Source organism: Lycium barbarum, chromosome 10, assembly GCF_019175385.1.
Source record: "Lycium barbarum isolate Lr01 chromosome 10, ASM1917538v2, whole genome shotgun sequence".
Lineage (NCBI taxonomy): Eukaryota > Viridiplantae > Streptophyta > Magnoliopsida > Solanales > Solanaceae > Lycium > Lycium barbarum.
This window is the reverse complement of record NC_083346.1, coordinates 121,035,561-121,179,739: the sequence shown is the minus strand read 5'-3', so window position 1 is coordinate 121,179,739 and position 144,179 is coordinate 121,035,561. Positions and strand designations below refer to the sequence as shown.

At 35.5% G+C, this 144,179-nt stretch overlaps 7 protein-coding genes, 1 long non-coding RNA gene, 1 other non-coding gene and 5 pseudogenes across 15 annotated transcripts; 4 read left to right on the top strand and 10 right to left on the bottom strand.

Annotated features, from left to right (window-relative positions):
- The first annotated feature begins 13,701 nt into the window (after positions 1-13,701).
- On the top strand, positions 13,702-17,561 carry LOC132614540 (uncharacterized; annotated as a pseudogene).
- A 3,124-nt stretch (positions 17,562-20,685) lies between these two features.
- On the bottom strand, positions 20,686-22,722 carry LOC132614533 (zeatin O-glucosyltransferase-like). The gene has a single exon (XM_060328997.1). It carries the CDS (start codon positions 22,458-22,460, stop codon positions 20,748-20,750), a length of 1,713 nt encoding a protein of 570 aa, XP_060184980.1. The 5' UTR covers positions 22,461-22,722; the 3' UTR covers positions 20,686-20,747.
- Positions 22,723-39,203: 16,481 nt separating this feature from the next.
- Positions 39,204-39,337, bottom strand: LOC132616390 (U6atac minor spliceosomal RNA; annotated as a pseudogene).
- Positions 39,338-40,191: 854 nt separating this feature from the next.
- Positions 40,192-43,772, bottom strand: LOC132614534 (zeatin O-glucosyltransferase-like). Of its 2 annotated transcripts, none has more exons than XM_060328998.1 (2): positions 41,957-43,771; positions 40,192-40,297 (listed from the first exon to the last, which is right to left on the bottom strand). In XM_060328998.1, the coding sequence occupies exon 1, from the start codon at positions 43,539-43,541 to the stop codon at positions 41,985-41,987; it is 1,557 nt and encodes a 518-aa protein (XP_060184981.1). In that variant the 5' UTR covers positions 43,542-43,771; the 3' UTR covers positions 40,192-40,297; positions 41,957-41,984. The 2 variants fall into 2 exon arrangements, with proteins under 2 accessions (XP_060184981.1, XP_060184982.1); XM_060328999.1 differs by having other exon boundaries at positions 40,195-40,297; positions 41,949-43,772.
- A 4,383-nt stretch (positions 43,773-48,155) lies between these two features.
- Positions 48,156-58,190, bottom strand: LOC132614535 (IAA-alanine resistance protein 1). The gene is made up of 11 exons (XM_060329000.1): positions 57,194-58,190; positions 55,579-55,662; positions 55,419-55,468; positions 54,965-55,016; positions 52,738-52,845; positions 51,903-52,183; positions 50,613-50,759; positions 50,414-50,521; positions 49,474-49,575; positions 49,345-49,389; positions 48,156-48,769 (listed from the first exon to the last, which is right to left on the bottom strand). The coding sequence occupies exons 1-11, from the start codon at positions 57,507-57,509 to the stop codon at positions 48,614-48,616; spliced, it is 1,449 nt and encodes a 482-aa protein (XP_060184983.1). The 5' UTR covers positions 57,510-58,190; the 3' UTR covers positions 48,156-48,613.
- Positions 48,464-48,595, bottom strand: LOC132616391 (U6atac minor spliceosomal RNA). Its single transcript, XR_009573174.1, has one exon. It is a non-coding gene; the product is annotated as a U6atac minor spliceosomal RNA (small nuclear RNA).
- A 1,933-nt stretch (positions 58,191-60,123) lies between the features above and the next one.
- On the bottom strand, positions 60,124-61,663 carry LOC132615071 (putative clathrin assembly protein At1g25240). The gene has a single exon (XM_060329625.1). The coding sequence runs from the start codon at positions 61,491-61,493 to the stop codon at positions 60,321-60,323; it is 1,173 nt and encodes a 390-aa protein (XP_060185608.1). The 5' UTR covers positions 61,494-61,663; the 3' UTR covers positions 60,124-60,320.
- Positions 61,664-63,735: 2,072 nt separating this feature from the next.
- Positions 63,736-85,605, top strand: LOC132614981 (protein OBERON 3-like; annotated as a pseudogene).
- A 1,177-nt stretch (positions 85,606-86,782) lies between these two features.
- LOC132615936 (uncharacterized) lies at positions 86,783-90,438 on the top strand. Of its 2 annotated transcripts, none has more exons than XR_009572902.1 (3): positions 86,783-87,991; positions 88,878-88,943; positions 90,143-90,438. It is a non-coding gene; the product is annotated as an uncharacterized LOC132615936 (long non-coding RNA). The 2 variants fall into 2 exon arrangements; XR_009572903.1 differs by having other exon boundaries at positions 89,895-90,438.
- Positions 90,439-94,477: 4,039 nt separating this feature from the next.
- LOC132613655 (protein BASIC PENTACYSTEINE2-like) lies at positions 94,478-97,066 on the bottom strand. The gene is made up of 2 exons (XM_060327779.1): positions 96,910-97,066; positions 94,478-95,632 (listed from the first exon to the last, which is right to left on the bottom strand). Exon 2 carries the CDS (start codon positions 95,623-95,625, stop codon positions 94,783-94,785), a length of 843 nt encoding a protein of 280 aa, XP_060183762.1. The 5' UTR covers positions 95,626-95,632; positions 96,910-97,066; the 3' UTR covers positions 94,478-94,782.
- Positions 97,067-101,307: 4,241 nt separating this feature from the next.
- Positions 101,308-108,149, bottom strand: LOC132613421 (G-type lectin S-receptor-like serine/threonine-protein kinase At1g11330; annotated as a pseudogene).
- Positions 105,658-112,750, bottom strand: LOC132614103 (pentatricopeptide repeat-containing protein At1g03100, mitochondrial). Of its 5 annotated transcripts, none has more exons than XM_060328465.1 (5): positions 112,613-112,745; positions 108,354-110,678; positions 107,608-108,278; positions 106,097-106,283; positions 105,658-106,006 (listed from the first exon to the last, which is right to left on the bottom strand). In XM_060328465.1, exons 2-3 carry the CDS (start codon positions 110,640-110,642, stop codon positions 108,240-108,242), a joined length of 2,328 nt encoding a protein of 775 aa, XP_060184448.1. In that variant the 5' UTR covers positions 110,643-110,678; positions 112,613-112,745; the 3' UTR covers positions 105,658-106,006; positions 106,097-106,283; positions 107,608-108,239. The 5 variants fall into 5 exon arrangements, with proteins under 5 accessions (XP_060184448.1, XP_060184446.1, XP_060184447.1 ...); XM_060328463.1 differs by adding an exon at positions 111,072-111,196 and having other exon boundaries at positions 107,608-110,678; positions 112,613-112,696; XM_060328464.1 differs by adding an exon at positions 111,072-111,189 and having other exon boundaries at positions 107,608-110,678; positions 112,613-112,664.
- A 9,083-nt stretch (positions 112,751-121,833) lies between these two features.
- LOC132612587 (PHD finger protein MALE STERILITY 1) lies at positions 121,834-125,934 on the top strand. Its single transcript, XM_060326668.1, has 3 exons — positions 121,834-122,134; positions 123,193-123,517; positions 124,356-125,934. The coding sequence occupies exons 1-3, from the start codon at positions 121,846-121,848 to the stop codon at positions 125,746-125,748; spliced, it is 2,007 nt and encodes a 668-aa protein (XP_060182651.1). The 5' UTR covers positions 121,834-121,845; the 3' UTR covers positions 125,749-125,934.
- A 567-nt stretch (positions 125,935-126,501) lies between these two features.
- On the bottom strand, positions 126,502-128,051 carry LOC132613420 (CASP-like protein 4D1; annotated as a pseudogene).
- Positions 128,052-144,179: the final 16,128 nt, after the last annotated feature.

The following is a 144,179-nucleotide window of genomic DNA, read 5'->3' as shown; positions in this document are numbered from 1 at the left end:
AATAGAGGAAAACCCTTCTACGAAATGTCTATAATAGCTTGCCAGAACCAAGAAACTTCTTATATCAGAAACTGAGGTGAGTCTGGGCCAACTCCTTACCGCATCAATCTTCTGAGAATCAACTTTAACACCTTTACCTGAGATCACATGGCCTAAGAATGCCACTGACTTAAGACAAGACTCACACTTTGAGAATTTTGCATATATTTCATGATCTTTAAGAGTCTGCAACACTATTCTGAGATATTCTGCATGATCAACCTCACAATGGGAATACACCAAAATATCATCAATGAAAAAAATGACGAATAAATCGAGATAAAGCTTGAAAACCCTGTTCATAAGATCTATGAATGCAGCTGGCGCATTTGTCAACCTAAATGACATAACAAGAAATTCAAAATATCCATAACGGGCTCTGAAAGCGGTCTTCGGAATATCAACTTCCTTAACCTTTAACTGATGGTAGCCTGATCTGTGGTAAATCTTGGAATAACATTGGGCACCCTGAAGTTGGTCAAATAAGTCATCTATCCTAGGAAGAGGGTACCTGTTCTTAATGCTGACTTTGTTCAACTGGCGGTAGTCAATACACATGTGTAAGGAACCACCCTTCTTTCGGACAAATAAAACTGGCGCACCCCAAGGTGAAACACTGGGCCTAATAAATCCCTTGTCAAGGAGATCTTGTAACTGGGCTTTTAACTCTTTTAACTCTGTTGGAGCCATTTTGTACGGCGGAATAGATATCGGCTTAGTGTCGGGAAGTAGAGCAATTCCAAAATCAATCTTCCTGTCAGGAAGGACTCTTAGAAGATCTTCGAGAAAGACCTCTAGAAACTCATTTGCAACTGGGACGGACTAGAGAGTTGGAGTCTGGGCTTCTGAATCCTTGACTCGAACTAAGTGGTAGATATAACCCTTGAAAATCATTTTTCTAGCTTTTAGGTAAGAAATAAATCTACCCCTGGGTACTACTGAATTTCCCTCCTATTCTATGACTGGCTCATTAGGAAACTCCAATCTTACAACTTTGGTTCTACAACATACTGTGGCATAACATGAAGCCAACCAATCCATACCCATGATTATATCTGTCACGACCCAGCCCCGTGGGCCGCGACTGGTGCCCTACTTGGACACCCAAACAGACAAACATATCAAATCGTAACATACTTATCCAAATCTAATCACATACAGATAACGTATATAGGCACAAATATCACACGCTGCCTCAAATTATATCAAACTGTCTTAGACATATTTCAAACGCAACCATATGCATATACATATATCAAAAAGCCGGCAAGGCTATCGAATGTATCAAAAGCCGACAAGGCTATCAAATGGCACAACGACCCAAAACATATACAAATGCACGCCGACAAGGCTGCCATAACGAATAGGATCATACAAACATATCTGAACAGAAGTAGGCATACACACCCACAAATACGTCTACAGACCTCTAAACAGATAAACCGAATCATATGGCGGGACAGGGCCCCGCCGTTCCCCTGAACAAATACATATATACATAGCGAACGAATATATACCAAAATGTGTGCTCTGAAATGAGAAGAGCACTCCAAACAGCAGAAGAGGGTGTCCTAAATGGGTAGATCACCAAACTGTGCGTCTGTACCTGCGGGCATGAAACGCAGCCCCCCCGAAGAAAGGGGGTCAGTACGAAATATGTACTGAGTATGCAAAGCAGAATATACAGAAAGCAAATCTGAGACATAAACGAAATGGAAGTACCAAACATAAGTGCAAATCCAACATATCAAAATTTGCTTACTTTAAAAAAATATGTAAGTAATGCATAGGGTACAGAAGAATATGGTCGCCCGCCCATCGATGGCGCCATAACACAGCATAACACCAGAAAGTTTCAAATCTACGTATCCCCGTCACATATCACATCACAACATAACGCCATACACAGCATAACACCAAATATATGTGGAACCCGACCCTCATTAGCGAGTAGCTCGGAGAACCATAACACAGCATAACTCCAGAGTATATCAAAATGCGCACGATAACAGAACCGGCCCGGGAACCGGCGAAAGATATAACAGAACGCACGAGCAGAGTCATGAGTAACCATATGCATAAAATCATTATCATAGACTTAAATATAAGTAAATGACCATACTTGAAATTCGAAATGATAATCATACCAAATTCTTTCAAAAGTCGTCCGAATTACATAAAAGAAAGTCGCGGGACCCACGGACGGTTATTGACCCGAGTCGGGCCCGCCTATGGAAATCATACTCATTATACATCATGCCAACTCCTATAAAAATATTGGAGCAATCCGAGCCTTTATGCAAAAGATATGGCATTTCGTAGTTACGAAATTCTTTAAAACGACTATTTTTGTACAAAGTTTGGAAATCAATTCTTTCGAAAACATAAAGGTTCATATTTCATCACATCATACATAAGAATGCCAAGAAATAGATATAAGGATCATAGAGTGCTCGGGTTTCGAATCTCAGAATTTTCCTCAAGGCTCATAACCTAGCCTATTGAAAACTAAGGCATGCCAAAAGAAAGAAGGGTTGCGCTTTACATACCTCGTACGCACTCCAAGATAGCCAATCTAAAGTAAATCCCAATCTACGCCTCGGGCTCCCCAAGGTCTACAAATATGCCAACGAATATCCAATCATTAGCTAAGGGCACTTAAGCCATTCATTCCAAACTAATCATTAAATTCTACAAAAAATTCGGCAGCACTTCCCCTGTTAATAGGCCATCCCGAGAATTTATCTCGCTCAAAATCAACAACAACAACCACAATAACCAACCTAGTAACATTGATAACCAATTCGAAATGCAAAATAATAATAGTTAACTCTCTTTTACATCATTCAACAACTCTCATAAATTCAACTCGACGACTTACCTTCAAGCCAACATCGATGCTTATATATTTAAATACTAACCCGAATCCATACCAACAATACTTAAAGACATTCTAAGCAATTCATACAACATTTCCAACAATCCAAAAATTTTCCCTTCCTTTCCACATAATGTAACTCTTCCATTCTAACTTCACACCATCCAACTAATATCAACATTTTTCCATATTCATTAACTAACTCAAGATTACCCAAACATATTTCAATAACATTTTAAACAATATCCAAGGATTTGAACCATTCCGCCCATTTCCATATTCCATTCGAAACTTCTACAATTGCAATGAAACCACCAAAACGCATTGTTTTCTTCCAAATTCATTAATAACAACCATAGTTCACATTTAGCATCTTACTTTCATAATTGCATAAAAATTATATAAAAATCACTTAATTTCTCATAACAACATACAACCAATTTCAACACCAACTCAACTCGTTAACCCTTTATCTGCGTCATCAATGTCACAACGACACCTCTAACAAGCTAAATAAATTTTAATTCACCATTCTCTTTCATTACTATGGCTCACGGCCACACTCCTCTTCACACACCCACACGACCTCTATAAAGTTTCTAACCATTAATTTCCTTCATTCTCATCACATAACCCATGATAACAACAACAATAATCATATGAACATAATCATACCCTCAATCCTTTCAATTTATCAAGGATAGCAATATGTCCATAAAACAACACAACTTTAAATTTAACCATTTAATTCCTACATAATGCTACTAAAATCAATTCCTCATTCTTACTCAAAACACCCCCCTTACACGGCTCAATTTATAATTCAACATCAACATACATAACCCGTTTGTATTCAACACACATCTACCAAGCTATATAAGTCTAAACTACCTCCAAAACATGTAGAAAAGAATTAAATCTTACCTTAGAGACGAGCTCTAATTTTTCCCCATGAAATGTCTTCAAGAAAGCCATGGCTACCATGAGCTCCATCTTTTTCCTCCTCTTGATCTTCAAATCTCTCCAATTAATTGTATAGAAGGGGGCAAAAATGGGTTGCCCGTGAACAGTGGCGGCGTGAATAGTAGCGGCATGAACAGTGCGCGTGAACAGTGGCGGCGCCGTGAACAGTGCGCCGCCGTGAATAGTAGCGCCGGGAACCTCTCTCTCTCTCTCTCTAAGCTTGAGAGCTTCTCTCACTAACTCTACTTTGATGGATGAGTTTTGTGAATAATGGAGGAATATAAGTCATCTTATGCCTTATATAAGTAGCCCTTAACATTGACACATGTCCCACTAATTTACTTGTGTAACTTTAATTAATCAATTTTTGTGATAATCAAAGTTGAAAATTAAAAGCTCTTATTTCATGTCCGAAAATAATTCCTCCTTTAACTTGAGTCGATTTGCTTGCGGATAATTTGTCGTATAAATGTACGGGGTATAACAACATCAAAGTTTACCATCTCTAATTCTGCTAAGTCAGCTATAGTTCTGCGGTGATAAACTAAAACTGGGCAACCCCTATAAATACGCCTAGTTATGACTGACTCACCCACTGGGTATACACCTCAAAGGGTTCATGCAACTTTTCTGGTTCAAACCCAAATTTCTTAGCAACAAATGGGTTACATAAGATAAAGTGGAGCCTGGGTCAATAAGGGCATATACGTCAAAAGTGAAAACTGTTAGTGTACTTGTGACAACATCTACACGAGCTTCTGTATCCTGATGACTTGTCAACGCATACAAATGGTTTCGTCCTCCGCCTGCGTTTCCAGACTTAGCTGCATTGTGCCTCTGTTGGGCCTGAGTATTACGAGGGACTGCGCCACGTAACCCCCGGTACCCTGTCTAGTTGATAGATAGTCCTTCTGAAAATGGCCCTTCTGACCACATCTAAAGCATGCATCAGTACCCACACGACACTCACCTGAGTGTCTCTTATTACACTTGCCGCATATCGGATGGGTATAAGTCGACTGACCCCACTAGCCTGAGAGCAAGAACTTGATGACCTGAAATTCTGCTTCTTATCATTGCGAACTTGGGGACTGGGGCACTTGCTGTAGATGGAGCAGGTCCTGCTGACCTGTTCTTAAAGAATTTTCTGTTCCCCTTACCGCTGAACTATCCGACAGACTTGACTCTCTTGTTGAACTCCCTGTCTTTCTCTTTCTGCAAGGCTTCCTCCTCCTTTAGCCTTGTCTCATTCCCCTGTATGAAAGCAACCATCTTGGAGATAGTCATTCCCCCATTATGTGCAATAATATTGGACCCATCATATAAATGAGATCCAGAACACCAACAAACCTCCTCACTTTTGACCTCATGTCCGGTATCATAAGTGGAGCATGCTTAGCCAGACTAACAAATTCCAAATAGTAGTCCTGAACTGACCTGAAGTGGAATTTTCAAGACAATATTAAGGGCAAAATACTCATTGCTATGGTTGTTGCACTCCAGGCACTTTGGGCTCTCGAACTACTGCATTTTGGGCCAATTGTCGCTGCATTCATGACCTACTTGGAAGGAATGTGTAACACCCCGTATCTTGGAACTAAGGTTAGACTCATATCATTAGAGTTTTAGTGGAAAAACTGAAGATTTGAACGTTTTGCGAAAATGGTTGATAGGCCTACTTCGGGCAGTGATAACTCCTTGATTAGTTGGGAATTTGGGAAAGTACCCTTAATTAAAGTTTTAGTATGTAGAAATACCTTTCTAACGATATAAGTACCAAGCCAATCAGAGATCGGAGCAAGGAGATATGATCGTCTCAATATGGCTAATAGTAAGGCACTTAAAATTCGATAGAATCGGCTAAATTTTCGATACGTCTGTCTTCCAGTCAAATTTAGTGAAAATCTGTTGGGAATTTGAGGAAACTTAAAATATTAAAGTTGTATCCCTTTGGAATATCTTTCCAACGGTATATTGTTCAGCCCAAACAGAGCTCTGTACAAGAAGTTATATCCATTTTACCGAACACTGTGCAGAACCGACACCCGTCGCTCTTTCAGGCGCGTGGGGGCGCGTGCGATGGCCCCGCATCGCGGGCCAATCGCGCAAGTCTGAGTATTGAGCTGCAGAACATTGCGCGACGGTCCCGCAACGCGGACCCATCGCGAATCGGGTCAGATTCGGGTCAAAAAGTCGGGTTACACGTTTTTAGTTATATCTAAGGTTTGGGGTTTATTTCCCCAGCACCCCATTCACGAAAAAATTACCCTAAAGTCAATAAGAACAAGTCCCAAGCCTCAAGAACCATACAAGGTAAGTGTTATCATGATTCTAGGTTGAATTCAAGTCCCTAATCTCTTTCTAACTTGAGTAAACCCTTCTAATAAATAGAGTTGTGAGTGGAACATTATTGTTGGGCGTGGAAACCCTAGAACTTGAATCCAAGAGGATTGAACGTCAAAAAGGTAATGTTTCTACACTCTAATCATTCATAATAGTGAATTGATGAGTTCCTGGGAGAATAGTAAATGGATTTAGTAAAGAGAATTACACGAACTATAGTAGGGTTTTGAATTGTTGACTTGAGATTGTTATAATGATATGGGTGATGGAGAATGATGTTAATTACATCTAATTGAGATTGTAGAATCACCTAGAAGTAATAGACTGGGAATTGGGTGAAGAAACACCATTAATGGAGATTGTGGAGCTTTATGCCCACTAAGTGTTTGATAAAATGCTTAGATGACCAAAGCATGAATATTATTGCTAATATAGAATCCCTTTGGCTTGTATTGATATAGATCAAAGTTGAAAGGGGTGACGAACATTGTATTACGCTCAAAGGCTGGAATTAAGGTATGTGAGGCTAACTATCTACGTTAGGGAATGTTCATGATTCTCCCTACGCTTCATTCTTCATACTTGTCAGTAATTTGACTCAGAATACAGTTTAGCCTTAGTTTCATGATATGTTGTAGAACTGTTATCTTCTAGGGTTGCAGTTACAGAATTCGTTCATGGTTACCAATTTGAATATCATGAACTCAACACGTAATCTTTATAGACTTATGTATTGTTACCACATGAGTCTCAGTCTAGAAATTCAGTATGCTCAGAAACAGTCAGTGTTTTCAATTCAGTCCAGCATGTCTATTTCAGTTCAGCATTGTTCATTGTTGTTATGGTCTCAGTCCTTGTTAATTAACCATAATTATACATATGTCATTTTGCCCGAGGGCACAACACAGTCTTGTGTATACGTATACATGGCCGAGGCCATTGATTGACGCACTACTAGGCCGAGGCCATAGCGTGCATTTATTATTGGGCCGAGGCCCCACATATACAAACACAGATAATATAGATGATTAAGATACAGAGCAGGGAGTATTCATATCTCTACTTCCTTGCTATTACAGTTACAGTTATCAGTTTCAGTTTCAGTATTTTATTACTTCAGTTGCTTTACATACCAGTACAATTCAAATGTGCTGATGTCCCTTTTTGTTGCTTGGGGGCCTGCATCTCGCGATGCAGGCAGCGATATACAGGTTGACGACTCGGCTATTTAGGAGTGCACGTATCAGCTACTGGTGAGCCCCAAATTCCTTCGGGGCGTTGTTAACTATCCAGTTATTTCAGTTTATAGACAGCTCTATTATTCAGTACTCTTAGAGGCTTCATAGACATAGTTCAGACAGTCAGATATTTATTATGTTAGCCTTGTTGGCAGTCGTTCAGTTGGTTGGTTTAGCCATGTTGGCTACTTTCAGATATGTTCAGATTGTCTAAGTATTTCCGCATTATGATATTTCAGTGAGACTTTTAGTTAATCAGCATGTGTTAGTTTTATTTTATAAATTAGTTATGTTATGGTATCACATGTTGATTCAGCCAGCCAATTGGTTTGCTCGGTCACATGCAGTTAGGCACCGAGTGCCGTGTTACGTCCAGGCCCAGGTTCGGGGTGTGACAGAATGGTTGCTGCTGCATTGATTAGCTAATTGCTGCATTTTTTAGCCAAAATATACTTCATTTTAAGCCTGAAGATTCATATCTTTTGAGGCCAAATCCCTGCTATTTTTGAGGCCCTCAAAATGCTGCACTTTGGATGCTATATTTAGCTAGCTAGTGTTGCAATCTTCGAGCTAAATTTTGCTTACTTTAAGGCTCGAGGAGCTGTACTTTTGGCTGCGATGTTTTGCTGTTTGCTATTGCATTTTTAAGTTGAATTTTGGGCAACTTTGAGGCCAAGTGTTGCTACTTTTCTAAAGGCAAAAAGTTTGTTGTGCTTGTTGAAGTTCACATGCTGTTACGCCATTTTTTTTTTTGGCCTGGTGTTGCTGAATATGGTTACATATTGATTGACGAGCTGCTGTTTCTTCTTTTGTTTCAAAAGAACAGATGGCTACACTTAGTAAAACACACTGATTTGAACAAATAACTACAAGGGCCGATGAAGAGTTGTTTAACTTGAGGCCTCACTTTTAAAAGAATAGATTTCTATACTTGATTGAAAGTTTACTGATTTGAATACTTAACTTGAGAATGCCTAGTCTGGAAAGGTTCTATCCCTCGGTGGGCAATGATGATCATAGTCTAGTTATAAAATAGGAACCAACATGCACTTGGCAAGGCAATAGAATGACTGACGGGTCGTTATTTCGCAGCCATGACATGTTTAGGGGTCCTTTTTTCCATATTTGAAAGAAGCATGATTCTGAGCCTTTATTAATCAAAGTTCCCACAGTTTGATGCGAAACCGAGGGATATTATATTTATATTCATAAACGTCACCCTGTGGGGTGGTGTATCCTTTTTACTAATCATTCTCGTTTCTATTCTTGCGAGGTATGAATAAACAAGTTCGGGGAATACTATAAGGATGAATATTGCACAATTGGAGCATACATATGGAATCCAAGCAATATGGAATGACAAGAAGAGAAGTAGTAGGAGACAAGAAAAAAACTTGGACATTTGGAGCTTTCAGTCGAAGAATAAAGGAAGCACAGAATTGCAACAAAAGGTCCACGAAGGCGAGGAGATAATCTTATCCGATTAACCTTTCTCCACCTTCATTCTCTCCCTCCCTTCAGTTATTTTTAAAATATTCTGTTTACTTGTTTTATTTAAGTATTGTTGGAACCTTTATAGATTAGAACTTAAGATTTAGAGTTGACAAAACTGCTTTTCAAAGCCATGTATAAAACAGATGTGAAATACGAATTACTCTTAATATAAGCTTGTTTTTCATAATTTGACTCTAAAATGGGGTTGATGTATTAACTTTGAGAGTTTGAACATAAATGACTTGGATTTAAGAACTAAATTGAATTTAATGAAGGATGAGAGATTAGAAACAGATAAGGTGAACCTACGAGGATTATAATGGTATGCTCTAAGAAAAGGAAGAACTCTACTTGAAAAACAGAAGATTGTTAAAGGACTTTTAAAGGGTAGGCTTATGTGGTGTTCTACTTAAATTGAGCACCCTCGGGTCTTAACCTAAGTGTCCAAGCCCGAAACCCGGTACCCAAGATGTGATATTTTGCGTAAATGACATTTCTTATTGCGGAAATATAAACTTGAGCAATTTTTATCAAAAAAAATTCATAACATTAAGGCACACTATTAGAACCCGTAGGTAAATCGCAATTGAGCAGATTCTTAATACTGGGGTGCCTAACACCTTCTCCGTGGGATCACCAGAACCCTTACCTAAACTCTGTGTAGATTAGGTTTCTTTTAAAATAATCAAAAAATAATTATTTTAAATGAACCCTTTTCGATTTGGTTTTTCCTAATTTCCTAAAAATTGGGTGGCGACTCTAAAAATAAGTCTATTTAGAGTACCATTAAGTAGAAGTATATTTTTTTTTCCCGGTAAGATTGACAACCGTACTTCCCCGGAACACTTTCCTTTTTAAATGAGGCAAGTGCAAATGCGAATCGGAAAAAATAGAACCGCTACACTACGTACCTGGTAATGCTCCAAACTTGTAATGAAAATATGAACTTTGAATAAGAATCCCAAAGCCTAGTCTTGAATCCCTTAATTGGGTTTTCTTGAAACCCTATGTTATATAAGAACATGAAATTCCTACTTAGAATTCATGGAAAATTGATGGAATTCACTTAGGATGGTCTTAAGAAACTTACCTTGATGCTTGGAGAAATTGAGAGGAGAGAACTTTTGTGTTAGGGCTTGAGAGGAATGAGACTTATGAAATAAAACTGAATTCCCGTCTTTTTATTATCTCAGTCGCGACACTGTTACGAACCGTATTACGGTCCGTAACGCATGTTATGCTCCGTAACACTAGACCGTAACACATGTTATGGTCCGTAACACTAGACTATAACACGTGTTATGGTCTGTAACACTTGTCAAAATTCCAGAGAGGGTCTAAGTTTTGAGGTTAGGTTACGGACACGAGATACGGACCGTATCTCGTGTTACGGTCTGTAACGATGAACCGTCCATTGGTCCAAGTTACAAGACGGTGATTTTTCGAAGCCATACATGTTACGGTACGAATGACGGTCCGTAACACATGTTACGGTCCGTCCCTTGAAACGTAACGCTGGGTTTTCCAAACTGAAACATAATTTCGATTCCAACACTCTCCTTCTTGGGTTTCTAACCTCTTGAGTCATGAATATGGTTTAGTACGGATTTACGATAATTAATTGAAAATTAAATGTGACAAGTCATATATTAAATATTCATCAGTTTTCACATTTAATAATCATTTCACTATTTAGTTAATCATATGTCATGCTAAGATATACTATTACTGTATTATATCATATTTGAGGGTAATATACTTTTAAAAATAGTCTAATTATAACATAATTCCTAAATAAAGGGACCAAAGCTACACAATGATTAATTGAAAATTAAATGTGATGAGTCATATATTACAATTTACAAGGATCAAATTAATATTTTTCAATAATTAAAGTACCAAAAATATGATTTTTCCTTATATTTTTTATAACAACATTGCCCGAGTCAGTTTGCACATATCGTAGCTAAATTCATGGCCAAGTTACACATTTGGCCGGTCGGCAAAAAATAATTATATTCGCGAGCCAAATATACACTATTAAGTATTAAAAATGTATATTTCATGTATACTATACATTAACATACAAAAAATATACATTTGTTGGTTATTATTTTGATGTGTGGCTATTTATGTCAATTTCTCTGAATTTCATTAGACAGCTTGTGCAATCACAAGCACAGTTGCAGAGTAGTCATGCCTTGGGCAATTTGCAGGAATGCCCTTATTTTGGGTGGTCTTTAATTTTTGTCCTTCGTTAGAACCCCTTAGTTTTGAGTTCGAACCCTCGCCCAGTCAAAAATAAAATAAAATCGCAAGACAGAGTTTTGTATGATTCAGACAGAATTTCAAATTCTACCTTAACTCTGCCTTAAGGCAGAATTTTGTCTGCCTAAATGACTTTTATGTTGTTTTGCATATTCTCAGTATGGAAAGTTGGCAACTCATCCATGCCACTGCTTGATTTATGAATCAACTCATTTACGTCATCATGCACAGCCGTCACTGCTTGCAATTTTACAAACATCAAGCATTTAGAAAATATAAATTCAAAATGCAGCAAAAGCAACTTGAAAGTTCTGCCTTAAGGCAAAATTCTGCTTTGCGATTTTTTTTTTATACTGAGCTGGGGTTCAAATCCAGAACCTTGGAGTATTATGCGAAGGGCAAAAATTAAAGACCACCTCAAAAGGACAATCCGCGGAAAAAAATGTCATGTCTTAGCATATGGGCTGGATAGGTCCTCTTAAGCCACCAACCCCAACCGTAGTTTTAGGCCCATTAGCGATCCACAAGTTACTATTGCTGGTTTGGGCTGGCCCATTGCCCCACTGTATTTGGCATAAAGAAAATCATTTTCAAATTATATTTTTTGTGAGAAAGTTACTTTCTGATGTTTAATTAGCGAAAAAGAAAAATATTTACCATGAAGTGGGAAAAATGACTTTTCTTATGGGCGGAATTTATTTTCTCCTTACGATATCTTAATTTTCACTTTGATATAATTTACTTCAACCAACACTTATATTATTGTCAATCTTTAGTAGTGAAAATTTTCATCAAACCACTCTTCGATCTGCTAATATTATTATTTATGTATTATTTTTTTAAAATCGAATTTCACTCGCTAATAAAACACCGTAATTTCAAATTCTGTTTCATGTTTGTTCTTACTTTTTAAGTTTAGAAAAAATTCTTAGTATGTTTTATTGATTTATAGAAGATAAAAGTAAAACAAGAAAGGAAGAATGATTAAATGAGATTCCTTGATATGATAACGTTAATTTAGTCATGTGACATGTAATTAATTTTTAGGTCCTTTATTACGTGGTATCATATGTATCAAATTATAAGAATCTGAAGGACAAATTTCAGCGGAGAATTCAATTTAGCAATTGAAAAGTTGTTGAATGTAATTTGTATGATGCATTTGGGAGTTACATAATAAAACAAGCATAAAATGTTGGTTTTTTCCTTCTTCTATTTTCGACTATTTTTAGTTGAGGAATATACCATCGAAGAGAATAATACTAGTTTTAAATTTTCTTTTCTATTCTCTTACTACTTATTTACGCAAATGTCTCTTTTTAGGTTACCATTTAAATTTTATCCCTATTTATAAAAATTGTGAGAATGTAGTCTTTGGGAATTAACATTGTGAACAACATTAGACTCGATTATAATGTTTGCTCATGTTATGTTTAACTTATAGACAAAAGATTAGACCGTCGTCCTACGTTTGCAATAACTTACAAAATTTTAGATCGTGATCTAACGTTTAATCATAAGATTTTGAGTTCGCTCAAAAGAGATCTTTAGACCATGGTCTAAAAAGTTCATAAGTTGCATAACAAATAACAAGGTCATTTACTAAATAACTATCCAAAAAGGATAACTGGCAAAAAGTTCACATATTCTGACCAGTAAGTAATACAAGGAGTCCACAAATTGTCCAAAATTTTAGGGCCTCACGGTTTTGTCCCCTTATTAGGTTAACCCCAATGCTTCAATGATTGAATTCAGAACTTGCTCTTACACGATATCTAACTTTCTTCTATTCGGATGTGAGATTTGCCTAAGGTAAATTTCACAATGAACCTCCTTCCGAGATTAAAAAAAAAAAAGCACGTTCAACCACCAGCTATTTGTAGGCAACTACATACATTAAGGACTCCACACTAAGATTTGCCTCGCTATCGTACTTATAAGTATCAATTTTTTTTTTTAAAACTGTCAATGTATATAAGCTAAACCCGTCTTTGTAATTATATCATATGGAGTAACATTTAAGTTTTCAAATTGTATGTCAAACTATTGAGAATTTACATGTTTTGTCGAATAGTCCTTCCCCTTCCCACCCTGCAGCTAGCTTAAGACGTTAGGCAGAAATAAATTTGGCTATATATAGGTGTTCACCTTGCCTGTGTATATATACACACTTCAACAGCTACTTTATGAAAGGTACTCAATATTTTCAAGTCTTACTTCTGTTCAATTCTCATAGACTTCAAAGTCATTACATTGAAGAAATACAAGCTCTATCAAGAGATAGGAAGGATCCGACAGAAGTACGAAATTTGAATTTCTGTAAATATTCTACTATGACACAAGTTCAATCAGGAGACAAGGAGGATCCGACACAAGTACAAAATTTTGATTTTTATACTTCCATAACACAAACTCAAACAGGAGACAGCGAGGATCCGATAGAAGTACAAATTCTAGCTATGAGAATTTAACAAACCATGAGCTTGACAACTTGAGAAAACAAGATCATGAAGTTGCTATAGTCATGATTCCATTTCCAGCACAAGGCCATCTCAATCAACTTCTTCAACTTGCCTGTTTAATCTCCTCACCATATAATCTTCCTGTCTACTATGTTGGTTCAGCTACACATAATCTTCAAGCTCGGCTTCGAGCCAACGCCTTAAATCCATCAGACATAGCCAAAATCCATTTCCATGACATCCCAACTCCTGAATTGGCCTCAGCTTCACCTAAATTTAATGCCTTAAGCAAATTTCCATCACATCTTCAACCATCATGGGATGCTTCTATGCTTCTTCGCGAGCATATTTCTTCTTTCTTATGCGATATTTCCTCAAAATCAAGACGAGTTGTTGTTGTTCATGATTCTTTAATGTCCTACAACGTTCAGGATGTTTCGTCATTGCACAACGCGGAGTCCTATGTATTTAATTGCATATCAGCTTTGAGTTATACTGTTTTATATGCTTATACAGTGGAATGTATGTCCAACTTGAAGAGGAATTGCTTAAAAAGTTACCTTCCTTTGAAGGAATTATGACAGATGGAATCAAGAATCTTGGATCTCTTCAGAGTCCACATATGGATATTGGATCAGGTGATATCCATAATACAGCAAAGCAATCGAAGGCGAGTTTCTTGATTTGGTTGCACAAATAGCAAGTAAACAGAACAAGAAACAATGGGCTATTGGACCGATTTTGCCTACTAAACTAGATCGTGTCTCGAATAGGGAGAATATATGTTTGGAGTGGCTTAACAAACAACCTCCAACATCAATTCTTTACGTATCTTTCGGAACAACTTCATTTTCCGATAGGGAAATCAAGGAGCTCACGATGGGATTAGAATAGAGCAAACAGAGGTTTATATGGGTGTTGAGAGATGCCGATAGAGGAGATATATTTACGGGGGAAGTTAGAAAAGTTGAGTTGCCAGAAGGGTTTGAAGAAAGAGTAAAAGGGGCCGGGTTAGTGGTGAGAGAATGGGCCCCACAACCCGAAATCTTGGCTCATTCGTCCACGGGCGGGTTCATGAGTCATTGTGGATGGAATTCTTGCATAGAAAGTATCACTATGGGGGTTCCAATAGCTGCTTGGCCTATGCATTCTGACCAACCGAAAAATGGTTTCTTGGTAATGGAATTGTTGAACGTAGGCCTAATTGTGAGGGAGTGGGAGAAATGCGAAGAGCTAGTGAGTGCGTCTACCATTGAGAATGTCGTGAGGAAGTTGATGGCATCGGAAGAAGGCGATGCGATTAGGAAAAGAGTAGAAGAATTGGGAGAAGCCGTAAGGCATTCCACAAAGAAGGGGGGTGCTTCTCAAATGGAGTTGGATTCTTTTATCGCGCATATCACAAGATAGACTTGTTTTTTTACCAGAAATTTTTCAATTATTTTGGTTACTTCTCATTTTCCTTTAAATTAACCTGTCACTAGTCTGCTTCTTAACAGATGATTAAGCTAGTTTTAACATGAATAAATGTTTGCGTTTATGCTTTACCAAAATCTCTTTTACATATTCCATATGCTTCTGTTATTTATCTTTCTTTTGGATCATCAACTACAATAACTGATGAAAGAGCAAGCAAAATTTTTGTATCTCATGAAAGAAATCTAATTCATTACTATTAACTTGCATTAATTGTATTACTTGAACATGGAAAAAGATTCAAGACAGTTGAACTTTTAACAAGTGGAAATCCAGTCTTTGTTGAAATCAACATTTCACTCCTTCCGAGAGGTCCTTATTTTCATTAGAATATACTTCCTCTGTCCCAATTTAACTGTCGTTTTAGTTCTTTTCACATCCGTTAAGAAAACAATAAATATAAGGTAATTTACTGAGTGATCGCTATTTGTCATATGCTTTTTGAGAATTGGACAACATAGAAAGAACTACTTTTGTTATTGCCAACTTTAATCTTGAAATAGTAAAGTGACAATTATTTTGAGCTAAAGCGACAGTTAAAATGGGAAGGGGGCAGTAACACACTTCAAATGCTGCAGAAACTGTACAAGATTTTGTATAACATTAATTTCAGAATTTCAGCATTTTGACTTTCAGATTTTCAGCATTTTGACTTTCACATTATCTATGTGTTCAAAGTTCATTGCTATATGTGCATATGACTTGTAGTCAATTCATAAAATTAAATTCATTCTGTTAGTAAAATTAATGCAAAGACTTTCTTCTACCTATATACACACTTGTACTGTTTAATATTCAGACATTTAATTCCAAGATTTCACTTCTCCAAAAAATTTCCAATGGCTGATGAATGCATTTCAAAAGTTGCTATAGTGATGGTGCCATTTCCAGCACAATGTCATCTCAACCAATTTCTCCATCTCTCTCGACTTGTTTCCTCGTACAATATCCCTGTCCATTACGTTGGAACCACTGCTCACATTCAACAAGTGAAAAGCTCGGGTTCACGGTGTTGACCATTACGTCGGAACCACTGCTCACATTCAACAAGCGAAAAGCTCGGGTTCACGGTGTTGATCCTCACACCACACGAACGTTCAGTTCCATGAATATCAAACACCTTCTTTTGAAACTCCCCTTCCAAATCCGAATGCCTCTCACAAATTTCCTAACCAACTGATCCCTTCATACTTCGCAGCATCCCATCTCCGTGACCCCGTTTGCTCTCTAATACGCGAACTTTTTTGTACAAATCATAAAAAGTGGTTGTTATTTATGATAATTTGATGCGTCGGATCAAGATTTGCCTGAAATGCCTAATACTGAATGCTACTGTTTTCAATCCTATCTCAGCTTTTCACCGGTATTCGTACTTTTGGGAAGTTATAGGAAATCCTGTTCTGCCTGGAACTGAACATTTTGAGGACATTCCATCAGTTAAAAGACTGTTTTTTCTTCTGACTTTTGGGACTATTTGAAGAAAAAAGTTGTGCCCTTTGTTGGGGAAATCAGCTGTGGTGAATTTTCCAATTCATCTAGAGTGATCGAAAGTTTGTACCTTGATTTAATGGTTAAAGAATTCGATGACACGAAATTATGGGCTATAGGTCCATTCAATTCCCTGGTGCTAACGGAGACGACAAAAGACTCCAACCAACGCTACGAGTCCCTTGATTGGCTTGACGAACAAGAGGAAAACTCGATATTTTCGTGTCATTTGGAACCACTACTTCATTGTGTGATGAAGAAATCGAAGGGATTGCACTCGGACTAGAGAAAAGCCAGCAAAAGTTCATTTGGGTACTCAGAGATGCTGATAAAGGAAATGTATTTACAAGTGAAGTTCGAAAAATTCATTTGCCTGAAGGATATGAAGAGAGAATAAAAGGAAAAGGGATAATAGTAAGAGATTGGGCACCACAATTGGAAATTTTAGCACATAGTTCAACGGGAAGTTTTATGAGTCATTGCGAATGTAATTCGTGTATGGAGAGTATGTCCTTTGGAGTTCCTATTGCGGCATGGCCAATGCATTCGGATCAGCCAAGGAATTCTCAACTTGTAACAAAGTACTTGAAATTTGGACTAACTGTAAGGCCATGGGGGCATCGAGATGAACACGTTACATCAGAAATGGTTGAAAATGCCGTGATAACTTTGATGACTTCAAAAGAGGGAAATGAGATGAGGAAAAGAGCAGCAGATTTGAGCAATGCTATTAAAAAATCAGTTATGGATGGGGGCATCAACTGCGCTGAGATGGATTCTTTCATCTCTCACATTACTGGTTGAAATTAGACTTATTGATAACAATTATTATATGAAATCAAATAATTGCTAGTCTCTTAAGAGTGGTATAATATATGAAATTATATCAATAGTATATTAAGCATGCAATGTCATTGCTATTTTTTATTGTTTTTATGGTGTTGTGGGGAAATAACTTTCTTAAAGATGGCAAACTTTGATGTGTAGTCTTGACATGCTTCAGATATTCAAGAACTCAGGTATATATTTATAGCTACAACATCTGTTTTATTTATGCATAGCTGGAGAAGAGGATATCATCAGAATTACATAGAAATAGCTATATCACCACATACATATTGAAGCACAATCTCTCTTGCCATTATAATATGTAAATAGGAGATACATCCAGAGGCGGAACTAAGTGGAAGAGTTGGAGTGCACGTGCACTCCCACCCTTCGGAAAAAATTGCGTATATATATGTATATATACCTTGAAAAATTAGTATATATTTAATTGTGCGCTCTAACAAATGAAAGTGTCTTTGGGGCACGTTGGTTGCAACTGCTGCTTCCCTTACATGTCACCCCGGATCGAACCCGAATGTCACTTTTAATTATTTTTTTGAGCCTATTTTTAGGAAAACAATAACCGTTAAATGAGCTCGCCCAGATTCAAACTTGCACTGTCACCACATGTTGCACAGCCTTAGCTACTGAGCTATCTCTTACATTTGCTTCACTGTGTTAAATTTTATTTGTTACACATATTTGACCTATATACTTGTATTTTCGTTACTGCTACGCTATTAGTGACCAGTCCGACACAGTATTATCCCTCAGTCGTCTATAAAATTTTTGTTGGCATTTATGTTAAGATAATAGTGCCCCCGCCGTCTTAAAATCCTGGATCCGCCTCTGGATACATCAACCTTCAATGAATTTAACAGTCGCCTGAACTTGCATCACAAGGACAAACACAGTTGCAAAGAGGGCATTCACAGGTCTCCAGCAACTTCCTTGGTTTTTGTGCTTCATTTTTCATCAGTTTTTCCGAACCAAAAGATGGTAACCGTGATTCATCCGATTCCCATGGCAGCACAGAAACTGATGTAGAGTCGATATGACAAATGAAAAAGGCTATAATCATGAAAACAACTATAGCATTTTTTTGGCTGGCTGATGTTTTCAGAATGAAGGATAGCTAGCCAGGTGTTATGATTAAATGCTCACTTATAACAAGGCTTTAACAGTTGAATATTTATAATGCTAGGCTGCTCATGATATGATTTAATTTGCTGTCACCAATTAGAAACTATGCATTTAATATAAAGTTTAACGCTAATTTTAAAACACATGTGACAAGCAAGATCCTAATTTTCAGCCATTGCTGATGAAATTTAGTATAAATCTATACAATGTGAATTATCTATATATCTATATAAAAGCAGGACATGAGGCCGCTGACGTGGCACGCTCCTAAGCCAGGATTTAGATTTATCTTTTTCCTCATTTATTTGATTTTTCTCCCAACATTCTTTTAATTCAGTAAAAAAAAATCCAAATGACACCCATTTAAACAATGGACCGTTTCGCCTCACTAAGGAAGCGATGCATCCGGTCCGTTTGCTATTTCAGATTTCCCGCTTCCTCATTCCCGTGTAACTGCTAACTTACGGCTCCATTTAACATTCATTTCTAAGTGAAAGCAAATTTTATCCTTCTCTCCTTAAAATTCAGGTAACACATATTCCTTCATGTTACTCTCTTCTTAACATCTTCGCGTATACACATGTATGCTAATTTTTATACATATATCATTGCATTCACGGATTGAAATTGCCGCCAATTAATTCAGGTTTGAGATGGAGATTAGCTTTGTAATATTTGCCTCTCGAAGTCGCACTTCAATCTTCAAGGTTGTTGATAACCATTACATGAATGATACCGATTTTGATTTTAATTTTCATGTACGCTTTACTTCTTACTAATTAATCTTAAATTGAAATTTGTTACCCTTTATTTCTTTCTTTAAAATAAGAAGAAAAAGAATTAAATGAAATCTAAAGACATGACCTTTATATTTTGTTAGGGCCTTCAACAGGGCAGTGTGCAGCGAACTCTTGCAAGTCGATGAAACCACCGCAGTCAGTGTCAACCTCTAGCACCATCGTCGTTCGGGTGACACATCATGTAAGTCTCTCTATATATGATACTCGAGAATCAAGAAATTGATAAGACAAGCGTTTTTGTGTTTGATAGAATTTTGGAACGACACCTTTCACCCCTTTTCCTTATTTATTTTGGAGTAGCAGTTAAAAGCTTATCAATATGGGATTTGTAAGCGAGTTTTTCCTATTTTTCCCAGGGAAGTTTCCAAAAATTGTGGTAAAAGATAAGTTAGGCTTCAGACGATGGCTATGTATATATGTTAGCAAAAGAATTATTGGTGGTTGAATGATGGAACAGGAGTGTTTGGACGGTGATCAAAGATGAAGAGGAGTACTCAGTTTATATGCAGAAACTTAATACATGCCTAATTTATGAACTTCAACATTTAAAAACGAAGCGAAGATGAGAAAATTTATATTACGTAAATTTTCCCTATAAAGTAAGTGTAACTTCTATTCCCCAATTGAGAGAATTATCCGAGAACTTTATAAAATTATAAATGCTGAGCAATGCATTATATATATGTATGTATTTGTTTTCTTCTGTTTTACTTCTTCACGATGTATATTTTCAAATACATTTGATTATTATTTTTTTCATCTATATATATATATATATATATATATAACTTTTTTCCCCATCTTTGTCAACTAAATTTACACAAACAAATGTCTGACCGCGCAAAGCGCGGATTGATTAACTAGTTTAAAAGTATAAATGTGATACAAATGTGAAATCCAAACTAGCTAAATTTGGATAACTTGCCTCTGTCTACTTCAAGTTACATCACCATATTTGAGGTTTTAAAATTCATGTCTCTCATCACCCTCTTAAGGTGTTAGATGCCTTACTTTATGAATGTTAAATTTTAGTTGCTGCAACTTGCTAGCGTACGAAAGAAATCAAAGGCTTAATATTATTATATCTCCTTGGACACACAAAAGGACTCAAATGATTATTCCTTTTCAGATTCACTTTATATGTATTTGACAGTGTAAAGAATTTTTACCTAGTGTATTATAACACGTTATTTACTTTATTCTAGGTCTTCAAATTATACTCGCTATAAACAGTTAAATATTGTTGCAACTGCTGATACAATAGGACATTGTTGAAAAATGAACTGAACTTCCAAAGATGCCATTCCATTAAATTTCCATTGAAGAAAAATTAGCGAGTAATGTGAGCGATGAAAGAATCCATCTCAGCGCGGTTGATGCCCCCATCAGCCACTGCTTTTTTAATAGCATTCCTCAAATCTGCTGCTCTTTTCCTCATCTCATCTCCCTCTTTTGAAGTGATCAATGTTTTCACAGCATTTTCAACCATCTCTGATGTAACATGTTCATCACGACTTGCCCATGGCCTAACAATTAGTCCAATTTTCAAGTACTTCGTTACAAGTTGAGAATTCCTTGGCTGATCCGAATGCATTGGCCATGCTGCTATAGGAACTCCAAAGGACATACTCTCCATGCATGAATTCCAACCGCAATGACTCATAAAACCGCCCGTTGAACTATGTGCTAAAATTTCCAACTGGGGTGCCCAATCTCTTACTATAATCCCTCTTTCTTTTATTCCCTCTTCATATCCTTGAGGCAATTGTACTTTTCTAACCTCACTTGTAAAAACATCTCCTTTGTCAGCATCTCTGAGTACCCAAACGAACTTTTGGTGACTCTTCTCTAGTCCAACCGCAAGCTCTTTAACTTCTTCATCACACAACGAAGTAGTCGTGCCAAATGACACGAAAATAACCGAGTTTGGTTCTTGTTTGTCAAGCCAATCGAGGGACTCGTGGCGTTTGTTTGAGTCTTTGCTCTTCTCATTTTTCTCCAATGGATTGAATGGACCTATAGCCCATTGCTTCATGCCATCATATTCTTTGGCCATTAAATCAAGGTACAAACTTTCTATTACTCTTGATGAATTGTAAAGTTCACCACAATCGATCTTCCCATCAAATTGTTCTTGTATCTTCAAAAATTCCCAAAACTCTGGAGGAAAACAATCTCCAATTGTTGGAATATCCTCATAATTTTCAGTTCCAGGATGAAAAGGCTTTCCTTTGAGTTCCCACAAAAATGAATATATCATGAAGGCTGAGGTACTATTGAAAGAGTAGCATTCTGTATTTGGCATTTGTGGCAAATCTTGAACTACCCATTTCATCAAACTATCATAAATAACAACAACTTTGCCAATATTCGTGCTTAGAAGTTCGCGCACTAGCGAGCAAACTGGCTCGCGGAGATGGGATGTGGCATAAAATGAAGGCATAAGTTGGTTTGGAAATTTGTGAGAAGCATTAGGATTAGGCAGGGGAGTTTCAAAAGAAGGCGTTTGATGAAATTCATGGAAATGAAGTTTTGTTATGGTGAGTGGATCAAAGCCATGAGCTCTAATTTTTGCTTGTTTAATGTGAGTTGTGGATCCAATGTAATGGACTTGGATATTGTACATGGAAATGAGTCTGGAGAGATGGAGGAGTTGGTTGAGATGGCCTTGTGCTGGAAGCGGCACCATGACAACAGCTACTCGGGCATCGTCTTGCAGTGGCAGAGTCAGGAATTTCGCTACAGTACTATAATTTTTCGATGAAGGGTGTTCAATTGACGACCGTTCGCCGGTTGTAGCTCCGCCCCTGATGGCTTGCACACTATTTTGTCCAATTGACAACCCTTCGCTGACTGTAACTCCGCCCCTGATGTTTTGCGTGCCATTTTGGCCAATTGACAACCCTTCGCTGGTTGTAGCTCCGCCCTTGACGTGTTGCGTACCATTTTGGCCAACTGACAACTCTTCGTCGACTGTACCTTCGCCCTTGGATTCATGCACACCATTTTGTCCATGTGTTTTTGAGCTAAAATTTTCAGCCATTGAGCTATATATATTAGAAAGATCTCTAGTGATACACAATTTGAGAAATACTCTTATGAAGTGAATTATATTTTGATATGAACAAAAACAGATAGTTTTATAAGGAACTACCTTGATGATTTTTCAACATATGTTATATCTTAATTGTTCTAAGACGACAAATGAAGTAGAGCCCAACCATAACAAGGCATTTTAAATTTCATACACATGCAACGTGGAGTAAACGGAACTCTACATATGTTTGTCATATACATGGCTAGTGACAAGAAACAGCTCCATCTATGTTTGTCATATATATATATATCTAGTCATGACAAGAAACAAATATGATAAATTTAGCTAGACAAATTTGGCAATCATAAAAGGTTTTCACACATATATTCAATAATGCAGTGGTGCAAATTTTGAAATTAGGTTGATGAATCAATGAAAAGAAAAAAAGTATTTGGTCATTTCTTCCCGTCCACCTAATTTTTGGGGAACAAAAATGACGTGAAATTGTTTCTTTAGTAAGTAGCCACTAGTTTTAATTTATTCAAAATATTAGACAGGGTGTGGTATTAAACCAAGGAGCGGATTTACCTTGTCCTGAGGGGTGTCACGTGGCACTGCTTCGTCGAATTTTTTTAATATATATATATATATATAATAAATAAAATGAAAATAGGAGGTAAAACTATTAAAAGGACCCTGCTTGTAAAAAGTTGTTCGGTCGCCAAGCGGTTAGGCGATGCACTCTTACCCGATAGGTCGCGTGTTCGAAATCGCGAAGCCTCAATGTTTTTTAATATTTTCATATTAAAATTGTAAAAGAACTGAACCTAGTGGTTGTTATTTGGTAAAAAATATTTTTTGGACTCATAGCCTTAACCTGCCAGTTTTAATATCCTAAAAAAGCTGGCACTTTCATTTAAACTCCTAAATAAACTTGCAGTTCCATTTAAAACCCTAAAGAAAATAAATGTTACTACTGTTTAGAAGTTAAAACCCTAAGTTCTTTTTTTTATTAGAATATAACTAATAAATAACATTGCTAGCTGCCCAAATTTCAAAGATATTTGCAAGTTTCTTCTCGTTTCTGTTCATCGGCATATCGATTTCGCATCAGGTTAGTACTTTCTTCACTATAAATTTTTATTAAGTGCTTGAAGTTTTATTTTTATTGTTCATGAGCTTTTGAATGGTTGCTTGGTTCCTTATATAGAAAAATAAGTATTTAGTAATGTTTCTAATGAGCCTATTATGAACACGAGTACACCTTGCAAAGGATGAAATCTCGTCGAAGAGAATTGTGATAATGTACTTGCAATGAGTTTTATTAATATAATTTGAGTTGTCTTTATAAATATCATTATAGTGATTTATTTAGTTGTTCACTCTTTACATGGTAATACTGCTTATGAAAAATTCTACGTACGCTACTATACACAAAAAAAGAAAAACTTTACTCTTAGATCTCAGTTCCTTTAGCTTTCAAGGTGGCAATGACTAATAATATGTACAAAAAAAATGTCGTATATCATTACGTCATGAAAGTTGTTTTATCTTGTGAGACATAATGTCCATTTATCCATTATTTGAGTGGTGCAATAAAACTGTTTTTTTTTTTTTTTGACGTGTTGAGTTCTAGAAGAACACAATTTTTCGAGGAAAAAGATCAACGAGTTCAAGAGGAACGTAAAATAACTATCTTTGTAAAAATAATTGTGCTAGCCCCAAGAGGGATTGCTCAGATGGTAAGAAAAAAAATCGGCTGAGACTGTCGGAAATTTCCGTTAGCCTCTATCGATTAACTAAATTAAAAATTCAGCGGTATTTTCCGAAAACTTACTGGAAAAAGAAGGTTAAATAACAAACAGAGTCAGCTAGGGGGTTGCTCAGATGATAAGCGCCCTCCACTTTCAACCCGAAGGTTGCGAGTTCGAGTAAACCTAAAAAAAAAAAAAAAGAGTCAGCCAGCACAACTAAACAAGAAATATTTTTTGAAAAGAAAAAATCAATGGTAATTGTCATTTATTTCAACATAAATAATCAGTATTATAAATAACCGACATACACCATTGGTTATAAAAATTAGCTACGAGATTGACATGAAAGTTTTATGACATTATATACATTAAATATGTAAAAAAAAAAAAAATCCAACTGGTATATTATAGTGCAACTCGCATAATGAGTGCTGTGAATTAGGATTGTTCAAACCGAACCGTTACCGATAATCTAATCGCATGTCATGTCCTAAAATGAGGAGATATCTTTGGATATTTATAAAGAGAAACAAAAGAAATATTGTTGTTCAATCAAACATTTAGTTGACATAACTCTGGAATTTGTTGTGCAGCCTATTAGTCACTACAACTACATCACTCAAGTGCTTGAAATAAAATGTGCATAGAACAAGAATCCTTTTAAAAGAAGTTGCTGCCACAAACTTCTGATAACACGACCCATGGAAAGTGAAATTATCTGGTAAATTAGCACGTTATTGTTGACACCCAATTTTGTCCCGCCTCTTCCCCGGAATACCTATTTACGCTTCTAATATTTTCGACAAATTAAAATATATTTATATTTTACTATAATTTATTAGCCTCTTATCAATACCAGCGTTTCATTATTCTATTACAGTTACTAGCTATTATTATTATTATTATTATTATTATTATTATTATTTTAATTCACAATTTTTATCTATTTTGGCATTTTTACCAGCTTATGCACACGCATCACATTTATCTTCGCGTAATTTAATAATAGCATTTACTCACTGTTGAATCTCAAATATATTATCACCCGACTATTACGGCGTCATTTTATTTTCATCTAAATATTAATAAACACATACTCTATATTAGGGGATATTTTAGCACACTCAGTATATGATTAATTTTAAACGGGTCTCTTTAGAACCCGTACTATTTTTCGGATCAATTCATAAAATTCAGCTCAAATAATTACCCAACCAGCCCATATTTTAGCCAACCCAGTCCATTAAATCATTTGGACCCGACCCGGATCCGTTCAAAATAAAGGTTAGGGTTTCCTTTCATTTTTTTCCTTCAGGCCGCCGCCCCCCCATCATCTTCTCTCCCTTCCTCTCTCTTCTCCCCTTTTCCCCATCCGCTCCTTTCCTTCATCATCTCTCGTCCCCACCACCGCCGCCTGCACCCCGCTCCCACTTCCCTCTGTTCCCCCCGCTCCTCTCTCTCTTCGTCACAAGAAACCCTAGCTCGCAACTATAAATACCAGTCCTTGCATCCATTTAGAGGGAGGTTTTTTTTTTTGGATTGATGAAATCCCCTAAGAATCAAGGTTGAGAATCGTAAGAAATCCCTTAGAAGAGAGATCTTAAACCCGAAATCCCTAAAAAATAAAGGGGTCTGTTTTGAGTCATGAAATTCCCTAAGAACTAGGTCTTTTTTTTTTTTTTCAGTCGCAAAAATCCCCAAAATATTGAGTTCTTCAGTCGCTGAATTAGTTTTTTTTTTTTAGCAGTCACAGTATCGATTAATGTCGATTAAAGTATAAAAAACGTTTTTTTTTTATTACTGCTGCGATTCCGAGTAATACCAACTCAATAGTTTGTGGTGTTTCGAGGGTATATCGGAGGCTCGCACCCTGTTCGCTGCAGGTAATATCATTTTCCTCATCTTAGCATGTATTCTTTCTTTGGTTCTGTTACACTAAGTTGTGTTTTTGTTTCTGCTTGGTTAAAATATAGTAGGACTCATGATTAGTGTTAAGAATCTTGTTTGGTTCTTTTGAACTTTAATCAGTAGAAAGCTTGGTGTTATCTCTACACTCTTTTAATGTAATATGACATATCTATTTAAATAATCAACTTCTAGTTATGGAATTGAAGAACTTGGCTCCCTTGTTTTCCCTTTCATATGATCACAAGTTTATGTGTTTAAAAAAGGACATTGTGAATCTGTTAGGATTCTGTAGTTGGTAACATGGTGCAGTCTTCCCTTCCCTGTTGTCATTTTTAGTTCTGTGGTATTGCTGATTTGTTTTGGTATTCAGCTCCAATTTTGTTCAAATTTATTAAAGATTTACTGTGTTGTGTGCCTTCATGTTAATTTCCAGGTCCTTTCCAACTTTGAAGTATTGTTTTCTGCCTTGGTTTTGAATTAGCTTAGCTAGCAGTAGCTAGTGTTGTTATTATCAATAATGTTCTTACTGTTAGATTCGCCATTGTTAACTTGTTTCTGCTGTTGATTGGTTGGCTGCATATAATTAATTGGTTTAGTTTCCATATAGTAATCTATTTTTAGTTCGATTAACTCAGTCTTTGTGTGTGTCGAGACCTATTAATTGTATTCACATAGTGTCTATAAGGATTAAGATTCATCCATAAGGGATTAGTTTACTGTTTAACTAATCATGGATATGATGTGTTTGGAGTAACAACTTAGTACCAATCTAATAACAACTCATCTTTGAATTTAGACAAATACTGGTGTTTTCAAACCCCTTTGGTTCTGTCCTTTTCTCTAAAATATTCAAGATATGAATAGATGCCCCCATCTTCTTATATTTGAATCAGTAAAAGTAAGGAGTATGCTAAAAGATAAGGGAATTTGCTTTTGTTATAATTTGCATTAGTTGAAAGAAGAAGCTGATCTTGACTTGTCGTGTCCCTTATTGGTTGCCATCACCCATCTAAATATGTAAAAGGTTGTAATATCCATTCCATATCGATTATATCAGTAAGTAAAGAACATTCGAATGAATAGCATGAGATTGAGATGCTTAGCCTACGTGTTTCATTAAAAACTATTTTTTTGTTAAAACCACATATAAGTGTGTTATGTTCTAGCCTCTGTGAATGCTACTAATTTTTTTTAAACCCGAACCTGAGCTTCCTTTATTAATGAAACATGTTTGTGATCATTTTCTTTCAGCTCAAGGTACCCCTCTTTTGGGTTCATTCTCCATTTCTCTCAAAGTTAAAGTCTTTATTTGAAAACATTGGACCAAGTACTGCTTCTTTTAGTGTTCTTAATCTGTCCCAATTGCTTCTTTTGTTGTTTATATTTAAATCAGTTTATGTAGGGGTAGAGGTTGTTGCTACTTGTGTGATGTTAACTTTCTGTTTACAAGGTATAAAAGAGGTTGGAACAAAGGGAGATGTCTTTCTCCCAATTCTGCTTTTTTTTTTTATTCCCTAAAGAAAGGTTTTGTTTTATTGAAGTTCTGTTACCATTACAATCTGGTATTGTTTGAAAGACCAATAGCCTTTTTCCAATTTTCATCCTTGAGTGTAATAGCTAGATTATTATATATCACTGTGTATTTAGCATTACTTTGTTGATGACCCTGATGCATGCGTGATTTTCTTAAATACCATGGTTTTTATTTACATATACCAATTTCTTCACCCCTCTCTTCTTTAAATGACTTCGGGATTTTCAAACCCAAAAAATGCTTTGGAGTTGCTGGTGAACTAAAAAAATCGACTGTACTTGTGAGGCCTTCAAAAGGGTTGTACTTGAATAAAGTAACTGCTTCTGCTTGTCCCCTTCCTACCTGATTTGTGGCATGGTATACTCCCAAGTACACATGATATACAAACCTTAGTGCACACCCATGTATACAAGGGTCGTATATTCTTGTATATCTTTCAAGTACACCAGGTATACTGAATATTAGACGCTATCTCATCTGTCCAAGCATGTTTTTTTTTTGTAGTTCACTGCCACTGCGAGGCAGATTTCTTTACTTTAGCATATGTTGTGTTAGGTAGTTTTGTGAAGTTAATTGCTATTGCTGTGTAGATGCTATTTGCCTTGGTGTATTATATAGTTGTTCTTGCGATGCCCACTGCACAGCTGGGCAAATTGCGTGCATTATTACGATATAAACGCTCTAATGTTGTTGAAGCAGTGAAGTGTATCATTTACTGATCTATTTTGGGTTTATATTTTACCTTATTCATTGAGTGTATACTAATCCTTTTCCCTCTCATTTTTTGCATGACCATCGCATATGAGTCCGAGGGACTTGTCTCCTTTTTCCGCATTCGGTGTTGGGTCAAGGCCCAACATTACCTCCTTTCGGGTCAATCTACACCCGCAGCAAAAAATTAAAAAGGGAATTCTGGGCCGAGGTCCATAACAGTGGCAGCAAACAGCAGCAGCCCAAAATGGGCTAGGCCCATCTCACTACATCTTTTCTACACCTCTATTTTATGTTGTTGCATTTAACTTGTATTACGTGATTAACTTTTTTTTATTTTTTTTCTTAATTTAGGTGAACCTTAGCGAACTTAGTGGGTTAACTTTAGTATAACGGGTAGGGATTTTAGAGAAAAACTCAATTAATACCATAAGTTTCATTTTCTTCTTTTTACATTAAAGTTATCTATAGCATCTTAATATTTACTTTCCGAACAATTGATTTTTAAAATAGTATATTTGAATCAAAAGAATTATGTTTTATTTATTACTATCTTAGAAAATTAAAGCGTCACTAACATACGAATATAAACTCAAGTATCTTTTATAAACATTGTTTTCAAGATTCATCCAATTATACATATTTTTTAGCCGAGCATAGTTAAATAAATTAGTAAAAAGAGAGAGAAAACTCATCATCTTTGCATTCTATTTGTAAATAAGTCTAGATCTTTTGCACCACTATGCACATATAATTTAATTTTGTCATAAATTTAAATTGGCTAGGTTTCTCTTAAAAGTTTTTATTTATATGCGAACCATTACATTTTGCAAGTCTCATTTTCAAAATAACATTATTATTTAAAGTTTAGCAATATTTATAAGTTTACTTTAAATAACGTTCGAAGTCTCCTTTTGTGTAAATTATCCTACAAGTCTTGTTTTAAAATAGCATTTTTATTTAAAGTCTTAGCATATTTTTTAATCTTATTTTAAAAAACGTTATTATATTTTTCTTTAAAACTTTAGTAATATTATAAACCATTTTCTTAAAGTTTAAGCACCTTGTTTATCCTTAATTAATTAACCTAAGTTTGGCCGGATAACCGTAGTTAACGGATTCTAAAGGATGCCTAACACCTTCCCTTTAGGATAATATAGAGCCCTTACCTAGAATCACATTGGTTAAGCAGATTATTAACGGAGGTTTAGTTTTAACTTTACCTTAGTTAACATCTAGGTGTCCTAATTCACCGTTAAATTAATTAGGTGGCGACTCCTTAAATAAAACAAATAGGAATCACCAATATGTTGTACTCTAATTGAACCCGGTTAAAATGGGGTATGACAGTTATAACAAGTTAAATTATCGGAAATATTACATAACATGCCAAATATTTAGACTGTATTTATGATATATATGTATAGTTTTAAAAAATTATGAAACATAGCTATATTTTGGGTTTTGTAGCAAATACACAATGCACGCGCATAATTGTATGCGCGCAAAAATTGACTTATTGGCTCATTAGTATTGGTTATCGGATTAGCGGTTGGGGAACTGATTAAAATTTTATAATTAACGGCTTATCGGTGCGGGGGGATTGCTTAATTTTTTGATGGGATAAACCGTTAACTCGTTAAGAATTTATCATATTTATATTTTTATCCCTAAACATATAAATAGTTTGCAATAGAATTGTGACAAGTGACGGCGTAGCAGAATGCCATGTGTTAGTTTTAGGACAGAAAATAGTTAATTAGTTACTAATTAGTTATAAGTTAGTATTATTTAATTATCTAATATGGATTTAAAATAATTAATTATATACATCCATATATTCTGTTTAAATTGGGAATTACCCATTTAAAACATGAAACAAAATATTCCAGATGGTGTGAATACAACTTCCACGTTTCAGTTTTAAAATTGGTATTCCTTTAAAAATTTACAATTAATTTTCTATTAAATTCTACTAGGAAAAGGAAAAGGGGGAAATCAGAAAGAAAGAAAGAAAAAATGCTCTTAAAGTAACTCATATCTGCACCACGTTCCCATTCCTCATCTCCTAAAAGCACAACCCCAAACCCATTTCTTACTCTTTAGGAAATAACCCAAATTTCCCTAAAGAGTAGCCACTACGAGAGTTTTGCAAAAGGCAAACAAATCAGAAATAATTATCCAGGATGCCTTTTCTCTTACATCTTTCTTCATTCATCTATGTTCTGTTTTGGTACTTCAAAAAGTTTGTGCTTACACACATCAAATGAATTGGTTCTGCTACTTTCATGCCTGATTTGAGGTTACAAATAGGGGTAACTTATCGGTCGGTTTGGTTCGATTTTGTTTATTATCGGTCCGGTTTATTTATTTTTGGTTTTTAAATATTCTACACCGATAACCAAATCAATAAGATATTCTTTATTGGTTTCGGTTTATCGGTTTTTGGTCCTTAATGGTTCAGTTTCGGTTTAACCGAAAAGAAAATGCTCCTCTAATTGTTTTTTACTTTCTCTTGTTTTCATTTGTTCATATATACACTGTCTTCATACATACAAGATTAAAAATCTACACAAATTACAAGCAGAAGAAAATTCAAATACGTTATTGCTATTTGCTAAAACAAACTTCTTTTCTTTCACGTTAAGTAGCAAACTTGGATGTTGTAGAAGCAAATTCAAATACGTTCCTATTTGCTAATACAAACTTCTTTTCTTTCACGTTAAGTAGCAACTTGGATGTTTTAGAAGCAAATTCAAATACGTTCCTATTTGCTAATACAAACTTCTTTTCTTTCACGTTAAGTAGCAACTTGGATGTTGTAGAAGAAAATTCAAATACGTTCCTATTTGCTAATACAAACTTCTTTTCTTTCACGTTAAGTAGCAACTTGGATGTTGTAGAAGCAAATTCAAATACGTTCCTGCTTGCTAATACAAACTTCTTTTCTTTCACGTTAAGTAGCAAACTTGGATGTTGTCGAAGCAAATTCAAATATGTTCCTATTTGCTAATACAAACTTCTTTTCTTTCACGTTAAGTAGCAACTTGGATGTTGTAGACAGGGGCAGAGCCACGTTAGCTCAAGGGGGTATCTGAACCCCCTCAGCGAAAAATTACAGTGTATTTTTAAAGTTAAATTTATTTTATTATGTATATATAGTAGATGTTGAACCCCCTGACTTCTTCGTGTATTTACCTTTTAGAATTTTTGAACCCCCAGATGAAAATCCTAGCTCCGCCACTAGTTGTAGAAGCAAATTCAAATACGTTATTGCTATTTGCTAAAACAAACTTGTTTTGTATAATTAGAATTTAAAGTCACTAATATATAATTAGGGATAAAAAAAATAAAATTAATATAAGCTTATTGGGTTATCGGTTTAACCATTAACTAAATCCTTAAAACCGGAACCGATAACCAAATAATAAAATTTACAAAACCGTTTATAAACCGTCAACCTGATAATGATAAACCAATAGCGTTTCTATTGGTTCGGTTTATCGGTTAAACCGTTTTTCCACACCCCTAGTTACAAATGGTTTCCTTTCGATGAAGTTTCTGTTAATCAACGGAGAGTTCATACGCTATAATTTATATTTGTTTACGTGTGCATTACCAAGAACAAGAACTTTGATTTGGCCTAATCTGTTTCTATTTTGAACGACTTGATTCGCTTTAAGAGTTGCCGGAACTTATGAATTGTAAAGTGATAGTTGTTATAAAATTTAACTGATACACCGTCCGATAATTGCTAACTCTGTACCGAACCAATCAATATCTTATTGGTTGGCTAGTAGATTAGTACATTTAAAAGTCGATAGCCGATAAGCTGAACCGTTAAGCATTATTATCAACCCGATCCGCAATGTGAAGGCAAAAAGGAAAGGCTAGCAAATCTAAATCTTGAAAATGTGTGTTTAATTATACCTTAAGCTAAGGGTGTCAAGTGAGCCGGGCCAACCCGGACCGGCCCGGTAAACTCGGCCCACCACCGGCCCGGCCCAAGCCCACTAAGAGGTGTAAGGGGCTGGGCTAGGTGAGTTTTATTAGGGGGCTGGGCCGGACAAGGTGGACATCCCACCAGCCCGGCCCACCAGTAGCCCGGGTGATGGCCCACCGAGGCACCGGCCCGGCCCACTTCAAATAAAAAAAAAAAGATAAGTACTACATTTATTATTAATAATAAGTATTTTAAAAACATTGTATCCCAATAAAATTTTTCAAACAATATTTATTAATTATTCAAGTAAGAACTTACTTTAGTTAATTAAAACTTAACCATTAATTTTAACTCATGTAATGTATCTCTTATTCAAGTAAGAACTTGGGGAAAATGGAGACAATGAAAATGGAGAGGAGTCGGATCCGTTAATATTTAATTGATACTAAATGAAAACTAATTAGCTCTCCTTTTTTTAAGACAGCCATTGGAGCCTTTCGAAGATGGAGTTAATGCACTGGATTGGTGGAGGAACAATAGAAGACAATTTCCCGTTCTTTCAACAATGGCTAGAGATGTGCTAAATGTTCCAATGTCAACTGTTGCATCAGAAAGTGCATTTAGCCAAGGAAGGCAGCAGCTCGGAGACAACCGACACTCATTAGGCAGCAACGCAATGAATGTTCTAGTATGTTTTAGAGATTGGATTTGATCAGAGCGAAGAAATCAAGGAAGAGAACAAGATCCAAGAGAAGACCAGCAACTTGAAGATATAATGTCACTTGGAGATCCATCGGTACAAACATCTCCAATGTATGGAGATGTCGATTATGAAAATTTTGAGCCAATTCCTCCTAATGTTAATATGGAAGAATTGAATAAAATGGTGGAAAATATGTAGATTTAAATTTGAAGAGTTGTCAAATTGAATTTTCCTTTTCTAGTTTAAGTTTACGAAATCAAAGAAAAATAAATGTAAGTTTGTAAGCTTTAAAGTTTAAATTCGACTTTGCAATTATCGATTAATAAAACTAAAGGCTCACTGAGCCTTTGAATTTCTTTTCAAATTTGTGTTATAATTTTATTTACAAGAATAATAATCTGTACACAATCAAAATAGAACTATAAATGTAATTGTGTAAAACTAATCCTACACAAGCAGCAACTCCAAGATAAATTTCTGCAAGGAGGGACAAACATTGATCAGTGCCCAAAAGCAACAAGACATTATAAGAGGTTGACAAAATCAGTGAAATGACAAGCCTCTGAAATTGTTGATGCGTGAAATAAATCAAATACCGCTTTTAAGTTACCATCTTGCTATTGGCTTACACAAGTTCAAAAATATTTCAATAGGTTATACAGTATATAATAATATAAACTATGAGTTATATATATCTATAATAATATATTATTTCAAATATTTTATATATAATAATAATTAAATATTTTTTAGCGTATTGAAATGCCTCCGCCGATGATGGAGGTGTGACAATCTGCACATGACATTAGGACTTAGGATCAGATGAGATAATTAAATTAAGAACTTTGGTTTAGTATCAAAACTCATGTGCATTGTTCCCATTTAGTTCCCATTTAGATGAGTAGGAAATTTAGAGAAAGAGGAGAGTAGGGAATTGTGAGATAATATGGAGAAGAATGAATGGTATTTATAGATTGAAAATACGGACAAAGTATAATTTAAGGAACTTGATGGTTAAAATAAAGTTGACAACAACTAGATTTTAAAGTATCAAACTTAATAAATTTTAGTATTAGAATTTTTTTTAAAAATAATTAAAATCTGGCTCGGCCCATTAACTAAAACCCAGCCCGGCCCACTAACAGGCCCGGTTAGCTCGAGGTGTAGCCCCTATCCGAGGTGGACTGGTGTCACGACCCAGCCCCGTGGGCCGCGACTGGCACCCTACCTGGGTGCCCAGACCGAATCACACATTCATTATAAGGTCCAAACTTATTTCCGAATTTTACGAAATCATATCAAACATAATTTATATGAAAATATGTCTTAAGCGGTCACGCCAAATCAAACTACCATATCAAATACAAACTGAGCGGCGGAATAGACATCGCCGGTCAAAAGTGCAAACGTAGGCATAAGGGCCATTTGGGGCCATCATAATGAACAGACCGCTTTAAGACCAGAAAACGAAATCAAACCAACACATATAGGACCCTCATCCCACATATATGACTACAGGCCTCTACGAATTCAAAACAAAGACATATGGCGAGACCGGGCCCCGCCGTACCCAAATAGTCAAATGTACAGAATATATACAAAGCAAAAGGAGTCTGTACCAAAAGTGGACTCCGGATCAAAGAGGAGTACTCCGGAGTAGCAAAGAGGGAAGCCTACTGTGGAGGATCACCAATGTCTGTACCTGCGGGCATAAAACGCAGCCCCCGAAGAAAGGGGGTCAGTACGAAATATGTACTGAGTATGTAAAGCACGGAGTACAGAAATATGGATCAAAACTGAAAGCAAATCAGATAACAAAATGGAATACAAATTGGTATGTCAAAATCCGTATCAAAATCATATACGTATATATAATGCAAACGAAATCATGCACACGCTTAGGGACGTGGTCGCCACTCCGACGTTGGCGCCACACACAGCATAACACCAGAAGGTTTCAAATCTCCGTACATCCCCGAACACAAACATAATCATAGGTGAGCGTATCGCATCACGAGCCATATCACAGCATAACTCCAAACGGAACCCGGCCCTATGGCGAAGCCTCGGGAACCGTAACACAGCATACGGCCGAATTATTATAAGGCGCACGAATCAAAACCGGCCCGGGAACCGGTGAACGAAGTCATAATAAGGCACGAGCGGAGTCGTGAGAAAACAAATGCAAATCATACTTCAAAATAGTCTTTCAAAGCAGAGTAATCCCATAAGTCATTTCATAATACAAAGTAATCGAATACTTAGTCGATATAAGGTTTCATTTCACAAAACGTTTCCAAAATAGTACGTATAGCTCAAAACGTAACTTAGCGCATCGTAATATTCAAAACATATCCCGTAGGAGGAAGTTCCAAAATCGAAAGTAGCATGTCAAACTTTATTCACAAAGATAGCCCAATAAGACAATTAGGGCGTTTCGGGGTAGCGGGCCCACCTCGAGTCAAATTGAGGTGGCGAACATATTTTCCGAACATTTATAGGCCAAAGGGTCATACATAATCATTTCTAAGTTACCCGACCACATTTCGATAGGTTTCGGACGAGTGGTGGCATTCTAGCCAAAATAGAGCCCTTAGGCTTCAATTGAATTGAATGAATAGTAACCTTTCTGTGGATCGGGTTTCGAGGAGCAGAAATGCTCCGGAAGTTCTCATATTCGCCTATCATACTAAGATATGCCAAACGAAGGAGTGGGTAGCTTTACATACCTCACAGATGTCATATGCTCTCCCAAAAGTCCAGTCCCGTTTCGTCTGAAATCTGCAAATGGTCAAAGTTACCAATTGAGATTCTTAGGCTTAAAAATGCCTTTAACTTCATTTTTGCCTGCCGAAATTTCGGCAGCATTTCCCCTATAAATCTAACATCCCCGAGGCTTAGCTCGGCTCAGAATACATCAACAACAACAACCCAAACATCATTCAACAATATAAACCCTATTCAAACTTCAAAAGCCTAATTATTGTATTCATTCACTCATTCAAGATTATGCCATCACATTCAAAATACATTCCAAGCCATACACGAAATTGCCCAAAATCCATTACTTTCCATAATTCTTCAAAACAACGAAAATTCACGACGAACATTCTAACTTGCGTCGTTTCATTCCGAATTCATTAATATCAACTATAACTCATATTTAGCACTCTAAATATACAATGATATACATAATGATACCGAAGGTATACGCTTTCCGATAATATCCGAAATCATTTTCCAACGCCAATTTAATTCATCAATCAATCATTTACGACACAAGGATCACAACAACACATTATACCAACTAAACAAGATCAATTCACCTCACTTTCTTCTCCCTATGGCTCACGGCCAACACACAATATACACACACACCCACGGCTTTCTATTTACATCAAAGTTACGGGATTCTCCTCTATTCCCAATCTTTAACATATTCATATCAATTCTATAGCATTAAAGTGTAAGAATTCTCACCTTTTCTTGAAAACCCGACTTGTCGTAAACGAGGTCCTTGTGCCAAACTAATTATACCCCGTTGAAGAGGGTCTTGAGTACTTCACAACTATGTAGAAATTAGGATTTTTGGATCACAAACAAGGCTTGGAGAATTTCTTTCTCTTCTCTTTCTTAGTTCGGCCGAAGCCCTTTTGTGGGGTGTTCTTGAATTTTTGTTCTATTTTCTTGATAATTATCAAGTGTACATGATATATATCCTTTTAAGAGTCATGTGCTATGCACATGACATCAACATAATGGGTTTGGGCCTTGCTAAGGCCGGCCACCCTAATCCCTTGGGCCTAAACTTTGTGTCATATTTGCCTTGGCCCAATTCTCGAAAGGTCCCGTTTTGTAATTCGCGAAACTAATTTCCGAAATTCCAAATTTACCCTCGGCCTTCCCCGAGGTCTTGACATTAATGATTCCATAACCAACATGGTCATATTCACAAAAATCAATATATTTCCTTATAACATACAAGTCGTAATTATTTCTCGATTTCCAATTGTACGAAAACACGGGACATAACAACTGGGCCGGACACCCTTTTCCTCTCCAAGCCCGGCCCCCAGCCTGGCCCCTTAACTTACGGCCCGACCCCGACCCAGCCCCTTGTGGCTCACGTTAAAATGGCCCGGCCCGGCCCGGCCCACTGGACACCCATACCTTAAGCAAAAGACAGTGGAGAAATTAACTAATAGTAATACATGTCTTAATAATCCTCTTTTTTCACCTATCTATTTTACCCACCCACGAACTCCTATTGGCAGACAAATTACTGTGAATTCAACCGAATTCACTGATTTTAACTTGAATCATGTTCATACGTGCAGGGGTGAAGTTAAAACTTAATTTTAACGGATTCAACCTTTAAGATTTTTAGTACTGAATTTATTGTACTTTTAATATTATAGGTTTAATATAATATTTGTTGAAATTAACGAGTTTTCACATGACCTATGCTCCGCAACGACTGAATAACGTCGTTGAAGAACTGCATCTGCCACTATGTAACTATGCCTCAGTCCCAAACAAGTTGGGTCGGCTATATGAATCTTCATTGATCATATTTCTCCATTTAAATTCATCTCACACCAACGATATACAAAATAAACTTTGATTTTTTTTTTATAACCAAGAAATCCTCGAGTGTTAGTTGCACACGATTTGAAACTCAATGGATAATAGACCTGCTCCTTTATCCTTCTCCACTTAAATATCATATTTTTATCCGCGAGTTTGAACTCATAAACTAAGAAATCACAAGTTGCGCTCCTACAATTAAACCAAGAAAAGCTTGCCTTACAAACGTACTGTCACAAGAATTTTGGAGTCTTGCACAATTACAAGAAAGTTCACATCAAATGACTTGGCCTCAGCCCAAAAGAAAACAGACGAGCACAAAAGCTTGGAAGAAGAAACAAATATGTCTTGATACAAGAAAAAAGCAAAAACTACTTTATTTGCAAAAGATTTGAAGTATGAGTACGTACTTTTTCATCATTAGTGTACTTTAACATGTTAAGTTATACATGTACTATTTATTCTAAGTTATCAATTAATCTTATTAGATAGCGTTAGCTATAATTAGCTTTTAAATGACTTGATTGTGTAGATATTTTTTACAATCGATAGTGCTGGAACTTACCTCTCTATAGAAGTGATCTTCTATAATAACATTTCATTATAATAACCAACTTTTATATAAAACAGATTTTTCATGTTATTTACCTATCTATAACAAGATTTTTCATGTTACAACAACCCTTTCTGTTGTCTCTAAAAGCTATTTACTTAGCCACTCTTTCCCTAAATATAAAGAAGTTTTGGTTTCTAGGATTCAAATGGGAGATTTTTTTATATTCAAATTTAACCAATATGACGCTTGTAATTTTTTTGTCATGTCTAGCCTGTTCAGTAGGCTTTGGTACCGCTCACTACTACTGGTTTAATTAAGTAACCATTTTCATTTTGTGTCCAGAGTTATCAAAAATTTTAATGATTGATTATATCAAACATGTTAAACTCCATCGATATAATAAATAAAAAAATACAAACTAGAGACAATACATCTGCATATTTTGTTTGATTCATTTTTGGGAAGTGCACCATCACATGCCTGGCTCAGAAATTAAGTCATATATAACCATATGCTTATGTTTTATAATCCATTTCTCTAACTACTAATTGTCAAGCGACAAAGTACCTTTTGCCACCTTGTTCCATTGACTTGATGTGCCACCACATTTCATTACCATCAATCAGGCCATATGTAGAGGGTATGATTACGGTATAGGTATAGGTTCATCCAAATCAAGTAGCTTTGGCTCGATAAGTCCAAAAATTGATTTCAAGCCCAGCAAATCAAATGGTTGCAGTAGATTTCGAACTTGAACTCATAAAGTTCAGATCCGCCTCTGCCATCAATTACTATATTACCTTGTGGAATAGTCGATATGTACACAAGTCAATTCGGTCAAAATATAGACGGGAATGGGTCGCTAAATTTCTTGTCACAAATGTTACATGAAATCCAAAAAAAGATACAACATTTTTTCCCCTACCTTGTGCTTGTAGGTTATATAAATATTCAAGACGTCTAACGCTAGACTTTACAAATTCAGACATCGTATTTTATCCTCTTTTGCTGATTTATACAACCAACATGACAAGCCAAAATGCCGAAGGAGAAGAAAATAAAATGCAAAAGATGAACTTCTCATGATGTGTGTAGTGTGCCCGGATGTGTCATAACAGGTAAACCCCGGAAGGCTGTTCTCGTACCTGTCAGGGAAGACGCCAACCGTCTCTCCTCTCTACTAACACGAGAAATAGCGAATATCGTCATTCAATAAGGGAGATGCAAAGAGCAACAACCACCCCTGATACCAGCGAGATAAGTTGGACTAATGCATTCACCAACGTCGTCCTTCCACTATTATTCATTTCAGCCAACACTCCAGCAACCGAAATGTAGATGAAGCCGCCAGCAGTAAACCCCTGCAGAGCCCGTTTGGATTAGCTGATTGTAAATAGCTGATAAGTTTAGAGTGCTAAAAGCATTTTAAGTGTTGAAAACTGAGTTTATAAATAAGTTGGTACGTGTTTGGATAAAAGTGCTGAAATTGAAAAATAAGCCGTTGATGTTTTTGGTAAAAAAAAAGTGTTGATAAGTTGTTCTTTCGTTAAAATGCCTAAAATATACTCTTCAAATTTTTCCAAGAATTATAAATTAAAAGTACCTTTGTAAAGAAAAGGAGAGAAAGGTATTTTGAGAATCAAAAAAACAAATTGAGGATAAAATAGTAAAACTAAAAATGCTTATAGCTAAAAAGCAATAAGTTTGGAATGACCAACTTATGACTGATTTTGGATGATAACATTTGACTTATAAGCATTTAGACATTTTCCACGTAGATAAGCCAAAAAGTGTTTATAAGCCAGTTTAACCAGCTTATAAGCTTAGTCAAACACCCTTTGTATTAGAAATAAGAGAGGCACTCTTCTATGAACTCATAAAAAGTATCGGAGCAGTAGCTTGAATAAGAATCTCACCTCAATCAATGACGAATGACCAGCATCTTGTCCCAATGTCAATGCCTAAATGGCATAACAAAATTTTGGTTCAATCAAATGCGATAAGAATAGCAAAATCTTGGCTCATGCCAACAGATTAATACTAACCAGTGCAGTTCCCGCTAGTGCCACTAGTGCAGATAAGAAGTTAAAGAAGAGGGCTTTGGAGACACTGAACCCAGACCTCACCAAGATTCCAAAGTCACCTATCTGCATAGCAAACACATAATAAGTTTTTAGGGATCATTACATTCACATGAGAGTGACCATAAAGTCACAGATTCAAGAGGGAAAAAGAATGTCATGTCACAAGATGCGACAGATATGAGATATGAAATCAAGTTAATTTATCTTGAGTGGCTTGTTAAGCTAAAATGCCGGGAACTTGTGATAATGGAGGAAAAAACTCGTGGTTGGAGGAAAAATAACATGACCAGAAGAAGTGTTTCGTGAAAAGGAAAAAGATAGAAACTTGACTATTGTTTTTAGTACTGATTCTGGCCGAATATCAATTGCACTTAATACGCCCAATATGGTTTAAACGATTAGCTTGACATAGCATAATTGAGAAAACAAGCAGCACAAGAAAACGCAGTTGGTGTCAAAGCTTTTCTTTTCCACAAGGATTCATCAAATCTGGCTTCCATAAATCACATTACTTTTCCTGACAAAGAATTGACTGATTCACAGATCGACAAGGCATAGAAAATGCTGTCGAAGAATCACGGAGAAATTTGAGCTAGTTCGCTAAAATCACCTATTGAGCTAATAGACTATAGATCTTACATGAGCTAATAGAAAATTGAGCTAGTTCGCTTGTTGAATGTGAGCTGTAGTTCCAACATAATGGACAGGGATATTGTACGAGGAAACGAGTCGAGAGAGATGGAGAAATAGGTTGAGATGGCCTTGTGCTGGAAATGGCACCATCACTATAGCAACTTTTGAAATGCATTCATCAGCCATTGGAAAATTTTTGGAGAAGTGAAATCTTGGAATTGAATGTCTGAATATTAAACAGTACAAGTGTATGTATAGGTACAAGAAAGTCTTTGCATTATGTTACTAACAGAATAAATTTAATTTTATGGATTAACTACAAGTCATATGCACATATAGCAATGAACTTTGGACACATAGATAACGTGAAAGTCAAAATGCAGAAAATCTGAAAGTCAAAATGCTGAAATCTGAAAGTCAAAATGCAGAAAATCTAAAATTAATGTTATACAAAATCTTGTACAGTTTCTGCAGCATTTGAAGTGTGTTACTGCCCCCTTCCCATTTTAACTGTCGCTTTAGCTCGAAATAATTGTCACTTTACGATTTCAAGATTAAAGTTGGCAACAACATAAGTAGTTCTTTTTATATTATCCAATTCTCAAAAAGCATATGACGAAAAAGGGTCACTTTGTAAATTACCTTATATTTTTTTTTTGCTTTCTTAATGGACGTGAAAAGAACTAAAGTAACAATTAAATTGGGATGGAAGGAGTATATTCTAATGAAAATAAGGACCTCTCTGGAGGAGTGAAATGTTGATTTCAACAAAGACCGGACTTCCATATCTTAAAAGTTCAACTATCTTGAATTTTTTTCCATGTTCAAGTAATACAATTAATGCAAGTTAATAGTAATGAATTAGATTTCTTTCATGAGATACAAAAAAAAATCTTGCTCTTTCATCAGTTATTGTAGTTGATGATCCAAAAGAAAGATAAATAACAGAAAGTATATGGAGTATGTAAAAGATATTTTGGTAAAGCATAAACGCAAACATTTATTCATGTTAAAACTAGCTTAATCATCTGTTAAGAAGCAGACTAGTGACAGGTTAATTTAAAGGAAAATGAGAAGTAACCAAAATACTTGGAAAACTTCTGGTAGAAAAACAAGTCTATCTTGTGATATGCGCGATAAAAGAATCCAACTCCATTCGAGAAGCACCCCCCTTCTCTGTGGAACGCCTTACGGCTTCTCCCAATTCTTTTGCTCTTATCCTAATCGCATCGCCTTCTTCCGATGCCATCAACTTCCTCACGACATTCTCAATGGTAGATGCACTCACTAGCTCTTCGCGTTTCTCCCACTCCCTCACAATTAGGCCTACTTTCAACAATTCCGTTACCAAGAAACCATTTTTCGGTTGGTCAGAATGCATAGGCCAAGCAGCTATTGGAATCCCCATAGTGATACTTTCTATACAAGAATTCCATCCACAATGACTCATGAACCCGCCCGTGGACGAATGAGCCAAGATTTCTGGTTGTGGGGCCCATTCTCTTACCACTAACCCGACCCCTTTTACTCTTTCTTCAAACCCTTCTGGCAACTCAACTTTCCTAACTTCCCCCATAAATATATCTCCTCTATCAGCATCTCTCAACACCCATATAAACCTCTGCTTACTCTGTTCTAATCCCATCGCGAGCTCCTTGATTTCCCTATCGGAAAATGAAGTTGTTGTTCCGAAAGATACGTAAAGAACTGATCTTGGAGGTTGTTTGTTAAGCCACTCCAAACATATATTCTCCCTATTCGAGACACAATCTAGTTTAGTAGGCAAAATCGGTCCAATAGCCCATTGTTTCTTGTTCTGTTTAGTTGCTATTTGTGCAACCAAATCAAGAAACTCACCTTCGATTACTTTGCTTGTATTATGGATATCACCTGATCTAATATCCATATGTGGACTCTGAAGAGATCCAAGATTCTTGATTCCATCTGTCATAATTCCTTCAGAGGAAGGCAACTTTTTAAGCAATTCCTCTTCAAGTTGGACATAAATTCCACTGTATAAGCATATAAAACAGTACAAACTGAAAGCTGATATGCAATTAAATACATAGGACTCCGTGTTGTGCAATGACGAAACATCCTGAACGTTGTAGGACATTAAACAGTCATGAACAACAACAACTCGTCTTGATTTTGAGGAAATATCACGTAAGAAAGAAGAAATATGCTCGCGAAGAAGCATAGAAGCATCCCATGATGGTTGAAGATGTGATGGAAATTTGCTTAAGGCATTAAAGTTAGGTGAAGGTGAGGCAAATTCAGGAGTTGGGATGTCATGGAAATGGATTTTGGCTATGTCTGATGGATTTAAGGCGTTGGCTCGAACCTGAGCTTGAAGATTATGTGTAGCTGAGCCAACATAGTAGACAGGAAGATTATATGATGAGGAGATTAAACAGGCAAGTTGAAGAAGTTGATTCAGATGGCCTTGTGCTGGAAATGGAACCATGACTATAGCTACTTCATGATCTTGTTTTCTCAAGTTGTCAAGTTCATGGTTTGTTAAATTCTCATAGCTAGACATGGAAGAAGTGGAAATATCGGAATTTCGTGGATCCTCGCTGTCTCCTGTTTGAGTTTGTGTTATGGAAGTACAAAAATCAAAATTATGTACTTGTGTTGGATCCTCCTTGTCTCCTGATTGAACTTGTGTCATAGTAGAATATTTAGAAAAATTGGAATTTCGTACTTCTATCAGATCCTCCCTGTCACCTGATTGAGCTTGTATTTCTTCAATGTAATGACTTTGAAGTCTAGGGGAATTGAACAAAAGTAAGCAGAAGTAAGACTTGAAAATATTGAGTACCTTTCCTAAAGTAGTTGTTGAGGTGTGTATACATACACAAGAAAGAAAAAATTTACTCTCAGAACTCAGTTCCTTTAGCTTTCAATCGGAGGCAATGACTAATAATATGTACAAAAAATATGTCGTATATCATTACGTCATGAAACTTGTTTTATCTTGTGAGACATAATGTCCACTTGTGTGCATCCATCATTTGAGTGGGGTGTTTTTTTTTTTTTTTTTTTGACGTTGTTGAGTTCTAGAAGCACACAATTTTTCGAGGATTAGCCTCTATCGATTAACTAAATTAAAAACTCAGCAGTATTTTCTGAAAATCTTCTAGAAAAAGAAGGTTAAATAACAAACAGAGTCAGCCAGGGGTTGCTCAGATGGTAAGCGTCCTTCACTTTCAACCCGAAAGTTGCGAGTTCGAGAAACTAAAAAAAAAAGAGTCAGCCAGCACGACTAAACAAGAAAAGTTTTTTTTTAAAAGAAAAAATCGATGGTAATTGTCATTTATTTCAACATAATTAATCAGTATTATAAAATAACCGACAGACACATTGGTTATAAAAATTAGTTACGAGATTGACATGAAAGTTTTATGACGTTATACATTAAATATGAAAAAAAAAAAAAAAAAAAACAACTGGTATATTATAGTGCAACTCGCATAATGAGTGTTGTGAGGTAGGGTTGCTAAAAATTGAACCGTTACCGATAATCCAACTGCAAAAATTGCTTATAGGTATTGAGTTATCGGATTAGCAGTTGGGGAACGGAACGGATTAGAATTTTATAATTAACGGCTTATCGGTGCGGGGCGGATTGCTTAATTTTTTTATAGGGTAAACCGTTAACCCGTTAAGAATTTATCATATTTATATTTTTATCTAAACATATAAAATTTATATTTTATAAACCTAAAGCACAAGTCAAAGCTAAACCCCAAACCCATTTCTTACTCTTTAGGAAATAACCCAAATTTCCCTAAAGAGCAGCCACTACGAGAGTTTTGCAAAAGGCAAACAAATCAGAAATAATTACCTAGGATGCCTTTTCTCTTACATCTTTCTTCATTCGTCCATGTTCTGTTTTGGTACAACTTGCAACTTGCATAATGAATGTTGTGAAGGCAAAAAGGAAAGGCTAGCAAATCTGAATCTTTGAAAATGTGTGTTTAATTATACCTTAAGCAAAAGACAGTGGAGAAATTAAATAATAGTAATACATGTCTTAATAATCCTCTTTTTTCACCTATCTATTTTACCCACCCACGAACTCTTATTGGCAGACAAATTACTGTGAATTCAACCGAATTCACTGCTTTTAACTTGAATCATGTTCATACGTGCATGGGTGAATTTAAAACTTAATTTTAACGGATTCAACCTTTAAAAATTTTAGTACTGAATTTATTGTACTTTTAATATTATAGGTTTAATATAATATTTGTTGAAATTAATGAGTTTTCACATGATCTATGCTCCGCAACGACTGAATAACGTCGTTGAAGAACTGCATCTGCCACTATGTACATGTTACTGTGTAACTATGCCTCAGTCCCGAACAAGTTGGGTCGGCTATATGAATCTTCATTGATCATATTTCTCCATTTAAATGCATCTCACATCAACGATATACAAAATAAACTTTGATTTTTTTTTATAACCAAGAAATCCTCGAGTGTTAGTTGCACACGATTTGAAACTCAATGGATAATAGACCTGCTCCTTTATCCTTCTCCACTTAAATATCAGACTTTTATCCGCGAGTTTGAACTCGTAAACCAAGAAATCACAAGTTGCGCTCCTACAATTAAACCAAGAAAAGCATGCCTTACAAACTTACTGTCACAAGAATTTTGGAGTCTTGCACAATTGCAAGAAAGTTCACATCAAACGACTTGGCCTCAGCCCAAACCCAAAAGAAAACAGACAAGAACAAAAGCTTAGAAGAAGAGTCCGGAGCCTAAATGACATAAATTTGTCAAAAAAAACCAAAAGGGGTTGCCCTTTCCACAATAAACCAAAAGGGGTTTATCGTGGAGGGGGCAACGTTTTACAAAAAAAAAAAAAAAAAAAATGGTCAGATCGGAATTAAAAAAAAAAATTGTCAAGCAAAACGTTGGTCACCCAACATTTTACAAACTAAATTTTTTTATTTTTTTTCAGATGAGGTACCTTTTGATTTTTCCCTTTTAAAATTTCAGTGAAGCTTCTTTTTAATTCAAACATACACCACAAGTCATATAATAATTAACTCAAACAAATATTCTAACTCTAACCTTTCATACAATAATTTAAAATGCGTTTTCTAATATGTGAACATAAAATAAAATATTAAAAATATAAGTTAAATAAACGTCACACATTATCTGAATAGTAAATGTTAAATTAAATACGTAATTAAACACCACAAGACATATTATATATTTATTATAATAAAGACAGCAACATATTCTTGGAAGATTACATAAGAAAACAACGATCGTATAACTTAGGCAAAGACATAAAAACCAACAAGCAACAACAACTACTGATTTCTATCGGGGCATCGATTCTTGTTATGACCTGTTTGCTTGCACGCTACCCCGACAGAAATCAGTAGTTGTTGTTGCTTGTTGGTTTTTATGTTTTTTCCTAAGTTGTACGATCATTTTTTCCTTATGCAATCTTCCAAGAATATGTTGTTGTCTTTATTATAATAAATATATAATATGTCTTGTGGTGTTTAATTACGTATTTAATTTAACATTGACTATTTCGATAATGTGTGACGTTTGTTTAACTTCTATTTTTAGTATTTTTTTAATGTTCACATATTAGAAAACACATTTTTAATTATTGTATGAAATGTTAGAGTTAGAATATTTGTTTGAGTTAATTATTATATGACTTGTGGTGTAGTTTGAATTAAAAAAAAAAAAGCTTTACTGAAATTTTAAAAGGGAAAAATCAAAAGGTACCTCATCTTCATAAACAAAACAAACAAAAAATCTTTATTTAACATTTACTATTCAGATAATGTGTGATGTTTATTTAACTTATATTTTAGTTTTTTTTTTATGTTCACATATTAGAAAACGCATTTTAAATTATTGTATGAAAGGGTAGAGTTAGAATATTTGTTTGAGTTAATTATTATATGACTTGTGGTGTATGTTTGAATTAAAAAAAAGCTTCACTGAAATTTTAAAAGGGAAAAATCAAAAGGTACCTCATCTTAAAAATTAAAAAAAAAAAAAAAAAAAACTTTAGTTTGTAAAATGCTGGGTGACCAACGTTTTTGCAAAATCTTATTTTGTAACAATTTTTTTTTTTTTAATTCCGATCTGACAATTTTTTTTTTGTAAAATGTTGCCCCTCCACGATAAACCCTTTTTAGTTTATTGTGAAAAGGGCAACCCCTTTTGGTTTTTTTGTGGCAAATTCATGTCATTTAGGCTCCGGACTCCTTAGAAGAAGAAACAATATGTCTTGATATAAGAAAAAAGCAAAAACTACTTTATTTGCAAAAGATTTGAAGTATGAGTACGTCCTTTTTCATCATTAATGTACTTTAACATGTTACGTTATACATGTACTATTTTTTCTAAGTTATCAATTAATCTTATTAAATGACATTAGCTATAACTATCTTTTAAGTGACCTGATTGTGTGGATATTTTTTACAACTGATAATGCATAGAACTGACCTCTCGAAGTGATCTTCTATAACAACATTTCACTATAATAACCAACTTTTATTTCAAACCGATTTTTCATGTTATTTACCTATCTATAACAACATTTTTCATGTTATAACAACCCTTTTTGTTGTCTCTAGAAGCTCTTTACTTGAGCCACTCTTTTCCCTAAATAGAAAGAAGTTTTGGTTTCTAGGATTCAAATGGGAGATTTTTTTTATATTCAAATTTAACCAATATGACGCTTGTAATTTTTTGGTCATGTCTAGCCTGTTCAGTAGGCTTAGCTACCACTCACTACTACTGGTTTAATTAAGTTACCATTTTCATTTTGTCTCCAGAGTTATCAAAAATTTTAATGATTGATTATATCAAACATGTTAAACTCCATCGATATAATAAATAAAAAATACTGACTAGAGACAATACATCTGCATAATTTGTTTGATTTATTTTTGGGAAGTTTAACTAGTCGATTTATTAGTGAACAAAGAAAAATATTATCAAGAAAAATATTATCAAGACAGTGCACCATCACATGCATGGCTCATAAATTAAGTCATATATAACCATATGCTTATGTTTTATATTGTCAAGCGGCGAAGTACCTTTTGTCACCTTGTTCAATTGACTTGATGTGCCACCACATTTCATTACCATCAATCAGGCCATATGTAGAGGGTATGATTACGGTATAGGAATAGATATAGGTTCATCTAAATCCAGTAGCTTTGGCTTGATAAGTACAAAAATTGATTTCAAGCCCAGCAAATCAAATGGTTGCAGTAGATTTCAACTCGAACTCATAAAGTTCAGATCCGCCCCTGCCATCAATTACTATATTACCTTGTGGTATCAATTGGAATAGTCGATATGTACAGAAGTCGATTCGGTCAAAACATAGACGGGAATGGGTAGCTGAATTTCTTGTCACAAATGTTACATGAAATCTAAAAAAAGTTGCAACATTTTTTTCCCTACCTTGTAGGTTATATAAATATTCAAAACGTCTAACACTGGACTTTACAAATTCAGACATCATATTTTATCCTCTTTTGCTGATTTATACAACCAACGTGACAAGCCAAAATGCCGAAGGAGAAGAAAATAAAATGTAAAAGATGAACTTCTCATGATGTGTATAGTGTGGCCGGATGTGTCATAACAGGTAAACCCCGGAAGGCTGTTCTCGTACCTGTCAGGGAAGACGCCCACCGTCTCTCCTCTCTACTAACACGAGAAATAGCGAATATCGTCATTCAATAAGGGAGATGCCAAGAGCAACAGCCATCCCTGATACCAGCGAGATAAGTTGGATTAATGTATTCACCAACGTCGTCCTCCCACTATTATTCATTTCAGCCAACACTCCAGCAACTGAAATGTAGATGAAGCCGCCAGCAGTAAACCCCTGCAAGATTATGAGCCCGTTTGGATTAGCTGATTGTAAATACCTGATAAGTTTAGAGTGCCGAAAGCATTTTAAGTGCTGAAAACTGAGTTTATAAATAAGTTGGTACGTGTTTGGATAGAAGTGCTGCAATTGAAAAATAAGGCGTTGATGTTTTCTGTAAAAAAGTGTTGATGAGTTGTTCTTTCGTTAAAATGACTAAAATATACCCTTCCAATTTTTCCAAGAATTATAAATTAAAAGTACCTTTGTAAAGAAAAGGAGGGAAAGGTATTTTGAGAATCAAAAGAAAAATTGAGGATAAAATAGTAAAACTTGGTCAAACTAAAGTGCTTATAGCTGAAAAGCCATAAGTTTGGGATGACCAACTTATGACTGATTTTGGCTGATAAATACAAGACTTATAAGCATTTAGATATTTACCAGACACGTAGATAAGCCAAAAAGTGTTTATGAGCCAGTTTAACCAGCTTATAAGCTTAGTCAAAAACACCCTTTGTATTAGAAATAAGAGAGGCACTCTTCTATGAACTCATAAAAAAGTATCGGACCGGTAGCTTGAATAAGAATCTCACCTCAATCAATGACGAATGACTAGCATCTTGTCCCAACGTCAATGCCTACATGGCATAACAAAATTTTGGTTCAATCAAATGCGATAAGAATAGCAAAATCTTGGCTCATGCCAACAGATTAATACTAACCAGTGCAGTTCCCGCTAGTGCCACTAGTGCAGATAAGAAGTTAAAGAAGAGGGCTTTGGAGACACTGAACCCAGACCTCACCAAGATTCCAAAGTCACCTATCTGCATAGCAACACATAATAAGTTTTTAGGGATCATTATATCCGCATGAGAGTGACCATAAAGTCACAGATTCAAGAGGGAAAAAGAATGTCATGTCACAAGATGCGACAGATGTGAGATATGAAATCAAGTTAATTTATCTTGAGTGGCTTGTTAAGCTAAAATGCCAGGAACTTGTGATAATGGAGGAAAAAACTTGTGGTTGGAGGAAAAATAACATGACCAGAAGAAGTGTTTCGTGAAAAAGGAAAACGATAGGAACTTGACTATTGTTTTTAGTACTGATTCTGGCCAGATATCAATTGCACTTAATACGCCCAATATGGTTTAAACGATTAGCTTGACATAGCATAATTGAGAAAACAAGCAGCGCAAGAAAACCCAGTTGGTGTCTTGGACAAATTAGAAAGTTGTCAAAGCTTTTCTTTTCTACAAGTATTCATCAAATCTGGCTTCCATAAATCACATTACTTTTCCTGACAAAGAATTGACTGATTTACAGATCAACAAGGCATAGAAAATGCTGTCGTAGAATCACGGAGAAATTTGAGCTAGTTCGCTAAAATCACCAATTGAGCTAATAGATTATAGATCTTACATGAGCTAAAAACTGCATACAGAAGTTTAGTCAAACAATTGAACTAATAAGAGACAGAACAGAGAGTGATAATCAGAAGTGAATACTGTAATCACATTTTACTTGATTGAACTTGCTGATTCAAGGAAAGAGAATAACTTCTGGCAGTTAACATGCAGCCGCTTATATGGACAATCAATTAAAAAGATGCAACAGCATTAACATGGTAATGTAGAAATACTAGAAAGAAATATACAATACCTCTTGAGGGAGCTCATGAGCGAGAAGAAACAAAGTTCTTGACCACCCACCAACTGATCCATAAAGGAGGAATGCACTTCCCAGTGCCATCCCATCAGTAAAATTGTGCTGTAACATAAACATAAATTATCTCAATCTAAATGTTCATCAGCCAGATATATCCATCATAAACAGAGATGAAGGCTTATGTAGCACATACAACACCATCAGAGAAGAGGTTGAGATAGCCAAACACAAGGCTTGACCGTGGTTTAGCCTGTTCCTCTCCAATTGATCCAGAATCGGTACAGCCATTTGGAGCATCTAAAGCAGTATTGTCTTCTGCAGCACCAGAGCCAGTTTTCCTCTGCCATAGCTAGCATATGAGACAATAGAAATAACAAATAACTGCAGACAAATAAATATTTCAATGACTGCATGTCTTTTTAAAATCTTTTCAATGGCTGCAAAGACAAACTCTTAAAAGAGATTTTCAATCTGGGAACAGCTACACTGTAGAACTGTTATAATAGATGAAAGATACATTAAACCTAGGGTGTTTTTGGTATGGAGGAAAATATTTTCCAATATTCCAATGTTTGGTTGGTCAAATGTTTTGGAAAACACTTTCTCTAGGAAAACAAGTTCCTTAAAATAAGGAAAATGACTTCCTAGTGCGAGTGGGGAAAACAAATTCCATAAGTGGCATGCCAAGCTCATTATCTCCTCGCCACCCTCCAATGCCCCCAACCCCCACCCCTTGACCACCCCACCCCCCGACACCCCACTCCTCACCTCACCCCACCCCACCCCTATAGTGTTTTCTTGTATTACATATAAACGTTTTTGAGATAATATTTTTTTTGCTTGCTTACCGAACATTAGAAAATAAATAAGAATATCACTTATTTTCCTTGTACCAAACACACCCTATTATTACTCAATTTGATACCATATCAGAACAAGCAGCAAAAGTCAACTTGTATCTGATGTTAAGTAGTTCATTAGTTACAAAAGTAGGACTTGGTGGTTAGAGAATTTTACGATGCAAAGAATTTTTTTTATGAAACTTCTAATGAGCATGTGATGCATGAAATTAAGGCCAAGTTTAATATGACCAATTTAAGCTGCAAAATTTTTACAACATTTAAGGTATGCAACTAGCAAATAGCAATTTCTTATTAATGGACAATTATGTATGACAAGATCGTAGTACAAGTCAAGTATGAAGTGTGGAAAGTAACAATACGACAACAACTACACTGAGAAACCTTTTCTTGATAACGTAGTTGGCTGTGCTTTGGTTAGTGCCTCACAGCATGTTATGTTGAGGAAAGAGTCATAGGATACTCTAATTTCTGAATAAATATTCTTCGTTTCCAGTACTTGTTTGCTTTAGTATAACGTGAAAGTTCAGAAATGTAGATCATCCTAACAAGAAAATACACTTTACTGGATCTCAGCCTGGCAAAATATGGAGCAGCAAATTATGGGGCATGTCCTGATTTACCTTTCGGAGAATAGCTCCTCCACTTGGTTTCTCCCCACTGGGAGAGTCAGCAGACACTCCATCCACTCCACTTCCTCCAGCTGTCTTTTCTGATAGGCTTCCGCTCTTCTCCTTAGACAGTTCCTGGAGATTGTCATTAGCATCATTGTCATCCTTCAATTTTGTGATGTGTGTATGACGATGATGATGATGATGACCATGACTCCATTCATCGACTCCTCCAGAAAATTCTTCGACATACCTCACGAGTTTCTCAACAATAAGAAAGAGCACAATTCCAGCTGGCAAACAAAAGTATCAGGAACATTCAGCAGGGTGGCAACAGCAGAAGTACAGTCAATGACATTACCAGAAGTGAATCAAATCTCAGGCACTTAGAAGATGAATGTTTAATACAAGTTGGAAGGCACAATATAGGAGTTATCTGAAGAAATCAAAATACAGTAGAAGGAAGTTAATCCAATTTGTGAAGATAAGAATTCACGCCCTCCCCTCAGAAAAGATAAAAGAGACCACCCCTCCCAAATGATGAAAACTTTTGAGTTATATTTTTGTCCTTGAGGTTTAAGATTGGATGTTCATATCCTTTTACATTTGCCTTCATGTCATCCATAGTCAGCACCATCAAGGTCACGCCAGAGAACATCTTGCAAAGTAAAAGGTGAAATCATGATAATTTTAAATAAATAAGCATTTACTTCCTTTGGATATTCGAAAGCAGAAAATTCTGACATTTCCTATTCTGCAACCATGGGAAGCCTCCCCAATATGTTTCATGCAAATTTCGCAAAATGAACAACAAAATTTAAAAGCAGAATCATGTCCAAGAACTTACCCAAAATGGACAATCCAACGGAAAGATCCTCCAACGAATGGGCATGTGACTGACTGGAGTGATCATGAAGATGATCGTGGTCATCATGTGAGTGGGAGTGTCCACCACCTAAAAGAAGTAATCCTTTTTGGTAAAATTATTTAATGCCACAAATAATTAAAGGCAACAATATTTGGGGGTGGCAGCATATACATCTGGTCTATCATGTTCCTTTCCTCAGATAAATAGCTATATTCTAACAGCATCTTAAAGAATACTCATACCAACTTATTACTTTATTACTGCTCCATAATTTGTTTGCTATAGTTTGACTGGACATTGTCGAAACAAAGAAGACTTTTGGCACATCGAACAATATATTGAATTTGGAATAGCTTGACAGGACATGAGTTTAAGCCAGAAAGACGACTCTTTGACGGATAAGATAAATATTCATAAGAAACCAAAGGCAGCCTTTTACAATATTTTGTTTTTTATATTCAGTGGGGTCCACAACAAGTCATGTCAATGGCAGAATAGGAATGTCAGAAATAACAGGTTTCTCAACATAGAAAAGTGGCAATCTTATTAGGACGGACAACATAGGAAATAGTGCAAACAAGTTGGGATAATTTTTTTCCAGAAAATAATACTCATACCGACTTACAGTCTTAGCTCAGGAGAAAAATATTCCAGCTAAGTAACATGCATCAGCACAACACTGGGACACAGAGAAGTAACAGGACACAGACAAGAACACAACAAAGTTATTCAGTCTCTCCAACATGAACTACACAAGTAAATTGAGAGTGGTGAAAGGTGGAAAAGGGAGTTACCCAGTAAGTTAGGCAAACCTGCCTTTGACGGTGTAAGCTAGTGAGTTTTAGTGGGCTGACGGCTTCAGGGTTAGACATCTAAGAAGCATGCCTGATGTAAAGACATCTCGCTTATGTCATTTTAACAGTTATAATAGCCTGTTCGGCCAAGCTTTCAAAATCTGCTTACTTTGAAAAGTGCTTTTCAAAAAAGTACGTTTAGAGAATAGTAGTTTGTATTTGGCTAATCAATTTGAAAAGCACTTCCGCGAATATTAGAGCATTACTTTGTGCTTGGCCAATGTTTCAAAAGTGCTTCCGGGAAAAAGCTACTTTCTTTAGCTTCTGAAAACAGTTTCCGCTACCACTCAAAAGTACTTAATTTTTCTCCCTAAAAGCTTGGCCAAACACCTCAACTTTCCTAAAGTAAGCACTTTTGGCTTCCCAAAAGCTTGACCAGATAGGCTTTAAGCTAAGTAAAACTAAATTATGACATAGTAGAGCTAACTGTTTATGGTACTTAAAGGAAAGTGAACCAAAAAGCAATATGCAGTGATACTTCTTCGTTAACTTAAGACTAAGGTGCCGTTTGCACATGGTTTGAAACCATGAGATGAAACCATGATTTGAAATCATGTTTGGACATGCAATTTGGATTTCTTAAGTTGTATTTTTTCTTATAGACATAAAAACCCCACAAGTTGTGAAGCTATCAAAATATTCTCAATTCTTATACAATCTTACCAAATGAGCAAGTCATAGTTCATAACAAAATTAATACGCTACTAGAAGGCCTTTCTAAAAAAAATACAATATCAATTGATCAAACTTTAGTTCAATAAAAAAGAAAATTTAACATGAATAGTAATGTAACTACTCTTTAATATAATCCTCCCACATGGTAGACATAAATAAAGGTTGGTAAATGGTTGGTGGGAATAATTTATTTTTTTTATGACATGGGAACCCACAGCTGCTACCCTTTTTGGGTGCGCACAGGGTAAACCCAGCTCCTGTGCAATAGCTCGCAAACCACACAGGAGAGGTAACCCGCACTAGGCAAGCCCCGTGCGACGAGCTCGACCCAGACGGCAAATCCCCTGTTGTCGTTGGCAGGGGGTTTCGAACCTGAGACCTCCATTATGAAAGCCCCATGCTCAACCAACTGAGCCACCCTTGCGGGTGGGGTTGGTGGGAGTAATTGTTAAAAATACCTACCAACTTATGGGTTTTTTTTACAAAATATAAACTTATGGGTCAAGTTTTATATTTAAAAATTTTGAAACCATGGTTTGAAACCCCAAAGCATGCCTTTTTGGATGATTTGGGATTTCAAACCATGGTTTGAAAACATGAGATGAAATGCATGTCCAAACGCTGATTTCATCTCATGGTTTCAAATCGCATGTCCAAACGCCGACTAAGAATCATACCAAAAGCATGTGGCAATTGGTGAAGGAAAGCATCCCCCAGCATGGCTCCTGCCTGTGTAAGTCAAGAAGGTTGAAAAGAATGAGTGAACTTTTACCCTAGTAAATAAATTTAGAAACTGTAACTATGGCCTAAATATTAGCATTTCCTAATTTGCAAATATTAAAAGTCAGTATTGGCAAATACTTGTTTCGCAAGTTTTTGCAACATAATTGAACTTCAGTATATAAATTATAAAACATTAAAATACTGCTGTGATAGTGTATTCCAAGTAAAATAATGGTTTCACTCAAATATGTTCAACTTTCACAAACTTTTTCCTAAGTGAAGTTTATGTGCGAACACAATTTCACCTTCCACAAGCATTTTCTCATCTTGAACACAAAGAAACAGAAGAATTTGAACAAACCACAGAAGATATTCAGGAAATTCTAACCAATAAGAGATCATTCTCACCCCAAATAATGCCAAAGAATCTACAACTGTTTTTGACGGCTTCCCTTGTACTGCAGGAGACAAAACGTTGTGATTCCATTACCAGAGAGAAATTACAAAATGAAGATGAGCAATGAATCTTAGAGAAAAAGGCAGAAATATAAGAATTTGAGCTACTTACTAAATATTAAAGGCAAAATAATCAGGCAGATAAGGGAAGCCAAGCTCACCAATAGGGAGCAACCCATTGCTTTGACCCATAGACCTGCCAATGAACAAAAAGAAAAGCCCTCAGTCATAGTAAAGGCATTCAAGATCTATCAAAACGGGTCCCATACGTCGTGCGCCATAAAAAATGATCTCACGTATACATCTTGAAAATTATTGCAAGTTAGGTGTTAGATGGGCATTTTTACAATTTTGTATATGTTAAGGCAAGTCCAAAATGCCTATCATCCAATCAAACATGCAATTATAACAAAAATATTGCATCCTAATACAAAAATAAGCACGTTTAGATGACAATAACTATCTACGAATCTCACAAGTCCAACAGTACGCACAAAAACAAGAGAATGGCAAAACGAATTCTTGAAGTTTGCATTCTGAGTTGACTTCAAAATAATGTGATACTTCATATGCACCTTTCGATTAAAGCTGTTTGGAAGACATATATCATGTGATGATCAAATTTTCATAAACCAGCAAATTTTCAAGCTATGGCAGTGCTCAGCCCTATGGAAAAACTATGAATAATCTTTACAGTGTGCATTATATTCTAGACGTGATTCATTTTCGTCGCCTTCTTTGCCACTGAAATTATAGCTAAAAAAACATGCTCGCACCCACTTGTCCTACCATGCCATGAGAAAAACCTTATCATATACATTCAATACCTCTCCTGCTTCAAATTGTGGTGATAATAGCCTTTACAGGATCTGATTTCGGGAAGACAACATCCTTTCGCAACATACTTAGGTGCCGTTGGCCATAAAAATTATTCACTTTTTTCCGGAAATTTTTTTCACTTTTTTCCAGAATTAGCGTTTGGCCATGAAAATTCCGAATACAACTTGAAGTTGTATTCCGGAATACCAAAAACTCAAAAAACTTATTTTTCAAAAAAAATTCATGTTTTTACAACTACATTTCACCAAAAACTACAATTTCAAAAACTATGGCCAACTCCAACTCCAAAATTCCAAAAAAAAGTGAAATATTTTTTGGTATTTATGGCCAAACGGCACCTTATAAAAATATTTGCTTTTAATATTAAATAAGAGAAAAAGGTAGTCTTTAACCCCTTTACAAAAAGAAACTAAGCAATACCAAGCAAAATTGAAGAATGCTAAAATCCAAGAACAACTACCTCAATCCTAATCTTCTCGGTTCAGTACTATGAATCCTCATTATTCATTTCACTCCATCCAAACCCTCACATTCCAAAATTTAATAGTTCGCGGTATGCTAAAGTCCAAGCACAAATCAAAATGACATAGATAAGCAATAAAAATATGAACTATCCACATTTTTTCATCATACATCTCAATCTCAATTACAATGAGCTAACACTTTCAAAAGGAATACTCCCTCCGTCCCAATTTAAGTGTCTTATTTCCATTTTGGTATGTCCCAAAAAGAGTGTCTCTTTCTATATTTAGTATGTTTTCCAATTCCACAAGTTTAAGACCACAAGATTTAAAGGACTACAAATATCTTTAATTTACGACCACAAGATTCAAAAGTCTTCCTTCGTTTCTTAAACTCCGCATCCAGTCAAACTAAGAGGGGCTTACCAAGACCAGTAAGATCCTTTGCTCCATTGGGTGTGTGATGATGATGATGATGTCCATCCATGTCATCATGGGACCCAAATCCATACAATTTCAGATCCTCCTCTTCTGCCAATTCCTCTAGAAGCTTCCTCTCCTTAACATCACTCACCCCATGATGATGATGCCCATGCCCCTCATGGACATGACCATGACCATGGTTACACTGATGATGTGAATCTTCTAGAACCTTTGCTTCTACATTAGAACCAAAAATCACTACCCCTAAAGTAGTAGCAATAATCAAGAAAAAACAGATCTTTTTCACTAAAGTTGACATTTTTACGATTTGGGTAAGACCAAAATTCTGAAAAAACCCTATGTTTATGTGGGATTGAAAAGTTAAGGGCGTGTTTGGGAAAAGGGTATTAGGAAAAATCAAGAATTGCTTGTTTTTCAAGTGCCTTCTATAGTGATTACACAAATCTGTTTCACAGTTGACATTTTGACAATCTTGGTAAGACCAATAACCTGGAAAAAAACCCTATATTTATGCGAGATTGAAAGTTAAAGGCGTGTTTGGGAAAAGGGTATTAGGAAAATCAAGAATTGCTTGTTTTTCAACTGCCTTCTATGGAGATTACATAAATTTTCACTAAAGTTGACATTTTGACAATCTGGGTAAGACCAAAATCCTAAATATGTGGAGGATGATGATAAGGGCGTGTTTGGGAAAATCAAGAATTGCGGTTTTTGCAAGTGCCTTCTATGGTGATTACACAAACAGCACAAAAGAAAAGTATTATTATTCCTATTATTATGCCAAAAGTTACAACATCCATAGTGTAAATGATTCAAATTTGGGGTTGAATTTGTAATAAGAGAGTTTGAAGTGTGTAAGAATTATGGAGTTTGGTCCTTTGAGAATTGCAGAAAGGTATTACTGAATTTAAGGATAACATAGTGAGTGTTCATAGTACTATGATTGTTGTTTTTTTTTTTTCGTATGATGTCATTGATGTGAAATTGGGTGCTTAGTGTCAAATTCACTAATCATTTTCAAAGCATGTGGCAGTTAGAGTGAAAAGTACTCTACTTGGAAGGGAAAAAGTGTAGAGTAATTTGCATTTTTTCTATCAATAAAGTAAGAAAAATTTAATAGGTCGTTTGGTTGCTGGTGAAGTTATACGCTTGATTAGTTACGCAGGATTTACTAATTTATGTATTAATTATATCATTTTCTGCTCGAAATAAATAATACATAGATCCTCGGTCTTTAGAAAAAAACACTAAAGACTAAGAGCCCGTTTGGATTGGCTTATAAGTTGCTTATAAGTTGTTTTCAGCTTTTTTGAGTATTTGGCTGGCCAGCTTAAAGTCATTTTGTGCTTAAAATAAGCTCAAAAAAATAATTGGACTCATTTGACTTAGCTTATCTAAAGCAGCTTATAGGTTGAAAATAACTTATAAGCCAAAAAAAATAAGTTAGACTATCCCAACTTATTTTTTTTAGCTTATAAGCTGCAAACAGCTTATAGGCATAAGTCCATCCAAACAAGCTCTAAATATATGGAGGATGATAATAGGGTCGTGTTTGAGAAAATCAATAATTGCGATTTTTTGCAAGTGCCTTCGATGATGATTGCACAAACAACGCAAAAGGAAAGAATTTATTATTCGTATTATGATGCCGAAAGTATTACATTTATAGTACAAATTGTAAGACGGCAAGAAATTTTATTTCTTCCACAAAGTTTGGACCTTTGAGAATTGCTGAAAGGTACTACTGAATTTAAGGAATTTTAAGATAACATAGTGATGAGTGTATTACTGAATTTAAGGATAACTTAGTGAGTGTTCATAGTACTATTTTTGTCTTTTATATGATGACATTGATGAGAAGTGCGGTGCTTAGTGTCAAAATATCATTAGAGTTTGGGTAGTTAATGGAAGTTTCTCAAAGCATGTGGTAGTTAGAGTGAAAAGTACTCTACTTGAAAGGAAAAAAGTGAAAGTACTTTGCATTTTTCCTATCAAGAAAGTAGGAAAAATCCAAGGGGTAATTTGGTTTTCGGGGAGTTATGCAGGTATTAGTAATGAAAGAATTAGTTATGCATGTATTAATTATGCAAAATAATAATATAGAAATTAGTTATGCAGAATTTACTATTTATATACACTATTAGTCATTCCATTTTTGTTAAAATGTCTAAATGAAAAAAAATTGGCAATTTTGAGGGATTGCCTGTGTGGTAAAAAAAAAAAAAAAAAGGAAGGCAGCCCGATGCACAAAGCATCCTGCGTTAATAGGATTCAGGGAAGGGTCGCATCCCTAGACAGTCTGTCCTAATGCAAGCACTAATGACTGTGTTTACGGCTTAAACCTGTAACCTATAGGTCACACGAGTACAACTTTACCGTTGTAGTCTGTGGTATATGAATAAATCAAACATATAATCAAAAGTAAGAGCCAAGTTTGCAGATTAAGATAGAAATAATATATCATTTGCCATCTCACGAACAATCCCAAAAGATTTAGCTACAGAATCTCAAATGATTCAAAAGTATATAGGCTAGTACCACAATTATCCGACTCTTATTTCCCACAAATAAGATATATTTTCGCAGGACGACTCATCTCCAAAATGATTTTAAGACTTTGTACAAGCGGTTGCTCCGAATAAGACTTATCCCAAAATCATATATCTTTGACAATTCTTATGAAAGTTGCAAAGAATATCTTTTCAAGAATTTGCTGAGCTTCTTGTGAATCAACGTCACTACCCTTTTCCGCCAAAGTAGAAATTATGATTGACTGGACCAGACTTGCAGATCCCTCCTAATAATATCCATTTTCGAGCATCTCTCAATACTCAAAGTTGCCTAGAAGGCCCACCTTTCGAGTTACTATCCCAGAGCTATTAGACAAAGGATTAGCTCGAACTTGCAGACATTATAACACACATAACATGACAATATTTCATTTGAAAATTTTCTATCTACATAAGTTCAGATATTATATATAAATATGCATATATTGGAGTAAACAAAATGCCTCTTTTCTCTCTTGTTTGATACTATAAGCTTTTGTTCCACATTACATTTTATGTTCAGCCATGGAAAATCAAGAATTTTGCAGTGATCACTGCTTCTAGAAGCTAATTAAATCCGGTAATTCTTGAGGTTTAACAGGTACAGTATTAGTCGAGCTAGTAGGTACCGAATAATCTGCAAAAGGATTTATTTTTGGTGTATATTTTACTATTGCAGTTCCTTCATCAAAAGTCTCCCAACGATCAGTAATTATCGTCTTCAATTTGCTTTCAGAGTCCTTTTTTTCTCCAAGATTATCATGAATCACGATGGCTCGATCCATTTCATCGTTCTTTTCAGATTTATCTGAAACCCCATTGATGATTTCTTCAAGTTCTTTGATTTCTTCATCTGGTATTTGGTCCACTATTGGACAAACTTCTGCATTTCTCACCCCTATATCTCGGTTAAACTCGAAATATAGAGATAATTCTTCGGCTTGGATATTCGCCTTTTTTATGATTTTTAAAGCCATAGTGGCTTCAACTTTGCCAACTGAATTAATCTTCGATAAAATACGAGCAATCCCAAAGCGAATCCTGCTGTAAACGTCGAAAATCTCTGTCATAACGCAGTCCATTGCCTCGAGGACAAGAGGGACAATAGCACAATCCGATAATGGCCTAGTCTCAAGCAACATATCGAGCAAAGTTTGCAATTTTTGAACCAAAACAAGATCTTGAACCATAGAATAATTCTCTTTTTCTTCATTTTCAAGATTGTGCACCACCATGTTGTTGTTGAATTTCACCATGCTTCTTTTTTCCTCCAATTCCATGAAGAGAATATCCGTTTTTTTATCAAGATACGCGAAATAAGCTCGAATGAACGCATTAATCCCATGCATTTCTTCTGATTTTCTTGAATGCCCGTCTTCAAAATTGGAGAGATCAAATGGTAACCTTCCAATTCTTTGGACACAAGGGAGCCGAGTGCTATAAAGGCCATGCATTAAGATTAAAACTTTAATTGCAACAACCCAACTCCTCGTTTTCTCTGCTCTTACGGATATAGCCCAAATGAGGGGCTTGAGATTTGTCGATGACAAACGTAGCCATCTAAAAACGCGATCAACGTTCTTCATGTTCATGGAGAATTCATCGTGGCTCGTAGCTTTGATTACAGCTGCCTCGATATCTGGATTCCGGAGAGATGTTCGTCGTGATAAGCTAGCAATCCATATGCTATTTTGATCTTTCAACAACCCGGAAACCTTTCTCCATAGCCTCATTGCTTTGTTGATATCCCCTGCTCTGTTTCCCCACTTTTTTTTTTCTTCTTCTTGTGAATGTTCTTTGGAAGAATTTTTGCGGTGGTATTCTTTTTTTGTTTTTTTTATTTATATTATTACTCTCTTCGTTTCGATGTATACATAAAATGTTATTTATATTTTGGACGACTCAAAATGTTTGATATCATTCGTAATGTAACTTTCACAGCTTCCATTGACTTAAAAGTTTAATACAAAATGGACACGCTGACGAGAAGGAAAAAAATAGTACACCAATCGTCACTCTAAATTGCACGATTTTGCAAAGTTGATACCTCCTCTACTTGATAAAAACACATGTAATAAACACTTCTAACTATTGACCACATAGCCATGTCTCATTTGTTTAACTGATGTGACTAAAGTGCGTGTCAATTACGCTTATAAGAGTGTGGATATGGCGATTTTGATTTTAAAAGACCAGTAAAAAGATTTTAAAAAAAGCATTTTTCGTTTAATTTACATGTCTTAAGTATGCCGTATAGTCATAAGTCTTCCACCGAGTCATTCTTTTATGAATTGCATTCCTACTTCCCACTTTCTTTCCATTACTTACTCCCCTCCCAATTTCATTTCTTTGGGATGACTTTTAGCTTATAGACACTTTTGATATTTATCAAAAGCATAAGTTAAAAAAAAAAAATTATAAATCAATTTGACCAGCTTATAAGCTTAGCCACACGTGAATAGGACTAAAATTGTATAGCATCTTCTTTTGTTCTTTTCATTCAGTTTCACTCTTTGACAATTAACAGGCTACAGAAGGTAAACGGAACAAAGATGGTATTTTCGCTTTTCATGCATGTTTTGCAAAGTTCTTGCCATGGTATTGATCTATTCCTTGCATAGCTTTGTAGTATGCTCCAATATACATGGGTTTAAGAAAAGCTATATGGAGTTTAAGATGAGAGACAAAGAAACAGATAAGGCATGTATTGGAATGAGAGCGAAGAAAAACTGGTGGGAGACGAAAGGAGGAGAAGCATGCTAGGGCAAAAAAATTATATTGTATATATAGGGTAAATTTTCTGTGTTTATGTACATATATTAACTTTTGAATACCTTGAACAAATGCAAAAGATTAGCTCAAGTGGTCTAGGGTGTTCAAAGTTGTCTCTAGCATCCTAGGTTTGATTCCGAGGGACGACATTTTTTTTTTTATATATATTTAGCTTTTATTGTTTTTTCAGAACCCTCTGAGTGAAAATCTTGGATCCGTCACTGCCTGTAAACCTGTAAGTTGGCCTTTTTCTCAATATTTTAAACTATAAGATTATGATCTACGGTACTCATTTTTTGTTGTTAATAAATATGTAAGTTAACTCCGCCTGTGTGAGCTCGCTCACATTGCCGGTCCCAAGCCCGGATAAAGGAGGAGGGTTGCCGAGGGTCAATCGGAAACAGCCTCCCTACCCAGGTAGGGGTAAGGCTGCGTACATCTTACCCTCCCCAGACCCCACTATTGTGGGATTACACTGGGGTAGTGACCAAGACCAATAAATATGTAAGTTGTATTTTGATGAATTAAGAAATCATGGTGATATTGGCATAAATATATCATACATTCTTGGACTAATCCCACATATACAACTTGCAAGTAATTTTCGTCAGAGAGAGAGTGAAGACGCGGGATGGGTATGAACTCAAGAAACTTAGCTCGAAATTTCTCTGAAGGTGTTGTTCAATTTCATTTCTGAAGTCACCTTTATATCTCTTACTTTTTTATTTTTAGTTCCTCTTTGACTTTCCATTTCTTCGTTCAAAAGCCAGTATAAACAATTTGACAGAAAAATACATTCAATTTATTTGTCTTACTTTCCTTTTTTGGCAATTCTTTAATTTCAATTTTTCGCTTTCCACGTAAGATTAAAGGATATTTTGCTACATTCTACGTATCTTTAGTTAACAACTACTAGATTCAAAATTCTTCTTTTATCTTCTTAAACTCGTCAAAACCAGACAAGCAAATTGAAACGGAGAAAACTATGGATAGCATTGATGAGCATATATTTGGGAAATTTCAGGAAAAGGGTGTTCATTTTCTTGAGAAATCAGCATCCCAAATGAAAATGGGTTGTGATGACTTTTCTATAGCTGACTTTCCGACAAGAAAGACCGGGACTTGTGACTGTCAAGATCTCTCCTTTGTGTAAACTCAAAACAAGTCGTTTCATCGAAGAATCTGTTGAGTTCCTCTGAGAAAATGGTTAGTTATAAGGGGAAAGAAATAGTTGTTTTTGAGGATCAAAATGAGGAAAGCAACATAAGATCAGAGAGGGATTTCCTTCAGTTGAATGAGTGTAGAGGGAATTCATCTAAAAGGGTAGCTGAGAATGAGGAATTTCAGGCACAAAATAGAGAAAAGAAGCGACAAACTGGAACCTTGAATCTTTCTTTGGCTTTACCTGATGTTGATGTACAATCTTCACTTGAACTATCAAATAACAATACAAGGATCGGCTATTTCAGGAACGGCTCCCTGTCGTCGTGCTATTCCCACCCTTTCTCCCACAACCTTAGCTTCTCGCGAACCCTGAGTTCAAAAGAGGATGGTGAGTATTCCGTGGAAGGAATTAATTGGTCGGTTTTTAGCCGGTTTAGGCCAGTTGAAGGAGGAGATTTTACATTGCCAGGAAATCCTGTTGGAAGTAGTTTAGCTCTAAGTTGTCAACTGGTCAATAAGGAAATATGTGATAATGATGTTGATAGGATTAGTAGCTCTGATATCAATTCGATTTTCCTGTTCGAGTCACCTGCAGGACCAACAATTGACGGTCAATCTGGCGATTCGAGAGTATCAGGAAATATAGAGAGAATCCTTGGAGAAATAGTTTCAGGTCTATTCCTCTTATGGCTAGGATCGTTCAAGAGCTTCCTGTTGCTCCCAAACGCACACGCAAGTATACGTGGTCGTACAAGTAATATAGATTGTTAAGTCCAGATATCGATCCCACAGAGACTTAGATTATACTGTTGGACTAATTCAAATTCGAATAAAACTATTCAAGAGATTAAAAACCAAGATTGTTTGTTGTACTAACTAAAACTGAAAAGTAAACAATTTATGATGGGTGATTTTTATAACTGGGACTACGTTGACAAGGACTGTAAGAATTTTCAGATGAGATAAAGATCTAGGGTTATGGCTTTCGACAATCCGGTTGATCTTCAGACAATTCCACCTATTTTATTTCCGGGGTCACTAGTTGACGGGTTAATTATGCTTTATGATATTCTCTCGAACTAATCACAAGCCTGTAGATGTTACTTTAATGCCTATATCTCTATGGTCATTAGATGCAACAAGAACGCCTTTATTTTACCGTATTCAACTAAGTAAGGCCAAAGGGCATATCTCTATCCTTAGTAGCGACACGATTAAATCGAACAAACTCTATTAATTATTCTTATTACGTACGTGAATTCCCTTTCTCAAGTTCAATCCACGCACCACAGATAGTGTCTAACTATTGGCCAGATAATCAAACAATTAAAACCAAGAATAAATAAGCAACCCACAATATGGAAAATCAATAGATAAAAATTGTCATCACATCAACTTTCAAGTCTTTCGCCACAACCCTAGAATTAGGAGATTAGCTACTCATGGTTCGATCATAGACAAAAGAAGCCATGAATACACTAGGGTTGAAAAAGATGAAAAATAAAATAACCTAGAAAAAAGAAAAAGGAGAACGGTGGCTTACAAATCCTTCAATAATCCCCGAATACCGTTCTCAGCTATAAAAACGTATTTATATAGGCTAGGGTAAAATTAATACATAAAGAATCCAAATCCTAGTCTAATCGGGAAAAAAAATCCGCAGAATCCCGCTTTCCTTCCGCATCGCGGAAGGATCGCGCAAGGTTCTGCAGCTATTCGCTTTTTCCCCGCAATGCGAGTCGAAAGCGGATTCTGATGACTGAGTTTGGTTGTTCCGCTTTCTTCACGCGATGCGGGTAGATGGTCTGAAGTTCTGAAGCTTCTCGCGATCCTTCCGCGATGCGGAAGGAAAGCGAGGTTCTGTAAGTGATTACTCTTCCGTTAGTTCATCCTTTGCGGTAATCGACTTGTTGCCTCAGCCAATCGACATCTGCTACGACTTTCAATCATTTTAAGCACATTTTCCTTCGTTTGTTGTCATCGTACCTATAGACATGAAATGCAACGACATAAGTTCAAATACGACGGTTACCTCATGAATTAAGCGATAAAAATCATAAGAAGAAGTTGTAATACGACACAAAACATGATATTTGTGCCAAATATCACCACCCCCCACTTAGACTTTGCTCGCCCTCGAGCAGACACAAACCAACATCAGATTCCACTTCTAGATCACTCATTCAAACAGGTCTGCAACGGGATTCAGCTAGTATGGCTAACTCTTAAAGCGAGATTTTCAAAACAAACCAGTGACCCAGATTGCGAAAGCCATGCCAAAGGTTCAAAAACAAAACTCATTTTCAGCACCAAGTACTTCTTTTCAATGAAAACATTTCGAATTTCAAAACAGCTGACTCAACAACATCACTTTAACGCATATAGGCAACCTTATGATCAAGAAATCAACACTTCACCTCTCTATTGCTAATTATGTGCCCTCACCACAACAAAATAGTCCATATCTCATCAAGAATCATATGTTTAACTCAATGGACCTGAAATCAATAAATGCACTCACTCTCACAAAGAATATCACATGTAAAGTACAACATACCATATGCTTGCCCGTAGTGTAACCGCTCTACTAATACAAGTAAGACGAACCTAGAATCAAGTAGGACTTCGAGGGTTGTAATGTAAGCTACGGGACGGGTAGGAATTATTTGGATAATAGTGACTAACCTCCCTAAGCACTTTAATACTCATACATTCGTCATTCTTGCCCAATTTCTTCATTAGTCCTTATTCAACACCAACCAACCTTTCAATTTCTCCCAATTCACCCATTTTATTTGTTCTAGCACCACTCTTTTTAGAAGTTACACAAGTTAGAAGGGAAACTTTTTCGCTACATTTTTTTTTCTGTCTTTTTCAGATTTCTTTTTTTTTTTTTCTTTTCTTTTTCCCACTAACACGTGAATTTAGTTCTGTTCATTCGGTGCTCCTATTGTCTTCCTAGATTACAGTTAACAACTATTTCACCTCCCAACTCCTATTATACATGTAAATGATTAAAGTGCTCAGAAAGTATTTGGATCAAAAATCAAGTTTTATAGAACGAAGGGGTAAAGGTTAATTAACTGCTATCAAAGAAAAGGCTAAAGGCTCAAAAGGGTTAACTAGGGTGCTATTTGCAAGTCGGTAGGATAGCGTTTTAGGCTTTTTAGTGACTAACCAAAGAAATGCCTCTATCACTTTCTAGGCTCAACCAACTTCATTTCGCTTTGTGAACACACGGGGCAAGTTCTAGATGTCGATACCAAACATGGATTCAAAAACGAAACCTTACTCACACATGGCACATAATCAACGCAAGAGGGATCCGGTTGTCCCTCGAAACAATCAAACATAATGGAACTCAACAATGCCAAGTGGGTCATGCGAGTCACCACAAAAAACATTTTCAAGTGCTTCCAAGAAAAGTAATACAGTTTCACGGCATGCTTTCACAAAACATTTCAAGGTCGTTCATATGCCAAAACTTTACCTATCCCGTGCACCTAGCATTTGAATGTTCTTAGCCTACGGACTGATTTTCCCTCAAGCAGGTTGTCATCCACCCGTCATCAGGAACAACCCTTCCTATGACTAAAAAAAAATCTACCTATGCCCGGTTCAAAGGCCCCCCCTCGGGAAAGAACCGAGGCCATAAGAAAACCAAAGGGGGTGGATGATGAATGCCTACTAATGAGGGGCTTAAGAAGTTATCAAAGAAAAATAAAGAAAAATAAAATCTTTTTGAAATTTTTCCACTTTTTTTTTTTTTTTTATATATTTTTTCAACACTAAGATGCAAAACGAAAAAAAAACCTAAGGCACACTAATCATCATCCGCAACCTCAAAACATGTTGTTACAAACCAGGGACGTATTTTCCCACCCCACACTTAAAACTATGCAATGCCCTCAATGCATGTATATTTGAAATCAAATAAAGCTCCAACAAGGTAAGAAATACTCCCTGGGGCCCTCAAGGGCCTAGTCGTCATTTCATGGCTTCAACCATGCTTCAACATCAACACAAATAACTCCATGACAACCACAACCAAAATTAATTCACCATTTTTAATTAAAACAGCCCATGAAACTAATATACATTCTAGCATGATTTGAGCTTCCATTTTTACAGATTTCACTTCCAGCAAATTGAGCAAGGATCAAGGCATCACTAAACATGCAAGATGGAATCAATCCTTACCTTAAAACCTTGATTTTTCCTTGCAATACTTGAGGCAATCAAGGGCTGCCATGGCCGAGAACTTGGCAGCCATGGATGGTCATCTCTTGTCCTTCAATTCAAGGTAGGATTCCTCATCATCGGCCGCGCCCTTTGTTGATACCCAATTTTGTCCCGCCTCTCCCCCGAAATACCTATTTATACCTCTGGTATTTTGAGAAATTAAAAAATATGCATTTTAATTTTACTATAATTATTAGTCTTTTATTAACGCCCCGTTTTATTATTCCACTGCAGTTATTATTATTATTATTATTATTATTCTTAAATTATCATTTATTACTAATTATCATTAATTATTATTATTCTTGTTATTTCCATTATTATTATTGTTATTATTATTATTAATTACTAATCATTATTATCAGCGTTATTTTTGTTGTTAATTATTAATCATCATTATCATCGTTATTTTTATTATTAATTATTATCATTGTTTTATCAATAATTGTTATTTATCATTATTAATTATTATCATTGTTTTATCAATAACTGTTATTTATTATTATTATCATCATCATTATTATTTCTTATTATTATTATCATTATTATTTTATTATTACCACTATTACTGTTATTATTATTAATTTATTATCATTTTTTGTTATTATCAATAATTGTCATTTTTTTTAATTATTAATCACTACCATATTTATTATTATTATTATTATTAATTATTATCATTATCCTTATTGTTATTTGTTATTAATTATCAATATTTTTTATTTACTATTATTATTTTTTTTATCACCATTATCATCAGCATTATCATTATTACCATTATCATTATTGTTATCATTATTAGCAGTATTACTACCACTATTTATTTGCTGCTATTATTTAGTATTATTGAAACTTGCATTTCTCAACGTTCTACCAACTGGCGCATACACATCGCATTTATTTCGCACATTTTAATGATAGCGTTTGTTATTTAATATTATTGCACGGTCATTGCAACATCATATAATTTTATTATCCGGATCTTTTATTTCCGTATTAGGTGATATTCTAGCACCCTTAGTACATCGTTAATCAAAATGGGTCTTTTATTCAAATTTAGAGGCCAAACTATTTCTTGCACTTAGTCCGTATATTGACTTACCGGACCCCAAATCAAAGTCCGATTAATTCCTAATATTTTTTGGATTAGACCATATTTTTTATCTCAATTTTTAGATCAGTCCATGTTTAATTTAATAGTCCGTTCTTTTAAATACCCAGTCTAAAATTTGACCCGGTCCACAAATGGACCGGGTCCAATTCATTTCTCAGCAAAATAAGGGAAACCTAGCTTCCCTTCACTTCATTTCCGCCCCCTTTTTCCTTTCTCCTTCATCTCCGCCTCCCTTCACCCCCCAAAAACCCTAGCCGCCTCTTCTCCTTTCCCGCCTCTCGCCGCCGCTCCCACTCTCCCTTGTTCCCTCCTTCTTCTCCGTTTCCCACTCACCCTTGTCCCCCACTTTCCTCTCTCTCCCGCTCCTCCTTCCCCTTTTTTTCAGTACAAAACGACGAAAACAAAAACCTATAAAGAGGGTAAACAACAAAAAGGGGGACGACAGGAGGAGAAGACGCACAGCAACGAACCAAAACCCTCAAAAAAGGAACAAATTTCCAGTGGTCAAAATCCTCAAAAAATCAAAAATCGGAAAAACCCCCAAAAAGAAATCATTAAGCCCTCCTCTCTATCACCAGAAATTCCCCAGAAAGCATTAAGATCGTAGTCGTCACAACGTTCCACATCGATTTAAAATAGGCAATTGATCTTCTGTTTTTTTTTTCTTTCTTTCTTTTTTTGTATTGCATCGAATTCGAGAACACACAAGTCTGATTCGAGTTTGGGTCGAAGGAGATTCGGAGTGTTCGCGGATAGATCGACTCCCCCGTACCCATTTCGCTGCACCCGAAACAGGTGATTCTCCCTTTCCGCTTCGCATTTTCTTTTTTTTTATTTTTTTGATCTTATTTGTTCTGTGCTGTTTGCTCTGGTTTTTGTCAAGGGTAATGAATAACTGTACCAGTGTTTACTTGGATATAGTTTTATTTTTTGCATAGGTTCGTATAGGTTTAAATTTACTCAGTTACTTTATCCTTAATGTGTGTTGATATGTGTTTATTTGAATATCAGATTGGAAGTGATGATTTGTTGGTATGAACACGACAATGTTCGAGTATTGCCTAGCCGATATTCGAACCGTTGTTTAGCTGTCTACCCCCCTTTCGGATAATAATATTAGTTTGCCTGCATTATATGTTAGTTCAGTTTAGGATCTGTTTTGAATGCTCCTGGTTAATGTTTGAGTTTACTTTATACTTATAACCGACCTGTTAGTTTAAATATGCATGAAAGCATTGTGCAATTTATCCTTGTTAAGCATGATCCCAAATTGTTGATTGAAGAGTATGTTAACATGGCTTGATCCTATTTCAATTGTGATGTATTTGACGTGTTATAGTCAAGGCTGTACATTTTGGTGTCGACCATTAATTCTTATTATTCTGGTCAGTTTAGCTGCGTTGTATTAAGGCCATTGTTTGGTTCGATTGATAGTGGTGTCAGCTACTGTTTGAAATGATGCTAATATGCAGCCTAAATTCCTTTCCAGTATTGATCAAATATGCTATGTGTGGCATGTTTAGCATGTTTCTTTTTGGTTTACCAACCGCCATGGTGATGTTCTACCTGGTAGACCTTAGAGATCAGTCCCCATCCTAGGACAATCTCCATGCGAATATTAAACTCAGTCTTAAAAAAATATTCTATTGCAACTAAAAGATTTGAGTTTTATTTAATGCCATGAATTGAAGGAGCCCCTGCAGATTTCTCTTTATTCTCTCTACAGTTCTTGCTAAGTTCTTTCTTCTTTCGAATGTGTTGCATTTGGCTGATTTAGGAAATTGTTTTGCTAGTGGCTAACATGTTTGCCCTGTTGAACTATCTAGATCTCCTTGCAGCCCCTCGAGCTTTGTCCTAACATCTCTGTGTAAATTTTATGTCCAGTATGAACCCTTCCCTGTCCCTAAATAATTTTGGCTTCTTGTGATACTTATATGATTCTTTTGAGACTGAGTTTTAAATCCTAAAAGCGTAGAATAAGCATGAGTCAGTATCTAAAAAATAAGAATCTGATTTCCATACCCCAGCATGCCTAAAAAATGAATTAAATGTGACATGTGTATGTTCAATTTTGAGTATTGTAAGCATCTTGTTTCAATTGTGATGTTGCACTATGACAATTCACATTTGATTCGGTCTTCTTCCTGTTGGGTTGGTCTTGTTTCTAATTTCTGAATCTTTTACCTCGCTTGCATTAAATTTTAGGTATGTTCCTTCTATACACTCTTGTAAATGTGCATATATGAAATATACCTAGATATACATAGTATACTCAACTCTGCATATTCGTCCTAATATATATAAGGGTATATCAAACGTATATTGGATGTATCGGTCTAGACACTTAGTTCTACTGTTAAGTGTTTGCCTTTGGGAATTCTATTCTCTTTATTAAGTCCCTGTCCAAAATGTTTGGAATATGGTTCTATTGGGCCTAAGTTCACTCGTCGATATGAAATTGATCATGTGGGCTGCAATTTCTTTTTTTTCTTTATTATTATCTCGTTTTGGGTTTGAACATTTTCTTAAAGTGTCTTTTTACAGTGTCTTGTGCTAAATTCAAGATGTGTACTTAGTCCCTTTCTTTAAGCCTTAGTCTTTTGTTATACACTAATCCTTTTCTTTCCATTTTGTGCATGACCATCGCATACGAGTCCCTCGGACTCGTCTTCTTCCGCATTCGATGTTGGGCTAAAGCCCAACGAAATCCGCTCGAGTCACTATTATTGGGCCTAAGCCCACACAGCAGTAGCAACAGTTCACAGCAAAAAAAAAAATATTAGGCCAAAGCCCAATAAGCATGAGCGGCAGCAGCCCAGATCCATGGCAAAACAAAAAAAAAGGGGAGAGAGAGTTGTTGGGCCGAAGCCCAACCGCAAATAGGTCCAACAGCCCCAAAATGGGCTGGGCCCATTTGATTTACTCCTTTTTATATTTCATTTTCATTTGATTTGTACTGTGTGACTAATATTTTACTTTGTTTTGTTCTTCCTGATTTAGATGAACTTAGTGAATTTAGTGAATTAATTTTAACATATTGGGTAGTAAACCTAGGAGAAAAAACTCACAAATCAATCTCTAGAATATTTTACCCCCCGAATAATTAATGACATAAATTCATTTTGAGTTAAAGGAATCACATTTTATTCTTATTATACTAATTTCAAGACATCACTAATGTGCGAATGTAATTTTAGACATATTTTAAATAACCCTTCAAAGTTTGAGTCAATCATGTAATATCCTTAATTAAGCATAGTTTAAAAAAAAAAAAAAAAAAAAAGGATGAAGAAACTTACTAGTTATTTTGTATCTCATTTATATTTTTGAAACTCAACGTAAATTAATATACCATCGTTCAAAATTGTTTAAATATTCATTAAAACACTGCACAAATTTGCGTTATCTTCTATTTTTTGCAAAATCTTATTTTAATAGTATATTTTTTATAAGTTTATTTTAAATAGAATTTGAAGTTTCTTTTTATGCGAATTATTATATTTTTCTACAAATTTCATTCTAAATAGCATTTTTTTTTAAAGTCTTAACAATATTTATAAATTTTATGGCATTTGAAGTCTCCTTTTATACAAATTATTATATTCTTTTCTATAGATTTTATTAGCATTTTATTTAAGAGCCTTAGCAGCACTTATAAACTTTTATTTCAAATAGTATTCTAAAATCCCCCTTTATGCGAATTATTAGTCCCATTTCATTTTTTGTTATTTAAAATCTTCTTTCTTTATAAAAAATGACGTTTTTAAAATCCTCTTTTGCATAAATTGTTATATTTTTTACAAGTCTTATTTGCACAAGCTTTCCTTTAAAATTTAAACACTATATCCAACATTGATTAATTAATCTAAGTTTAGTCGGATAACCGTGAGCTAACGGATTCTAAAGGATGCCTAACCCCTTCCCTTTAGGATAATATAGAACCCTTACCTAGAATCACACTGGTTAAGCAGACTATTAATAGAGGTTTAGTTTTAACTTTACCTTAGTTAATAATTAGGTGTCCTAATTCACCGTAAAAAATCAATTAGGTGGCGACTCCTTTAAACAAAACAAATTTAGGAATCACCAATATGTTGTACTCCGCTCTAACCCAGGTTAAAATGGGGTGTGACACCCTTATCTGGCTCGGCATTCTCTTCATCCTCTTCGTCGTCGCCTTGCATCAGCGACTCTGCCTCCTCCTCCTCTTCACATGCGGCCATCACTCGATCAGTTGAGTTCTCGTCATCATCCACGGGTAACTGAGATAGCTCTCCCACCAATGCCCGAGAATGTGGAGTGTGTGGGTTATCAATAAAAACCCTTGTGAGATCAATATTAAAGTGGTCACTCGCAACCATCATCCCCGAGTACAGCTGAGCTAGTACGGTTGACTGGGCAGACCTCTCCTCCGCTGGGGTCAAGTGATGTCCGGATACGCTTGTTGGGGCCATGACATTGGAGATATCAAGCGGTTCATCGGGCGCCTCAAGTACTCTATCAGTAGAGTACGCTAACTCACCGTCGAGCCGCATTAGGTAGGAAGTGAGAGTGTTCCCATAACTTAGCCTTTTCGACTTCCCAGCCCGCACTCGGCGGATTTCCTGTAGCATCCAATACCCTATGTTTACCGGCTGCCCTGTCATTAGGAAGTACACAATGCACACTCTCTCCCGTTGTACCTCCGAGAAGTGATCAAGTGGCATTATTCTCGCATTTAGGAGGCGCAGCCACACTCGGGCTTCTCTACAGATGTTGCTCATGCTCATACTTCGGTGTTTCCGCATAGGTCCTGAATATCTGGCCCATTGAGCTTTTGAGCGGGCTCCACACAGCGTTTCCCGGATAGCCCGATAATCGGGCCTTTTGATCAATTCTAGTAAGGGCTCGACAGGCACATCCGGGACTCCAATTGCCCCGCACAAGGTTTGTGCCGTTAATGGCACCCAATTTTGCCGAAAGTGCACAGACTCTCTAGGCAGGCGGGTTGGTACGCTAGCATAAAGTTCCATGACCAAATCGATGTTCACAGCCCCCGGTTGTTCGAATACAGATGTCCATCCCATGGCAACTATACGGTCGTGGATATCCCGAAAATTCCTCTTCAAAGGGGCTCGACTGATTGCCCGCTCATGGTAGTACCCTTTCGAGGTGTCAAACCCCGCATACCACTCTGCTCCTTCCCCCGCAAGACGAGGGTTGGTTGTCCTTTTAGTTGCTGGGGGAATAACCATCGCGGGGTGCTTGCCTTTACCGGATGTTTGTCCCTTTTTCTCTTTGGGCGGGTTTTGTGCTCGCCCTCGTTTTGTACCTTGAGAGGAGGAGGCGACAGCTTTGCCTTGGATTTGCCGTGAACCATTTTGCCTGCAAAACAACGCATTACCAAACAAGAGGTTTCGGTTAGTCATGCCGGGGTCGTGAAACAACCCCACACTTACTTCAAACTATATTGCAAAAAGAAAAATCAAAAAAAGTTACTACTCCTACAAGACCTAGCAAACAAAAACAAGGTACACGATTGTCATGTTGCTTGGGAAGAAACAGCAATCGCTATCTTCCCATTTTCCCTCACAATTCTAATTTGGTGGTGAGGTGAATTTCACAAGGGTTCCTAAGCTCGGTTAATGTTCCATTGTTACTCAAGACTTCACAAAAAACTGGTTTGGGACTTTTGTCGAACACTTTGTGGGCGTAAATTCGTCCCTTAACTTTGAGTAACAATGGGGGGTTGAAAAACCCTCCCTTATGCAATGGGAGTCACATTCTAGCCACATTCACACCTATTACACAAGCAATACCAATCCCCGCCCTCAATTCGCCCATACCCATATCCCTACTCTACACATAACCAACACAATAACAAGGAGAGAGAAAAATAGAGAAGATGAACACTTACCTTGTGGTGTTGATATGGGATTGATTACAATTGGAAGTTGTTTGTGTGAGAGAGGGAATGGGGGGTGGGCAATTTTTTTCCGTATTCAAGGGGAATGGGAATGGTTGAGGAATGTTGTGTAATGAAAAATGAGAGGAGGGTCTGTGTATACCCTATATTAGTGAAAAGAAATATACAAACCGGGTCAACCCGCGCGATCAGTCCGCATCGCGGGTCAATCGCTCGAAGCTACAGAACTCCACGCGATCTGCCCGCATCGCGGGTCTATTGCGCGAATCACTGGGCACTTTGTCTGTTTTCTTCGTTTCCGCTAAATTCCTGCAACATGAACAAACGTGACTTATATCTTACAAATTGTTGGGTTGCCTCCCATCAAGCGCCTTAGTTAGGGTCGTGGCACGACACTTTTTTTTTTCACACGGGTTGCCTCCTGAGCAGCGCCTGATTTAACGTCGCGGCACGACGCAGGCGCACCTCAAGCCTCTTCCAGATCGATGGTGGTCTTGGCGCGGTCAGTGGTCTCCCCGTAGTAATGCTTCACTCTCTGTCCGTTCACCAAGAATGTCTCATCCGAGTGGGGTCTTTTAAGCTCGACAGCACCATGTGCAGTCACTCGAACTACCTCGAATGGTCTGGACCATTTGCTCTTTAGCTTTCCACCGAAAATCTTCAGCCTGGAGTTATACAGCAATACTAACTGCCCAGGCTCAAAGTCACGAGATTGGATGTGCCTGTCGTGAATCCTTTTGGTGCGCTCCTTATACATTTTCGCGTTTTCATACGCATGATAGCGAAATTCCTCTAACTCGTGCAGCTGCAACAGTCTCTTCTCTCCAGCTTGAACCATGTCGAGATTCAGCTTCTTGATCGCCCAATATGCTCTATGCTCAAGCTCGACTGGTAGATGACATGCCTTACCAAAGACGAGCTTATAAGGGGATGTACCGATCGGAGTTTTGTAAGTTGTTCTGTATGCCCACAGAGCGTCATCAAGCTTCAATGACCAATCTTTTCTACTTACACTCACAGTCTTTTCCAAAATCCTCTTGATCTCCCTGTTCGATACCTCCACTTGACCACTTGTCTGAGGGTGATAGGCAGTCGCTATCTTATGTTTCACCCCATACTTGAGCAACAATTTATCAAAAAGCCGATTGCAGAAGTGTGTTCCTTGATCACTGATGATAGCCCGCGGGGTCCCAAACCTCGTTAAAATGTTCTTTTTCAGAAATCGCGCCACCACACTAGCATCATTGGTGGGAAGTGCAATGGCCTCCACCCACTTCGAAACATAGTCTACAGCCACCAATATGTATTTATTTCCCTTGGATGGTATAAAGGGACCCATGAAGTCAATACCCCACACATCAAACAACTCGATTTCCAAGATGCCCTTCAAAGGCATTTCATGACGCTAGGAAATATTTCCGGTTCTCTGGCAGCTATCACAGGCACGCACAAATTCATGAGCGTCTTTGAACAGAGTTGGCTAGTAGAATCTGGATTGAAGTACCTTGGCTGCTGTTCTGTCCCCAGCATGATGTCCTCCATAAGGTGATGAATGACACTTCTCAAGAATTTCTGGGACCTCGTCCTCTGGAACACATCTTCTAATTAACTGATCTGTGCCAACCCGGTAAAGATATGGCTCATCCCACACATAGAAACGACTGTCATGCAGAATCCGCTTCTTCTTCTCGTGATTAGCACCAGGAGGGTAAATCTCACTCACTATAAAGTTTACCATGGCACCTCAGCTGATTTAAGAGCAAAACGCTGTTCGTCCGGGAACGTCTCGTTAATCCCCACTGCTTCATCAACATGTTCCCGATCTTCTAATCTCGATAAGTGATCTGCCACCTGATTTTCTGTGCCCTTTCGATCTAAAATCTCGATGTCGAACTCTTGAAGCAGCAGCACCCAACGAATAAGCCTTGGCTTCGCATCCTTCTTTGCAAACAAGTAACGGACTGCCGTGTGATCAGTGTAGACAATCGCTTTCGTGCCCACCAGGTATGATCGGAATTTGTCAAAGGCGTAGACAACCGCCAATAACTCCTTCCCTGTGACAGTATAGTTCATCTGGGCTGCATCAAGTGTTTTGCTGGCGTAATAAATAGGGTGAAATATTTTTTCCCTTTTCTGATCGAGGACAGCGCCCACAGCAAAATCACTGGCATCACACATTAGGATAAATGGTAGAGACCAATCGGGTGCTACGATAATAGGAGCAGATACCAGCCTTCGTTTCAGCTCCTCAAAAGCCGTCAGACAGGCTTCATTGAATACAAACTTCACATCCTTCTCTAAAAGCCTGCACAGTGGATTGGCAACCTTAGAGAAGTCTTTGATGAACCGTCGGTAGAAGCCAGCATGCCCAAGAAAGCTGCGCACTCCCCGAACTGAAACGGGTGGTGGCAATCTTTCAATTGCTTCAATCTTTGCCTTGTCGACTTCTATTCCCTTGCCTGATATCTTGTGCCCAAGAACAATTCCTTCTCGGACCATGAAATGGCATTTTTCCCAGTTGAGTACCAAGTTTGTTTCTTCGCAGCATGCTAACACGGCATCCAGATGGTTCAAACAGTCATCAAAGGAATCTCCAAAGACAGAGAAGTCATCCATAAATACCTTTACATAATTTTCCACCATATCGGTGAAGATGGCCATCATGCATCGCTGAAAGGTACCTGGTGCATTGCACAAACCGAAAGGCATCCTCCGAAATGCGAACGTGCCATATGGACAAGTGAATGTGGTCTTTTCCTGATCCTCGGGCGCGATCATGATCTGGTTGTAACCCGAATAACCATCCAAAAAGCAATAATAATCATGCCCGGCCAATCTGTCGAGCATCTGATCCATGAAGGGTAAAGGGAAATGATCTTTTCTGGTGGCGTTATTCAACTTTCGATAGTCGATGCATATCCTCCAGCCTGTGACAGTTCGTTGAGGCACCAATTCGTTCTTCTCGTTTTCCACCACAGTTATTCCCCCTTTCTTCGGGACACATTGTACAGGGCTCACCCAATTGCTGTCCGATATAGGGTAAATAATGTAGCTGTCAAGCCACTTGATTACCTCTTTCTTTACCACCTCCTTCATGATCGGGTTCAGTCGCCGCTGACACTTAATACTGGGTTTGCTGCCTTCCTTCAACAAAATTTTGTGCATACAAAACGAGCTACTAATACCCCGAATATCAGCTATCGACCACCCAAGGGCTCGGATTCGATCTCTTAGCACTCGTAATACTCGTTCCACCTGTACATCATTCAAATAAGCAGAGAGGATTACGGGCAGTGTGTCTCCACTACCCAAGAAATCATAGCGAAGGTGAGGGGGCAGTGACTTCAATTCAAGAACGGGCGCCTCTTCAATAGATGGTTTCGGCTTCTTCTATGACTCTGGTCTGTCTAGCTCCTCAAACGGTGTATGTGCTCGTAGATAAGCACATGAAGTGTCAAGAATGCTAAGACACTCCTCCACTTCTACATCAATCTTCAGCTATTCCCCATACACTAAAGCTGTCTCCAAAGGGTCTCGCGAGGCTAGGAAGTGATCCAACTCGGCATTCGTGAGCTCAGGTTCCACCACAGTAATCATCTTCAATTCCTCATAATGGGCTGGAAGTCTGGTGGCTTTAAACACATCGAAAGTCGCTTCTTTCCCATTAACCATCATGGACATCTTTCCATCTCTCACTCGGATCACAGCATCAACAGTAGCCAAGAAGCCTCTCCCCATGATGAGAGGAATACTCTTATCTGCCTCATAATCAAGTATCACAAAATCAACTGGCAGAATAAATGGGCCTACCTTCACAAGAACGTCTTCAATAATACCATCAGGGTATGCAAGAGAGTGATCAGCCAACTACAAAGTAATAGTGGTTGGCCTTGGCTCCCTCAAACCCAACGTCCGGAACACAGAGGTGGGCATCAGATTAATACTAGCACCCAAATCACACAATGCTAGCCCAACCTCAATGTTGCCAATTGTAATTGAAATTGTGAAACTGCCTGGATCTTTCAACTTTGGCGGGATTTTACTCTTCACTCTAGAACTGCACTCCTCAGTAAGTGCGACTGTCTCAAACTCAATCCAACGTCGTTTGTTCGCGACCACACCTTTAATATATTTTGCATATTTTGGGACTTCTTGCAGAAGCTCCACCAAAGGTATGTTGATGTGTACCTGTTTTAAGAGTTCAAGGAATTTCCTGCAAGCCGAATCCGCTTTCTGTTTCTGAAATCGTTGTGGAAAGGGAGGGGTGGTCGCATGACTTCTTCTACCTGATGCTCGGTGACTGTTTTCTTTGGTTCCGCTCGCTTAGCAGGAATAAGTTCTGCCTCTGCTATGTTCTTCTTTTTCGGTGGCACCTCCTCTAGCTCTCTACCATTCCTCAAGGTGACTGCTTTGCATTCTTTTGGATTCTTTTCAGTATCACTCGGAAGAGCACCCGGAGGTCTGACATTCTGCATAAGAGCCATTTGCCCCATCTGACGCTCAAGCTCGTGAATCGATTTCTGCATCTCACTTTGAATTCTCTGATTTTGCTGCTGCATCGCCTGATTTTGAGCGATGAGCTGCTTCATCATTTCCTCTAAATTTCTAGTTGGTTGTGCTTGAGGTTGTTGATAATTGTTCGGTTTGTGGAAATCCTGCTTTCCAAGTGGAGTGTTGAAATTATTCCCATAATATTTCCCCTGATTTCCAATACCGCGATTTTGCTGCCCCACAAAATAGACAGACTATGGATTCAATGGACAATTGTTGTAATCATGAGGTTCACCACAACCTACACATGCTGCCTGCTGAATGTGCTGAACTGGTTGAATCTGCTGAGCCTGAGGAAACACCCTCAACATCACATTAGTAAGAGTACCTATATCAGCCCGAATGGCTGCAACATCATCAACTTTAAGAACTCCAGCAGCCTTTTGTGGTAATGCCCTGCTAATCTCGTTATACTCACGATGACCCTCAGACATCATCTCAAGGAGATCTTCCATCTCTTCATATGTTTTGTTTAATATCTGACCTTGAGCCGAAGCATTCAGCAGGGCCCTTGATTCGTGGTTGAGACCCTCTACGAAATAGTTGCCAATGATCTCCTTTGGCTGCATGTGATGGGGGCAATCTCGCAGATAGCCCTTATATCTCTCCCAAGCGTGTGGTAGAGATTCGGTATCTCTCTGGGTGAAATTGGCAATTCTTCCTCGCAGCTCCTTTGTCTTCTTGGGTGAGAAGAACCTGTCGATAAACTTATTTGATAATATTTCCCAAGAAGTTATAGAACCTGCAGGTAGATTTGTTAACCACTCTCTTGCTTCGCCAATAAGTGAGAACGGAAATAAGGACAGCTTCACATAATCATCAGGGACATCTCTATATTGGAAATTCTCGCTCAACTCCACGAACTGCATTAAGTGCTTATGCGGGTCTTCACTAGATTTACCCATATACTGGCACGTATGTTGCACCAGCCGCACTGTTCCTTCTTTTAGTTCGAAATTTCCAGCAATGTCAGGCCTAACAATAGCTTTAGCAATGGTCGCCAGACTTGGCCTGGCATAACTGGACAACAGAATTCGTTGTTCTTGTGCCCTAGCAGCTGCTTGGTTTCCCTGTTCATCTACGTTTCTTGCTCTATCCCTTTCTGCCTGTTCAAGAGCAAGTCTTGCTGCTTCGTTAGCCATTTGTCTCTGTCGTCGGAGGGTTCTCTCAATTTCTGGATCAAGATCAACTAACGGTTGTCCTGAACTTCTAGTGCTTGGCATAAACCAGAGAAGCCTGAAGAATCACAAGTAGAACAACGAAGAAAAGTAAAGACTTGAATAGAAAAAAACAAACTCAAATTAGAAAAACAGTAAATTTTTCTAAGTCCCCGGCAACGGCGCCAAAAACTTGTTGCTCCCAAACACACACGCAAGTATACGTGGTCGTACAAGTAATATAGACTGTTAAGTCCAGATATCGATCCCACAGAGACTTAGATTATACTGTTGGACTAATTCAAATTCGAATAAAACTATTCAAGAGATTAAAAACCAAGATTGTTTGTTGTACTAACTAAAACTGAAAAGTAAACAATTTATGATGGGTGATTTTTATAACTGGGACTACGTTGACAAGGACTGTAAGAATTTTCAGATGAGATAAAGATCTAGGGTTATGGCTTTCGACAATCCGGTTGATCTTCAGACAATTCCACCTATTTTATTTCCGGGGTCACTAGTTGACGGGTTAATTATGCTTTATGATATTCTCTCGAACTAATCACAAGCCTGTAGATGTTACTTTAATGCCTATATCTCTATGGTCATTAGATGCAACAAGAACGCCTTTATTTTACCGTATTCAACTAAGTAAGGCCAAAGGGCATATCTCTATCCTCAGTAGCGACACGATTAAATCGAACAAACTCTATTAATTATTCTTATTACGTACGTGAATTCCCTTTCTCAAGTTCAATCCACGCACCACAGATAGTGTCTAACTATTGGCCAGATAATCAAACAATTAAAACCAAGAATAAATAAGCAACCCACAATATGGAAAATCAATAGATAAAAATTGTCATCACATCAACTTTCAAGTCTTTCGCCACAACCCTAGAATTAGGAGATTAGCTACTCATGGTTCGATCATAGACAAAAGAAGCCATGAATACACTAGGGTTGAAAAAGATGAAAAATAAAATAACCTAGAAAAAAGAAAAAGGAGAACGGTGGCTTACAAATCCTTCAATAATCCCCGAATACCGTTCTCAGCTATAAAAACGTATTTATATAGGCTAGGGTAAAATTAATACATAAAGAATCCAAATCCTAGTCTAATCGGGAAAAAAAATCCGCAGAGTCCCGTTTTCCTTCCGCATCGCGGAAGGATCGCGCAAGGTTGTGCAGCTATTCGCTTTTTCCCCGCGATGCGAGTCGAAAGCGGATTCTGATGACTGAGTTTGGTTGTTCCGCTTTCTTCACGCGATGCGAGTCGATGGTCTGAAGTTCTGAAGCTTCTCGCGATCCTTCCGTGATGCGGAAGGAAAGCGAGGTTCTGTAAGTGATTACTCTTCCGTTAGTTCATCCTTTGCGGTAATCGACTTGTCGCCTCAGCCAATCGACATCTGCTACGACTTTCAATCATTTTAAGCACATTTTCCTTCGTTTGTTGTCATCGTACCTATAGACATGAAATGCAACGACATAAGTTCAAATACGACGGTTACCTCATGAATTAAGCGATAAAAATCATAAGAAGAAGTTGTAATACGACACAAAACATGATATTTGTGCCAAATATCACTTCCTGATGAAACTGTTGAATCAACAAAGGAATACTTGAGAAGCCTAATTGCAATTCCCGAGAAGAACAATTTATTGGTCAGCCTTCAGAACACGCTTAATGGCAGATCTGATCTTACCGTTGAGACTCTCTCTAAGTGTAATAAGACTAACTGGAAATTCTTGTTGCCATAAAAATGGGTCTCGGAAGCTTCTTATCTTTAGAAAACCACCTTCAACCCACTGAATTGATGGAGATTTTCGCTTATGAAAAGTGTCGAAATATTTACTGCAAGAGGGTGTTGCCTGTTGATAATTGTAAGTGCAAAATTTGTTAGAGAAACAAGGGATTCTGCAATGTATGCGTGTGTCAAGTATGTTTGAACTTAGATTATGCCAATGGTACTTGCTGTTGGGTAGGCTGTGACCAATGAGTGCACTGGTCTCATGTTGTATTTGCTATTCAAAGAAATCTTATAAAGCCAGGTCCAAGTATCAACGGGCCATCTGGAACAACTGAGATGCAATTTCACTGTCTTGGTTGTGGTCATGCTAGTGAAATGTTTAGGTTCACTAAAGAGATGTATAGAACTGGGGTCAGGAATTACTAATTAAAGAGCTTGACTATGTTCAAAAAATCTTCCATGGGAGTGAAGATTTTAAAGGTAAAGAGTTGCATGCTATAACTTACGGGTTGCATAACAAGCTAGAGAAAAAGATGATTTCTCCTTCAGACGCCTGCAATTTCATCTTTCAGTTTTTCAAATGTGAGTACCAAAACAGCCTTATTCGTTCTAATTTCAACTGTTAGATTTGGTGTTATTTGTCCTTACAGATAGCGGAGCATATCTCTACGGTGAAGCTCTCCTTTTTTTTTTTTTTTTTTAAGGTAATTAGTGGACCTTTATTAATTACCAATCAACAATACAAAACCAGAGGCAAACTCTGCCCACTGTTCCTTAATCTTACTACTCTACAACACTTCACTAAACCAGCAAAACTCATACTAACACACCCAAAATACTGAAGAGCGAGCACACCTCCTAGGGCGGGTTTCTCAGTCCCCAGTACTAGGTACACCCCCACCACCCAAAGTAATGCAGACTAGCTAGAAATTACAAGACTGCAAATAAGCTCTACAGCTAACTACTGTCCTAACATTACATATGCAAGCAATTTCCCTTGCTACACATTCAGCATTCTGCTCCTTGTCTTCAAAAACTCTTTTGTTCCTCTCATTCCATACTGCAAAACCCAAACTCTGAATATACCATCTTAAGAACATTAGCTTGGTTTGATTTTCCTCTGGTTCTTGCCCAGATCAGCAAGTATTGCTGCCTCCATGAACTCTGAGCAAGCCACTGTATCTTGAGCCATCTCATCAGCCTGTACCACACCTGTTGTGCATAGTGACATTCAAAAAATATATGGTCTCTGGTCTCATCCACCCCTTTACAAAACACACATTTAGGTTCCACCTGCATACCCCATTTCAAGAGTCTATCTACAGTCAGTAGTCTATTCTGTATCTGTAACCATGGGTGGAAGATTTCTTTTGGCCTTGCTGAATTTCTAAACATTGTATATCTCCATTCCACCTTAGGTAAATTGTCCAGTAACTGCAAACAGATCTCTTTGATTTTACTCTTATTCTTGGTATTGTTCCATTGAACCTGAGGCAGCAAATCTCTAGTACCCAGCAACTTTCTCACCATCCAACTAGCTTGGCCTGGAATCTTCATTTGATCCAAAAGCATTTGTTGGTTTTCTTTCTTTCGTATTATGCCTTTTATATGGTTGTGAGTTGCTTCTGTAGTTTAAAATGTATTTGGTTGAGAATGTTTACTCATCAAAATGATTGATTATCTGTGTAAATAAGCTTAATTTAATAAGCCATTAGCTGTGACAACAGAGGTCTGCTTCTTCTTGAAATGAAAAAGAAACTAAATTATGAGCTTTACACTTTTGTAAAGGGAGAGTGCTAGCTTTTCTAATTAATGAATAATGAGCATTAAATTGTTCAAACTAGAGGTATTTGAAATGGAATTTGTTTAGCTTTAAGTTGTTCTCAATTATATTTCTGGCTCTTTAGAAGAAACCTAAACAATGAATTATGACAAAATATTCACTTCATTGTCAGAAATATAGCTTTACTTAGTGCTACTTATCCAAAATATTTCATTGAAATGCTTCAAGTCATTTACCCTGAGCTTTTAAACATTAATGACGGACTAATGTTTGGTTTTGGCAAGACAAAACCACCCACCTTCTATATAGATGTTAAGAGCTACATAGATAAGGTACCTTTAACTGTGGCGTACTCTTGTGAGGAATTATTTGAACTTTTAAGAACCATGGAAAGTTATTTACCTATACGCAGTCTGTAGAATCTCAGTTGACATGTCCAGTGTTGTATACTAGTACCATTTATCAATTATGTGAGTCATCTAACATGACCTTAGATACGAGGTTATGAAGGACCCAGATTAGAATAGAAGGTTAGTAGGTAGTCTCGCTTATCCTTTTGTAATAGTATTCGCAGTTTTGCTCAATATAGTTTCTTGTCCTTTGATTTCTGTTACTAGCTGTTGTTTCTTGTACTTTGATTATCTTATTTATCTGTGGTATCTACTGCTCCTTTTTTCGGACTGCTTTATCATGACTCTTTCGCTTTCGTTATTTTCATTTTCACACTGCTTTGAGTTGCTTGTCCTAATCTGACCTTTTTTTGTCATGCTTTCTCTTGAGTCGAGGGTCTTTCGAAAACAGTCTTTCTACCTTCTAAGGTAGGGTTAAGATCTGCGTACACTTTACCCTCCCCAGACCTCACATTGTGGGATTGCACTGGGTATGTTTGTTGATGAGTCATCTGACATGTGCCCTATTTCATACATCTCTGTTACATTCGAACTAATTTTGATTTCCTGTTATTAACAGACACGGATGGCTTGTCACATTTTCTTTCATCCAGTTTTCCTGCATCTTCCTTCTACATCATGAGCTCTTCAAGTGGAAGAAAAGGTATGATTACTACTGATCATCATCAAAATGATGCTAAGGATTCTTCCCTGTTTGACAAAATGATTGAGGATGAATGTTCAGCCATCAAAGAAATATCAGCTCTCCAAGTGAAAGAAAAGATATGATAGTTTGCAAAGCATTGTGACTTGTGAGGATCAAGAAGCAGAAACACTGATTTCTAATTAGTTTAACATTGATTCTTTTAGTACTAATTGTGCTTCACTTATCATAATTGTCTTTGCTTCTAAAATGAAAACTAATCCTTTTCTTAAAGGAAAAAGACTTAGGACTTCTATAAATTGAGAATCATTTACTTCACACAAGAACGAGATATAATTTTTAGCGAGAGATTATTTCGTCGATAGTTTTGTATTTTCTTTGGCTAAAGTCATCGATGAACCCTGAACTTGTCTTGATTTTTCATTTAGACCCCCCAACTGAAACGTTGACCATCTGGACCCTCGAACACAAGTTAAACTGTGTCATTTGAACACATCGTGCCAGCTAGGCACATGCGTGCAGTACACTGCTTTAAACAGAGCGTGAGAAACCAAATTTTTTCTTTTTAAAATTTTTTAATTAGTAAAAATTAATTTTAAGAAAAACCCTATTTTAAGACATGGCTTATTTTTATTGGTCTATTTTTCCATGTCACAGCAAGTGTAGCGCACGCACCACACTTGATCTGGACTGTGTTCAAATGGCACAGTTTAATTTTAAGAAAAACCCTATTTTAAGACATGGCTTATTTTTATTGGTCTATTTTTCCATGTCATATGCAAGTGTAGCTCACGCACCACACTTGATCTGGACGGTGTTCAAATGGCACAGTTTAGCTTGTGTTCGAGGGTCTAGATGGTCAGCGGCCGCTATACTTCGGGTGTGCACAGGGTAAACCACGCTCCTCCCGCGAACTAACGTAGGCAGGGGGTTTTGAACTTGAGACCTCCATTATAGAAGCCTCATGCTAAACCAACTAAGCCACCCTTGCGGGTGTCATTTATACTTCCCCTTGTCTAATTTATCGCAGTTCTGCTATTTCGACCCCACATTGAAGACATTATGTGGGCTTGTGGCCGGTCGAATTCACAAACAAGTGATTGAGCATTAGACGGTATGGATGTTCGTAACTCTTCTAATGCAAACAAATCTGTTTTAATCGAACTTACGGTTCTAAATAAGTTAATTTGGATGTTGTTATAATTATTTTAGTAAAATAATTAATGCATTAAATTCCTAGTTGTTTGATCAAATTTTTAAGTTAGTAAATATAAAACCAACAAAACCGACAACGATCGAGAATAACCAAACTGATAAATTTATATTATGTTTGATTTGGTTTAATAACTAAAAAAATCCATTAAATTGATTTAGTTTTGATTTTAACCAAAACCCATCTGAACACACCTAATGTCAGCAGAAGGATAGAGGGACGAGCCAATTATCTACCAAATTTAGAACTGTGCGTCATTGATCCACGAAGGCTTTTCGGTTATAGAAAAAAATTCAAGACTATTACTGTTACACTCCATAATAATCTGTGCTACTTGTATTAAAACAAGAAAGAATGAGTTAAGAAGGTTCAAGGAAAGTTAATCGAGTTAGTAAGAATATCGTTATATATACATGGTTTCCTTAAGTATCCCAAGGCGACACGGTTACCTAAAGGGTGTGGAATCGCGCTATGAGTATGTATATGAAGTAATGCGAGTGACCTTTTAAAGTATTTGAGATTATTAGTAATGATATAGAGGGTGGACAAAAGATATGAATATACTTTTGCGATTGGAGTTTCGTCAAAGCTTTGTGAGTTCTCTAGTTATGTTTAAGGTTATTGTGAGTCTCTGGACCCTTCAAGATGTGTATATGGATTTTTTTATTGATGTATATAAGTGTGTATATGTATGCATAAGAGGTTACATAAGGTTGGAAGAGGATTAGAAGTTAAACGAAATGAATCGGAACAACTTCAGTAAAATTTCGGACCCGATTTTAGTCTATATTGTAGGAGGCATATCTCCTTGAATATGAGGAGTTTTAAGGTGTTTCAAAAGCCTAAAATGAAGTTCATCGAGTCTAGTTTGTAATGCAACAAACCGCTCGTCAAAATGATATCGGGATAAGGAGATATGGACGATGCAAGTTGGGCTGGCAGGGCAGCAAGTTTGGACCCGACCCAAACACTCACATTTCGGCCCATGAGGCCCATTAAACTCAATAGATAAGTCACCACTTTGCCCTATATCATTTCACACGACCTAAAACAGATCCAAAACCCTTATTTTCTCTCCCAAACCCCCTTTCTAATTGAGCCATCATATAAGCTAAATCCTAGACCCTTGACATGATATTAGTTAAAGAGAAGTTGTAGCTTAAGTTTTTTTTGTGTTGTTAAGCAAGCAGCTGGAAAGAGGAACAAGATTCTTGAAGATTCTGATTGCTAAAGGTAATTTCAACCTCCCACTCATGTTATCAATTTGGATTAAAGGTTTAATATGGTGTATACGTGAAGGAAACGTTGATATACAAGCTAGAGAGAGAGAGAGCATAAGCCATGGCATTCGGCCATGGCTAGCAAAATTGGAGCTCAAATTTGTTGATCCAAAAATCAGATTTTCTAGGTATTTCAGCCCTTAGGAAGGTGATAATAACGTGGAGAATTCATTTGGAGCAACAAGAACAAGTATTAGTGCATTTCACAAATTCTAGCTAAGTGGAAAAAGCCAACTTGTTAAGGTAAGAGTTGATCATTTTTCTATGTGTTTGATGATGAAGTTGGACGTGTGGGGAATATGCAAATGTAAATTGTATGTGTGAAATTATGTATCTTGATGTTGAAGCATAGTTGTAACTTGGTAACATGAATTGCACGAATGTTGGAATGTTGTTGAATGCCGTAGGGGCTGTTTTTAATTGAAATTTGATGGACTGATTTGAATTAATATTTTGGTTGTTGTAATCATAGATTATGTGATGAGAATGAAGGAATTTAATGGTTAGAGTTGGAGTTAAAATTGTTGTGGGTTGTTGTAAGGATTATAGAGATAATAATGTGATTTACTTGCATATGGATAGATGATGTGGTGTCGTGTGGCTGCTGTTATATTTCCCTGAAATTTGCTGAAAAGATGGCATGAAATAAGTCGTAAGAAGTGTATATGGGCTGCTTGGTGTGTTGTAAGTGTTCGTTAGAATTTCGGGCATCGTTATGTTATAGTTTAGGGGCTGTTTTCGGCCCAATTTGGAGAAATTGTTGGATCGTTGGAAATATTATGTGAATTGTTTAGAATGTTCTTAAATGTTGTTAGTATGGGTTTGGGTTAGTATTTGAATGTATAGGCGTTGATGTTGGCTTGAAGGTAAGTCGTTGAATTGAATATTTGGAAAGTTGTCGAATGATGAAAAAGAGAGTATTAATGTAATATTGTCTTTCGGATTGGTTATTGGAGTTGCTAGGTTGGTTATTGTGGTTGTTGTTGTTGATTTTGAGCGAGTTAAATTCTCGGGATGACCTATTTACAGGGGAAGTGCTGCCGAATTTTCTGTAGAATTTAATGTTAGTTCGGAATGAATGGCTTAAGTGCCTATGTTTAATATTGGATATTCGTTGGCATATTTGTAGACCTTGGGGAGCCCGAGGCGTAGATTGGAATTTACTTTAGATTGGCTATCTTGGAGTGCGTACGAGGTATGTAAAGCGCAACCCTTCTTTCTTTTGGCATGCCTTAGTTTTCAATAGGCTATATCACGAGCCTCGAGGAAATTCCAAATTCGAAATCCGAGCACGTTATGATCCTTATATATATTTCTTGGCATTCTTATGTATGTTGTGATGAAGTATGAACAATTATGTCTTCGAAAGCATTGATTTCCAAACTTTGTACAAAAAGTTGTTTTAAAGAATTCCGTAACTACGAAATGCCATATCTTTTGCATAAAGGCTCGGATTGCTCCAATATTTTCATAAGAGTTTGCATGATGTATAATGAGTATGTTTTCCATGAGCGGGCCCGATTCGGGTCGATACCCGTTCGTGGGTCCCGCGACTTTCCTTTATGTAATTCGGACGACTTTTGAAAGAATTTGGTATGATTATCATTTCGAATTTCAAATATGATCATTTTACTTATGTTTGAATTTATGATAATGATTTTATGCATATGACTACTCTATTAACTACTAAACAAAAATTGTTTTAAATAATTCATTAAGTCTTATAAATTTTTTTGGCACTCGGAACGACTTCAGAAAGGTATGCTTCTGTAATTCATTATGACATCCGAAACTCACTTATTATGATCCCGTCTGACTTCATTGAATTGGTTTGTCATTGATATGCCTCATCGAGTCTCTGAAAATATTTATGATATTTTAACTGCATTTAGTTTCTCACTACTCTATTCGTGGATGCCCCAATGTTTCCCACACTGAGCCCGGGCCAGGATATGTTGTCAAGCGTAATCCTCTGCATTGTTCGCCGTGCCTCGATGTGAGGGGGCAGGTATACGTGTACATGGGTTTGTGGAGTATGCTGTGCCATGTACATATGTTCTGATATGATTTGCCATGGCCATCTGATATGATATACTATGTTACGAGGTTATGCCCCTATTCTGATTCTTCTGTGTTGTGGCACCAGCGTCGGGAGGGTGGCCACGTTCTGTTTGCCGAGTCCCTTGGCAGGGGTCGGATTTGATATGACATATGTTTCTGTACACACTCCGCATGTTTTGAAGATATGTATTTGATACTTTGGATTTTCTACTCACTTTTTCTGTACGTTCTGTACCAGTTATGATTTTGGTTCTGTAATTCAGGCTTTACATATTCAGTACATATTTCGTACTGACCCCCTTTCTTCGGGGGCTGCGTTTTCATGCCGCGCAGGTACCGACGACAGGTTTGCTGATCCGTCCGTCTAGGATATCTTTTCTGCCATTTGGAGCGCTCTTTTATTCAGAGCCCATCTTTTGGTACAGTCTGTCACTACTGTATATATATATATATATATATATATTCTCGTTCATGGGTACGGCGGGGCCCTGTCCCGTTATATGATTCCGTCGGTCTGTTTAGAGGTCTGTAGACATGTTTGTGGGTTAGGGTCTTTCTGTACGGATGCGTGTATATGTTGTGTTTGGGCGATCTCATTCGCCGCGGCGGCCGGTCCGCATATGTTTAAATGTTGCTTTGTTGGCCCTGGGTGGTCATTGTTGGTATTATCTGTGCGCAGGGTTAATTTGGATAGTCTGTAAAACAAAGGAAACTCTGCCAAAATTTTTCTGGAAATTATCTAAATATTGAAATATAGCCTTGTCGGCTTCTGCTATATACTTGAATGCGTTTGATAATATTCGTTCTCAACTCTGTTTAAAAATGATGATTTAGTTTGTATGTCCGTTTGGGTGCCCAAGTAGGGCACCAGTCGCGGCCCACGGGGCTGGGTCGTGACAATTACCTATATCTAGAATCATACTGTTATAACATATCACGATTCCCATTTCTACTAGGTTTTCGAACTTGAAAATAGCAGCCAACTCTTTAGCTCTTCGATGTATATATACAGCCATCAGATATATTTTCAGAAACAAGGAATTGTTAAGATAGTACTAAAAAGGTACTAAGCTCAAAAATATAAATATCTCTGTCACATACAGTCAGAGAAGAGAAAGCACAGGACTAACACCACAAGTTGTCCCCAGTAACCCATCATTTGTGCATCTCAGTTTACCAAAATGCTAAACCAAGAAAATCATCAATAGATTTTGAGTATTTTGAGTACTTCAATAGCTCCCCATTTTTATTTTTTTTAAATGATCAAGAAATTCATCTAAAGCTATGACGGACCTATAGTGTAGCTTGTAGGTACTCAAGAAGCCGTTGTGCTCTGCTTGGACATTATATTTTTGAGATAGCGGTCAAAAATCATAATTCAGGTATCACTTTTTTGTGAGTTTCTACCAGAACTATCAAGTGTCTTGTTTCCTACCTAAACAATCACCGCCTATTTATCAAAACACACCTCGACTAGTAACTGATGATGCGTGGTGTATATCCTCAACACTCCACGCGAATAATCAAAGGAATTAATTGAATTTTTTTTTAAATATAAGAGATAATGGTCAAAACCATATTTGAAATACCACCTTTTTGCGAGTTTCCACCACTATCATATACTAGTCAAGGTGTGTTTATAAATAGTTGATAATAGTTCAGCTAGAAAACACAAACACTTAATAGTACAGGAATGTTTTGATTAATAGTTTAGATAGGAAACATAAACACATGATTGTTCAGATAGGAAACTCACAAAAAAATGATACTTGAGCTGTATTTTTTACGATTATCTTTATATTTTTATCTGTTAGCATACAGAAATATTGGCTCAGCACCCAATCTCAAAGTAGCACTTCGAGATTTAAAGTAGTGGCACACCCATGAGTTAAAATTCTTGAATTCGCTAGTTTGGGACCAACGACAACCTTCATAAATTTTTATATGGAAAGCTAAATATAACTTACAAAAATACTGGATGAACGCCCAATCTCAAAGTAGCATTTCGAGATTCAAGGCAGTTGGGCATCCACAAGTTAAAAATCCTGAATCCACAACAGGCTTGGTTCAATAGCACAAGATTCAGACTTGTGATCCAACTCACTAAGCCTGGGAGGATACTCCGATAGTTCGTCTCTTACTACCTATTTGACTGCTATCCTAGTCTTCTTCCTATTTCATTAGATAAAGCGTCTTCACTAATAGATAGATAAGATTGTTTGCTTCTGAGTGCCTATATGAAGCCCTTAAAACTAAAGAGGATAAATCTCTACGGCCCTTTGTAATGACGATGCATAGGCAGGCAACAAGGTCCCATTGAAAAGATTGTTGTCAAGTCATTCTAGCTCTTTGCATCTTCCCTAACCCCTCATATCACTATCTTTAATAACCTAATTATTCGAGCCAACTTACGTGCGAGATACCTCCCACCAACACAAGTATCAGGTCCCTCTATTCACAAAAGCTTGGACACAGAGGAAATAGTTGCATAGTATTTTGGATTTGAACCTACGACCTCATGGTTCTCAACCCCTCATCCCTATTTTGCGATCACATCTTTTAGGATACACGAACAGCTAAAGAACTTTATTGACACATATCTAAGCTAAAAGAGCAACAAATAGCCCAGCGCGCAAAACTCTAATTTGGCATGCTAGCATTGTACATCTTGAATCTTATCTCCACACTGAGCAACACGAACTATTAATAACTCTCAGACAAGCTTTCAAGCATACAAGACAGCCACAACACAAACTGTTCAAATATACACTATGAAATGATACTCCAGTTAAGTCTTCCCGTCTCTACTTGCATATAGAGAAAACAGAACATGTCCAACAAGTGAACAGTAGTTGCTCAAGAGGCTAATTTGGAACAAAAAGATCAACATATCGTGTCATTAAATAAGATATGTAAATTTACACAACGTCTACACACACATAGCCATTTCACATTTTGCATCACTCCATGCTCATCATTAGTTTAAGTAGATGATAGCCATAATTATGCATATATTTCTTAGCACTATCATGCCAGCATGCATATCATTGTACTGAATGATGTAATGAAATTAAAACTTGAAGATAAAGCCATGATTCCATGCATAATAACTGATTATTAGGCTTTTTTCAAACCTCAACAACAGTTGCATAATAGAGACATGAAAAGGATGAGTCATACTTGCACATTCATGAAAACCAAGTCTTTCCTAATCACAACTTTAATTTCTTCAAGAAGCTAAAGCAGCCTAACTTGAGTTCATGTTCAGGAAGTTCGTGGTTAGCAAAATTCAGCTCTTCCAATTAAGTAACTTCTTATCATCCATTGACTTAAAAAGGGATGAGTAATAATTTTGAACTTGTAAAACCTGGATTCATCTCTATAACCCAAAAAAAACGCGACCTTTACGGTAAAATTTGTAGCTTAAACTTTAGGATGAGTTATAAGCTTTACAGTATGATAAGGAAAGAACATTAGTACTGTCACCAACAGTGTTATTTATGCATTTCAAACTATCAAAACGCTAAACCAAGAATATCAACAATAAGAATTCAGACACGAAAAGAGCAACTTTAGACCATGCCTAGAGCTCTAATTTGACATTCTAGCTACACATATCGAATGGTATCTCCAAACAATCCCCACCCAACGCAATCCTCCAAGACCAACCTGAACAAGAAGCCAAGGGGGGAAATATATAGCTTGTTTGGACAAGCTTCTAGGAAGCTAAAAGTGCTAATTTTTTTCAAAAAGTGCTTATTATAGAAAGTTTGAGGTGTTTGGCCAAGCTTTTAGGGGGGAAATAAGTGTTTTTGAGTAGTTGCAGAAGCTGATTTTCAGAAGCTTTTCCCCAGAAGTGCTTCTGAAACATTGACCAAGCACAAAGTGGTGCTATAATATTGACAAAAGTATATTACAATTTAGTTAGCCAAACACAAACTGCTATCATCCAAAAGCACTTTTCAAAATAAGCAGATTTTGGAAGCTCGGCCAAGTAAGCTAATAATCCATGACATTTCACGAGCATCCGGAGTCTGCATCTCCTCTTGAATTATGTAATGGAGAATCATTTTAGAGTACATGTCAAGACAACAGATTATAAATTTTGCTTTAACTGTCTGTTACTCAACATATACTAATCATGCATCTAACCTGTAAAAGAAATGCAGCAATTCACGTGACAACAAGAAAGCCAATGTAACGTAAATGAAATTCGAGTTAAAAAAGTAATCAAGCCTACTTACAGGCAGAGACAAGTATATTAATAAACTTCCAAAAAAAGGTGAATCATACTTGCAAGTTCATGATGATCAAGAAGTCTTCCCAGTCACATCTATTTTATTTTTCAAGAAGCCATTGCACATAAAGGCTAAACTTGAATCCATGTTCGGAAAGAGTTTTAGACTGGAGAATTTCAGCCTCACCCCAAATTAAGAAACTTCACATTATCTATGACTTAAAATAATAACTTGTCAAGCTAAGACAGGTCATCCACAAAAAACGATCTCCAGCAGAATGCTGCAAAAGCATTAGAAGAAATTCATCTGAACAAAAGCATCACTCACGAAAAAAAAAAAACTAAATACGATTAAAGGAGCAAATGAAGGAAAATCTAACAGAATGAACAGTCTTTACAAGATAATTTTTTTTTCTTTTTGGATAAGTAGGTATTGGAAAGAGATTAACTGACAGGAGTAAAAATAAATGGATGAGCATGCTCATCTTAAAAAACCATCCGATCAAGAAAAGGAATTTTCAACATCCTACTTTTGGTGGCCGGAACAGTGTTCCGCAATCCACCAAAATAACGAAATGAAAGATTAAACAACTGTTTTACTGGGAATTAAAAATATCAAAAGTCTAAACATGTATCGTCACGGACTAAACAAAAAGGTACCAAGTAAAACCTCTGCAAAGGCCCCCAAGGATATACAAGTAAACAAACAAGGCGCATTGGTACCCTCTATGTAAGTCTACCTGATTGTCACAAACTTGTTGGTACCATGTTTAGCCCAGTGAGTCCTCAGATCAATTGGATTAGCAAAATTGTATCCTTCCGAAGCAAGTTTCTCCAAAACCTTCTTGAATGCACCTTGGCTCATCTTTCTTCCAGCAATTCTTGCTCCACGTCTTTTAGTACTCATTGGAAGCGGATACATTGATATACTAGTAGTGCAACAAGCCGACTGCCAGCCACCACATCCCCATCGATAGCATTGCTGAGGAGCACCAGTACAGGAACAAACCGGTATAGGAATACCAGAAATATCCATGTCAATTCCATTTATTACAATGTCCATGCTCTTCTTTGCTGGTTTTGCTCTTTGGGGGTTCCCATTTTCCTTAGGTACAGCGGATGAGGCTTTCTTCGACTTCTTCGCTTTAGGAGCTTTGGGAGTCGTACCACCTGTCTTTCTCTTCGAAGGACCGGTACTTTCTTTCTTAACACTCGGTGGTGGTTCCTCCACAGCAGGATCGGGTTGTTGTTGTACCATTTGCATGGAATGACTTGCAGAAGAAGTTTCAGGGAGAACTGTAGTGTAAGGATTCCCCGGAAACATATGAAGAAATTTGTCTCTGTGATTTATCCAACTGTCCCTTACATAATCAATGTGAGATAAAGGTGCTTCCGGAATGATAGAATCCCGAGAATGGTACACCCCATTAGCACCAAGCATAATTGGATTCTCACGCCTAGTAAGGAAAGGTTTTGTATCTCGATCAACAACCGATGACATCAGCTGAAGACCTAGGTGCCCTTTAAGGGAAGGTTCGTAATAACCCCAGTTCCTCATGTTCAAACCGTCGTCATCCATCAATAAACTACAGATCAATGCAAACAACACCACTTAAACATTAACTTTTTCGCCACAATTAGAAATGCCCAACAAAAATGCATTAAATTCCTAATCTCCATATATCAATCATAACAAAACCATAACGATTTGAAATGGAATAGGAAATAACAAACACAAGTCAACCAAACATACTATGAGCAGATCCAGAAACCCAAATCCAAAAATAGAACAGTCAATGCCAGTAGCAAATGGATCAAATCTACCCATACCCTATGTTGCTCGGACTCTCCAAAATTGTTGTTGCACTATGTCGGATCCTCCAAAAAGATCCTCCAAAAATGCACTGCTTTTGGAGGATCCGACACACACCCGTCAACATTTTTGAAGAGTCCGAGCAACATAGCCCATACCCATGGCTTTCATTCCAATTCACATGCAATTTCATCAACCTTATTATAGCAATGGAATGTCTAACTAGAAAATTTAACAAATCTTGATAACCCCAACTAAAATATGTGTACCCAAAACAAATTGGGCACTCAAAACTCATCAAATTCAACATTGCAACCACTAGAAATGAAAACCCACAAATAAAAATAGAAACTTTAGAGTTTCCAAATCAGCTATGAAGCAATTAATTACAAAATTGATAAATCTAATAACCCCCATCACAAATAATTGAAAATCCAAAAATGGGTACTCATAAAATTCAATTGAAATGAAAACCCACAAATAAAAATACAATTTTATGTTATCAAAAATATCCCCAACACAAATATTTCAAAAATCCATAAATGGGTTTACTCAAAATCAACATAAAATTCAATAAAAATGAAAACCCACAAATAAAAATAGAATATTTAGGGTTTCCAAATCAGCTATGAAGCAATTATTTACAAAATTGATAAATAAAATTTTATGCTCAAAATCAACATAAAATTCAATAAAAATGAAAACCCACAGATAAAAATTTAATCTTTATGGTTTCCAACAAAAAAAATTCAAAATCCATTAAAAGGGTAACTCAAAATCAACATAAAAATAGAATCTTTATGGTTTCCAACACAGATCTGATACAATTAAGATGCACAAATAACAGATCCAATATATTACTAAAAAGGAAACTAAGAAAAAATATATCAGAACATTAAAATGGCATGCAAAAATAGAATTCTTTATTTATTTATTTTGTTAAAATAAATCAAATGAGGAAAGAGAGAGACAGAGAGAAAAGTCCAGATTTTTAAAGAAAGAGATATATGAGAGAGAGAGAGAGAGAGAGAGAGAGAGAGAAAAACTTACTTGTTTGGTAAACAGCTTCTTAGGGTTTTTTTTTTTTCCCTTGAGGAGAGAGAGAGAGACAGAGGAGAAGAGAGAGAAAGGAAGAGAGAGAAGAAAGGAGAGAGAGATGATAGAAACCCTTTTAAGAAAGAGAGAGGAGAGAGGAGAGAGGGGGTGGGTACCCTTTTATGATTTATTTTATTTTTAAAAAAAAAAAAAACTTCAAAAGAAAGCTAGTAGTAATAAATTAATGGAGTAGTACAATAGAGTTTGTTTAAAGGAAAATGACAAAAATGGTCTCTTATGTTTGAGGATATGTTAAAAATAGTTTTCTAAGTATGTATGGAATGATTTTGGTTGTTTTAAGTTTGTCGAAAATTAACACTTTTAGTCTATATAATGTATTTATCGAATATGAATTGGAGGCTTGTCTCTGGAGTCTTATGCGATAAAAAGATACTATTAAAAACTTGAAGGTAAGTACTACAGAGTGGTGGTTAGATGGACTTTGTTGTATGCGGCGGAATGTTAGTTAGTTAAGAACTCTCATATTCAGAAGACGCACGTTACGAAAATGAGGATGCTGAGATAGATGTGTGAGTATACTAGGAGAGATAAAATTAGGAATGAGAATATACGAGACAAAGTGGGAGCGCCCTTTGTGGTGAACAAGATGAGGGAAGTAAGACTAAGATAGTTTGGGCATGTGAAGAGAAGAGACGTAGAAGCCCCCAGTGAGAAAGCGTGAGAAATTGGATATAGTCTACGAGGAGAGGCAGAGGTAGGTCGAAGAAGTACTGGAGGAGGTAATTAGACGAGATATGGCACAGCTTTAGCTTAGCGATGACATGACATTAGATAGGAGGGAATGGAAGTTGCGGATTAAGGTAGAAGGTAGTAGGAAGTTGAGTGTTATCTTTTTTTCTTTTTTTTTTTGGCAGGATAAGGCTTGGTGATAGTCTAGTGAATCGTGTGTATGGTACTATTAGCCTTACTTGTAGTTTTTTTTCTTTCGATGTTTGTTTTCGTCTTGTTGTTTAATGTGTTTCGGCTAATGAACTATTTCGTTGTTTTTACTATTATCTTATTAAAATGCTTTTTTCTCTTTTCCTTATTAGTTGCCTTGTCTTCCTTGTTGCTGCATTTCCATTTTCATAGCTATTTTGATTTGTGATACTTGACCGAGGATCTTTCGGAAACAGTCTCTCTACCTCCGTGAGGTAGGGATAAGGTCTGCGTACACTCTACCCGTTCCAGATCCCACTTTGTGAAATTATATTGAATATGTTGTTGTTGTTGTTGTTGTTATTGTCTGTTAGATTTAATGGAAACTACAATGAAAAAAATTAGGGTGAACTCGTATTTGAGGTACAATTTTTGAAGTTTCTGCTATTTTTTATTTATTTATAGAGTTTGGTGCAATTTCTTGAGATGCAATTTTTGCCATTTTTTTTTTTAATATCTAGTGCCTTTTTTGTGTTGTATGCTTTAAGATTTGATGGGACATATTTGGTGTTTATGCTTAAATCAAATCTATTTTCCATTATTTTCGTCAAATCTAACAAACATGAGTTATTAAATATTTGTTAGAGACTAAAGACAAACTTAAATGATGAAAACCATTCAATGCATACACTTAAATGATGAAAACCATTCAATGCATACATAAAAGGACTAATTTAAACCTACCTTTAAATATAAGGACCATTTTTGTCATTTTCTCCAATTTAATTATTAATACAATAAAGCAAAAACAGCCGAATATTATCTTTACGTTTACTACTTGCAATCTTGAAGCATAATAATAATAATCTGGGAACCCATTCTTATCCTCTCTCTGTTCAAAACTAGGGGTACCAACTTTACGAATTTAAAACAACAATATTTTTTTTTCCTTCTAAGCAGGTTATATTATTTCCATCTCAGCATATATAATATGTCTGTCCAAAAGAATATGTTCATTTTATTAAACTTTAGTTATGTTGTCTCGTTTTGATTGCATCGAGTAGTGCTTATGCACTATGTCACCATTTATTTTTTACTGAAAAAGCTCAAATATGCTATCGAACTATCGAAAATAGCTTATTTATGTCACTTGTCAATAGTTTGACTCATTTATGCCATCGAACTATCGGGAATGACTCATCCATGCCATTTTTCAATAAAGTCGGTTTTACAATACCAGATATGACACTTGGTCACCAATTAGAGGTCCACGTCGTTTAATTAAACTAACACAAATTAAATCCTAAATTAAGCTAAAACCGAACCCACAAATCTGTGCTGGTTTAATTAAACGGACCTCTAATTGGAGGTCAAGTGTCATATCTGATATTGTAAAACCTGCGTTAATAAAAAATGGCATGGATGAGTCATTTCTGATAGTTCGATGGCATAAATGAGCCAATCTATTGGCGAATGGCATAAATGAGTCATTTCCGATAATTCGATGACATATTTGAGCCTTTTCCGTATTTTTTATAAAGAAAAAAAAAGGCAAAATATATAGTCATTTCATTCAACTGAGACTTATGCCAATGTGTGCTTATTCAGCAAAAATACTTTGATATGGCAAGACAAATATTTCTCACCTCCCATTGTTCCTTAAAATGTATTTAAAAAGTTACTTTGAACTTACTCCTAAACATAAAAATCTTTTTTGTTATTTTTTCGCTGTCACACCATTCACATTTATGAAAATTTAGCAATGAAATTGACTATTTAGTCAAAAAAAAATTTTTTGTCTTATATAGCTTTCATTGTCTGGGAAAAAGATGAGTATACACTCTCCTATGACCACTTAAAAATTTGAGTAGAAGAAAAAAGAATCTTTTAGTTTTTGTATTTGTTATTTTCATATATTTTTGTATGTTTAAATAATAAATCTCTAATAAAAAAACTTAAATTTTAAAATAAATTTGTATAGAGCCGTAAAAGATCTAAACGCTATCTTCCACTATGTACCTTATCCAATGCCCCCACAAGGACCGTCTTATATAACTCCTAAACACTAAGTAGGCTTTTGGCGATCAATTTTGAAACCATGGTTTTAAATCAACGTTTGGCCATCAATTTTCAGTCGTGGTTTGAAACCTGATTTGAATCCAAATCATCCAAAAAAGTATGGTTTGGGTTTTAAACCATAGTTTTAACTTTTTTAAATACAAAATTTAACTCATAAGTTGATAAATATTTTTAACAATTACCCCATCAATCATTTATGAGTCTCATTAACTTCCACCAACCTTTATTTATGTCTATCAATCTTTAACTTATGTGGGAAGATTATATTAAATAGTAGTTACATTACTATTCATGTTAAATTTTTGATTTTATTGAAGTAAAGTTTGATTAATTGGTATTGCATTTTTTAGAAAAGTCTTCTAGTATTGTACTAATTTTGTTATAAACTATGATTTGCTCATTTGGTAAGATTGTATAAGAATTGAGAATGTTTTGATAGTTTTCACAATTTGTGGGATTTTTATGTCTATAAGAGAAAATACAATTTAAAATATTCAAATTGTATGTCCAAACATGGTTTGAAATCAGGGTTTGAAACCAAACCCTGGTTTCAAACCATGTCCAAACGGGGCCTAAGAAGAATTTCTTTTTCTCTAAAATTTTATTTCTTTTTTTTTTTAACAATCTAAAAATTATTCCCAACAATTTGTTTTATATCACTTATAAGTTTATCCTTCGCTTTAAAACGAAGTTCTTAGGTTTTAGTATTGTTTAGTTTTAGTTTTTAAACTTATTGATGCTTTGAATGATCAAAGAGTTTTTACTTATTGCATTATAACTTTCTTTCTATAATGGTGATGTAGGAGTCAACTTGCTCGCACCTTAATCTGTCACTCCTCACCAGTACATATATCAGATAACTTTGCTTACGAAAACTTAGACAAATAAGAAGATTCAATGAATGAGAACTTCTGAGAAAAAATATGATCATTATGTGATATGCGTTCATGTATACTTTGATCCACTGCTATAAAGGTAACATTTGCCGCTCAATATACTATTTTAACGAAAAAATATTTATACCTACCCTGTAATACAAAATTGTTATAATTTCCCTAATTCAACCCTATATTACCCTTTATTGTTGCTCCCACTATTCCATTTTAAAAATTAGAATATTTGATCAAACGCGAATATTTAACAAGTGATTTGACTAAAACATTATATAATGAAAAGTTTTTAAAAAAAAATTTCTACCCGATGTCCGTATTGGATCCCGACTATTCATGATAAGATATGAATACATTAATGGCTGAAAAGTTATTCCAATAGAGGAAAAATCATAGTGAATCTAAAATTTGAGTAGTTCAATAAATTTGAATAATTCAAGGTCAGGAAAGTTGCATACAAATGAGTCAAAACATATTGAGACATCTCAAAATAATAAAGGTGTCATACAAATTGAGACATATAAACATTTATTAAAACAAATGAAATAATTCCAATAAATTTTATATATCTTAAAAAAAGTATTTTCATATGTTCATGTTATCTACCAGTAAAGTTTGTGATACTGATATTGTTCAAAGTACACTTGTTTTCACTATTCTCATTGCACATTTTGAAGAAACTAGCATGTCTTTCAGTAAAGGCAGGTTTTAATGGTTCTGGAAGACTTGTAATTTCACTTGTAAGCATTGCAATAACAGATGCAATACTTGGCCTGTCTTCAGCAAATTCTTGAACACACAGTAAACCAATTTGCATGCATTTTCTAATCTCCATTGTCATGCTCGGATTCATTATGAACGGATCGATAAAAGTTGATAAATCTTGTTCTTTCCACAACTTCCATGCCTGAAAAGAGAGAAAAGATGATCATGAAACTAATAGATGCATAAATAGCAGAGAAAGGAAAAGTAATTCTACTAGTATATACAGTCAGACTTTTCTATAACAGTCATCCTCGATAATAATATTTCATTATAATGGTCAAGTTTTCTTTGGAACCGATTTTTCATGTTACGTTATATTTTATGTTCTCTAAAACAACATTTCGCTATAGCAACCAAAAAATATCTAGACAAACGACACCGTTATCGAGAGGTTTGACTTCATAGTTTTTTCAGTATGAGCATTTCTACAGTCAGACCCCTCTCTCTAAGAACATTTCATTATAACGGCCAAGTTTACCTTTGGAACCGAGCTATGTTACTCATATTATAACCTCTCTATAACAACATCTCGCTACAACAAGCCAGAAATATCTGGACAAATGGTGCCGTTATTGAGAGGTTTAACTGCATAGCTTTTTCAGTATGAGAATTTTCAGTAAGAGTAATCTTTTGAATATTAGCATATAAGAGGAGTCTTACAAATCCCAAAAGGCTCAAAGAGGATGTCTCATTCCAAGAACTTGTACTTATTCGGCCACTTATGATCTATAACACTAAAACTCCAAAGCTGAAAACATCAGATTTCTCAGAGAATCTTCCTTCCATTGCATATTCGGGGACCATATATCCACTGTAAAATGTCAGCACGTTCGTGTAAATGTTGTTTAGTTAATAAATATGTATGATATGGTATATTTACGGGAGAAAATTGAGCAAAGTTATGGGATATATAGATCAATGTCCACTTACTAAGTACCAACTACTCTCTTTGTGTTTGCTTGATCTTGGTCAGATCCAAAAATCCTAGCCATGCCAAAATCTGAAATCTTCGGGTTGAAGTTATTATCGAGCAAAATGTTACTTGGCTTTAGATCTCTACGGATTATCTTCAATCTTGAATCTCTGTGTAGATAAAGGAGCCCTCGGCCAACTCCTTCGATTATAGTGGAACGTGTCCGCCAATCCAAAATGCCCCGGTGTCCTTCATCTAGATGTTTGTCAAACATGAATACAGAATATACAGAAGAGGATAAGAGAAATTTTTAAACTTTCTCAATAATAGTTGAATACACTTTTTCAGTCACAAGGGATTAACGTTGTTTTAGAGAAAATGTGGAAAACTAAGAATTGCATATGAGAAGTAATAAGCTATGTTGCTCTGACTCCTCAAAAATCCCCCCGGGTGCGTGCTGGATCCTCCAAAAGTAGTGAATTTTTGGAGGACACGATACGGATGCATCAGCATTTTGGAAAGTTCGAGCAACATAGATAATAAGGACTAACCAAAGAGAAACACATCCAAGCTTGTCATTGGCATATATTCATAAACCAACATCTTCTCCTCTTTATCGACACAACATCCGAAGAGTCTAACGAGGTTTCTATGTTGAACTTTAGAGATCACCAACACTTCGTTCATGAACTCCTCTAGCCCTTGTCCAGAGGCTTTTGAAAGCCTTTTGACTGCTATTTCTTTCCCATCTTCCAATTTTCCCTGGAACGAAACATCAATTTCAGCGACTGAATTTTGGTAAATGATTGAGATAGATGAAAATTGTACCCTGTAAACTGGACCAAAACCGCCCTGACCAAGCTTATTATCCACATGGAATTGGCATGTTGCATTTGCAAGCGTTTCGAGGTTGAAGATTGGTAACTCTTCCATATGAATTGCACTTCCATTACCAAGTAAAACTACCTCCTTTCTTTTCACTCCTAATATCAGCAGGGTTACAAGTTAATTATATCTAACAAATCAAGTGCTTATTAATGTATAAGGCAAACTTTAAAGCCTGTTTTACCTCTACGTCTGGCCATCCTTGTACAGCAAAAGAACAGGCAAACACAGAGTGTAAGAGTACCAAGGATTACTGGAATTACAATTTTCTTTATGTCTTTTTGATGATCTACAATGTAGAGCAAACACAAAAGGAGAACAAATATCAGTTCTTTACAGAAGTAGCGACTTAAAGTATATGCATGATATCTCAAATGACAGATTAAGCTACTCTGGGTGGATAATGAGTCTTTTATTCAGCACCAGTATACATACCAAGTTCTGAATGTGCCATGCGAATATAGAGATCTTTCCCCCAGCTTTGGAACTGCTGAATGTCAATCAAATTTTTACTCCATAACATACAGCCGATACCTGAGTCATATGCATAGGCTATGCAGGAACAGTTGCCCAAACATTGGCTTCCGCATTGGTCTTCTGTAGCAGATGACCTTTCTGCAAAATCAGGCAATTTCATTAACTCCATCTTTAGAAATCCGTCTTCTTTACTTGAATCCTCTGCGTTGCTCCTTACTGCACATTGCAAAGCTCTCCTCCTAACACAACCACTAGTCCAATTCCCCCTTTCCCATTCTTCCCTATGCTTTGGCTCGAAACCTTTCAGACAAGAACAGATCGGCGACTCCACATAATTGCAGCTCCCAAATGAACCACACGTTCCATAAACTTCACAATCGTTATTGGGCGCTGACCATATTATCTTCCAATTTTTCTCATGCTCATCCCAAAATGATTGAACCAAGTTTCCTTTCCAATCCAAGACGAATTTCGTTAAGAAATTAAAACCAACAGGGCCAGTAAGATATACAGTACCTTTGTGATCGTTCACTACACTAAATCCATCAATCGACACAGAATACATGTCCTGCACTCCGATGAAGATCTGGCCGTTCCATTGACCACTTCGCCAGTAGGCACGGCTGCCTTTCCAGGTATACATCTGAGGAATGATTACAGACCTCATTCCTGAAGAAAAGTTCCCGAAATTAGGATCCCAGGGGCTTCTCCAAGATTTTACTTCTACCCTCTCCCCTGTCCTTATGTTTTCACTTATTCTCATTTCAGGGACAATTGAATCAGAAGGATGTTCAAAACTCTACCATATTGTGCTCTCATTGTTCAGATGATCTACAAGAACAAAGTTCCCAGAATCTTGGATAAGCGCAATTGCGTTTACCTGAGAGGTTGAAACATTTGATGACCAAAGAATCTCCTCCTCTCCGTTCATAACGACGACATTTCCATCACCAGAGATCTTCACAACCCCAGAAGAATCTCTTAAAGGCTTGTCCCTATTAGCCACCCAAATGACAATTGTTTCAGAAAAATTGTACCAAATACCAACATACCTATTAGTGCTATTTAGAGGACTGAAAAATCCCAAATTGAAGATGCCTCCTGGAGACAATAAAATCTCAGGATCTCTCAGAGATTGAGTGCTGGTGATGCTATCTACTTCTGTGCAAAATCCTGCGTTGATTCAATGAAGAACTACAAGAATTACATAAACAAAATGTTGCACATATCCGCTGATGTTGGTCATCTTTTTGGTTTACTAAGCCTTCCTATTACCATACTGTAAGACTTTCGTTTGGTTCAGTTATCTGTCCCAAAGCACGATAGGTTGTCAAAGTCTACTAGCACAAGCCACCAAATTGGAATTTCAATTTGTCAACCCCAGATAAGTATCACAAACATGTCATTCTCAATCAGAGACTTTCAGGACAATGGAAAATTGACTCTTAAAATGAACAATGAAAAAATGTGTCCTTTTCAATGGGATCACAACTAGGCATGTCAAGGAAATGGGAGTTGTTTATATCTCCTTTGAATCATTCATACCATTAAGAGTTAAAAATTCCAGTCTTTTGGACTATTGAGTTTTAGAACTTTTGACATGTTTTGAGAATATCTAATGCTCATTTTTTTTAAGAACAAGACTTTTCTCCTAGAGGACTTTTTCCATACCTAACTACAATTCTCATATCTTTCACACTTCAAAAGATAAATCCGGTTTCTCTCCTTGCTCAACCCCGGTAAATACTTATCCGCACTGGGTGTTCAACACACAATTTAACTATGGTAGTTATAAATTAAAGTGAAAATACATATTACTTAACCATGGTTAAGCGATAAATGTGTGCATGCAATACACGTGTCTTACATTCATTGATTTCGTCTAAATACCGGGTTCATACCATATTGTACAATCATATTTAACAAAGATGACAAAGTTACAAAAGCAATACATTACAAAATCTAACACCTTCAGATTACAACAAGCAACTACAGCTAACTAATCCTTAGAAAATAACATTTAACCAGACTACAGAATCCCTCCAAGCTACAATAGTGCACAAATCTTGCATACTGATTAGCAGATATCAAATTGCACTTAGATGTTCAACCATTTCACTTCACTTTAACTTCCCTATGGCATCACGTTTCGGACCTGTCTTACCTGCATAAACCCATAAGTCGAAGTAAATCATACATATATTTAATAGGATCGTAAACAATTCTGATAGAGCTTAAAGCTTTAGAAACACACCAAGAACAAGGCCAAAAATGCTCATTTCCAGTGAGAGAGATCTACATATGTTGAAGGAAGCCTCATGATTCAGTGGGTTGTCTTAGCCTAGGCAGCTCTTTCTTCCATTTTTTGCAATGATCTCTCATCTTTGACTTGAGAAATGGAAAAGAAGCGATTCAGCCCCATAGATCCTCGAAGAAATAAGCTGAATGCAATAGAAAGATAAACAAGATGTAGGTGAGAATAAGAGAGTGACAATTATCAAATCTTAAATTCTTACTTACATTCTCATAATATATATTTAATCAAAAATCACCAGAATCAGTAAGATGTAGCTCAAATTAAAAGTTGTAATGGAATTTTTTGGTGTTTAGTTTGTTCAAAAATGTGAAGCAAACATGTCAACTTTTTTGTTATGACCCAATTTGATTTGTTCGATGTAGAAACCAATATTAGAAAACCACATGAAAACTGTTCAACTCAAAGAGAAATGAACTAACAAATGGGCAAATGTCTCTCCTAAGCCTTTTTTCTTGATAACCAAGAAACTCGGTGGATAATGGCCCTGCATTCTACCCTTCTACACTTAGATACTAAGTTTTTGTGTACGACTGGGTTCGAACCAACGACGTGCGCTAACCTACACATCCCAAGCTAAGCTCTTACCACTAGACTAAAACCCTGGGCTCTCTCTTATGCCATTTTCTAGGACAATGATGTCAAAATCAATTAATCAATAATAAACTAATTAATTTTATACTCTTCCATACTCTTAAATCTGAGCTAGACTTTCTGCTGTTGATATTCAGATAGTTCCTCTAAATTTTCAGTCGCAAAGTTACCATCCAACTTTACGCTTATAGTCAAAACCTGCTCTTTTAGCTTTTGATATAAACTCTTCAATGTAAATGTTAATTATAAGCATCATTTATTTGATATCAATAATTGTTCTCAGTACACATCGGAAGCAGCATTGTTCTAAGTCAAGCTTTTAACAAGAACGGATAGAACAAAGCACAAAAGTCATGCTCTAAGGCAAGCTTTTCATGAGAACGCATAGAACAAAGCAAAAAATGACACTAGAGATCATCTTAAAGATCACATGAACTAAAAGAACAGCCTGAAACTAAAAGATGTATAACTAATGCGCATAAATCATATATAATCAACGTAATATTTAAGCTTCAACATGTCACATAAATAATGGACCTCTGGAATAGAGACCTCCCTAGTTTCTGCAGAAACAAATATTAACATCTAAATCTGAAGGGCTTCGATTTTTCATGTTAAAGTATAGTTTTTTTCAACTTTTTTGATAAGGTAAACTAATGCTCTTAACATCTAAATTTGAAGGGCTTGTTTCTTTGAAACTGAACAAACAAACATAAAATCCGTCAGACGGTAAGTTCAGATTACATCATTGGAAAAAGAAAATCAGGAAGCCACAGAAATTAGAAAGCCGTTATGCAAATCACTACGAACAAATAGAGTTTCCAGCAGTATTGAGATTCGAGAGAATTTTCTTTTACCTGTCAGTAGTAGTGCTGGCAGAATCATCCGCCTAAAATACTTCAGTTCAGCAATTTTGCATATATGTTGAAGGTTCCCATAAAGGAGTCATGATGAATAGCAGGACTTTGGCGGTGCTATTTGATACACCGCTTTAGCAGAAATTAAACCCTTCTTTTGGATGTTGAATAATGCAGGCGTCTAAGGCATTAAGCCAATCCATAGAAGGTTAATGAAATAAATGCTTCACTCTGAAACTCAGGTCAAAATCATTCCAGAGTACAAAATAAACAGATGATCTTCAGGCATGACTTGACTCATAATGGACACTAAGCCGTGGAGACTGTCCTTCAAAGTCAACCATCATTTATACGTTTTCCTTAAAAGAAAACACAGAGAAAGCATGATGCATCTCACCAGTAACAATTATTTTGCAAGGCATTCATGATGATAAGGACTGAATGATCAGAAATTAATAATAAAAACGAAATCCACAGAGATGTCTTGATCTGCTAGCATCAACTGATGGGTCAGGAACATTTGGATCAACATGGAGATCCATCCATTTTGCTGTCAACTCATTTAGTAACTGTCGTAGCAAAAAATTTAAATATTGAAGGGTCATATCCTTGAGGCTATAGACAATGAATATTCAGCATAACCCAGCCCATCTCTTAAAGTTCAATGCTGCCTCTCTCTTTTTCATCTGTGTTTCTGACTGGAATATTCAGCATAACCCAGCCCATCTCTTAAAGTTCAATGCTGCCTCTCTCTTTTTCATCTGTGTTTCTGACTGGAATTTTGAAGCCTTCCCCTTGTAGAGTGTTTTGTGGTATTTTAAGAAAAGGGTACGATACTTGTACTTGTCAATAAACATTTTACCTTTCTCCATCATGTCCACAACTTCATTTGCTCGAACAAAAAAACCTCCTCTAACAAATGTATAAAGCACAGCATCTAATAGTTCCTGATCAAACTTCATTCCACTAGCAAAAGCAATAGACTTCATTTCACCCCATAGTTCCGTCACCTCGACATATTTTCCACCAATGGCGGCATAACCTGTGACCAGAGAATGAAAAGTCTGTGCATTTGGAGCATGGCCCAAACTCCTCATCTTCTTATAAGCCTTTTCGGCATCTTGCATCAACCTCTTTTTGCAGAAAAAGTGAATTACATTATTCCAATCATGAACTCCATAATCTACCTTTTGCCCTTCCTTGATTTCATGCAAAAGCGTCACCATTAAACTAGCTTCACCTCCTTCTGCAGGCCCTTTCACCAATTTCTCAAATTCTTGATGACCAGCTTTTGGTATCTTAGCCTCTTTCATCTCCTTGAACAGGTCAAGGGCCCCTTGAGAGTCCTTCTGTATCACCCTGGACTGGATCAATACTTCATAACAGCTTGCATCTATCTGAACCCCAGCTTTACGAGCATCTCTAAGTAGTGATGCAACTTCCCCCGCTCGGTTCTCTTTACAGTACGCTTTCAAAAGAGATGTATAAACAGAAGAACCAGTTCTAACCCCAGCCAAGCGCATCTCATCAAGAAGGTCATGTGCCTCATCTAACCATCCGAGTGAAATACAAGAGTTTATCACATGAACCAAGGCAGAATCATCAACTGAAACTGGAGAATCCTCTTTCTCTGCCTTAATTAGAAATTCCGCAAGATCTTTTGTTCTCCCGGCTTCTAAGAAAGCCTTTACCAATTTAACGTATAATTTCTCAGTAGGCTGGAGAATACCACGTTCAGTTGTAATAAATTCAATTTGCTTCTGCAACTTAATTACCAAGACATCAAGTAAGCCTTTAGCAATGGTCTGCATCTTTGAAAACTTTCTGTCTCTACAGAGATCTTCAAATGATACTAAGTTTTTCGATTCATCTGGTTTTCGATGATGTGCATCCTCAGAGGGAATATTTAAACATGATGTATCACTTCTAGAAGCGTCTAGTAACAAACTAGCTACACCAAGAGAATTTTTAGCTTTCTCTGCCTTGCGAAGCATTTCTAGGACCATGTGTGATGTAGATGCAAGATCTCCAAATTTCAGATAACATGAAAGCAAACAATTATAGAACTGACGAAACTGCATCTCGGTCACATTAGGGGCCTCTTCCATGTCTCTCTTAAGCTTCTTGAGCTCCTCCCTGCGTCCATTCTTCTCATAAATATGAGCCATTATGATTAGTAAGGTAGCATCAGCTTTCAAGTTAATTCGAGGCATCATGTCAAGGAGCTGCTCTGCTTTTCTAGTAGTTCCAAACAGAAGACATCCAGCTAAAGCAATGTTAAAACAGGTAGCATTAGGCTTCATGGAAAGCAGAGGTTCATTGCACTTTTTACGCGGATCAACTCTTCCATCCTGAAATAAGTAACCTATTTCAAGAACCAATTCAACGGCAAGGTATGCTCCAGTAGAGGTTTGTGACATATAAGCAAGAATCGCAGACCAAGCACTCACAGGTGGGTAGTTTTCTTTTTCCACAAGCTTCCTTATAAGAGTAGATGCGGGAATAGGTAATCCACATTTTGCAAAAGCTAAAGAGAGATAGATAAGAGTATTCCTCTCAAGCAAGTCATGTTTGTTCTCCTCAAATGCTTGTTCAACCAAGCTATAAGCGCTCTCCAGCCGTCCAAGCTCTGAGCTTTCAGCAAAAGCTGCTACAAGTTTATTAACAATTGATTTTCTAGGAAACCCTGCCATTTGAATGTGCCGCTCATACAAAGCCCATGCATCGTCAAGTTTTTCTTCATCGATCACATTTTCTAACTCCTCAGATATTTTACCAAGGTCTTGAGCCCGGACAAGGATTGTATCAGCAATGGTAGAAAACGGAGCAGTCTGAGTAAATGCACTGCGGTTGACTCCACTTTTAATCTCTATGTTGCCCCCAAAGAAGCCAATTGACCGATTGACAATCTCACTACTCCAACCAGACTGAATTGTGCATCTGAAAACAATATAATCACCATTGACAGAAAACAACCGAATCAAAGAATAAGGGCAGGCTGTTATCCCCAAGTTTAACTTCCGAAGAGTGATCATTTTCTCCAAGTAGCATTCCTAGATCTTCATTTCATGCTGAATTTTGGTTGCAAAAGAATTATAAGTATCAGAGATTAATTATCAATTCCTTTTCTTTTTGTTCAAAACTATTTACCAAGTTTTTTTCGAAATGCAAACCTTAACTTAAGAGTGGATGACTGACTTTATATGTTAAGAGATATTTCAAATTCATGGATTTCAGATGCTACGATCGGTTTGAGATGGCTAGAAATTGAATCTGGTTGTATGGATAATTAAATGGATTCCTAAATGAGTTGAAATATATGATTTCAGTTTAAGTGGTTAAAACTTGCAATATAATGATAAATATTGCATCTATTGTGGCATTACTCTTTTTCTTTTCTTTTTATATGAAAAGGCCATCAGTAAGAAGATTAACATTGGAACCAAATAAAAAAGCAAACTAACTTGTAAAAAAATATCATAAGGAATCATATATATTGAAGTTGATTTGATTATGCAGTGAAAGTAAACAACGAGCTCGGCAATCTCAATTCAAGGTTCTTGTTCTACCATTAGAAGCATGCTGAAAGCTTGCAATAAAATGATTAATATTAGACTTTTTCATAGCCTAATTCTCATTTTTCTTTTTATATTAAGAAGATTTGAGAGTAACTAACATGGGAAGTAAATAAGAATGCAAAATTAACTAGTAAAAATCATAAAGAAGTATTAAAATCAAAATTGATTCTTTCTTTATGCAGTGATAGTAGTCACTAAACATGACAACCCCAATTCAGAATTAGTGTTTTACTACTCCCTCCGTCCCAATTTAAGCGTCTTGCTTTCCTTTTTGGTCTATCCCAGAAAGAGCCTCTTTCTATATTTAGTAAGTTGACAATTCAAACATTCTACACGGCAAGTTTATAACCACAAGATTCAAAAATCTCTCTTTATTTATTAAACTCCGTGCCTAGTCAAACTAAGATACTTAAACTGGGACGGTGCGAGAATTAAAAAATGTTGAAAACCCGCGATATAATGACAAAGATTACACCTTTATAGCCTTATACTTTTTTTTTCCCTACCCTTTTCTGTTAAGAATATCTCAGAATATTAATTAACATGGGATGCAAATAAAAGTACACATTTTAACTTGAAAAAATAAAAAAAATTAAGTTGATGCTTTCTTTAGGCAGTAACAATGATTTACCATTAATAAGCATGCTGAAAACCAACAATATAATGATTTATGCCATTCTCTTTTTTCTTTTTCTATGTTCAGAATATTTTCTAAGCATGAAAACCCCAAAATCTAGAATTATAATGATAAAGATTACACCTTTATAGCCTTATACTCCTTTTTTTTTTTTTTTTCCTTCCCTTTTCTGTTAAGAATATCTCAGAATATTAATTAACATGGAATACAAATAAAAATACATTTTAACTTGAAAAAAAAAATTAGAAATTTAAGTTGATGTTTTCTTTATGCTACTCAGTAAGTCCAAAGAAACGAAAAATCAAGAAAACCAACAATGTAATGACTAAAAATTTCAACTTTTATATGTCATTCTCTTTTTTCTTTTTCATTTTTCTATTTTTCAGAATATTGATTAACAATTTCATTGGACAAAAAAAAAAAAAAAAAAAGATTAGCCCAAAAGAGAGAAAGGGGAGTTGGAAACCTGCAATATAATTACAAATTATAGCCTTTTTTTTCTTCCCCTTGTTCTGTTAAGAATATTTCAGAATACTAACTAACATTGAATATGAATAAAATACATTTGAACTTGGAAAAATCATAAAGATTTAAGTTGAATCTTTCTTTATGCAGTAACAGTAAACACAAAGAAATGGAAAATCAAGAAAACAAAAACAATGTAATGAATAAAAATCTCAACTTTATATGGCATTCTCTTTTTTCATTTTCTTTTTCTATTTTCAGAATATTGATTAAAAATTCATTGGGAAAAAAATAAATTAATCTAAAAGAGAAAAAGGGAACTTACAGATTGATTTTCTTTTAAGTTTTTTTTTTTTTGGAGAGAAGCAAAGTTCGCTGGAGAAGAGAGTGTTGCTAAATTTGGAAGAAGAAACAAGACTGTGATATTAATAAGGGCAAGAAGGGTCAAAAGTGCCCTCTACTCTATCTATCAAGAGGCTTAAAAATATACTCCTTTACAAATTTAACATAATCTGATTTTATTTTTAAACTCCCTCTATTTAAATTCAACCCAACTAAATAAAATATTTAACATAATCAGATTTTATTTTTAAATCCGCTCGTATGCCTAGTGGCTCCGGACGTAGGACTCGGGAACAAATTGATCGCATGTGGATTTTTTATTTAGTTAGGTCAGATTTAAATAGAGCGGATTTAAAAATGAAATCAGGTTATGTTGAAAATTTTCATTAAGATAAGAATATATTTGAAAATTTTAATGACGTATTTTTTACCCAAATTTATAATGAAGAATATTTTTAGCCTTAGAAAAAAGTAGAGGAAATTTGACTCTTTTCCCTATTAATAAACTTGATGTTGGGCCTAGCTAAAAAGAACAATGTTGGGCCAAAAATTAATCTAAGGTAGAAATAGCACAATATAGTCGCTTTAGGTAGGGGTGTACATGGACCGGGTTGGTTCGGATTTTTTAAACACCAAACCAAACTAATTGCGTCGGGTTTTTAAATTTATACATCAAACCAAACCAATAAAATTCGGGTTTTTCAACCTCGGGTTTTTTCGAGTTATTCGGTTTTCTCGGGTTATTCGGGTTTTTTTTTCGAAATAGTCTTGATACAAAACATATAACTTTTACTTCAAATATTTCTTTAGTCCTAGTAAGATACAACTATGTAATTAAGGTGTTTCAAAAGAAAATAACACAAAATGTGAAAAGAGTGATGACATTGTATTAAAATATTCAACAAAAGATAATAAAATCGGTTAAAATAAATATTACTAATTAATAAGCCATAAAGAAAATGACCATAATCTAAAAATACTAAGTCATGCTAAAATAAGTACGGCTAATAAGTATTAATTACATGACAAGAAAAAAAAAACTTAAGTTATGTATTTTCACTCTTTAAACCAGTTATGCAAAACTAAAGAATAGATATTCAACATTATTGTTATTTCTATGGGTAAATTGAAATTCTTTTGTTAGTATTAGTGTTGAGTTGGTTTTGGTTTGGACTTTATATGAGTTACTAACATCAATATAAAACTTATTCACATTCAAAATCCTAAGTTCAAGTTTGAATAATATGATAATAGATGAAAAACTACGAAAAAAATTTAAAAAAATTTATAAATTACATTACAAATAAATATTTATGTATAAAATATTTTAAAAATTGAATACATGTAATGTCGGGTTGGTTTTGTTCGGTTTGACTTTTTTTAGCTAAAACCAAACCAAACCAATTATGGTCGGGTTTTTTTTTCCAACACCAAACCAAGTCAAACCAAACCACTAATCGGTTTTTTCTCGGTTTGACTCGGTTTATCGGTTTGGTGCGGTTTATCGGTTTACTTTGTACACCCCTAGCTTTAGGTATGCTATTTAAACTTTAATCAATTTTAAAAACCTATTTAAAGTTTAGCCAAAATTGAATAAACTTCGTGATGCTCCTTCTTACCTTTGGCTTCGAAGTTTTGAACTGTCGGTGCTTAATTTCAGACCCAAAAATTTGAAGTTAGAAATGCCAAAACCAAAATCTCAAACCCGGAGGTTTAAAGTTTGAACTTTGAACTGTATTCTTTAAACCAAAAAGGGTCAAAACTACCCTCGAACTATTCAAAATAGAGCACATTTACCCTCTGTTTGGTTTCAGTAAAAAACCCTTGTCGTCTAACAAAAGGAACACATATACCCTTGATTTTAACGGATTGCCAAGAAAGCTGACTAAGCAGTCTGACTGAGTAAAAAATGCTGACATGACTGTCAGCATTCATGGCAATTCGTTAAAAGCAAGGGTATATGTCGTCTTTTTGTTAGACGGCAAGGACTCTTTTGATACCAAAACCAAATGGAGGGCAATGTGCTCTATTTCAAATAGTTTGATGGTAATTATGGCTCTTTTCCGTTCTTTAAGTAGCGGTCTTAATTAAAAGTTATCACTGTAAACTTCAAAATCGAAGATCTGAAGTTTGAAATTTAATTCTAAGTCGACTAAATTTTAAAAACATTGTAAACATCGGCTATTTTTTAAATAGTGGTCCAAAAAATGAATATTTGTGGGTGATTTGTACCAAAAGAATATTTTTGTGTTGCTATTTAAACATTATCCTCAGTTTTGACATTTCTGTGGAAACAGTCTTTTAAGTTTAATTTAAAAAAAAAAAATCAAACTAAAATGGCTTTAAAATAGAGTGGTAAAGATGGCGGCCCGAGGATCCGAAATCGGTAAGTTGTGGCATGCGTGTAATGACATACCGATATAACTTCATGCTATGTTCGACCTAGTTGTTTTATGGCTTATCACAAACCATATAGGATCATCATGAATTCATAATTACAAACAAAGAAGAGGAAATAAATACATTTCAAAACTGTGACATACAAGTGATGAACATGGGGGCGACACAATGAAATGGTTGCCTAAAGCAGTACCTTAATAAAACTAACATCTGTATGCATCGCACATGCATCCTATGCGTCCCGCGTGCATCCTGTGCATCATACGTGCATATCCCGTGTGTTACACGTGCATCCTATACGTCACATGTGCCCATACATCCCAACCCGCGTCAATTGGTAAAATTATACCTCTCAGTTTATGTTGTGGAGGATGCCAACAAGTTACACAACCTCCTTATACAGTAATAGCACAAGATAACTCTGGCAACTATGACACAATAATGGTTGTAGTCTTGGCCGCTCCGAATAACAGCATTGCACAATACTACATTCAAATGAAACAAGGAAGCTACAACAAATAGGTCTAAATTGAAGAATGACAAACGAACATCGTTATCATCGGAGAAGAAATGGACAAAACCATAATATCGGGAAATAAGAGCTTTAGAGGTGGCATTGGGACGTATGACGTTGTTACCATGGGTAAGTCAATTGTTCTTAATTTACTTCATAAAATATGTTAATTTTTTTTTTGTTAAGTATTACGTTGCATGCAATAGTACTCGCATCCTTAATTTCTTGATTGTTTGTTTTTCTCTTTAAAGGGTGAATGGATGAGACTTCATGGCCTAAGATATCACTTTTCGAAATATGGCTGGACCTAAGAACCAACATGCATTATTATTAAGGCCACCTGCTGATTTATGCACCTTTTATAGGTGTCAATTTAACGGTTTTCAAGACACCTTATATACACACCTAGCAAGCAATTATACATGCACTGTAAATATTGAGCACCATTGACTTTATTTGTGGCGATGCAACTGCGGTGTTCCAAAATTGCTTAATTAAAGCACGTATGCCACTACATAGCCAATACATTACCATCACAACGCAACCAAAAAAATATTGATCGGAATGAACCAACAAGAGTTGTGTTGCAAAAATGCACGTTAAAATGAGCAACCCGGGATCGATGCGGATAATGTAACTATGTATTTAAGTCGGTCATGGGGTGTTTTCTTGAGTACTGTGTTTATGCAGAATTACATAGACCTGATGATAAATCGAAGGGGATATGCATGGATAGAATTCGAGGGAATGCACCTAGTTCGCCCATTCGAATACAAAATAGAGGAGGGGTGCAAACACAAAGGGACTTGTGAAGTGGACATTAGTCACTAATGATTCCATCAAATTCCACAGGCGGAAATTTTATAAACGGTAACAAATGGATACCCTCCACAGTCTCACATTACTTAGATCTCCTATAAATATAGTAATACTGTAATAAGTTATATCAGATTATATAGTACATAAATTATTAATATATTGTTACTTATTCTCTCCCAGCAAAATATATACTTATGTAGTAAAATGTTAAAGACTCATTCTCTACTTTTTCTGTCATGTTAGTGAAATTCATCACCAGAAGAAAAATAGTTCTGCATATATCGTAAATGAGATATATTAGCAAATTAAACTACAAATGTAGTTGTCTGAAGCAAAAAATTATCCATATATGTATGAAAATTTCTTGCCTATATCGTGTACTAGTTATGGCAGGCCCGTGCTAAGCCCGGGCCCAAACTCAAAATATAAAAATTTATCGCACTTTTTTCAGCAGACAAAACTATAGACATAAAACAATATGAGCTTAACCCGCAAGGATTTTGAGTAAACATTCTAAAAAAGTTACTATTTCTTTTTTAGAAGGTAAACAGCTATTATGCCTTATTACCGTTACCTAATGCTACAGCAATCGTCAAAAGAGACAATTCCATTGCACAATTTCTCATTTATCTCATTAAAAAGGAAACTACAAAATTCATGATGAGAGCTATGGTATCCACTTCGAAAGTATATCTATCTACACTGGTTGAGTTATTGTACTTTCACTATTAGTTATATTACTTGAATTGTGTGAAGAACTAAATACAAACGGGTTAAAGGTTTGGGAAACATCCTCCCCAGGTCACTTTTATATGGATCCAGTTAACTTACTAAGTCACTACTTGTATACAATTTTTTTTTACAAGTGTACAACAACAACCATATACTCATTATAGTCCCACGAGTGGGTAGTTATATGAAAGCAAAATTTTCGTTCCACTCCTTTAATATTTTAACTTCCATTTTGATGAAATTATTTACTTCAAATCAAATGTGGAGCCAGAATTTGACATTTATAACTTATGTATCCTAATTTTCTGAAGTTATTTAGTTCTAAATAAATAATCTATACATACCTAATGAACTTTTAAGACAAATACATAATTTAACTTGTGCAGCGGATGGAGCTGCTCCTCTCTTAATTAGGGATTAGGGGTTCGAACATGGATATGGAAAAAATCTTTGGAGGAAGCGCTCCCCCCGAATAGGCGCGATACAGTGCGAATTATCTGGATTAATTGGGCTCAAATGCGGATATCGAGCACCAACCAGAAAACCAAAGAACATGAAAAATGAGGTAGGAGGTTCGATAGTTTTTCAAAAGTAGACCTTAAAAACAAAAAACAAAAAAATTGACATAAATAAATAAGATTAGGACCTAAAAGTAATTAATTAAAAAAAATTTAAATCATTGTGAGGACTACAAAAGTCCTCAGGTTCGGTAGCTTTTGAAAAGTAGACCTTAAAAATAAAAAACAAAAAAATTGACTTAAATAAATAAGATTAGGACCTAAAAATAATTCATTAAAAAAATTTAAAAAAATTGGAAAATTATTGTGAGGACTACAAAAGTCCACATTTGCTCTTATATATAATAGTAATATCGGTACATATCACATAAATGACACTGATTAGACATTGTAGAATATTTGAGTCACTGACCTCCTATTGGTATGTTATTTACCTTACCCATAAATTTGAACATACCTATTTTTACAACATAAGCAAAAACGGGGACAATACAGCAAGGGTCAATTGCACGATTGCCCTTCAAAGGCACTGGTCTTTAATTTTTGCCCCTCAAATTGTTGGTCTTTAATTTTTTACCTTTCACCTAATATCCCGATCTGGATTCGAATCCCGGCTCAGTAAAAAAAAAAAAAAAAAAAAATCGCAATCCAGAGGTTTGTAAGGCAAACTTTTACCAAAAATTAGGCCTTAAGGCCTAAATTTTTGGGAAAAGTTAGGCCTATTCGGGCAAAGTTAGGCCAAGCCTAATTTTGCTACAAACCTCTGCCTTGTGATTTTTTTTTTTAATATTTGACTGAGTGGGGGTTCGAACTCGGAACCCATGAGTTTTTAAGCGAAGGCCAAAAATTAAAGATTTTAAATTTGAGGGTTAAAAATTAAAGACCGGTGCCTTTGAAGGCCATTCCGCAAAAAAAAAAAAAATGACACAGCAATACCAAGTCCGCAGGTTTGTACATTTGCCAAAATCAAGAGGAAATTGGCCCTATTTCTCGAATCAATTGGGCCTCAAATGTTATTTGAAGTAATTGCACGGTTTGTCCTTCAAATGGACTGGTCTTTAATTTTTTGGAAAAAATACGTGTTATAGCTACTTTTAGTATATAATTAGTGGTATTAATTATCTTTTGTTTTAATTACTAAAAATAACTAAATACTTTTTGAATTTAACTAACATAGCTACACAGTAACTTTCAGTTACTGGTGCACAAATACACCTAAAATTTATCACCCCCAATCCCATATCTCCCTTTTAACTGTAACAATATTAATCACTTAATATACATTACCATTCTCTCTCCTTTTTCATAAATTTTTTACTTTCTCTATTCTCACTCACTACCTATTTCAGATTTTTCATTTCTCAAATCCCTCAAAAATTCTCTCTCCTTCTATCAACCACCACCACTATGGGTGGCGGCCGCCCCTCTCTCAAATTTTTTTTGGTTTCCATGATTTCAAGCTTTGTGGATAAGAAGGCAATTAACCTTTCCATTTTGTTTTTTATGTGAATGATGTTCCAACTAGAATGATCATTCATTATGGATGTGGGCTTATCTCCCATTGTGGGCAAGTTGTAGCTGTAAATGCCAAGACTTTTGGGCCGTGGACCAATGCCCATAAATTTGAACCGAGTTGCATTTTATCTGTGGCTAGGGTTTTTTTGGTGGTCTAGGGTTTTTTAGGGCTTTGAGAAGATGAAAAATATATGTATTTGTGTATATTCTATGATATGGCTACCAATTGTTGTGGTTGGTGGTGTATTTATATAAGTTTTTCTATATTTTTGTGTATTTTGTTCAAATTAATTCCATCAGTTCATCTAGTTTCAAATACATGAGTGACGAAAATACATTGTAAGTTTTTTATATATTTGTATATTTTGTTCAAATTAATCCATCAAATACATGTGTGATGCAAATTGTGACTCAGACAAATACATGAGATTTAATATAAAAATACATGGGGTTTGATTGGTAACTTCAAATACATTGGTTATGCTATCAAATACATGTGTAAATCAAAACGAAATCAATATTGTAAACTTCAAATACATTACCGCTAAAATACATGGGTGATGCAAATTATTACTCACACAAATACATGAGATTTAATATAAAATACATGGGGTTTGATTGGAAACTTCAAATACATTGGTTATGCTATCAAATACATGGGTAAATCAAGAACGAAATAAATATTGAAAACTTCAAATATATTGGCTGTTGAATGTTTTCAAATTTTTAATTTTTGATTTTTTATGTTTGAATGTTGAAGATTGGATGGAGGAATAGAAAATGGTTATGGAAAGGTAATTTAAAATCTAATTTTGTGGAAGGGTATGGTAAAAAATACCAATATATAGCTAATTAACTGATCCCACCGTTATGGCCTTAAATCAAGGGATATATTTTATTTTTTAATGTGTTACTATGTATTTATAAGCATCAAATACATCCGAAAAAACACCTTAATTTGGGAAAACATAACTACAAATGGTAATTTTTAAAAGGTAGCTATAAATGATAGGAAACTACCAAATGGTAGTCATTTTGTTAATTTTACCTAATTTTTTCCCTTCAAATGGACTGGTCTTTAATTTTTTCCCTTCAAATGGGCTGGTCTTCGATTGTTGCCCTTCAAAACATTTTTTTTGCGCAGATTGTTCTTCAAAGGCACTGGTCTTTAATTTTTGTCCCTCAAATTGTTGGTCTTTAATTTTTACCCTTCGCCTAAAAACTCATGGGTTCCGGATGCGAACTCACACTCAGTGAAAAATAAAAAATAAAAAAAATCGCAAGACCGAGTTTTGGATAGGTAGAGTTTGCCTTCAACTTATGCCTGTAGGTAAACTCTGCCTTATAAGGTAGAGTTTTCATGCGAATTCTGCCTTGCGAGTCCAAACTCTGCCTTATAAGGTAGAGTTTTCATGCGAATTCTGCCTTGCGAGTCCAAACTCTGCCTTGCGATTTTTTTTACAATTTTTTTTGACTGAGCGGGGGTTCAAATCCGGAACCCATGAGTTTTTAGGCGAAGGGAAAAGATTAAAAACCAGCAATTTGAGGGACAAAAATTAATAACCTGTGGATATTATGATGCGTCACTTATGCTCTCTAGGATAAGTTTGATTTTGAAGGACAAAAATTGAAGATCAGTCCATTTGAAGGGAAAAAATTAAAGACCATCGTAAAATAGGGGAAAAAGTGCAAATGACCCATGTTATTTCTCCTTTTTTTTTTTTTTACCTCTAAAAGTCTCAAGGATATATGGATGTGCCTTGTCACATTTTATCTCAAATTATAACTATTTAGAGATAGTAATTTATCTTCTCCTATAATTTCTTAAATATTTATTAGTATTTTGAATTATAAAGTAACACTAACTGATTTAGTGAAACATATGTGAATGTATATTGTCTATACTTATGGTATATCATAAAAATGGGCTACTTTCGTGTGTTTGGAATTGTGGGCTGAGGCTTTATCCCTTCTTCTTCTTCTTGCTTATCGCCTGTGCTTTCTCTTGAAATTTCTAATTAAGTTGTAAAAAGCAATATATTATAGATATTAAATAGGAATATTACATAAAGTAGAGTACTTTGGGGAACATAATCCCTTTATTAGAGTCTTTTAAGTACATATCCAAAAGGAACCTAGGTGGTTCATCAAAATGTAGTACTCTTTTTGCTGATTTTTTAATTTATGTTATAATCCAACGAGTTATTCACCTTCACTATTAGTAATAATTAACACCTATAATACCTCATTTACCAATGTTAAAGATTCTAATATTATTACTACTAATGGTAGCTCATACATGCACTGAGTAGTGGGCCAGTAACATTATGTTAATGTAATTTTCATACAAAATATAGAGTACCCAAATATACGTAACTTTCAGCGTGCCTCAACTGACCACAGAATTTGCCGGGAGACATAGCAATTTAAATGGTTACAATTTACCATGACCAAAAGCATGGTTTCGTTTTTAAATTGCATGCATGTAACTCTTGCTTTCTGCGATAGATTTGCATAATAATAATTCCAATATTTTGCACAAACATATCATCCCTATAACCATCCATTTTGAGTGATCCTTTTAATTTATTTATTTTTTGATTTTTTTTTAAACCTAGCTAGCCTAGAGGTTGGTAAGTGGTAACTAAGTAACTCCCTTTAAATTTTCTTGAATTCATTCTATCTTTGATTCCTCTGAGGGTGAAGGAGATCAAGAAGATGTCGAATTTAGATCTGAGCGGATCGAAGAAAAGGAAGAGGAATATTAATGATAGGGTATTTAAGTTCAAGAATTTTGGTGAACAAGGGATTCCTACAGAGTTCATAGGGTGCAATTTTGAGCAAAATGTTAAGATTCTTTTGGAATTTGCACAGCCAGAAAATGGTAATATTTGGTCATTTCAGCTGGAAGTTCATCGACATCCATCGATGCATGTAATTCTGTTTGTTGTTGAAGAACAAGTTGAATTGTCCCTCAATCCTCATTGCAAACACTGTCAATATATAGGTAATTTATAAACTTCCACATCTGAGAATTATATTGTGTTGTTCAATATATAGGAAATCTTGATCATGACTTGGTTCAACAATTTATGCACCCTTTAAGGTGTTGTGAAATCTTATTAATGATAAGACTTTGGTTTTTGTAGAAAATATCGTCCTGATACCAGCATGAGACAAATTATCTGCTACAATAAGTTAAAGTACGATAATAGTATAAATTTGACAATGTTCCGCGATAACTGGCACAATCAATTAACCTTAGCACGTGCTCTCTTTCCCTTATTTAAGTTCTGCAAATGATAGGCTGCTAGTGATCGCACATATGAAGAAGATCAGTAGTAAACTCGGAGCTTGTGGTGATGAAACTTCATAGTTAGGTTTGTGTCTGGTGAAAAATGATCGTGAATTCGTGGTATATATGTTTCCATAGAAACTCAGGTAAATCAAATATTAAGTGAAATCATTAAATTTATCTAAATTTTTAAAATTTCCTAGGCATGACTTTATATGTCAAGATAAATGAACACTCTTCTCCCACCTACCCATTATACTCCTTCTGTCTCAATTTATATGACGGTATTTGACTATACAATTCTCCTTTTGAAAATCGGGATATGTACTATGAGTGTATTTTAATCTGTTATAGCAGTTAACATATCATATGTTCGAGATTATTATCCCACTTATTATAAGACCATTGGTGTATAAAAGTTAAACTTGTTCCTAAATATATCAAATAATATAAAATGGAAGAGTTTCTAGCTTCAAATAAGCATGGCCAGAAATTGGAAAATCTTTTGTTTTCTTGTGGTCTTAGTTTAGTTTCTTTTTTCCTTTTGAATTCACATGGTCAGGGACGGATGCATAAAGCGGTACGGTTTGATAGAATTCAATAATTTTTTGTTTAAAATTTGTATTTGTATTAAAATTTATTTAATATGTATAAATTATTAATTTAGAAATTAATAACTCAAATGAGCACATAATTAAAATCGTGAACCATAAATTTTAAATTCTGGCTCCGCTACTGCTCATGGTTGTAGTAATTAAAATGTAGCTCAGGCTGGGGCAACCATCTGATGTGCAATAAGAAATACCATTTCCTGTTGCCATCAAAGGATACAATTGCAGCTTGTTTGAGGCATGATCAACAAGGAGGTCGAAAGTACAATATAGATAATATTGGTGGTGCAGTAGGAGATATTAGCAGTAAGTCGTCGTCAAATTTGATAGAAATAGAGGGTCATATGATGCATGGTGTGTTTCACTCTAATGGTTTTGGACATTTGCTGTGTATCAATGGATTGGAGACTGCTGCTTCTTCTGACTTGCCTGGCCACTATATCATGGACTTCTGGGATCGCCTTTGCATCGGGCTTCGTGCAAGGTTTGTGTTTTATTTTATATGACGGTGTTTGATTAGACATAGAATAAACCAATAAAGGTTGTAGTGGGACAGATAGGATTCCTCCACCCTTAATCAGAAGTCTTGGGTTCGAGCCTTAGATATGGAAAAAATTATGTTAGTGAGCACTTCCCCTTAAATAGGCCTTAGGCGACCCAGGTCCATATTAGTCAGAGTCTCAACGCGAGTACTGAACACCGGGTTAGAAACAAACAAAAAAAAGACATAAAGTTTAAGAAAGAGAAATTTAAATTGAAATCTTAAAATTATATTGTTTACATATATAAAGTGGTATTATTCTTTTTTGCAACAGACTAAAAGGGAAAAATTGTGACAAAAACAAAATAGGAAATACTATATCGGTTTGAACTATTTTGATATACCGGTGATGTCTTTGAACTTCGTATCAATCAAACAACATCACATAAATGAGAGACAGAGAATGTCTTTCCTTTGAGGTTTTTGCACACCCCTTAGAATTATTCATAAGATTACACTACCAAAAAATTCCAAATTTTTATGGACTTTCCCTTAGAATCTGACTCATCGGTAAGGGATTTTCAACGAGAAAATCATTTAAAAATGTTACCGACGAGCCAAATTTTACGAATTCAATGGAAATTAGCAATTTTCTAGTAGTGTTATTTGTCTAAATTATCCTTTATCGTTTATCTCGCTTGATTAAGTACAATAAGGGTAGATAGAATAAAAAATAATTTTTGCCTTTCGAAAAGTCAAATATTTTGAAACAAATTTAGATACTAAAACGACTAATATTTGAGATCGGGAGCAATAATTTCTTTTTTCATTTGTTTTGAAGGAAAGTGAGTTTAAGAGATATCTCACAAAAGAAAGGCATGGATCTAAGGCTACTCAACACAGTAGCCTATGGTGAGCCATGGTTTGGAAGATGGAATTACAAATTTGGCCGTGGGAGCTTTGGGGTAACTCAAGAAACATACCAAAGTGCAATCAATGCCATACAAAATATGCCATTAGCCTTATTAGCACATCATGTTGGGAACATAAACATTAATGAGATATTAACTGTTTTATCAAGGTACCAAATGTTATCAGGCCACTCATTAGTCACACTTTGTGATGCCTTCCATTTCATGCTGGAGCTCAAATCGCGAATTCCAAAGGAAAGTAACCTTAGCTCATGTTATCCGGGGCTATTGGTTGACACAACTTGTAGATGGTCGCCTAAACGCGTTGAGATGGCTATTAGGGTTGTTGTGGAAGCCCTAAAAAGAGCCGAATCGCGGTGGGTGTCTAGGCAAGAGGTTCGCGATGCTGCTCGTGCCTACATTGGTGATACAGGGTTGCTAGATTTCGTGCTCAAGTCATTGGGAAATCATATTGTTGGGAAGTATTTGGTTCGTCGATGCTTAAATCCAGTAACAAAAGTTTTGGAATATTGTTTAGAGGACATATCTAAAGCATTCCCTAAACAAGATCAAGGTTTTAGGGTTAATGATTCAAAAGGGAAGCAACAATACAAAATCACATGGGTGCAACTTATGAAGGACATATACTTCTTGTACAAGCATATCCTAAAAGAGCACAAGGGATTAATGTCCAATTACACGAGCGTCTTTGCTACAATTCCAGCTGCTTCTCGTATAATCTTAGACACGAAGTACTTCCTTAAGGATTATAAAGGGGCAGAGGCAGATTCAAGAATTGAAGCAGACAAATCCAAGATTTATTGTGCAATTGTGTTGACAACCAAGGATGGATTTGGGGTAGAAGAAAAAGTAATGACCCCATTTGAGTGCTTCTTGTTAAGAAAAGATGTCACATTTGATGAACTAAAAATTGAAGCGGAAAAAACTTATGGGGATATCTATTGGGGACTAAGGAATTTTGCCACAAGATCAATTAACAATGTGATGAGCCCAGTTATTGGATCAGAATTGGTTTTTAATGTGATGAAACCAGGAAGCAAGATTGTTCTAGGAGGGGTACTAATGTCCAATGATCATGTTAATATTAATGGAGGGATATTTGAAGGAATTAAGAATAATATTGTTGTGGATTGTCTTTGTGGGACTAAAGATGAAGATGGTGAAAGGATGATTTCTTGTGATATTTGTGAAGTTTGGCAACACACTAGATGTGTTAATATCCCAAATCATGAAGCTATTCCAAATATATTTCTTTGTAATAAGTGTGAACAGGATATCTTACAATTTCCTTCATTACCTTAGATAATTTCTATTAGCAAAAGAAGAAAAAAAGTAATATATGTCACAACTATTTATGCATTATTACAATTATTTGAGTTGGAAGAAGTGTTTTTTATGGATATGGGAGGTACAATACTCCCTCTCTGTTTCCCTCCTCTTCCTTTTTGTTTTTGGTCTCATATATTCTAACATTGTCATGATATTCTATACATCTGTCTTGTTTGTTGGTATATGTACAAGTGTTATGCAATGCAAAGCTAGGAATTTCAATAGGCGTACTGTTCAAGATGTTATACATATATGTGTGTGGAAAGTGAATTTTAACTTATATACAGTATAATTTTACGGTTGACTACCATTTAATTTATGTGGCTCCACCACTGGTGATGTGTAAACTGTAAACAACTAGCCATTAATTATTTCAGTGTGTATCTGTTTAAAACTTAATTGATTTGCCATACAAGAATTGACATATAAAACGGAATAATATTTCAAAAGGCAGGAGTCTTTCATTGATTAAAGACAATTTTTTTCTTTCACTTTATAAATTATTATAGTGTAGTATGCTAGTAAAGAGATCAATGACTAAAAGAAATTGCTAATATTAATCACAAAAATAAAATTACAATACCTGCGTATAAAATTAAAGCCATATAATTTTGTTTTACATTTTAAAACAAACTGACATATAAATATGGATACACTATCTAATTTTATTAAAATTAAACTAGAATTATCATAACAAATAATATTTTGTTTCAATCTTGATGATAATCATTCAGTCTTAGGGAGACTCAAAGATGATAAGACAGAAGAAATTCCAGAGCTCACAAGTCCAGCCCAAAGAAATGCAGCTGGAATGTACATCAAGTTCAAGAAGTCATGAAACTTTGAGTTATCGTCATTATAAACAATTTTTTGTAAATCCATAGTTGCACCTAATGCTGCACCAGCTCCTGTTGCTAGTATGCCAAATATAATCTGCATGAATTTTAAGAAATTAATATCAATTTCAAATATTGTAGACCTTTGTCTTTTTTTCTGAATAATATAATGCACCTAGTGGAAAATAGTGCACTATATGAAAATATGCGATTTTCTTACTTATTTCTGGTGATTGGTAACTTGAAGAACCAAAATGGTGATCAGGAATATATTTAAGTTACCATTTTGCTACCCTCAAACATAATGGACCATTTTAATCATTTTTTCTATCAATTTATCTAAAAGGTAACTACATATAAATGTCCATGATAAGTGCGATCAACATAGCTTGAGAAAAAACGTCAACCTGCTAGAACAGATTAAATTGTATAATTTATAGTATAGATATTCACTTGACGTATATAAATTAAATTGTTTAGGAGAAGACGAAAAACAGCATAGTTCACTTTCTTATATATTTGATAGCTATATAAATGAAGGCAATGAGTAGAAAATTGTAGATTTGTAATTAACCTTGTCACCATAGAGTTCAATGTGGCGAAACACCTTGTGATTTATCAAAGGCTTCTTTCTTATGAGGAAATATATTGCAAAAGGAATGTGCAATAGATTGTAGACTGCTCCTGCTATCACAGCAAAAAACGTATAGCTGCAAAAGGTTTAAATAAATAAATAAAGGAAACCGATCGAAAAGAGGGATCAGGTTCAAGAAGTTATTAAAACTTTTATGGCGAAACTTGTTTTGACACCGTCATTTAACTTGTATTCACATTTTTAAAATTTTTGCACATATTCAGACACACAGTGTACTGTCTAAAGTTACACATGAGTGAAGCTCATGAATTTTCTGCCTGAAGTTCAGTCATTTTTGCCTCAACGTTTTTTTGTTTGAATGACTGGAGTTCAGTCATTTTTGCCCGACTTTAGCCAATTTTGTCCAAGTTCAAGCAAAAATGACTGAACTTCAAATTAACATATATAACTTCAGACACTGTGTCTTAAGTTTGATTTTGCCAAGTCTAACTTCAGACACAGCAAATCTAAAGTAAGTATATCATATATGTGCAAAACTTTTAAAAGAGCGAGTTAAACGGCGAAGTCAAAACAAGCTACCCCGTAAAGTTTTTACAAGAAAAGTATAATCTTCCATCCTGATCATACCAAATAAATACATGGCGAGGAATTTAATTACCTGTATGTGCGAAAATAATCATAGGTAAGTCTGGCTCCATTTTCAAAAGTAACTTCACTAGTCTGTAACACACCCCATGACACTAGAAGAGTAGCTAGTGTTAAAACCCTAGCACCTAATGTAATCAATGGTATTTTTGATGAAGAAGAAGCTTTTCATCAAAGTTATACTGAGGATAATTAGACATTTTAATTTTCTAAACTCAAATCCTTTAATTCTATCATATAATCTGATGGTCCTTTTATATATACTCTCCACAAAACATCGTTAAAATCGAAAACTGTACTTTTGTTAATTTTTGCTTTCTTAATTAGTCAATTTATCGTTGGATTCTTGGATAATACAAATAAATAGCTTTCAAGTGTATTTGTTTTACTTTCTTTTTCAATTTGCCGGCTGCGTACGTTAATTGAAGCACAAGTTATTGGTTCAAGGTTTACAATATCTTGATGTTGTAAGGGTTTTGTCTTATTTCCTAGATTATTTATAATAATCAATAAGAAGAAAAGGTACCATTTTAAGGCTTATATTTGTATATATTCAGAATTTCTCCTACACTTTATTAATGTGAGATTTGATTAAGGTGTCACATGCACCTCCTTAATGGGACTCAACTTTCACACTGAGGTTTGTTTACCACAGCTTAAGATTACACGCATAATAGCTCTGATACCATTTTGTGGGGTTCAGACCCACAATTTTTGACTTTGTCAAAAGAAGAAAAATTTGACACCGGCCAAATTGCAGAGTTTGTCAAAAAGTGATACCAATTCGTGGGGTCCAGACCCACAATTTTTGACTTTGCCAAAGGAAGAAAATTTTGGCACCGGCCAAATTGCAGAGTTTGTCAAAAAGAGTTGCAAAAAGGTTGAATTTGGCACCGGCCAAATTAAATGCAAGGTTGAAGAATTGGCACAGGCCAATTAATGCCAAGAGGAAAAATTGCACACTCCATCCCTATAAATAGGGAGCTCTCTTTCAGTTTAATTACACACCAAAATCTCAGACAATACATCTGAGTGAGAGCAAAATGAGGTATACCATAGACTGTGTAAGAAAATAGTCTGTGAAGAAAAATAGAGTGTGAGTGATATTGTAGTGAGGTGGGAAAATCAAAAGAGTGTTGTTTTTCTTTTGAGGGTGTACTGGTCTTAGGAGTATTTGTACTCGTTACTACACAGTGTAAAATTCCTTGATATAGTGATATCAGCTGCTCCTCTTGGCCCTGGTTTTTCCCTTATTCAGAAGGGTTTCCACGTAAAATCTTGGTGTCATTATTGCTGCATTTTATTCTTGCTGATTTAACCATAAGTTAGTGTTCCGCGTTTATCACTAATACCGCGAATATTATTTTTGCGGGTCTATTTTATTCCCAACACATTTGTATCTAGAGGTTGAGCCAGAGTTTGAAGTGTATGAGTTTTGAGCTCGCCATTGAACTCGTAGCTCATTTTTATATGTACCTGCTCGCTGAGACTCAACCTTCACACTGAGTTTTGTCTACTGCTTTCCAGGGTTGTAAGCAGAGTGACTCCGATACCATCTATAGTCAGAGGTGGAGCCCGGATTTGAACTGTATGGCTTTGAGCTTGTCATTAAACTCGTAACTCATTTTAATTATCGAGTTTGCAATAAATATTTAAACATATTTATAGATTTTCTAATATAAATATAGGGTCTAAGAAAAACTTATTGAGTTCGTCCGTACTGTACTTAACACGCTACCTCCGCATCTATCTATCCACTAGTGATGTTGTTTGCTTTGGGTCTTAGCCCTCACGGCTTTAAAACACATCACTAAGGTATAAGACTTGTTTCTTTATAAACCCAACATCTCCCGTATATTTTGTCAATGTGAGATTTGCCTAAAGTATTACAAAACCTAATATATTAAAAACAAGTCCATATTATTTTGCATTTGAATTATGTATACTTGTAAACAAATGTACAAAAAAAAAAAAAAAAATTGAATGATGTGACGTGCATGTAGTCTATTATCAGTGTGGTTTCAAATTGAATGCTGAATTTGGGTGTTATTTCAGAATTTTGGATCTTTTGACATAACAAATTGAAATATCGTAACATACTTCCAATACGATAATGGTTCGAAAATGCGAAACTGATTCATAGCCTGTTTGGCCAAGCTTCTAAAATCAGCTTATTTTAAAAAAGTATTTTTTTTAAAAGTACTTTTCAAAAAAGCATTTTTGGCCAAAAGCAGTTTGTGTTTGGCCAATTAATTTAAAAAACACTTTTGAGCAGTCATTAGTGTTTGCCCAAATTTTTAAAAAGTGCTTCTATTTGTATTTTTCTCAAAAGTACTTTTCGAAAAAGTGCTTTTGAGCAAAAACTGTTTTTTTTAGCTTCTGAAAAACTGTTTCTGCTACTCCCCAAAAGCACTTATTTTCTCTTAAAAGCTTGGCCAAACACCTCACTTTTTTTCAAATAAGCACTTATTGAAAAAATAAATACTTTTAGAAAAAAAATAAGCTTGGCCAAACATGCTATCAGTATATGTTGAGGGAGCAGTTTCTAGAAATATTATACTTAGCCTAAAACAGCTGTGTGATAATATTGTATATACTTGGATAGTACAATAAATGGCTTTCAAGTACTAGGTTCTTTAGTTTAATTAGTTTGCCGGCTAAGAAAGCACAAGTTTGGCCAATTTGCTTCCAAAATAAATTTCAGAAATTAACCTCAGGTGAGTAACAATTCGTATTTAACGAATTTATTTGAACTTATTTTGTCCATATTAGTAAAACTATTTATGTGAGACAAAAGGTGTTTTTGGTATGAAATTAGAAAAAAAAATATAATTATTCTCTTTATAATTAGTGTAGTTTAAATAGATAGGAGTAAATACTTTAACTACTTAGAATAATAAAGTACACGATAACTTTGATTCCTTAATTACAACTGCATAATTACAAAAGCTCAGATTCCATTTTGAGGTCAATTCTTCACATCACATTAGCTATTTTTTTGTCACCGCTACTTAATTAATTTCCTATGTTAGGATTCCTAGAACAATGTTCTCCATTTATCTTGTTCTTATCAGTCTTGATCTTTTCAACTTGTCCCAATATGAACAAAGCAAAAGATAAAAAAAAACTAGAGAAGAACAATGGAAAATTGAAAATCCGGCCACCTAGCCATTGGGAATTTGTTTGGCCAATATAAATTTGGGCTTAATATCGCGATCTGGCCTTTCGGCCCAAACTATTCTCAGGTGCTAGCCTAGCAGTCAATTCACTACCTAAAAAATCAGACTTGTTGTGGCGACTTAGTTGAAGTCGCCACAACAAGTTCAAAAAGTCGCCGCTAAAGATTCACTACAAAAAGATCAAGCATCTTAGTGGCGAGTAAAGATTAAAAAGTCGCCACTAAAGGTGGACGAAAAAAAATTCATAGTAAGCCTTTAAAAGATACCCCAAAAAATGTATAATATGTGTATACTTATACGTTAATTAAGCTTTCAAGAAATATCCCAAAACATGTATAATATGTGTATATTTATACGTTGATATAGCCTTTAAGAAATATTCCAAAACATGTATAATGTGTGTATAATTAGTAAGTATATGCTAATTATACATTTATTAAACAGAAATTTTATAACAATAATACATTTTCTAAACACATACTGTAGGATACATATTCAATACACCAATGATGCAGATTTATACATATGAGTTGCTTCACCTGTCTGTTGAGATTTTTTGTGTTCTTTCTTTCATTTCAAAGGCACTCTGTTATTGCTAAAGCAATTTGGGTTAGTATTTAGACCTATGTTGTTTTGTTCATTTTCTTGCTGGATTTTCACATGCATGTCAATACTAATCAGGATTGCCCTCTGCTGCACCAATGGTGTTTGATGATATGCCTAAATCAACTGATTTTTACTTTCTCTTCCAAAACCCATTTTAGGAATCTCTCATAAAACCCAAGTTTCCCTCTTCAATTTTCATCACAATAAATGGGTAAATTCAAGCCTAACAACATTAATCTAACCAATTCCATGCTTAACTTAGCTAAATCCATCAATTATAACTCATCAAGAGAAGCTTAAACCCATTTTTTTTTACAAGTTTTATTTATTAATTAGACTTTATTTTTAATCACATCTGTAAAATCTTCTTTTCTTTTATCTAAATAATTAGGGTCTACCAATGTCCTCAAGTGGTCCTAGTTGTTGGGAGCTTTTTAATTGGCTCTACCAGCATTTCTCGGAGTGGCTGAGTGACGATAAGAATATATGTTGTGATTAAGATATTCAGATTACATATCCAGATAGAGTATTCCAAGTGCTTGCAGGACCTACATTTCAGCGAATAAGCATCAAAAAAATCTTATATTCTAATATCTTAATATAGCGATGTAACATGAAAATGAATTTTAAAGAGGGACACACACAAGTAATGTGAATGCTTAACTGTTTCACAACAGCTTGACAAAGTTCATGAGGTTGTACGTGCATGTTGTGAATATGACATTATTGTTCCATGGATTGGTTGCGACACACAACAAATCATGAAGATCTTGCATTGGAGGCTCAGAAAGAAAGTCAGTCAATACTGCTCTATGGTCTCTTTGTCTACTATATAGAAATGGGAGTTGGGTGTGGGACGAACACTGCACTTCTCTATTGTACCAAAAATAATAAAAATTGAACAAGGGAGATTGCAGAGGTAATTAATTTGGTCATTTAAAAAAGGTAAACATGTGCTGACATGTGTCCCTGTTGTGTATAAATAGCGAGCACGTGTCCTGCAGTAATTATACCTACACGTCATAGTTTTTACTTAGCTTCTTGGTAAAATGTGTTTGACTATTCCGACTATCCCTTGCAGGTTCTCTCTCCTATAACATATGCATTCTAATTTTGAGTTTTTAGCTTAATCAATTTATCATCGTATCTAAATCTCAACATACATTTCTATAATATGTGGACACACACGTTACTTTTTAAATGAGGTATTATGTACAATCAATAACCAAAAAACTTATAGCATTAAAAACTGCAAATCTTAGTAAATTAGTAATATAGCCATGAAACAGTACATCGATTTTTCACAATATTAGGGCTGTTATTTGGATGTGTTATCATAATTTTTGCCAGCTGGTTGTGCCATTTAAATATTCAGGACTGCTTGATTTCTTTTTGGTTATTCCGAGATCCTCAGAAGATTTACGTTACATGCATCCATTTTGGCTCTTTGATAGAAAACCCTTAACTTGCAATAAAATGAAAATGTTTTATAAGGAAAGCAATATTGGGCCAAAAGGAGAATGGTTTGATTTATATAGTTCACTCTTAACATTGTACCGTGTTGAAGCTTAATTGGTTCTTTCCATTTTGGAAATTTTAACAGATATGATTCATGTAACCGACTCTAGCGGCTATTTGAGCTTACACCTAGGAAGTGAGTTTCATGACATTAGGGATAGAGTATGCTATATTTTTTGAAAATGAAGAGTATGCTATATTCTTTCCAGTCATACAAAATTTAATTATGGAACTTTAATATACTGTTGATTTACAGGATTGTTCATTGGCCAGATAATTGTAGTTATTAAATAATGGTGTAAAAATGATTGGTGAAGAGCTTCTTAACAGGGGAGGGAGTTTCATGTTCTTTTTTTTTTTTTTTTTGCTTTTTGGTCGATAGAGAAAGTGTATTAATTTATGCACCCAAATTCTAGGATAATCCAAGTGATATAAAGGAGTCATCATTTGTCATTTAATATGTTTTTAGTTTCTTTTTTAATTTTTTCAGTGAGACACTCTGTAAGGATCATGTAAGCAGATCCTGTAAGCTGGTTATCTTCGTCAGTTACAACTTACAAGGATGGGATGAGATTGAGAAAGAAGTCAAAAGAAAGATCAAGTAAATCACCTTTGCATTTATAGCATTTTAGTTGTGTATTCACAATTATCTTAGTACACTCATTCTTCAACAGGCATGCTGTTAGTCAGAACATGAGTTGTAATGCTGGGGTGCTTACAATTTCATGTTCTATTCACTAACCTAGATTCTCTTTCAAGTTCAAGCACGGTCCACTTATGTTAAAGAATATTAGATTACATAAGCAAGGTCATTTACCATACTGTAATTGGCTGAATCTCGGTCCTACAACACTGCTCTGTTTTTTCTGTTTTGATCTCTCTAACTTAACTCTGTGGCGGAGCCACAGCCCGGCAAGGGTTTTCCGAACACCCTTTGCCGAAAAATTATACCGTGTAGACAGAGGCGGACCCAGGATTTTGAGTTCGGGGGTGCTGGACCCAGGAATTTTGAGTTCGGGGGTGCTCTATTAACTATTTATATCTGTTTCTTTTATATTTTCTATACAATTATACACTCCGTGATTAAGTTTAATGGGTGCCGGAGCACCCAAACTTTACACATGGGTCCGCCCCTGCGTGTAGACATGTCAATTATTACGTATTACAGAAAAATTATACCGTGTAGACATGTCAATTATTACGTATTACAGACATATATTACATAGTGAACACCCTTAATATATAAATCATATGAATTCGAACACCCTTGCCACTGACTTAACTGTTCTCTTTCTATTCTATTTACTCTTTACATGACGTAAGTTTTGCACGAATTTATAAATTTATTCCAAATGAATTTATTAGATACGTAACTGCTATTACAAGTAAAAGTGCATGGAGCAGTAACATTTATTTATATGATGATATAGGAGAAGTAAGCAGGTAAAAAGAATTTTGAATGCCAAAAGCTATCATAATGAGATGTGTGTGTTTAACTGTATGTTGTGGTCATATTTTTATCCGTCTCCTTTTGTAATCTGAAGGATTGAAAATGAGGCTAAAGATTGATTACACAAAAAGAGAACCCATGAAGTTAAAAATGTAACATTTAGGCTAGAAAATTAAATCTGCTATCATTTTACTTTTGTTTTTAGATCTGCTGTATAATTTCATAAAGTACTCGAATTGTTATGCAAATGCAGACTCCAATGTGACTAAAGTAGTATTATTTTACTGATGGGAGTTAATTATTGAACGAAAGTTTGCTTCATAGTTAAAGTATACCAGTAAAGAAGTTATGGCATAAGAGATTAGTCCACCCAACTTGAACATAAGTTTCAAATAACTAGCCATCTTTGTAATACTATACACAGGAAGGAGATGAAAGTGGAGATCAAAAAGACAATCACAGAAATAGGGTCACCAGTCACCTCTCCCTGTCCATTGTATGATATTTTAGTTCAATGCTTTTCTCCATTCTTTTTACGCGTCTTAGTTGAAGATCTCCCTTAAAATTTAATTCTATGTGTGTGTCATACCTGGAACCTAGCAACATCTTTTGACAACATAGCATCGTAAAGTACCCTGCATTTTATACTGCTTACTATTGTGATTTACTTGCAATAGAGAAAATGGAGTTCTTAGCTTTATTATTATTAACTTGGTTACTTACACTTTGAAAAATGAAGTTTTAAGCTTTCACCAGTTATGTACGTGGTGTTAACATTTTGAGTTTTTATTTGCCTTCTTCATTGAGAAATGTAGAAAAGATATCTGAATCACTAGCCAAACCAATTAAGATGCTGACACATTTTCCTCTAATCTTTCATTTGAAGCGGTCTACAAGTTTGCAATTAACTACGAGAGAACTCTCTAATTTCCATTTTGGCACTTCTCTCAATTTCAGACTTCTTTAGTTGATGATTGGTGTTTACTTGATTTTTGAAGGTATTTCAATGCCTCCCTGTATGTGGTTTTTGTGATGGCAAAAGTTGGCTACTAAGCTGGGTATTGTAGCTCCAGCACATTTGATATGATGAATCAAGCAACACTTTGGATTTTGAAACTCTCAAATGGATTTATGTGTCATTAGAGATAGAAGATGTAAATGAGCTGTCAAAGTTGGAAAGAGATTGTCAAAGGATGACAAGGCGCAAAAATTGGCTCTGTAAAATTTGCTAAAACCTGTAACCTCTTGAAATCTTTTTTTTATCTGTCCTCCTAAGTAGCAGTAGATCTCTTGATATTCGTTTAAGGCTCTTCATTCCTGATACTGGCTGCTGAAATAAATTACCTCTATCTCAACCGCTTGCTGGTTATTTGAGTTTTATGGCACTCAATTCATATTACTATTGTCTATATGAATCACATCCGTTCCTCTCTTTTATGATTGAAGGTATTGAGAGTGGTAAATCAAACTTATTAGAACCTGTATGCCACTTAGGCCATTGCCTTACCAAATATATGAGGACCCAAGATTTGAGAATAGTGCGGGTATTCACTACTGTTCCGTCGCTACAAAAACGTCGGGAGAAACATTTTTGCTGATGCTGAAGTGGGGAATCGACTTCTAGCTCTGGTAATCAAACTAGAGTTGATTATGTGGTACAAGGGAAGATTAATTCTTATAGTATTTCTCTTATCATTAACAGATTGGAGAGGTCTCTCATGCAGGTTAGTTTTGCAGTTTTGGACTTAAAATGCACTATTCCATTCTAATTTCTGCAAATACTTGATAATAGGATATCTTGCTTGGCTTTTTCCTGTCATTTGACAGGTTCTAATACCTATCTCAAGGAGTTTAAAAGGAAAATAAAGAGGAAGCTCATTATACACATCAGGGTAAATGATCGATCTATCAAGTGAAGGCTAAGTTTGTCTCATGGAAGATGAGAGTATTTACTTCTCTTGATGGCTGGTTAAATAATAATATTGTTCTGAAGATGCCCGATAGTTCGTCTCTCTTTAAGAAGACATCTGAAAGCTGCTTTTGGTTTCACATTTCTGGTAAATGTATTATTGTAGATGCAAAGATGATTTCTTCAATCACAAAAAGTTTAGAGAATGCTAGCTATTGGGAAAAGCTATAAATATTTCTTTTTGTAGTTTATTCCCTATACTATGTTACTATTAACTTAACTATAATTGAACATAAATCTATTTGAGCCTTTACACTTATATTAGATGAATCAAAGAATCATAATGTCGATTAAAGTGAAATCACTACCAATGGTGTTGATGTGTTCATATATAGCAGTTAGACAAGATTTCAATCTATGAAGCTGATTTTGGTTGGCGAGGCCTTCTTTGGGTTAGCTCTGTTGAAAGGCAAATGTGATTAGTTGAAGACATGTCCAAGTATGAACCTGACACATCAATTTTCATTCCTTGTGTTATATCATATTAATATTGTTAAGTTGAAGGAATAAAAATCTACAACCAGCATTGATGTGTAGATCTTAGTATTGGTTGCATGGGCATCTCTATCTAGTCTATACATATGCTAAAATTAGTTAAAAAAAATAGCTAGAAATGAAATTATTTTAAAAGTGCTAAAAAATGTCTTTTGAGCTTCTTGGGCCATCCGGTTGTCAATAGTTTGGGCCGGATGGCCATTTGTGTCATTTTCCCAAATAAAAGTAATTTTTACTTGACATAGCTTACTATGTTACATATTTATGGAACATAACTATACTTTTTAATAATTAAGTTTAGTAGCTATAATATTATATTTTTACAACTTATAGCTACCCACTTTTCTACCAATTAACTTACCACTTCCCACACCCCTATTTTTTAGCGGCACACTTTCTCTCTCCCCCCTTTTCCTAAATATACACGTTTTTAACTCCCCATCTCCCCTAATTTCGTGCTTTTCAAATCAGTTTCTGATTTCTTTCACTTTCTTTTTTTACTCTGTATTAACTGCTCATTAATTTCAACCTTTTACCCCCAAAATTCAACTCTATTTCCTAAAATATGTAAGATTCTCTGTTATTTTTGCGTTTTAAACGGCGAATATATATTTGAATTCATCTGTTGAAATATCGAATTCAAGTTGAGTTCATAATTGAGGTAACAACGTTTTCACTGCAACTTTTTTATTTTTTTTATTTTTCTGAAAATTTGAAAAATATAGTCAAAATATATCTGAAATATAGTCAACAGAAACCAGAATAAGTAATATTGAACATATTAATCAAAATATAATTAAAAAATATAGCCAAAATATAGTCATAATTGAGGTAGCAACGTTTTCACTGCAACTTTTTTTTTTCTGAAATTTTTCTAAATATAGTCAAAATATATGAAAAATATATCTTAAATATAGTCAACAGAAACCAGAATAAGTAATATTGAACATAATAATCAAAATACAATTAAAAATATAACCAAAATATATATGAAAAACAACTAAAAAGCTTTGCATGATTTATGGAACATTAAAAAGAGATTTATTTTAGTTATATTTTGGGGAAAAATATGAAGAGAGTTTTTGAATTCAAATTTTATGTGAATGATTAGATGTTGAATGAGATATGTGATTAGATATGAAAGAGAATAAGATTTGCGTGATTTATGGAACATTAAAAACAGATTTCTGTTTAGTTTGAAAAAAAAAAAATCCTTAAATAGAGGTATTATTTGCTCAACAGTTCCGTGTATTTAGTCTATATTTTGGCTATATTTATACGACGCGTCCAGGACCTAAATATAGGAAAAACCAACTACGAATTGTAAATAATGAACTTGTAGTTATAGTTTGTTAGAAGCAGCTAAAAGGTAGCTATTTGTGAAAATTTTACCAAATAAAATGTGCCAAAAAAGGGACTGTTGGAGTCTATATTTGGGCTTTCATTTCGTCCATCGTAGCACCAGAGTCTTGACATCCTTTTGATATCAAAGCCCAGAACTTGTGGTCATATTTCGTCAAACTTCTGTAGGTTATTTTTTTGGGGATAATTATTTAGTAAAATGATTTTTTTTTGGTTAACTTAAGGTTTGAGTAATTAATTTTAAGGCTTAGAATAAATGTTCTTAGCCAAAAATTACAAGCACCAAACAAGAATTTATTAATAATTGAGGGATCAAAGGTGCAATTATTTAATTTAGTGCAATATAGAGTACAAGTAGGTATTTGTGTAGTGACATTTTTTCCTTCAAAGAAACACTGAAGAGTGAAAGAAAGGGGAAAATGAAAAAGAAAATTTGTATATGGGAGATATATCACTATTCACTAATCATTTGCATTTGTTTTTTGTTGAGAAAGAGAAAAAAAAAATAGTCAAAGTGGAATGTGACATTTCAACTGTACAATGGCATGCTATAAGACAATTTTTGGTCTTCACCTCTTAATCTTCTTTAGCTTTGCATAAAAAGTCCCATCCATTATCAGGATAATAATGCTCCTCAAATTTTTTAAATATCAAACAAAAAAGTATAAGTCATTTCAATTATTAAAAGTTCCACTCAACCAATAAGATCATACTTAATAGATAACGATGATCAAGTTTTGACCATGACAGAATTTGAATTATATTTTCTAATTACAATTTATTTTCTTGAAACTGAAATTAGTTCCCTTATCATACAATTGAATGTTTTGAGTACACAGGAAACCATCCTTTGAGGTAAAGCAGCTATTACCTTAGTAAAAATCATGGTATTATGTACCCGAAATATCTAATTGTAATATTCACTTATAAAAATAAGAGGAAATTACACTTTTGGTACCTAATCTATAAGAGCCAAGCATTTCAAAACATAGTAATAATTAAGGGTAATATAGTAAAATTATCATTCTATTTATTGTTTCTTAAGGGTGTGTCAAGTCAAACATGTACAAGTAAATATGGACGGAGGGAGTAATTAATTTTGTCACAAATTTCTAAACCGATAAATAATTTGAGACGGAGGGAGTATCAAATAGTTAAAACAGAAAGAAGAAAAACACTTAGCTCTCGTTGGCCATAGATTTTGGGAGCATATTTTGAACCAATCTTTGTTTGGCCATAAAATTTTGACAGATTTTGAAGACAAATCTTCAAATTCCAAATTCTGGCTCAAACTTGTTTTTGGGCCAAGATCTACGTTTTGGCCTTTTCAAAACTTTTAAAAACTACCCCAAATAAAACCCCCCATCTATTTATGACTCGACTAATTCTATCTGTCATGTTCCTCTATTAAAGTCGTATCTACCATATTTCTACAATTAAAACAGTCTCTTTTATAAAGTGAACGAGCTAAGCTAGTTACTATCAATCTACCATTGTTTTTTTTTTCTTGAATGGATGGATCTTGTATTGTAATTTGAATTGTAATAGTTAGTAAGTGTGTTATTAGCAATAGTTATTAAAATATCATGTTTTTCATAATTTGGGATTAACTAGTAATTATGTTTTGTATGGTTGGGTAGTCTTCATAGTTTTAGAACTTATGAATATAAATAATATTTCATGTTTCCAAAATAAAATTTGAAATATGTTTTGAAAAATTATTGCCAAACACATTTTCAAAACTTGAAAAACTTCATCCAAATCAATTTTTTTTTTTTTTTTTGTAGTAATCTATGGCTAAACGCTAGTTTGAACTACACTAGATCCTTCAGTTTCCACATCTACCAAATTAAATACAAATATTCTTTGCACACCTTTGTAAAAGTAACATATGTTTTCCATGACAGGATTTAAGTGGGATCCGGTAAATCAATAATTGCAAGCGTGATAAAGATTCTTTTTAAGTCAAACAACTTTCTTGTTTTTTTGTTTTTTTTTTCCATCTTTTTTTTCTTTTCTATAATTTTGCTTTCCCTTATCTTTAGTGATATTAGCAAACAATATATGCATCCATAATATGCCAATGAGTTAACACTACCTTTTGTCTTGACCATTAATAAAAATAAATTTTGTATGAGGGTAAAAGTATTTCTTTCTTATGACTATTCACAAGTCATGCGTACTGCACAGTCAAAATAATCTTTCAATCATTAAACTGAGACACTAAATCTTAATTAGGTTCTCTTCTAATTTACTGTTTTGGTTACCATGATCTTAGGCCATTATTGTTTATTTAAAACTTCAAATGAAAGTGAAGTTTCTTGTTAAATAAAGTATCTGAATAACCAAACTTGAGGCATAGATTCATATTCTAGGACTGACATCGTTTACATTTTTTTTGAATTCTCTTATTTAAATTTCTATTTCCGCCAATGCATGTATTGATAGTATTATAGTCTACTAATCTATTATGCTGCCTTTCTCACCACAAAAAAAAAAAAAAAAAAAAAACACTAAAACTAAATCAATTACACCAGTCTCTCATCTAGTTAACAATATGTACGTCATGCATCGGTAGTTAAATATATCATTCAAAGACCTTCCCTAGATTTAATTGGTGTACTAAGCGCCTTAAATATCCATATTTAATTTAGATCACTTTAGTCAGCAGGAAAAAAATGGATGTACTATAGTTAAGAGTAGAAAAAGCACGTCTTTAGGTGACAACAACATAGTAGCACTATAGCACCGCTCTAAACTAACAAATGATGCATCAGATCATCTTCAACCAACCTCCACCCGAGAAGCCCATCTTGATCAATAAAGACGAGATGGTGCGCCTACGATTGATAGTATCACGATTTTTTACACTATCAATTATAATCTAACGTACCATAATAAGTTACTAAGTATATCATATGGATAGTTACATGTTGGCCCTTAAACTCCATATTTCTAAGTCGATATATTCCCTTTTACGTACGTCAAGAAGACAATGCAATTTTCGGCTAGATTTAGAAAGATTTTGTGTGGAAAAACCCACTCATGAATCCAATAATGTGTTTTTATTGAAGGGTCCACTGATTGCAAATGCTAATAACAAATCTCATAATGATCAAATGGATAGGATATGGTAACACTTTTCAAACGGTCAAAATATAATCTAACTTTATATTCACACCATATAAATTATCTAAGTATGAATGCTATGTTCAGTTTTAGGACTTCAAGAAAGTAATTAAAAAGAAGAACCTCAAACTGTAGGTTACATAAGATAATTGACAATATTCGGGTAAATTTTACTGAAAATACGGATTACTTCGATTGATAAAAAAGGTCCTGCAATAATATCATTAGTTTAAAATTTTAGATGATCACTGAAGATGTAAAATTTTGGTTCGGAAGTATCCATATGTTGACTTACATGAAAGTTCATCTGTTTATAATTTAAGATCTCTAATTATATTTTTAGGTAAAGGATTAAATTTATCTCAGAACTATATATGTGAAATGATATATATTTGTTCTCCATTACTAATTGAGGTCAAATATGCTTTCACCGTTAAATAAACTAATTTGCCATTATTTTATAATGGCGGAAGCCTAGCATCCAGCGGTCGATGTCATGTATCCCACAAAGAAGGATTAATTTTTTAACCGGAGGATAAATTTGAACTTTTCGCATAATTCGAGGGCAAAATTTGACTCTTCTCCCTAATTTTGAGTTTTTTTTTATTAAATTGTTTTATTATTTTACCCTTCTTCCACCTTTGACTCATATGTGACTATACACATGCACTAAAAAATACTCCTAGTATTCTATGTTGCATTTTTGAGTCGTTTAGCACATTCTCTCCTGGCGATGGAAGTGGTGGTGGGGTGGCGGGGAGAGAGAAGAAAAAGGAAAAAGGAAAGAGAAGTTGGTGGTGGAAGTGATTATGATGGTGCAGAGAGACAAGGAGGAATGAGGAAGAAAGGATGATTGATGGTAGAAATAGAAACCTAGAGAGAGAAAGGAGGAACAAAAAAAAAAAAAAAAACTCAAAATTAGGGCGAAGCTCAAATTTACCTTTGAACTACGCGACAGGTTCAAATTTACCTTCATCTAAAAAAAAGTAATTCTTAATTGCAGGATACCTGACATAATCGGGTGCTACGCTTCCGACATTTAAAAATAAGGGCAATTGTAGCCCATTTTAGTAACGATAAGGGTATATTTGACCCCAACTGTTAATGAATGATGAATTTTTTCAATTTCACATAGTTCATGGGCAAATTTAATCCTTTACCCTTAAGATATAATCAAAGCTCCTAAATTATATATAGTGTAAGATTCTCAATAATAAAATTTTAACACGGTCCTTTCACTAAGAGATTTTTGTTCTTTTGTACTTGTTTAGTCTTCTAAATATACAATATATTACCCTAAGTATGACTAATTATTAAGGTGTTTACATTAATATGGTATCGGGAGCTTAAAGATCCTATATATTGTAAATTCAGATTGAAGGATATTTGCTTTCTCAACATCCCTTTCACTTTTCACATATTCCAATCAACACATATGCATACATGATACATAATCAATTGCAAAAGAACAACATGTTGACACATATAAGTTATCAAATTAATGAACCAGCTAGTAACACAAATAAGCATAGAACAAATCGTACTTTTCGTGAAAATTCACAAATAGCTACTTTTAAACTTTTGTAATTGAAAAACAGTTACAATCGTGAATTTTGAAATTCCAGAATAGTGATTATTTCTTAATTATCAAAACTGAAAAATGATTGTTTGTGATTTTTCCCAAAGAACACACATAACTTAGAATGAATTAGAGATTGTTTTTCGTGGCCTTTTCGAGGGGTAATAAAAAAGGCTTAAATCGTCTGGCGCCACCTAAACTTGTCCTCAAATTTCACTTAGACACCTCAACTTAAACCTGTACCAATTGAACACCTATACTACTCAAACACCTCGAGCACACGTGGCACAGCCAGTGCAATTCACTTGGTGTTGAGCGAGTGAAATGAGTATTATAACAACTTTTATCATTTTCTTTCCAAAACAGCCCTTTCTTCTTCTTCTTTCTTTTTTTTTTTTTTTAAAAAAAAATCTTTTTCCCCCTAGCCTACCCAATCTAGCCGGCCCTGCCACCACTCCACCACCACAAGTCCACCATTTTTGTCTACCTTAACCGCCATATATCACAAAAAAATATTTTTTTTTATCACCCTTAGTAAAATTTCTTTTTGTTCTCCACATTAGTATCAATTTTGTTTTTCAGCTTATAATTTTTGCATAGAAGAAAGAATATTCCTGAAAATATGGTTGAGCAAATCCCATTACTATTGATCTTACTACCTATATGATTTAATAGAGTAGCAACAAAAATAAGAAAAAAGAAGAGAAAGAAAAAGTTTGTTGGGGATTGCTTTACTAATTATTTTAAGTTCAAATGCCACTTGTCTTGATTTAATTTGTCAATTTGCCACGTCAGTGCTAGTGTATTACACACATTCTATATTTTTTATGACTAAGCGAAAAGTGTTTAATAGGTACTCATTTTTGAGTAGTATAGGCATTCAATTGGTTACAAATCTAAATTGAGGTGTCTAAGTGAAATTTGATGACAAGTTTAAGTGACGCCGGATGACTTAAGCCAATAAAAAATCTTGTGTCTTCAATCATAACACAACATTTTTTAAAATGTTATCAAATTCTGTGCATTCTCTCAAATACATAG

Coding starts and splice junctions, on each gene's coding strand:
- LOC132612587 (XM_060326668.1), top strand. CDS start 121,846: ATGTCGAATTTAGATCTGAGCGGATCGAAGAAAAGGAAGAGGAATATT. Junction 122,135..123,192: donor CAAACACTGTCAATATATAG/GTAATTTATAAA, acceptor AATGTAGCTCAG/GCTGGGGCAACCATCTGATG. Junction 123,518..124,355: donor TGCATCGGGCTTCGTGCAAG/GTTTGTGTTTTA, acceptor TTTGTTTTGAAG/GAAAGTGAGTTTAAGAGATA.
- LOC132614535 (XM_060329000.1), bottom strand. CDS start 57,509: ATGTCAACTTTAGTGAAAAAGATCTGTTTTTTCTTGATTATTGCTACT. Junction 55,469..55,578: donor TATTTTGCCTTTAATATTTA/GTAAGTAGCTCA, acceptor TGTCTCCTGCAG/TACAAGGGAAGCCGTCAAAA. Junction 50,760..51,902: donor GAGGAGCTATTCTCCGAAAG/GTAAATCAGGAC, acceptor TAGCTATGGCAG/AGGAAAACTGGCTCTGGTGC.
- LOC132614103 (XM_060328462.1), bottom strand. CDS start 110,642: ATGATCACTCTTCGGAAGTTAAACTTGGGGATAACAGCCTGCCCTTAT.
- LOC132614533 (XM_060328997.1), bottom strand. CDS start 22,460: ATGGCTGAAAATTTTAGCTCAAAAACACATGGACAAAATGGTGTGCAT.
- LOC132615071 (XM_060329625.1), bottom strand. CDS start 61,493: ATGAGGCTATGGAGAAAGGTTTCCGGGTTGTTGAAAGATCAAAATAGC.
- LOC132613655 (XM_060327779.1), bottom strand. CDS start 95,625: ATGGATGACGACGGTTTGAACATGAGGAACTGGGGTTATTACGAACCT.
- LOC132614534 (XM_060328999.1), bottom strand. CDS start 43,541: ATGACACAAGTTCAATCAGGAGACAAGGAGGATCCAACACAAGTACAT.